We start from the raw sequence: 109,730 nt of genomic DNA, 5'->3' as shown, positions 1-109,730 counted from the left end.
TTCCAACTAAGTCTAATTATGAGATGTGTGGTTTTAATGCTAACAAAATTATTTCAAATGAACTGAGTGTTTCCAAAATTATAATCAGGAGTAATAAAGTGGACATTGGTCTATCGGTCAACTCATTAGTGGGTTAGGTTGGTTTTTTAATCTGCTGGTTTGTTTTTTCCTGTTTTACTTAACCTGTCAAATTAGAGACACAAATAATTAATATTTGGAACTTTAGTGAGCTTTGTGTTATATAACTTGATGTAACACAATATTGTCAAGCTAAATATGATTGAAACACAAAGTAGAGTTAAAGATTCAAATATACTTAGGCTGTTTCATTTTTTATTTTCAATCATTTTATCTTGTATTTCTATTTATTTTTAATTTCAAAACTGTTTTCTACAATTAAAAAAATTCTATATTTCATTTGTGCTTCATCAAATTTCAAAATTTGATAAATTTTCTTTTATTAAATTTTGAAATTTGATGAAAAATTTTCAAAAAGTTTAATCAAATTTTAAAATTTATAATTTTTTTATTTTTTCATAAGTTTCGAAATTTAATAAAGTCTTTGAATAATTATTCACATAATTTTGAAATTTGATAAAAAGAATATTTTTTCAGATCTTGAAATTTGACGAAGAAAACTAAAAATCTTTCGTTAGATTTCAAAATTTAATAAAGAAAAATGTGAAGCCATTTTCAAAAATTAAAAATGTAGAATGAAAAAATTGAAGATGTAGATTGAAACAATTATATATATATATATATATATATATATATATATATATATATATATATATATATATATATATATATATATATATTTAACCGTGTGAGTTAAACTAAATATGTTTAAGACATGAAATTTAAATATGTCAAATCAAACTATAAATATCAAAGAATTGATAAATAAAAAGGTTAGATATATAATGATTTTACCAACTGAACAAAATATGACTATATATTCATCTTTGAAGTAAAAGTTTAAACTAAACATTCTCAAATATAGATTTAAACTACAAATGTCAAAGCATATTATCGAACTATTGATGTTCAAAGTGTACAACCAAGTTTAGAGATATTAAATATTATTAAAACGCAAAGTTGAGTTAAAGATTGTTTACCTTAAAATCGAACTAAACATGCTCAATGTGGGAGTGAGAGTTAAGTTAAAAGATTCTTAGGCAAGAAACTCAAATACATTTTCTCAATGTGTGAAACCAAACTGTAAATGCTAAAGGATTGATAAATAAAAAGATTAGATATATCTATTGATTTTACCAAGTGAACAGAATATGAATATATTTATATCTGTTTTTGAAGAAAAAAATTCATACTTATCTTTGTTTTTTCCCCTTTAGATAATGAATTACTCGTACCTATGATGTCCTAAGTATTAATTACATAAATTTTCACAAAAAATTGCAAAAATAAAATTCAAAGAAAGAAAAGATGATATTTTCAGTAATTTATTAGAATGACACATTTTCTCTTCTTGAGTATTAAATTTCAAGAAAGAAATTATTATCACACAAATCTAAAAATAAAGTACTAAATAATTACATAAATGGCAAGTAAATACATTAAATAATAAATAATTATAAATAATTGAAATCTTATGACAAATACAATATTTATTATTTTTGTAAATGTTGAGGATGAAAGTACTTACTCAAATTTGAATAAACTTGATAGATATTGAACAATTTGATGACCTATTGGGAGAGAAAAAAAAATTGTGTAAAAAAAGAGTTATTCAAATAATGTAACTATGAAAAGAAAAAGAAAGAAAAGATAAGATAAGGTTTTTAAACAATTAAACACTTATAGTTAAATATTTTCATATGATAAAAAATAAACAAAAAATAAATTTATTAAAAAAGGAACATAATCTATCAAATGTGTAGTCTAAAACAGTGTAATTTTATAAAATTAAAGTTTATGTTTCATGAAATAAAATATATTGTTTGAACAAACTACATAAAAGTAAAAATTATGTAATTGATGATGTGATAAAGAAAAAATACTTTGAAAATTAGAGTGGATCTGATAAATTTTGAATGAGTTAACCAATTCTTAAGATACTTTTTCACGAATATATTTATATAAAAAAATCATATATATTTGACAAGTAATGAAACAAATAATATATATATATTTTTAAATATAACATATAACAAATAGACACTACTTTGTGACAATATTTTAAACGTGTGAGTGATGACAAAGAAGAAGAATTTGTGAGCATCCATGTATAAGAGATTTATTTATGCAAGATATCTGATTTTGCATGTGTGGTTGTGAAGTTAGCATGCAATAATAGACAAATATCTAAAAGGTGAAGACCACATATTCTTATTTGACATCTTTTTGTTCTTTCTCTCACTAATTAACTTTGATGAACTAATTATTCATAAATTGGGAAATATACCTAACTTAATAATATTAGATAGGAGAACCCTTTTTTCCATGCAAAAGACACAGTACAGTTCCTTTTGGAAATAAAAGAAATTGATATTTTCTCAATACTTAATAATATTACTATTCTTGTTATCAAGAGAGGATGAAAAGTGACAATTAGGGCAATTTGGTAGGTTAGAAGACAATTATTTTTTCTTGAATTGGTAAATAAAAAACAATGATAGGGGGGACATGCTGACCCATATTGATTTTTTACTCAAAATCTCAACACATTGACTGTCAGATTCAGATTAGGCATTAAATGTTTGGTCATTATTGTTCCATAAGAGGAGTTAGGTATCAACCCTTCTTCATCAACATCTACAATATTGGAATGTTCATAAAAAAAATTTAAAAAAGAAAGAAAGAAAGCATAGATCCAATGAACTGAACTTAGAGGGAGGAATAATAATACAACTCAACTCATACCATATTTCGATAAATAAAAAAACCACTATTTGAACATTCTTGTCTTGTTCCACTTATTTAGGATTTATGTAAAACTCCATTATTTTAATTTCAACAAAGATTGTTTCTTTTAACTATGTCTTGCTTTTGTTCAATAACTTAAGCAAGGTTAAGTGCTTTGATATTAGAATTTAAGTTCAACTTTTGATAATTTTTATTGTAAATATTTACATCGAGTTTCAGTTAAATTCAAATTTGAGAGTAATATCAAAAAAGTTGTTGAAGAAATTGTATATGTAAGATTTGTCCATATATAAAATAACAGTATCTTATCCTTTTTGCATATATAAAAACAAACATTAATATACATATATATAATATTAATGTAGAATATGCATGTTTAAATAAAGGTGTTGATTTTGATCAGCAATTTAACAATTAGATTGAGCCAATAATTTGGTTTGAAATAGTTACTATTGTTCAGTATTGACACGTGTAAGGCCACGTCACACATTCATTAACGTCGTTTAATGAAATTGACGGAAAGAATTTATTTGCATCAAATTAACAAAAATAAGGACTCAATTGAGACGCCAAAAAATAAAGGGACTTATTTCAAATTCTGAACAAAAATAGGGACCTATTGAGACATTAAACCATTATGAAATATATAGAATCATTTTTTTTTCTTTTTTTCTTTGAAACAACTTTATAATTAATTTGGTACTATCATGTACAATTTTAGAAATAATTTGGTGCTTCATATACATTAGTTAGGTTTTGGCTATATCCATCAGTTAGGTCTTCGTTATGATTAAATTGAATGACTATTTTAGATTCTTTTGTTAATATTAACGCAATAATTACATATTTAAAACTTGAATTCAAAATCACCAACTCAATTAAAAATATATATGTCTAAGAGGTATGAATAACTTACTACACTTCTCACATCCATACTTTTAATGTTATCTTAAAAATTATTACTCATAAATAATAATATTACAAGGAATAACTACTAGGTAATGTTTGACAATATTACTATTTTTTAAAACACTTTGGCATATTTGAAATATGTACCAAAAAAAGATATATAGCATAGCGTTAAATTTGATCATTGTATCAAACTAAGTAATACAAAGATTACTAAAATTATTCAGGTTTTTAAACCGCCTTAAAAATCAATTAAGAAATTATCTTAATGGCCCACATATTTTTATTCAACTCATTTGATGTTGGGAGACTTATTTAATTATGTGTATAAAAAATGTTCCTAAAAGTATTTCAATATACTATATTAATCAGGCTATGTTATTCTTAACTCAACACCATATGAGGCTATATAAATAAAACATTTATCATGAATTTATTTCAAGTTTTAAAATATATGATAACACAGCTAATAAGAAGATAGCTCATTATTTTATAAAATATGGTTGAGAATATAAACGGTCTTACATATTATATTGCGCTTATTATTATTATTATTATTATTATTATTATTATTATTATTATTATTATTATTATTATTATTATTATTTAACTTAAACCTCAAAGTGTTTGTCATGTAAACTTTGATTCAACTTGTAAAGATTAAAGAGTGTACCTCACTAACAAATGGAATAAATACATTATTTATAGTAAAATTAGAAATAAATAAAATACTACTGTGTAATCATATCATTGATACAAATTAAATTAAAATGACCTAAAATAATGTTGTTTAACAAGAAAGTGACCAAAAATTATTTTAAACTTCACATCTCAAATTTTTTAAATTTAAATTTAAACAAATTACTATCTAATGTGTAAGTAAAGTGACACATGGTAATTAGATTCAATTATGAATGATGAAAATTTAATTAGGTATATTTTTTAAATCTAATGTAAAAAATCTTCATCGACATATCATTCAACCCAGTGATTGAAATTTGTTGGAAACAGAGGTGAAATCGCATTGCCATTGTTTCTATAAGAACAAAGTGAAGATTCTAATTGTTAATAATTAAATAAAATATATTTATTACATATATTTATTCATATACTAAATAAAAATGTGTAAGCGAAAGAAAATATCTCCATTAAGATATAAAAAATGAATTATAAACACTATAAGCATACTTAATTTTGCATGTATTATATTAATCTCTCAAAAAGTATTTTTGAAAACGACTCTAGACATTCTCTTGTTCACGTGCAACATGTGCAACATGACACCGTGTATTCAGAGAACTATGTGCAAAACCAGTGTCAAGGGAATACATATAATAGAAATGTTAAATTAATAAAAGAAATGAAGAAAAATCCAAAAACATCAAAGCCAAATTCCAAAATACGAGAATTTTATTCTGTGGATCCAATGAGATACGCGGTGATCATACATACATCACATTAATAATATATTAAATTAAATTAAACGTTGAATGGTTGTCACATTGCTGGAATTTCATTTTTCTGAAAAATAATCCCTCATATTATTATTTTAGTTAAAGTCGAAATTCTAAGATATTTAAAAATAAATCTCTCTTTCCTATCATTATAAGTTTCTTACTGTTGCTATCACATATAAGCAATGTAACATAATGATTAAAATAAGTAAATTATGAAATGTATCATAAAATCGTCCAACTTTTTGTGAAAAATGTAGGTTAAAACGTTTATTTGGTTAGGGATTTTGATAGATAAAATATTTAAACCTAAAATATTTTCAGAGTTGTCAAATGACACATAAGCAAGGGGAATCCAGCTACTGAAATTTACTGCTGAATTAAAAGCAAATAAATGAAAAGTCTTAGAAAAAAAATGCTAAAAACTGGGCTAGAAATGGTAACGTAACATGGAAGAACATGGTATGGATATACTTTATTTTTTATCTTTTATTTATCTCTTTTATCAGGAAAACAAAAAAAAAAATTCAGATAAAAGTTTCTACAATAATTAGATATACGAATCAATTTAATTTATAAAATCATTTCGCTCACCATCTTAATTTTTTTATAAATATTATAAACGTGTTTATTTAAGCGTGATAATCTTTGTTTGGTAGTATTGTCCAATCATGACCCAAAACCAAGAAGCTGTTGTGTATAAATTGCAAACGAAAGCTAAGTAATGAAACATGGGATGGAGAAACATGCAATGAAACATCCATTTCACTGTAATTTTCTCTCCCTTCATCATCATACATTGCATTTGCAGCACATAACATAACCCTTGCTTCCAAACAGCCATTATAGTGTAGCTTTTTCTCTTAGCTTTTTCCAGGCATGTTCCTACTTCCCTTTCCGTGCCCCATTCAAATGCTTGCTCTTTTGCAATGACTAATGACGGTGCTTTCTTTTACTCGCTTTTAGTTTTGACCCACATTGTCCTTTACCCACTTTCCATTCACTGCTATGTGTTTCAGATTTCCCCTCAGCCTTTCTCTGTTCCCACAACGAAAGCTTTCATTTTTTGTTCCTTTTATTGCTTACTCTTCCCATCATTTTGATCATTAAGTAATGCATACTCCAACTGGGGTTTCAAGCTTTGTTTATTTAATTTAACTTGTAAGTTTATGGTATGCATCGCTTTGGGTTAGATGGTGCAACATTGTTGTGTTGTGCTGCCACTGGGGTTCTGTTAAAAGGGTTTATTTGCTTAAATCTTGCTATAAATCATAATGATGTGTGATTGCTTGCTGATTTTGCCATAGGTGTGTGGCCATTGTTCTTCATTGCTGTAATGCTCGTTGCACATGCATTGGTGTCGGCCGAGATTAAATAATCGAGTACAGTGCTGTTGCTGCAAATCTGTGCTGCTGTTAAAGTATTAAAAAGTATTAATACTTGTGAGGTTTTGTTTTTTGCCGTTGCTTTTGGTTAAGAAACTATGGAAGATACATTTGTTCCGTTTCGTGGAATTAAAAATGATCTTCAAGGCAGATTGATGTGTTACAAGCAAGACTGGATTGGTGGTCTTAGAGCAGGCTTCAGGTAAACCCTTCTTATGCTACAAAAAATAGTAAATTATTTTATTAGGAGAGTGTATTTTGATGGCATGACTTATACGAAGATATAAAGTTTATTTTATTTTTCTAATTCAGTTATTATTCCTTTGAAATTACTACACTTTTTAAGCAATTCCCGATTACTTCATACTTCTTTTTATTGAATGTAACTTGTTAATTAAACTGTTGTTTCTCAGGATATTGGCCCCTACCACGTATATATTTTTTGCATCAGCAATTCCTGTTATTTCGTTTGGAGAACAATTGGAAAGAGACACAGGTACAGTGCTTGTTATTCATATCCCATATTTTTCTTGGGTTTTGTCCATGTATGGAAATTTGTTTATGTTAAGATAGCTGATTAGATAAATGCAGAGACAGTAATATAGTGTACCTCAAATTTTGATTTTCTGTGTTCCAACAATTTCCAGATGGATTACTTACCGCAGTTCAAACTTTAGCATCTACTGCATTGTGTGGAATTGTACAGTCTATTATAGGAGGCCAACCTTTACTGATTCTTGGAGTAGCAGAACCAACTGTAATTATGTATACATTCATGTTCAACTTTGCGAAAGGAAGGCCAGAATTGGGTTCAAAACTCTTTCTAGCATGGACTGGATGGTATAGTTCGTTCACTTTCATGTTTGAAGTAGTTTAGCCATTTTATGTTCTTAGTTATAATTTTTTTGACGAGTTACTCTTTGTATGATGCCTTATAAAAGAAACTTAGATTCCTCGTGTATTTATGGGCAGGGTATGCGTGTGGACTGCCATTTTGTTGTTCCTATTGGCTATCTTGGGAGCTTGCTCCATCATCAACAGGTTCACTCGATTAGCAGGGGAACTGTTTGGTCTTCTTATTGCAATGCTTTTTATGCAAGAGGCTATTAAAGTAAGAGACATGCTTTAGTTTTCTTTGGCAGTAATATTTACTCATGAGTTCTTTTAGCGCAAATGATTTTGGTTCTAGTCTGAAGTAATGAAAATATAAGATGATTGGAAGAAAATCTTATCAACTGATAAACATGCTTTCTAATTGGGTTTAACAGGGACTCATCCATGAGTTTCACATACCTGAGAGAGCAAACCCATCATCACCTGAGTTTCAATCTTCATGGAGATTTGGAAATGGCATGTTTTCCTTGGTTCTGTCCTTTGGCCTCTTGCATACAGCATTGAAAAGCCGAAAGGCAAGGTCTTGGCGATATGGATCAGGTGAGACTTGTGAAATGTGAGGTTCCTAATCATATGTGCACTTGCATCATCAATATGATATGACCTAAGAAAGCATGAAATTTTCTTTCCCTTATGGTCAATGGTGGATTGTTGATAATAGTTGCTGAAATACTGCATTCATTCATTGAGATGTACATTCTTTGTTGCAAGAACTATTTAACATAAGGTAATAAGAAGTACTTTGCATGGCATTGACTTTTCTCTGCACAGTTTTCTGCTTGAAGGTATGTATTTGGCTTAATCCTTCCCCATCCCGTTTTACTTCCCCTTTTAAAACGTATTATGTGACAATAATAAAATAAATTAACTGAAATTCTGACCTTAAAATACAAACTGCATAAGGAACAAGGTTGTTGAGGGATAGGGTAATGGATTCAAATTAACATTCCGTTATGATAGTTGTTTTTCATGTTACTGAGTTGACTTGCTGATCTGTAAATTGAATATTGCCTGAAGAATATTCCAAAAGTTATCTTTGAAGCATTGAACCTTCGAAGTTGTGAATTTCTGTCTTAGTAAAAATTTTGTTGCTACTGTTTATTTTGTAAGATGAATTCTCTTTAATGAACAATGAAGGCTTGAACCTACAATGCTCAAGCTTTATGACCTTCATACATCTATCAAATTTACATTGAAAATGGAATTGGAACATCTGGAGGTTAAATATGATCGACTGAGGATTTTCTTTTTACTTGAAAATAACTGAAAAAGATCCTTTCAACTAATGTTTTGATCATTTCCCATTATTTTCAGTAGTTCTTAGATCATTTTCCTCCTATTACAGGATGTTTACGAGGCTTCATAGCAGATTATGGTGTCCCATTGATGGTTCTAGTATGGACTGCCATTTCTTATATTCCAGCTGGAAGTATTCCAAAAGGAGTTCCTAGGCGTCTTTTCAGTCCAAATCCATGGTCCTCTGGTGCATTTGAAAACTGGACTGTCATAAAGGCATGAGCTCTTCTGTGGAAATTATTTTATGTTGGGAAATAGGATTGTTAAACTTTTCTTTCATCTTTTATATTCTTAGTTCTTCCACGGAAGTTTTTAATAAAATATTCAAAATCACAACAGGACATGCTGAAAGTACCAGTTCTCTATATTATTGGAGCATTTATTCCAGCAACAATGATTGCTGTTCTATATTATTTCGACCATAGTGTGGCATCTCAGCTTGCTCAGCAGAAAGAATTCAATTTAAGAAAGCCACCTTCTTTCCATTATGATTTACTTCTATTGGGCTTCATGGTACACAAAGCTCTTTGCTCTTTTTGATCCTTTGCTTTATACAAAATTGCTTAGTTCTTTGACTTTTGCCCAATGCTCTTTCTTTCCCTTGGCAATTTGAGATTGATATTGTGTGTGGTCTCCTGATCTTCTTGTAAACCGAGTGTGATCCTTAGTTGTGTTGTGACACATTGATATGTTAACTGAATGACAGGTTATAATATGTGGTCTAATTGGAATTCCTCCGTCCAACGGTGTTATTCCACAATCTCCAATGCATACCAAAAGTTTAGCTACATTGAAGCACCAGGTAGACATTTCCTTAGTACAATCTTTAAGGAGAAAGTAAAAACAGAATACATAGTGATTAATGTGCTGCTACTATCATCATACTTATATTTGGGTGATTTGCAGTTACTTAGGAACCGGCTTGTTGCTGCAGCACGAAGTTCTATGAGAAAACAAGAAAGTTTGGGACAAGTATATGGGAGTATGCAAGATGCGTACTGGCAGATGCAAACCCCTCTAGCTCACGAAGAATCTTCCTCAAAGGTACATGGGATTGTGGACTTTTTCTGTCACTCTCCCCACCCCCTTTCACCTGTATGACATTCTCACTCTTCAGAACAGGAGAACTTGAATATTGTATCATTGATTTAATGGTTTAACTAACTGAATATGTTCCTAATTGTCTCTAGTTCAAACAAAAAGTGGCATGCAATGTAATCATCCACCATTTATTAAACTTTGTTAACAGGGACTTAAAGAGTTGAAAGAGTCGACAATTCAATTGGCATCAAGCATGGGGAGTATAAATGCTCCAGTTGACGAGTCAATATTTGATGTCAAGAAGGAAATTGATGATTTATTGCCTGTTGAGGTCAAAGAGCAACGAATGAGCAACCTGCTCCAGTCAGTGATGGTAGTAGGATGTGTAGCAGCAATGCCTTTCCTGAAAATGATTCCAACTTCTGTGCTATGGGGTTATTTTGCTTTCATGGCCATTGAAAACTTACCTGGCAACCAGTTCTGGGAACGGATTTTATTCATTTTAACTGCTCCAAGCAGAAGATACAAGTATGGATATGATGTTAAAAGTTTCCTATCTGTTTTCCTTCTTTTTGGGACAGTTAAAGTTGCATTCACTGACTTTACCTTGCTTTATCTTTCACACTGTGCAACAAATGTAGAGTTCTGGAGGAGTGCCATGCAACTTATTTGGAAACCGTTCCATTCAAGACAATTGCAGTGTTTACAGTCTTCCAGACTGCTTACTTGCTTGTTTGTTTTGGTATCACTTGGATTCCAACAGCTGGGGTTCTATTCCCATTGATGATAATGTTTCTGGTTCCCGTTAGGCAATACATTCTGCCCAAGGTTTTCAAAGGAGCACACCTTCAAGATTTAGATGCTGCAGAATATGAAGAAGTATCTGCTTTACCATTCAGCCTAGCTACTGTAAGTGTTCAATACTATACCCGAGTTCACCTTATTTAGCTACATGCTGAAGGCAGATAAATGCAAACAGGCATTCATACTTTGTATAATTGGCATTGAATGTCCACTTGGATGGTTTGAAATGATATCACACTTAGGTTCCTTTTATGATGCTTGCTCTGTTTGTGCAGGAAGGGGACTTGAGCAAGACAGCTTCCTTTGCAGATGATGGAGAAATTGTAGATGGAATAATCACCAAAAGCAGGGGTGAGATAAGACATGTTTGCAGTCCTAAGTTCATGAGCTCCACTCCAATCACATCCCAAGAGTTAACCAGTGTTCAAAGTCCAAGGTTACCAGATAAGGTATAAGCCATCTCAGAAAAATCAAAAGCCATCAAAGTGTTGGGAGAGGATCTTTAAGCCCTGGAGAAGCTACTCCATCATCCAATTTGAAGAAATCAAGATGAACACTCATACATCCTTCTCATAGTAACTTATTATTGTAGGCTTCTAATACAAGGATTCTTCTTCAATGCTTAGTGGCATAAATGCATCAAACATATTTATGTCATGAAAAGCAGGTAGTTTCTAGGAATTAAGGAACATTGATTATCATTCTAATACTTGATTTTCCAATTTTAACATTAGGTTTGAGGGTTTTATCCAGATTTTTGAGTTCTAAAGTCTAGAGGAATAGTACAATTATAATAGTTAATTATCTAGTTTTTTTCAGATTCTACATAGGTAGATAGAATTAATCCATCAAATTCAATTTAAATTAGCTTTATGAATTAAATCTATCAGAATTTCCGGCATAAATTTAAATTTAATTCGTGATATAATTAAAAGTATTTAATCAAACAAATTTCATTATATACAAATAAATGTTAAAATTTGAACATTTAGAATTATAGAAAAGCAATTGAAAAACGAAGTAAGAATCAAACAAGAAAATTTAAAAATCATAACAATGGTAGTAAGTACTTTAGAGAAAACTTTATAATGAATTAAAGATAAAATAACTTTTAAGAGTTAACAACAATAAAATTTAAAGAGTAAACTAGAAATGACTTCAAAGCTTATAAAAATAATTGTATAACAAGCTTCAGATACACTATATATAACTACAAAAGCCATAAATGATCATAGATTAAACTATTATAAACAAAAATAACTCATAATATATGTTTTTTAACATGTTTTCAATCCACCTATATGTTACGAATCAAACTCTTATGTTAATCAATGAATTTATTGTTCATACAGTTATTATTGTCATGTTATTTAGTTTTTTCCTAGATTATTATTTTACAATGTTTTTTTTTTACATATTTCAATTCAATTTTAATTTGTTATTGACTCAGTGATTTGTTTATCATGCTTCTTAAATATCATTATTTTATTTAGTAAATGTTTCACTTCAGAATAATATCAACTATAATAATCTTATCTTACTAAATGATTGTAAGTATAGTTTCCTTTAATATTTTTCACAGAATAACTATAATTATATTTCATTTAATACAATATCTAACTATATTTCTTTCTAATAGAAACCTACTCAATGTCGAGTTTGTTGTCGATTTATTATTAACTTTTCCAACTCCAAAACTATACTCAGAATTTAGACGATTCATTGAGTGGCTTAGTCATTAAATTGGTTATTGCTCTTCAAAATATTTTCACTAAATGAATAGATAGTCACTGAATAGTATTCACTAGAAGAACAATTTCTCACTAAATGAATTTATAATTAGAAGAGGTAGTGCGAATCTAGAAATTGCTATAGGTGAACGATGATTTGTTGTGCAAATTCCATGAGATCTAAGAATTTCTTCCCTTAATTTTTGTCTTCATCCACCTACATCAATTCATGAAGAATATTAATCAAAATCAATGATAATAATAATAATAAAAGTATACCTTTAAGACATTCATGATTAATTCGTCTTGTAAAACTCATTTACCATTCTTAAAGACAAGAAATATGATAAATAATATAAATTATTAAGTTAAAAGTGTGTAAAAAAATATAATAGTTAATTGACATGAAAGGTGACTTTGTCTCAAAATCATTTTAATCTATTTGTTGACAAAAGGAAATTGTTACTCTAAAATTATCTATTGTAGGATTTTGTAGAAGTGGTTAATGTCTGTGAATAAAAAAGAAAAAGTCGTTAGAATGGTTTGATGCCTTTGATTTTTAATGTTAGGCAATGCTATTATGAGGTATTGAAATGTTACTTGCCACTTTTTCAACTTTTATCTGATAAAATGTCTCCATAAATCTGTCGTTGTACAAAAAAGCTCTTAAAATAATCATTCTTCATTCTTGTAATAATTATGGAGACACTGTCTTTCAAAAAGACAACTTTAGTAGCCCATCATCATCCTATCAAATGATTTAGTAGACAGTAATGCTATTAATATGAAAGCTTTTTTTAACCAGGTGCTGGACCAAGAGAACTGGTTAATCGTGTTTAGTATAACAAACATAACTCATTCACGACCTGTCAGTAACCCTTCAACACCAACATCTTGGCTTGGTTTGACTGTAAAAGGATTTAATCTCTCTCTCCTTTTTTTTTGTCAAAAGAAAAAAAAAATATTCTACTGTTTTTAACCAATTAAATACTGTTAATGGAGAACATAAAAATCTAGCATGAAAGTGAGTAACCTACACCACAGAGAAAATTTTTCTTTACCAAACTTCAAAACAATGCAGCTTCAGAAACTCACAAGTGACAATCCCAGGAACTTCAGAAACGCGTGCAAATCTGAAACCTAATTAATCCAGCGTCTGGGCTTATTATAGACTTCGACTTTGCCATCTTTGCAATCATGCACAAGCCCTTTACAATGTAACCAAAAACTAAAATTGAAATTTTTTTTTAAAAAAAAAAGCAATACGGATTACTGTTATTTCTTCAAAGGTTTATTAGCTCTACACTGAAACATTTGGTAGAAACTTAAGAAACTTGAGCAGTGTGGATATGGAAGTCGCACCGGCAAAAGAAGCCATCGCCCTATTTTCCACAATTTTTTTTAAATAACATTTTAAAATAGCCAATAACCATAAAAACCTTGAAGACTTTTGATACATGCTTGATCTGCCAAACCTTGCCCTCATGGACGAACCGAATCATTAGTTAGGCTGCTTAGTCTTGCTAAATTTAGAACCTGTCATTTGCTCTGACTCATACAATATGTGATTGATAAGCCCCCTTGCAGCACTGCAAAATCAGAAACAAATCTACAAATAAGTAGATAAGAGTAAATTTCACACACATGTGCCCATGTTGTTGAGCTGAGACATTAGAAATGTATTGGCTGGTGAAGGGGAAATGGAGCAGTAGAAGAAAAGGGGCCACACTAATAACAAACGTGCACAATATAAATGTACAATGCTAGATACAAGCTTACTCATCCTTCAACTTCTGAATCTTCTCAGGATCTGTCTCATGCTTGTGTTTCTTAAACTGTTGTCTCACCATATCAACAAGAAGCTGTGTGTTATGTTTCTGCAACAGCAAGAAGGCATACAGCATAGTCAGTTTCTCACGTCCTAGCATCATCAGACATGAAGATGTTTTAACCTTGTTTAGGTAAACTTCTTCACAAGTACTTCTCAAGAAGAAAATCAAAACCAAAATGAAATAAACTTCTTCCGCAAGTTAAAATCAACTAATAAACCTCATTCATCAACTTTTTGAAGAGGTAGATAAGAAAGTTTCTTTAAAAGCTGAAGTGCACAAGTCAATTTCAACTTTTGAAAGAAGTTTAACGCCTTTTACTTCTTAGTTTCCTTTTCAAAATGTTCACGAAAAGTTTATCTCAACTGGTCGTGACTAATGCAGGGCTTCAGTAAAAATAATGCATCACTAGCAAAGCAATAATACGACAGTTACCCCAATGCAGAAGCATACCACGATCATGGGTGAATAGCATCACAAGCACAAAGTAAAAGATGAAGAAAATAATGCAGTGCACTGATAGGATCAGAGTTTGTCTAACACGTTAAGTCACAATACTTAAACATCAACACTAATTACATGTCCCTAAGAAACATGCATCATAAACATGAGACATATACAACCAAATTTTCAAAAAATCACCATGGCGGGGATTCCCATGTGCCATATTTAAATTACGTTGACAGCAATTAGCTACAAGTGAATCTATTTGAAAGAGAGAGAAAGAGAATAATGGCTCACCCGATGACCAATATATTTAGCTCTGCGCAGGCATTCACGGTAGAGCTGTAAAACAAAGGTCATAAAAGTAAATAAGATATTTTATTTACTTTTTAAAAGGATAAATTAGAATTTTGATCATTCATCTAAATTTGTGTTTCAATTTGGTCCCTTAAGTTTAAAAAGTTTAATTTAAGTCTTCAAAACACTAAGTTGGTCCTTCTGTTAGTTTAATACATGAATTTAGTGTGTTTGGATTTTCAGTTTAATCCCACAAAACTCCCTTTTCAACTGAATTTAACACTCTAATTATCTCCCATTTGTGCATCGGAAAATACAGCTTTTGCATTCATCGCCATTCCAACATACTTCCAAACACACCTTTTATAAGATTAGGTGAAACATCACAAACGTCAAACCATGAAACATGTGACTCCAGTAAAAATTACCATTGCTAGTCAATCTTCTAAACTTAAAAAGGGAACAAATTGAAACCAAAATTCCAGATAAAGGGAGCAAAACACTAATTCTGTTTTTCAGACTTATGGAAGCGAAGTAGAGGTAGGAGTTTGATTGAATTGAAGACAGAAGGTTTGGAGTGTGACTGACCCTAAGAGTATTGTTGGCGAGCTCAGGAGGCAGAGCAGTTTGAAGGGACGGCATGGTATAGAGTCTGCGAAACAAAAACACAGAGGCAATTCATCGAACAGTTAGCAGGCAGAAAAGAGAACATTACTTAACCAACAAATTAGGATAGTGGGCGCTTGTCTAATACCGATTAACACTAGTTCTGGTTCAGAGTTCTCGAGGTATGTTTACGAGCAAAGCAAAGGAGCACAAAACGTGAATTCGCGATCCGTGCGAAACTAAACGACTCTGCGTTTTACGGTACTAGAAACGGAGAAGAGTGAATCGTGATTTAGTGGTCTAAAAAGCCCAAGAGTAAGATTGCACTATTGGGCCGATTTCTATTACATGGCCCAAGAAACTTCATATTTTTCCCTTTATCGATTGTATAATCCAAAAATTAAATAAATGACTTTTTGTCTCAAAGCCAAAAATGGTTAAGAACAAAATTTGGATTGTAAACTTTTGACTCATATTACATAATCCAAAAGCTATTTAGGCTTTCGAACAGTAAATCCAGAAGTCTGTTTTCAAGAAAAAAAATGACTTCAAGATTGCATAATTCGGAAATAAAAAATGATTTTTGAATTCTGCAATCTAAAATAGGTAAAATTGGAATTATTTAATTTGAGGTGTAGGGATACATGGAGGGAGGTGCGGGAAGAATCGGCCGTAGAACGAGTCGTGTGATTCTTGAATCGATATATTAAAAAAATTAATTATAATGACTCAAAAATCAGGTAAATTCTTTCTATAATTTTATATTTTCATCCGACACCTTTTAATATAAAAATTTCTATTTAACCTTTTTTTCAATTATGTAATCTGAAAAAGAAAATAACTTTAAAATTTTACAATTTGGATTGGACAATCCAAAAAACTTATAAATTATACAATAGTATTTAATATAAAAGTTAATTTTTATTTTTAGATTATATAATTCAAAATATCAAATAAAGATAGAAACTTTTCCACCACCTTTTACTCACAAGACATGTGTTCTTGAAACTACTATTAATTAGTTCCACGGGTACGAATGTGCAACTTGAAGTGCAATGTGCACTTGGAGACTCGGATATGAACTGCATTTCTTAATTTAAACTCTTGAAATGAATCTAAAGCTGATGGTTAAAACCTATCATATATTATATATGTAAATGGCCAATCAAACTATTACAATGTAGGTCCCAAAAAGGAGACTAAATTCTATAACTCATCACACACAAGGGGAAACCCCAAATAGGGACGAATCCTAAGTAACAAATACAACACCACAATCACAATCTCTCTCTGCTCTATATGCATACAATGTCATATATGATATACTTCCCACGGAAACCGTAATTCAATGTGACACGTTAAGCACTGCATTCGTAGGCAGAGAGCTCCACGACTGTATCAGGTTCACCTTCTCTTAAGCAATCAAGTGGAGGTATAGTCATGGTCTCTTGAGTTCCATAAGCATTCCAGCAAAAAGGGTCATCTAGTAATGCCCCTTCGTATGGCAAAAGCTCTATCTCAGAGAGTGTTATGTTGGTGCATGCCACACTGTCACTGCAAGCAAAGTGTATAGGCGGAGTTCTCACATCATAAGTACCCTTTATGTTCCTATATATCACATTGTTTACGTGCACTGCTGAAGTTTGGTTCAGACACTCCTTCGACAAGCAGTAGTACTGGTCAATGATTATGCAGTTTCTCACATTCTCCATTTGGATGTTTTCAAATCTTAGGCCACTCACTGACCCCGTTCCACCTTGCCATGTCTTGATCCTCAGGCCATTGTCTGATTCCTTTATGATGGTGTTGCGAACAGTCAAGTTTGAGACACATGCCTGCGAATTGTGCACTCCCAGGCTTCCAATGCTGTGGAAAAAATGACCAATGTTAAGCATTTGGTGTAAAATGCTGAAACTAACATTATGGAAATGTCTAATTAAAGCAACAGAGTAGAAGATGCTGCTCTGGAATCATGAGGGGCCAGAAATGAAGAATAGAAACTGTGGTATTATTAATTATTGGCTGTATGAACTGTTCCAACTGTTAAAGTAATACACCTAGAAAGATCACTAAAATAAGAAGGTAAACAAATAATTCCTGTGACCCTAACTTTTTGGTGAATTGGTGAGGATCATTTGAAAGGTGGAACTTTTTATTCTTTTGTGGAAGATAGATTAGTTGGAATCTTGAGGTACAACTTGTAAAGTCGCTATACTCATGCAGTTGGTTGAAGTCACTTTTCACTCGTTTTGCTTTTAGAAATGGTTCTAGAATCAGTTAACAAAACACAGATAGTATATCATACTAATTAGCAAGCGCCAATGCCAATGGGGTTCATTTGTTTATGTTATTAGTATATCAGTCATCATTAATGAGAAGTTAACATAATTAGCAACACAATATAACTTCAAATTAAGATTGATTATGTAACATGTACCTAATACCATGGGTGGGAGCACAAGTGACACCCTCTATGTCCACGTCTGAGCACCCGGGTCCAATCGAGATGCAATCGTCACCTGTTCAAAAATCACATTATTCTAAACAACTTTTCTGGCATGAATATAAACAGAACAAAAGTTCTATATTGAGAAATGAGTCATTGTTCTTTGGTATTTACCATTGCTTATCATGGAGTTATATATCCCAACACCCTTTGTGTTTCCTAAGTGGATTCCGTCAGTATTTGGACTGAGTTTAGGAGAAGAAATTGACAGCTTGTCTATCAGTACTCCTTGGCAACCATCGAATTTCACGTGGAACATAGGACTGTTTTGAATCTTTACCCCACTCAGCACCAAATTGGAGCTCATGAAGAACCGTATCATCTACATTTGAGAAGAGAAACACTTTAGGACAGTTCATGTGGGTTGGAAAAAATAAGTAGAAACAGAGTAGTTCACTCACTGTAGGGCTATCACATGGTCCTGATACAGTTTTTCCATCGGGACCCTGAAATGCCAATTTTTTTACCGTTTAGTTTGAGTTCTTTCAACATTAAATAAGTATACAACAAATAATAGAAGGGTGTAACTGTTATTATATGATTCTGATCCAATGATTACCCGGTGAGGTTTGCAAGGAAGATCCCACCACTGCTCCCCATTGCCTTCTATGGTTCCTTTCCCAGTAAGAGTCATTTGATCAAGTCGATAGAACACAAGCCATTGACTGTGGCTATCTTCCTTAGGCCAAGATTCTGGTCCATCAGGTGCCATGAGGGTACCATCCACCTGTTTACATTAGAACCTTGTCAGTAACCTACATTAGAGGAACAAAAGAGAACTACAAATGAAATTCAACATTCTGACAAAACATGTTGTATAACATAAAAGAAAGAATGAAGAACTAGGAAATTCAACAAGCATTCTTACTTGAAATACCAGTCCAGGCTTGCATGGACCTGTAAAGATAGTTGAAGTTATCTTGAAACAGTAATTTTCTGGAACAAGAACAACCCCTGACTCTACTGCACAGGCTGCTTTCCATGCTGCCACGAATGACTGTGTGTCATCAGCTGAACCGTCTCCAACTGCCCCAAAGGATCTTACATCGAAAATGCAGTTTGAAGGGGAATCCCCAGGATCACTGGGATAAGGGTCAGAGGGAACAGCAGGGGAAATGGAAGGAGGTGAAGGTGAAGGAGGTTCCTCTGGTGTAGGGGGACTTTTCTTCTGCCCTTTGTGATAGTGGTACCTTCCTTCCACATTATCCCAATTATGGATAAAAAGAATCATGGTAATCCATAGAATAAAATACCATCGAATCAGACTCATTGCAGGTTTCAATTCTATGAGTTTTGACACTAAACTAACAATGTCACTTCACCAATGTGAAAGCTCCTGAAGATGATTGAAACCTGTGGATAAGAGAATGCAAGAGTCCAGCATCAGAAATGATACAGCAACAAGTATAAATGGAGGAGATTAAACTAACTTGTAAAGAGATGGAAGCAGATTGGCCTATAGTAAGAAGTATCCTGAAGCTAAGTTGGTTATTTATATTCAAAACATACAAGATATAGTTCATGAATAAATTCAAAAGCATGAGGTGGACACGTGTAGAATCCTGGCTGATTCTCAAGGAAACAGTTGGACGATTATAGAGGCTTTGGAGGTCAATGTTGTGTAGTAACCGTGCCACGTTGTCATTGTTCTCCAACCTCATTTCGTGACCATCCTCTTATTTTAATCGTATCTATTCATTGTGTTGTGGTCCGTGACATTATACCTTCGCTCTCCTCTTGCTTCTTGAACCACTAGTTTTATTTTCTGAATTTGTTTTCAGAAACTGTACTCTGCTCAATTTTAAAAAGTGTATGCTCAGAACTTTTGAGGCTCAAGTTTTCTAGAAAATTGTGCCATCACTGACCAAACTTCTATTACTTTTTCTTCTTTTTTTATTCCTTATCTGTTCATCCGTATTTTCCCTGATTAAGCTCAGAGAAATAAAACCGAGTTAGGTGTAATACACGGAAAACAACAGAACTCTGCATCAAGTTCCATGGCATTTTTGAGCTTTGTTGAGTCAACTGATTAACAATGCCTGTAAGTTTAACGTGTCTTCGATTATTGCTGACTACTTGGGTTAAAACACAAGAAACGCAAGTTGTTTTCTGGTAATAAACTAGAACAAATATATATGACCCTCTAGGAAAAGGAAAGGAATTTAAGTGTAAGCTGAACACACGTTAAATTAGAATAAAGAAGAAACAGAAGGTAATAATACTGCTAAAGAAAATTATCAAAATATTTGTGAAGATGAAAATTGGTGATTGTATGACATATTTCATCTTTGGTTTTGCCTTGGAGGTGGCCAAACAGACGTGTAGCTATTGAAAAATAACAATTGTATGAGATACTGCACGTGAATTATTGCTGTAAGTTAGAATCAGATCTCTGATTAACAGAGCAGCAGATAGCAAAAAAGAACAAAGCTAACCACAGAGGGAATCGTGAACATACAGAGCCGAATAGGAAGGCACAAAAAATAAATGAACTTACATTATCAATGACAGCTACATTTGTAGTTTGAGTTCAACAAAATTTATCTTTCCATGAAATGAATAAGAAACTTTTTCTTGGTTGCTAGATTGATCAACTAATAACCCTGATCAAAATGCTTTATTCTATCATCCTTGGTGCATTCTTTTTACTTTATTAAGGCAATTCAGATATAACAGACAGGGAATCACAATAATCGGATATGATTAAAGTTGATAACTCAGAAATTACAGTGATTGGATTAAATTATCTATAGTTTAATAATTTTATCTCCTTTAGTTATAGTTTTTAATAAATCTTAACTACAGTAGAATATTTATTGAGAGAATATTGTTAGCAGTACTCTTCTAACTTTATCTGTCTATTTTAAAGATATGACAGCAATTTACTTTCTCATTAAAAACCAAACAAGGTGTGTATTCCATTTTTTTCTTCTCTTTAAATCAAACGTGACACAAAATAGTATGATAAAAAAATGTAACAGAAAAAGAAAAGGAGCTATGGGGGCCTAAGAGGAACACAAAGAAGAGTAGACGTGGGAATGTGGTTTTGATTTAAAAGCAAAAACATATCGTGACTCTTCGTTGTTGGTTAGCTCATTGTGGCTATGAATTAGCAAGAAGGACAATTTTTGGCACGCGACAACAGAATTAACGTATTCACGGGTGGAACCAAACCCCTTATGATTTAATGCAAAAAAAGAAAAACAAAACAAAGATAGTTAAACAGACACACGAAGAGATAAAAAGTTAGTACAGAGAAAATGACTCATAAAAAAAACCAAAATTATCCAATGTTTTCATATCTCTTACGTGCCCATTTAACCAAATAAAGCAACATTGGAAAATCAACTAGACTTTGTGATTCACCTGGTGCAATTTTTTTCTTCTGCTCTTTATCTCTTTGCCGTAGCAAACATGAAGCTGTATTGTAAGTGTGTGAGTGTAAGAAAGTATGAGTTGCTGTATAAAATATGTGTAGGAGTGGGGTTTTATAGAAGAGACTAGCTAAGTGAAAATAAATGTGCATGGATTCATGTTTGTCTTAACCTGTCACGTGTGTACAATCAGAAGATGAGAGAGTTCAAAAGCAAATAAACCATCGCAATTTCAACAGAGAAAAAGTTTGTGACTAGAGAGATTCTAGGGTGCACTTTTTTATGGTGCTGTGTGGTGACAGCATGGTTTGTGGCTCTCTGCTATGCCATGTGGCAGGGTTCATACACGCGCCTCACTCGCCGAGATACTGGTTGGTTTGCTCAGAACGTGGGTCCTCTGTCACCACAATTTGTTTATATTAAAATTATTTTATTCCTGTAAATAGTATCAAATATCCTTTTTCTTCCTATGTATCATCATATCACAGTTCCAGCACAATGTTATATAGTCACATGCAGCTACAATACAACCAGATTCTGCAGAAATCCAAGAGTTTATTATGCATGTGTGTGTGCTCTTTTTTCTTTGCTCACTTGGTTTGAGGAAACAATATATGATGAGGAGAAAGGAAGAGGTGACACGTGTTAGGTGAGAATTCACGGGGTGGTGTTTGTAGTTTGTGTCACGGGCTAATGGAAAGAGGGTTGATTAAAAAGTTTGGAGATTGTTTTGTTCACAGGGCTTTGTTTTTAGGATTCTAATGGCATTGATTTTGAGACACTGATGCAGACAGCGTATGAAGATTACGAATAAAACACTGCATTCTGGTGTCTGATTCAGACACCTGTTGAGGTTAACATTAGTTTAATCTTAATCTTGTCTGCATTTGCTTCCATCACAGTTTTAATTAAACACTGATCACCAGCTTATCGGAATATTGATGCTACGTTCCAAGTTCACAGGCGTTTTTCCCACTCTAGCAATGGAACAGATCAAATCACATGAAGCATTTATATTTTCTTTAATCGTGCTGTTTTTCCGAAATTCTTATAATATGCTTCTATGATTCAACAACCTTTAGTTTGCTTAGCTTATTGTAACAATTTTGTAGCTTTGTATGCGTGTTTCGACTGCTGATGAAAGCTTGCGAGCTCCAACTTCAATATCTTCTGGTGTTTATAATATTGTGTTCGATTATGCTCTTTCAATTTTTCTTTTTATTTTGATATAAAAGGGTTGATATTAAAGTTTTGAAAATGACAACTTTATAATGAGATCATTCTTGTGTGCTAAAAGCAACAGTGAAATACAGAGCAAACGCTAAAAAATAACCAATGGAATTTCGTTGGAGATAATAGGTAAAATAAATGTATTTATATAACTTACAATGTATCAATAATTTAATAATATTTCAAAACATTAAAATAATATTATGACATTTTATTAGAAAGTTGGAGTTTTTTTTTAAATATTATATGCTTGATAAAAAAAATACTTCAAAAATGATTTTATATTCCATCTAGACGTGTTCATCATTAAGTTGAGTCATGAAAGTAGTATAAAATACGTATCTCTTAATGAAAGAAAAAAAAATTATCATATGATTTTAAAGAAAATTTGTAATAACACCTACTAGGTCTATAGCCTTAACATAATAGAATACTCAATATCATGAATGGGATACTACAACATGGATATTGGGTATTCACATTTCCTAAGTCTTCTAAGTATGTATGGATAGACTTAGCCAAAAAAATTAAGTTTGTTTATCTAATAAATAGATCACTACACTTTAGGGTTGATGGACCCGCATAAGTTGTGACTCATCTAATTGAATTCATAGTCAAAGAGGTAAAACGTCGTAAATAGAACATTAATGGTAATTTATTATTCATTTGTGCATTAATTGATATTAAGACACTAAGTCAAGTTATTAACTATTCAGTAAATGGATTGAGGTCGAACCATTAGCCACTATAACAATGCAGCAAGTCCAACGCTTTGTTTGGAAGAATATCATATGTCGATACGGAGTTCCTCACACCATAATCACGAATAACGGACGACAGTTTATAGATAAAGAATTGGAAAAGTTTTACTCGGGACTAGATACAGACATATAACTAGTTTGGTACAACACCTTCGGTGCAATGGACAGACCGAAGTCGCCAATAAATTATTCTTGAAGACCTATAGAAGAGGTTGGGCTCAGCCAAGGAAAGATGGTCGGAGGAGTTGTTGGAAGTATTATGAGTCTGCCGTTGCACCCCTTAATCAACCTCTAAGGAAACTCCCTTTAGTCTGGTGTACGACACTGACAGTATGATTCTGGTAGGAATTAAGGAACCTTCAATGTGTTGGAAACAATATGATGAGGAAACTAATCAATGTTATTTGAGTACTAGTTTGGATTTAACAGTCGAGAAAAGAGAAAAATGTTCATATTAGGGAGGCAACAACTGAGGAAAAGGTTTAGTGAATGTACAATTCAAAGCTTCAACCAAGAGCGTTTAAGGTGGGAGACTTAGTATGGAGAATAACAAGTAGTGCAAGGAAGAATAAGGGCAAGTTCTCAACAAATTGGGAGGGACCATTTTGAGTTATCAAAGACATCAGCAAAGGCACTTACAAGCTTGAACATCTGTTAGGATAGCCGGTTCCCAACACTTGGAATATATCTCACTTAAAGTTTATTTCAACTAAGTTCTTGTAAAGATTGAGAAACATTGTAACCCTTAGTGTACTCTTTCCTTACTCGGTCTTTTGTCCCTAAGGAGGGTTTTGGTTGTGAAGGTTTTAATTAGACACGTTACTTAATAAAATGAGGATTTTTTTAGTACATTTCTTCTTTGAGCAAAAGTCATTTACATGTTCAACCTCTCGTGCAGTTTCCCACTGACTACGCACGATCCACATCAAACCTTTCATATAGTTCCCCATCGGCTACCCACCAGTCTGAGTCGAACCTTTCATGTAGTTTCCTATTGGCTACCCACCGATATGAATTGAACCTTTCATGTAATTCTCTACCAACTACTTATTGGTATGAGTCGAACCTTTCATGTGGTTCCCTACTGGAAATCCACTGGTCAGGGTCAAACCTTTCATGCAGCTCCCCACCGGCTAATCACCAGTCCAAGTCAAACCTTTTGTATAAACCAAATCGGTCGCTCATTTCGTTAAGACAATAATAGTACACAAAAAAACCTCTTGATCCCGATAAGATTAAAGTCGCAATGAATAACAAAATTAAATAAAAGAAAAATATATAAAGGGTAAAAGTTGTTGTATTCATCTTTCAATTTAGTACATCAAAAAACAAATGCCTACATGGCCAACATGATAAAAAGGCCTATCCGATCATACACAACTAAGAAAAATAACTAACCAAATCTACATAATCTAGGTAATTATTGGTCCACTTCATCTTCCTTTTCTTCCTCCACGGCCGTAACGTCAACCTAGGTAGAAGGGCTCGGCATCGCATCTCTACCCGAGTTGTCCTCAACATCCTCCTCAACTTCCTCGACAACAACTCTCTCAGCTTCTTGAGCCGCCTTCTTCAAGGTGAAAATCTCACTCACGTCAAGCATTCGACCATCAAAGATGTCCTTATTAACGTCGAACCGATAGTCAGTGGTCGACACTTCCTTATAGAGGAAGTTTGCTTGGCGTATACCCTTTTGAAAACCCCTCCTATGTTCATTAAAAACATAGTTGTATAAATCTTTCACCTCATCCATAGCTGCCTTCTCTCTCTCGAGGGATTCCTTTAAGGAAGTGTTCAACTCCTTAACTTTTTTCTCGGCCTCCAAGCATCCGACCTTCCATGACTTCATACGTCGAACCTCTTCCTCAAGCAGTTTTTTCTCATCGTTGAGTTTCTTTTTCTCACTAGCCCAAAACTTATGCTCTTCTTCACGAGCTTTCTTCTCAACAGTCAAGTCCTCAGCTAGTTTCTTTTTGCTTTCCCCCTTCAACTCCTTTCGGGCCATGTTTACCACCCGACGGCTCAGCACCAAGGCTCGAGTTTGAAATTCAAGTAAACCCCTAAACAGGATTTCAGGGTCAGAATCATTGATGACCTTAAGCTCATGGCCACCTAGTTCAATGGAGACCCCCTTGCGCATACGAATTAAAGGACCTTCCAACTCACTAATGTCGAAGGCCCCTTCCCCAAATTCAGTTGAGAGCCTTACTACTCCATCCTTATCTTTGCCCTCGCCCAATATAGTGGCTCGTAGTCTTTTTCTCTCCTTACCCACACCCCTGCCCCTCCCGGGTTCCAGTCTCTTCTTGTCGAACCCTGAATGGTAGATATCGGTCTCGAATTGTTGCAAGTTCGGGACATCAGTCCGCCCAACTTCTTTAGCCTTTTTCTCCATCTGCTTTCGAAGCTTAATGAAGAGGTCGTCTTCATCACCAACTTTTTGTGCGTGTTGAGCCATGAAATCTACAAACACAAAAAAACGCTCAAATCGGTTCAATAAGTGCCTAGAGATAACAAATTTTATTTGCTTACCCTTCAACTCAGAAATAGGTTTGTGGCACAAGTAAATTCTAACTAGATGCCTTGCCGGCATCCGTTGAGGCAATTTCTCTAACACCCCGATAACCTTTCGGTCTTCAGAAGATAAACGGTCCCGAGACCAGTTCTGGTACTTTAAGGGATTATTGGTCCAATAGAAAGGGAACTTTCTCTTCCCATTGTCATTATAAAAATAGGACCGACCACTTTGGTTAACGACTATCCTAAAAAATCTCCTTTTAAAATTCCTAAAAGAGTCTGAATATGACCTGAATAATGGAGCCTTAGGTTTTCTTACTAGTGACACCCAGGATGCCGGCTCTCGGGGACGGGTGCAGTAAAAGTATAAAAAGCATTCAGGAGATGGGTCTAGGTACAACGACTTGCATAGTAACTTGAAGGCTTGTATGTATCCCCATCCATTAGGATGTAGTTGTGTCGGCGCAACATTTAAAAGACGGAGCACACCTATCGTGAATTCGTCAAAAGGTATTCGAACATGAAGTTGTGTAAATATGTTGGTGTAAACATAGAAGAAGTCATCTTCATAATTCTCCTTGCCATGACAAACACAATCAATGCCACTAGCCCTCTTTAAGGAAACTATATCTTCTGACACCCCATGATTAAAAATGTAAATACTGTTTGACCATCTCTGGAGTATTAGAGCACATCTATAGTCCGATAATTGGGTCTTGACCTCACTATCAACCCAGTCATACCCCTCTTTAGCTTTCGAAGAGGTCTTGGCATGCTCTTTATGAGGGTCATTCCAAGTCTCTATGAAATGTTCAGGACTTATCCTTAGACCTAAGGATGATGTGGTAATTGGAGAGATTGACACCCGACTATCGATACTACTAACACTGAAGGATTCAGTCATACCTGCTAAAAGAAAAATGTCACTACACTTCAACGGGGGCAAACTTCTTTGGCAAGCACGAAAGTATAACCAAGTAACTATGTGGTGACTTATGGCTAACCTTCCTCTATTTATAGCGAGATTATGACAGTTCAACTTCCAAACCTAACGAGCCATACCCATTTTATTCAAGCCCATGAACCTTGCATCCCTTCATGAACCGTTGTAACCTGTGAGTAAAATAAATTTTGATTAGTGTGTCACCTTTGTAACTAGTAGTCACCTCCCCTCAAGTTTAGAGATTCATCATTAAAACGTCTTCATCGCTATGCTCCTTGAGGTTGGGGCTACTATACTCGTATGTGTAAGGTCAAAGATAACAAATTTTCTTTGCAAAGCCTCTATTGCAAACACCGCAAGCATTTGGACTAGTGAATATGATACCGACATCTTGCTTCAATTACAAGAGAAACACTAAACACTCTTTACATACCTTCCAGTCGTGAAAAGACTGAGGGTTGATGTATTGTAGAAGGCTAAAGACCTATTGGTCCTTCTAAGTAAAATTTATAGCCTTATCATAATAAAATATTAGGTATCGTGGACTAGATATCACAAACCAGATACCGGGTACCGACATCTCCTATGATCTTCCAAGGATGCATGAATGAACTTAATCAAAAGATGAAGCTCATTTACTTGGTAAATGGGCCAGTGGGCCTTAAGGCTTCAGGGTTACACAAGTTGTGGCCCATCCAATTAAACTCATGGTCAACGAGGTAAAACACTGTAAATAGAGTATTAATGGTAATTTATTATTCACTTTTATACTAATTGATATTTGATTAAAAAGCTTTGACCAAATGCTAACTTGATCATTGGAGAATTTTTTGTAAAAGCTCCTCTGTTTTTGTGATCGGAGTAGAGAGAAAGGCTACAAGTAGTAGAAAGATCTTTGCTAGGTATATTTGGTTTTGAAAGAACACTTTTAATTTTTTTTCTAATATAAATATGATAAGTAACTTTTTTTTTAATGAATTCTACATAAAGTCTTGTGTTATTTTAAAAAAAAAAGTTTGAGTATAATTCAATAATATAAATGAACGTGTGGTTTGAGATTTTCCAATTAGTTTATACACATGATTTGAATTGTGAACAAATCGGATGAATAGAGATTGGATTCTTTATGAAGTTTGAAAAGAAAACATAGATGGGCCAGTTATAATCTTAACTGGGCCTCAAACATTGGCCACTATAACTTACACCCTAAGCTCTAGTTCTGTTTACACTTCTATTCAATTCTGAAACTGTTCTGGGAAATATAATTTGTACGACAGGTATCAATTGCTATTTTTCTAAAACTTAAAGCTAATTTTATAATTTTTTCTGTCAGCATGATTCATCGTTATTTATTTTCCTTTTTAGTCAAATTTAACTACCTACAATTTAGTACTAGTTTCTTTTTTCTTTTTTAGTTTTAAATTCCCCTTACCAATATATCGTTACGTAAAATAAAAAAATTCAAATATAATTTTCCTTCTTATAAACATATCTCAATTGGGTTGCTAAATTTAAATTTCTTACATTTTCTAACCGTCACTTTTTAGTCCTTATCATTAACAATAATTAACATAATTAGGACAAATAATAGTATTTTAAATTAAAATAATTATAGTTGTATTCATTACAGAATGACTACACTTTGAATTTACGTGTAAAATAAAGTCCAAATGTATGTTCCATAATAGTAAAACTTAATAAAGTCTATTAAAAAAAACTAAAACATAAGTATTAAAGTCAAGAAAAAGATTTTTGAAAATATTAGAACAAAATATTAACTACATTAACAAGGAAAAAGAGAACTGAGACTCACCGTTTAGTCGTTATCGAAGGCTAAGGATTGAGGTTTGCAGAAAATGCAGAGAGAAGATTATCTTTGTCTGTGCTAATTATGAACTGCATAACCTGCATTTTATATATATATATATATATATATATATATATATATATATATATATATATATATATATATATATATATATATATATATATATATTGAGGATATGGATTTTGGATGGCATGAGAGGCAGAATAGCAGTGATTAATAATTGTGAAATGAATGATAATATAGTAATTAAGTGATTGCATTAAGCAATTGTGGGAAAGTGACTGGAAAGGCAAAACCTTGTGCGGGTTTTTATTTGCAGTGAGTTTGGTAGATACAATAGGCGACCATGGATTAGCAATGAATAAACATATTTGTTTGGTTTTCTGGATTTAATAAAAGATGTCTGCGATGGTTCCTCAAGACAAAAGCTTAAAACTGACCATTAAGATGCATCATTTTACACCCAAGTTATGTCTCTTATTATGCCACGGGACAAATACCATACAACACTATTTTAATGGATTATAAAATTGTTAAATTTAAATATATTTTTATTTTTTAAAATTAACTACTTTTAATTTTTTTTCTTTATTTTGTTATAAAAAAATTGTAATAATTTCTTTTAATATTTTTAAATGTGTTAAATTTTCTTTTAATTTTTATTTAATACTTTATGTGATTTTTCTTAAAATTTTAAATATAATTCCAGTCCTGATATTTATTTTAAGATAGATTAATGATACTTAGTATATATGTGTTAAGCATTCTCAATTAAAATTGTTATTTGATTTTGGTTCGGCAAGTAAATAGTTAGTTAATATAATATAATAATAAAAACCAAAAGTGATATTTTTTTAATTATATAAAAGTCAAAAGCAATAATAAGTTTTTATGGAGCTAAAATTAAAATTTACTCATTTTAAAAAGGATTAACAATTAGGTAATACTAAGGCATTGAAGGTTTGGAATAAAGTTTTGATTTAGATTGGTGCTTAACTAAATGTAAGTAATTGTACCTTAAGGTATAAATTTGTTAAAGTGAAGGCTTTAATTCAATTCAATGAATCACATAAGATCCCATAATCTCACACTTATAATTCATAAACTCAGATTTCAAGTACAAACTCATAAATATAACTCGAATTGTTCTAATTTATTTTTCTATCTCTTTCTTTATTGACACTGAATCAGATAACATTCTTTCATTTGCTCCTGTATAACGAATTATACGATCATCGCACATACACAAACACAAACAAGTAAGGTGAGCTAACATGCAACAAATCATTTATAAAACATGCATAATTACTTTGATACACTCAACAAACATCATGTAATAATTACGTCAGACACCCTCATACCATCATACAACAATCGCACCATAGATACTCATCCCATCATACCATAATTCCTAATAGACACTCATCCCACAATACCCCATAAACATTCATCCCACAATACTAAATAGACACTCATTCCACAATACCCAATAGACACTCATTCGGATGATACGTTGATGAGCGGTCACGGGAGGTTATGCACTTGTGATGACTTCTACTTCTTCTTACCAATACACTTCCAAAATACTCCATACCATCCACAATGTTAGTCCTCAACACTATGTCCAAAACCGACACATAGACCAGGACCTCCTACCCCTCTCACCACATAATTCATCATTCTCTACTTGAGACTGGATGATTATTAGAGTATCAGGATAACCTCCAACAACAGGACCCTAAACATCAACATATACACTAATACCATATCATTACAGAATCTCTCCACGAGACTCGTATCATGCTCATATTCCTCAACTCATATTATACCATTACAAAATCTCCCCATAATACTCATACCATGTTCTGATGCATAAATTAAAATCCAATATAATAAAATACAATCATCACAGAAATCATACAAAATGAATATATCACAAAATAAATTAACAATACTAAAATATCAGTATAAATGGTCATCGGGGAAGAATCAAATGTTTGACGAATCAAATGTTTGACGAATCAAACTCACCATAAACGCCAGTACATATGACTAGTCACAACTTACTGGATTTGACCAAGGCTGCTCTATGATCAGGGATGTACCAACTCTGGTTTTTAAGATTCCTCTATCCTACCATCACAATTATAACCTTAATATAAACGTTTTGGGAAGTAAGGAGTTGAATCTGGCATAGCCGGTTAGACATCTTCTTATCCTTCTAGAAAGATGAATCCATCACATATTTTATATCAAGTGAGTATATTGCATAATAGTTTAACAGTACTTAATCTGTTCAATAGGATTTAAGTTAAAAACCTATCGAGTAGACTTCCAGGAAAGAGAGGTATGTCACCATGGACAACTTAAGTACCAAGTCTTTCCTTAGCCAAAGTGTTCCTCAACTAGTTTTTAACAAATTTATTATTTACAGATTCAAAACAACAACATATAATATTAACACACAACAAACACCTATGTTTTTCATTAACAATATTCACACAAAATTTCAAGACATGAATAGTAATTAAACAATACTAAATCATAATATAAAAGCTTAGAAAGGTTAGTTCCCGTACCTCTATTACAGACTTAATCTCTTGCTCAGAATTTGTTTCCCCGAAAACCCTCCTGAACCTCTACTCTTCTTGCAACTAAAAATTTATTCCTAACTCTTTCTTCTCTACTTCTCTAAGATTTCTCAAAAATTTACTATTTAACAATTTTTTAATATTATTTATTATTTTAATATTGTTTTATTATATTAATATTTTAATTACCAGTTGACATATTTGATCCCTCAATAATAACTTCAAACCGTGGAGTGCTTATTCATTATCACTATTTTAATTTTTTTTAAAACAAAAAGGTAGAAAAGAGTTTGAACCCATGTTCTTGAAATCATCACAATTTTATATTATTTAAGCTACCAAAATTTTTTATTTAGCTTTTCTTAATTTATTTTTACATAAATTTATTAATTATATTTTCCATTTAAAAAATTTATTATTACTAATAATAAATTGTTACTATTAAGATAAATATTAAAAAAAATAATGAATTTGAAGTATGTTAAAGTGCATACTATTAATGTTGATGGGACGTGGATATAATGTGCCAAATTTCAATTCCATAATATAAATAAGGTTGAATGTAAATATAGATGATGATAATATGAAATATATTGAAACCACGTGTATGATGAATTTTTAAGTTGTTGTGAAATTGTATTTTTGTTTTATTACATTAGTGAGTATTAAAGTGAGACAAGTCTCTATTTTTTTAAATGTTTATTTCAAGTGTAATTTTACCATTTAACCAATAATTATAATGAAACAAACTATTTTTCCTTAAAAGGATTTTTCTCAAATAAAATCTTTACTCATTCGAGTGATGACTTAGATACTTAAATGAAAATCATATTGAAAACAAAATTTTTTATTCAACTTTATTTGTATTCAAAAGAAATATTTCGCTTAAACAATCTTTATATTAAATTAAAGTAACACTTATATTTATATATAACTAGATGAAAAATGTTTAAATATATAACTATAAGAAAAATGTAAAATATAACTAGATGAAAAATGTTTAAATATATAACTATAAGAAAAATGTTTAAATATATGATATTTTATTAACAATAAAAATGATAATTAAATATATGATATTTGATTAACAATAAAAATGATAAATGATATTTGATTAACAATAAAAATGATAATTAAACATTGATATTGTATGATAATACGATGTATATGAGTTGGAGATCACACACCCACTAAAAATAACAACATGAATTTAAAAGATATAAATAACTATAAATCATATTTTAATAATTATTTTTGAAAATCGAATTAAAATTAAAGTCATCCAAATATTATCTTAATATTTATTATTTAATCAACGTTGCGGAATCATTATCAAATATTTATTAATAATTAATTTTATATTCAGTATATATGTTTTAGTACAAGTGTATTGTTAAAGATTTTACATTCATAAATGACAAAATAAATTTAATGAGTATAAATTTTATATAACGCATTAATATTATAAACTAATCTTATAAAATTAAATTAAATTTAAAATTTATTTTACTTTTAAAGAATTATAACATTTTGAAGTATATAATTATATATATGAGACATATAATTGTTTAATATATATAATTAGATATTGTAGCTCAAAATTGTGATTTTATATGTACGTGTGGTAAAGAATATTCTATCATAATATATTAAAGAATTAAAATATTTTAGCTTTACTAACAATATGACTTGAAAAAGTAAGAAATTGCATCAGAACTTTAAAAATATAAAGAACCACCTTAATAATAAAATATTAAAAAAATAATACAGGCTGTGAAGTAAGTCAGACATAACTGCTTCGACTGAAATTTATGTCAGACAAACTTATCCTGGATGAAATTAAATATTCTAGTCATTTCATACTTCTTTTTTTATGAATAATGATGTTTTAAAACTCCAAAGGTTTGCTCATTTTATATTATTTTCACCACCTCTATTATTTTTATTATAAATATAAAATTCATTTTTATTATAATCATAAAAGTTTATTTTTTATTAGAATTATTTTCCTTATGATTGGTTGTGAAATGATAATTATTGATGTCAAATAATATTTTCTTTTGTACAGTATACTACGAGCCAGTTGGCATGGCAGGTTGACCATTACGATATACAATACTATAATATTTGAAATGAAACCAGATACTTTTATACTGAATATTATATATGAATATTTTTTTATGGAGTTTTTTATTTTTTATTATTCTTGTTTCCAATCACATGTCTTCCCCAGTACCTTTTAAGTTGAAGTTTCCTCTCACACGAGCTCAAATTTAAATAAAAAATAATATTGTTTTTAACTTTTAAAACAATAAATTTAAAGATTTTCTATTTTATATATTGCTTAATTTTTTTATATTTTCATTCAATACAAAACTTATATTGATTAAATTTTCAACACCTATCACCACAACTATTGTATAAACAAACTTTAAAAAATAGAAATAATATGTGAGGGTGTTTAGAATAAAGAAAGAAAGAAAATATTAGACATATAAATAAAGACTAATTTAAACAAGATTAATCTTCTACCAAATTAGCAATGATTATTGTGTTGACCATATATTTTACAGATTTGGTGATAAAAAAATAAAAAATAAATGTTATGGTTGACTAATCCCAATTATATTAAAGGGATGCTCCCTACTTTAGAATGCGGGTGCCCCCACCAATTTACTTTTCTAGATATTCATCTTTAACTGTAAAACGAAATTGCAACTACTTTCTTATCATTGCCAACTGTATATATAACAATTTGTTTTAATTGCAAATAATTTTTCTTCATTTTCAAACTACAATACTTACTATATGGAAAAAAGATAACAAAAATTGAATTAAATAAAAATATTTTAAACATAACATTAAATAAGATAAAATTAGTTTTAAAAAATATTTATTTAATTGTGTTTTTTTAGTTAAGAGTAAGTTATATATAAAATGTGTTGGATAAGACCAATAAACTAGCTATTAATTAATTTAATTAATTATTTTTTAAATTAGCTTGATCAATGTTATTAAGTGCAAGAATACTTTTTTTATATAAATTTTTAGAATACAAGACATAAGGTATTTGCAATTTAGTTTTCTTTATAATTATTCTTTCTATTTTAATAGGGTTATTATTATTAGTGACTTTTTTTTTACGTACTATTACTCGTAATTATACACAATAAAAGTATAAAAAATCAATGCGATAACTATTTAATTTGAGAAAATAAAAAAATTAAATTTATGGAAAATAAAAAGTACATTTGAATAATATTTATTAGATCAACCAAATGAAATAACTTGTAAAAAAAATGTATGCAACTTTTAAAATATAAATATAAATACTAAAAAAATGTAAGTATCTTAAAAAATATATAAAATATAATTACATAATGACATACTTTTTATTTGAAAATATAAATTTGATTTATATAATTTATTTATACCAAACACTATTAATTTATAAATTAGTTTATCAACTTTGACCTCGTAATTTATAAATTAATAAATAATATATAAGGTGTAACCTAATATATTCTTTGTTATTATTTTCACCATAAACATTTTGGAGAGTGGGGGTAACCTAACTCATTCAATTTTGTGGATAATAAATGGAGAACATGTCTTTCCATATACACATATTTCACTTTAATTGGCATAAATTTTTTATTGTTTATTTTTATTGTTTATTTAGTATCGTATGCACGTGTAAAACATGTCATGTCTTTTTATTGTTTTACATGCAGGGATTCTAAAAGTTGAAATTTGATTTTTTATAATATTAAATTTTGCATTCGATATTTATTTTTTTTAAATCTTATATGCTAGCACATAACTTAGTAGTTTATAACACTCTTTTATACTTTACCACTTCAAAATAAAACACGTGTAAAACGTCGTTGTTTATAGTAAAATCTTTCGAATTTAGATAAATAGAAAGATTTGTTCAACTTATGTACTTATTTGATAACGAAAAATGATTAAACTCAAGGTTTACGCATCTTTATATGATGAAGTTGTTGTACTTTCAATAATTAATCTCATTATGAAAACAAAATTAAAATACTGATTTAATAATCCATTAGAAATTTATATGACCATGACCATCATATCTCTAGAAAGATTCATTAAACGCAATAAAAAATTTACTTTTCTAATCTTAAAAACAGAATACAAATCTCTATACGAAAAACAATACTTTTAAATCTAAAACAATATCTTAAAGATTAAATGATATTTTCAAAAATAGATTTTTCTAATATAATATTGGTTTAGTAGATGTGTAATAGTGGACATTAAGTCCTGACAAAAGGAATATTGTTTATGGTGTATATATATCTTACACAAATCATCCAAACTAACCACAAATCATTATCATTATGTGCTACAAATCCATATACATAAAGAAACTTAATTACGTATTAATTAGTAAGCAAATTAAACAGCGCATAGGGTGATTCTCGTAATTTCAGACGGAAGCGTGCACCACCACTCGTTTCACAATTTTAACGTTTTCGCTTATTGGACGCAAAATATCTTTTCAATCTATACCAAGGGTATTAATGTAATTTCCTGACATACAGTGAAGTGAAATTTCGTTGTAGCGCGTTTTATATAAATACTCCCGCTACTTAATTTGAGGCGAAAGAAAACAAATAAAAACGCAAGAAAGCAAACGGGAAATTCTGTTGTCAAGAGCTCTCAGAAAAAAAGGAAAACCCTAATTGGAAACGCTATCGCAATCCCTAAACCGTAGCCCCAGTGATCCGTTGCAGTGGTTTTGGAAGAGGCGAGCTAAACGCGGTGTCTTGGCGATCATCGTGAGCCAGAACATGGTCGTAGAAACGGAAATCATCTGCCAGAAGAGCATTCCCATGCTGGACGTGAAGTACCACCTTTGCGTGGCGCAAGAACACGGTGTTAAGGTTGATGTTTCGCCGACCTCCAACGTTGTTCCCATCTTCGGTCACGTGAGGATTGCCACCGAATCTGTTTCTACGGAAACGACTCGTTTTGAATCTGTGGGTACTTCTGGGTTCCCTTTTTTTCCTGAATTTTTTGATTGTCTTTTTTATTCTTTCGGTGTTTGATTTTTTATTTCTCCTTTTTCTGAGATTCCTTCTTGGGATTTGGTTTTGTTTCTATTCGGTGTAAAAAGTGGTGTTTCGTTTTGTTTTGGTGTCGGTTTTCTCTTGGAAGTTGAATCGGTTGATTTTAAATTTTCCTTTTTAATTTCCCTTTTTATGCATCAGTCGGTGTGCACTACGTGTTCTTGCTCGTTATTTTGATTGTTAGATTTCGGGGCGGGGAGATTAAATTTTCGTGTGGAATGGTTGTGGGGGTTCCAGAAGCAGTAATTTTTTTGAAAGGATTTTGAATCGGGTGTTTCTATAATTTGTTTTCCCTATACCTTGCGTAAAGAGTAATAAGAAAACATACTTTGTTTATTGTGTTTTAAACATTTTTCCCTGGGTGAAATCAGGTGGTGCAACTGGTGTTAATGTTAGTTTGTATTTCGATTGGTTCAATTATGATAGGATTTATTAGTATAAGAAGCGTAAAAGCAAAGCTTGTGATTTGTCTGTATATCTTTGTTTCATAATTTCCCCTTAACCTAAATGAATTGTGCTGACTAATGTCTTGTGTGTTTTTTAGGCTGTGAGTTTGCCTGAGATGATTGGAGATTCAAGTTTAGAGGCTCCTGCTACTAAGTTTACACCAGATGTGCGATCTGGCTGTTGTGCTGATATTGGACCCAGGGGGTCTATGGATGATGAGCACATTCAGATAGATGATCTAGCTGCGCACCTTGGATTCAACTTTGAGCATCCTATGGCAAGTGCTTTTTATGCAGTTTTTGATGGGCATGGAGGGCCAGATGCAGCTGCCTTTGTTAAAAACAACGCTATGAGATTATTTTTTGAAGATGCTCATATGCTGCAATCATACGATGCTGATGCGCTTTTTCTGAAGAGGTTGGAAGATTCTCATCGAAAGGCGTTTTTGGGAGCAGACATTGCCTTGGCTGATGAACGAAGTGTTAGTAGTTCATGTGGAACAACGGCGTTGACTGCTCTTGTACTCGGGAGGTATTTGATGGTTGCTAATGCTGGGGACTGTAGAGCTGTTCTTTGTAAGCGAGGCGTAGCTGTTGATATGTCCCAAGATCACAGACCGAGTTATTTACCAGAACGCAGGAGAGTGGAGGAGATGGGTGGTTATATTGATGATGGGTATCTCAATGGTCATCTTTCTGTGACTCGTGCTCTTGGGGATTGGGAGTTGAAAAATGCACTTGGTTCTGTGTCGCCTCTTATTGCCGACCCGGATGTTCAGGTGGTCACATTGACAGAGGAGGATGAGTTCTTGATCATTGGTTGTGATGGTATTTGGGATGTACTGTCAAGCCAGGATGCTGTTAGTCTGGTGCGGCGTGGATTAAGAAGGCATGACGATCCTGAACAATGTGCCAGAGAGCTAGTTAAGGAAGCTTTGCGCCTACACTCCTCAGATAATCTTACTGCGATTGTTATCTGCTTGTCCCCTGTCCAGATTGTTGAGTCTTGTCTACCCCAAAGGCGAAGATTCAGATTTTGCTCCCTGTCTGAAGAGGCCCGGAACAGGTTGAGGAGCTTGCTAGAGGGAAACTGAATGTAAATATGGTTTTCACGATTCACAATCATTCCTTTCATGAAAAGATTGATTCGTGTTTGTAGGCTGTTTTAGGTTTAGAGCCAAGCAGTCAACAGTTTTGTAGTGATAGAAAAGGATAATTGTTGGGAGTTTAGAACTATTTAATTTAGGGAATTTATCTCGGTTATTTTGGTGGATGTTGAGGAACAAGTAGCTAGCTAATTTTGGCGGGAACACTGGAGGATTTGATTTCAGATCATTGTTAGATCTGTATTTTATGAGATGATTTAGACTTCTCAGCAAGGATGTAGGTGAATGCATCGACCAAACTAGTTATTTTCTTGACTGTTGCATTCAACAGAGATTTGTTTATGGGATGAGATAGTTGGGTAGAGGGCACGTTTCAGCCTATATGATTTTTTCTCTCTACACGTTTACTTCTAATTCTCTCAAACTCTCAAGTGCTATCAGAGTCGAGGCGCTGGAAAATACAATTTCATATGAACTACTATTTAAAGATATAATTTATTTTAGAAACATAATAAAATTTATAATAAATACTATATGAAATTTTAGGGAGTTCATAGCAATAATAATAAAAGTGGATTATGATATAAACGTCGCTATTGATTTTCTTTCCACGCTGCATTTAGATGATAGGATGATGGACACCTGTATAATATGTGGCTTTATGTTTCTCTGAAGGAAGATGTTTTTTTAATATTTTTTTTACAATTTTTTTATAAGGGTTAAATATGTTTTTAGTCCCTAAACTATTGGCCGTTTCTGGTTTTCGTCCCTCTTCCAAAGTAAGGTACAATTTGGTCCTCATTCTTTAGAAAAACGTTCGTTTTAGTCCTCAAAATTTTGTTTTTAGTCCTCGTTTTAGTCCTCAAAACGTTCGTTTTTTCGACTAAAACGAACGTTTTTTAAAGATTGAGGACTAAATTGTACCTTACTTTGGAAGAGGGACGAAAACCAAAAACGGTCAATAGTTTAGGGACTAAAAACATATTTAACCCTTTTTATAATAGTCAACTTCATAGTTTGTGATTAATTTGTTTTAAATATATGAATAAATAAATAAATTAATGACACATAATTTATTATAAAAATATTATTAAAAAATATTGTTAACCTATCATAATCTTTTTGGTCTGTTGTGAATTGAACTACCTCTTGATTACCTGATTTTGTGTTTCATTCTTTATTTAAGGACGTAACGTCGTTCTCCAAGGGTTGTAAACATTTGTGTTGTGTGCTTGTAAGGCCATTGGCTGGTGCTTAGATAAATTTAACCTCTGCATAAGCTCATAAAAGAAAAATAAAATGACCAGGCGTTTTACTATCTATCTGTGATTGATACATATATTAAGTATCTAAGTATAGTAGGGAGTTCCTATTATATAAACTCAAACAACTTATTATACTAATTTTATGTTTGATTGACTAAATTATAATCTCAGTTATAAAAGGTTCATTTTAGAATAGGGTTTGGTTTGAATAGACTCTTTTCAACCATGGGATTTGTAGGGCTAAACCTAAAACCTACTTTAAGACGTATCTCCACTTTCTAACATGATCAGTGCATCATAAAATTGATCTGGTCATTGTGTCTGTGTTTGGTTGTTAAAATTGAACTCAACAACCTGATATTACCAATACCTGCTTAGTGTTTTCTACTTTGATTACATTTAGAGAAACATCACACTTGGAGAGAATCATAATAAGAAATATCTGAATCTGTGAACAATTGCAATGGTTAAACTTTAGTACCACAATACAAGACTATTAAATTATCATTGTTTCTTAACTTGTTGAATCAGCATGGAGTAATATTGCTTTAATCTGTCTGAGGACCAAAGGAACATGAGAAGACATGTTTCAGACAAAAACATTTGGATTGCTTATGTATTATTATAGCACCCAATAAAAATGTGACAGCTTTGCCGTATGTTTCAGTAACTGAGGACATGTTTGTACCGTTTGCATCCAAAAACCATAACCAAACCCACTCAACGAAACAATTAATCCACTATGGAGTCCAAATTTTCACATCACCAAAGTCAGATATGTAAATAGATGCTGTTTTTAGGTATATTTGATACTGTTGTTCAATTAATATTAAACTTTTTACACTAATAATTTATGGGTTTTCTTAGGAGATTAAATAAAAAAACACAATATGAACTCAATGCACATAAAATATTAACATTATATTAATTGAATAATTGTCTTTTAAGGAATCTCCTTTATTATATATTTTTTAACTTTCTTATTTCAGTATTTAAACTCAGATTTTGAATCCGCAATCATTATATATGTAAACAAAGTTATGTTAAATATCTATTTAATAAGCAACAAAACAAGACAAAAAAAAAAAAGTGAATGAAAAATAAAAAAAATAACAAAAACTAAAAGAAGAGAAAAAGAATAGAAATCATGATGATATTTTATCTAAGAGCGCCTCGTATTTCACTTTAATTGCGATTTAGTATTACCACATCATTATACAAATTTTATATCTATGGATTGTTCTTATAAATATTTCACAGTTTTATAAATTTTTGTTTTCACTTTCCCTTATAACAACTTAAAAATAATTCAATCATTATAATTAAATACTAATTCAGCAAAATATAATAGATTAGGTCTTCTGAGAGAGTTAGACACCATTTGTTTAATTATTTTCGAAGTCCTTAATTTTGCTGATAAATTTCAAATAGGTTCTCACTTATTTTTATTTTTCAATTGAGTCTCTATTTTCAAAAAATTAAAGTAATTAGGTCATTGTCGTTAGTTCTATACTAACACCGTCAAAGGGGTGTTACATGTCAATTGGTGTTTTATTTTGAATTTTTGAATTATTTTTTATTTTTATTTATTTTATTTTATTTTTAAATAAAATAAAAATGTCAAGAATTGGAAAAATGACAATTTGATATTGTGTCACGTGACAATCACAGTGTGACATGCCATTGACAGTGCCACGTGTCATTGTTTGGTCATATGTCATTACATTAGTCTCAATTTGGTTTTTGTATTTTTATTGTGTCTCAATTTGATCCTGTATTTTTATTTTGTCTCAATTTAGTCTTAATTTTAAAAATTAAACAATTTTGTTCATCCTTAAATTCAAACAAAATTTAAATTGTATATAGGTTTAATTGCTTCCTTTGTCCCCAGTTTGGTTGAATTGTGTCAAATTCATCCTCATTTTTAAAAAAGTTTCATTGTCATCCTCACGTGGTGTAAAAGTTTCATTGTCGTCCTCACGTGGTGTAAAAGTGTCAATTGAATCCAAACATAGAAAAAATTTGTGTCAAAGTAGTCATTTTTCCTATATATCTGTGTCTTCCTTTCATACAATCAAGTACAGATATTCATTTTACCTTATCCAATTTAAGGCTTTTCATAGCTCCAGAGAAGTGACATATGAAAGGAAGACACAGAGATATAGGAAAAATGACTACTTTGACACAAATTTTTTCTATGTTTGGATTCAATTGACACTTTTATACCACGTGATGTTTGGATTCAATTGACACTTTTATACCACGTGAGGACGACAATGAAACTTTTTTAAAAATGAGGATGAATTTGACACAATTCAACCAAACTGGGGACAAAGGAAGCAATTAAACCTTGTATATAAGTCTTAATAAATATTTTTATTAAATATTTTTAACAAGATTAAGTTTATTTATATTTATATTTAATTAATTATATAAATGTTAATTATGTTATTTAAATATACCTATAAATAAGGGTTTAAAAAAAAGAGACATGACATGCTAGTGTGATTTTTTATGGAGAAAGTTCTCGTGGAAGATCATGAAAGAGAAACTACCTTTAATTATCATTTTCACGAAAACTTTCTCCAATTTTTTATTTAAGAAAAAAATGAAATTTCACATTAATAATTTATTCAATGAACTAAATTATTTGAAAAATTCACACCACCATGTTATGCTACTGTTTTCTTTTAACTCTTATAGGTATATTTAAAGAACATAATTAACATTTATATAATTAATTAAATAAAAATATAAACAAATTTAATTCTTTTAAAAATATTTAATAAAAATATCAATTTTAATAAGAATATTTGTTAAAATTTATATAAAAATGAAATTTTATTTGAATTTGGAGAGGGACAAAATTGTTTAATTTTTAAAATTAGGACTAAATTGAGACAAAATAAGAATAGAGAGACCAAATTGAGACAAAATAAAAGTAAATGAATCAAATTGAAACAAAATAAAAATACAAGATCAAACTGAAACTAATGCAATGACATGTGACCTCACAATAATACGTGAAATGTCACGCTGTTATTGTTACATGACACAGTGTCAGTTTGACACGTGATATTTTTATTTTATTTAAAAAAAAAATAAAAAAAATAAAAAATAAAAAATTTAAAAAAACCACGAGGTGAGACTTTCTTTAACTGTGTTAGTAATGCTAAAAATTTATTTTACAGACTTTTTTGTTTCCACATAGATAAGTTTTGCTGAAGTTTCGTATAAAACACAACTATTTTTATTAAGCACTCTCCACACATACAATAAATAGAATGCGCATATTTTAAATTGTAAGGAAAAGGCTATTTCTTTTTTCTTTCATTCCTATTTTACTCACCTTTTACTACACAAGGATAGAGTCTAAGGTTTATTAGTACAATAAATTTATGTTTTTGTTTCCAATTTTTTCTAAGAATTTTATGATAATTTGGATATGATACCAGGTGGCTCATTCTATAATCTTAAAGGAACATCAAATTAGTTGTATTTTCTTTCTTACTTGATCCTGTATTTTAAATGACCATATTTACATATTTATATTTTAGTTGGTCAGCAGTTAATTAAATGATTGATTTGCAACACAAGCACATCTTTCATCTTAACAGTTAACAATGCTCATTGCAAATGATTTTGTTATGAACATTTAACTTTTAAAATAAGTTGTGGCTGGAATATGTTAGTTCAATTTATTTGAATTATGATTTCTTCATCTCAAATTAAAAGTAAAATTGAAAAGACACAATGAAACAATACTGCTTAGTAAAAAAGTATATGCATTTTATTCATATAATTATCAGTACAAATTTTTTTAAAATAAATAAAATAAAAAATGAACGTGAGTTTACACGTACTTTTATATGATAAATTTATAAAATTAAAATAATATAAAAGTTATTTAATTAACGTATCATTTAATTAAAAAAAATTCTTTCGATTAAACTTTTTGAATTTTTGAAGACTCAATAAAAACACTAAAATTTAATAGAGAATCAATTCAAACTTCCTACTCGGAGTTAAAACTTAAATAAACATATATCAATTACTGTATTAAAAAATAACATTTTACTTTCTATTATTTAGTCGTCTCCTATTTTTAGTGTCACTATAATTAAATTGAAATTTATGTGGCTACATTGTGGTATTACAGAGGGAAAGCAAAGGATGTTTGAAAAGAGATTTGTTTGGAAATTATGACTTTGATCTTTGAAGTTGTAAGTTTCTGCGCCATAAAAAAAAGTGAAACAATTACTTAATTTCCTTTCATTTCGATAATTCACGCCTTATCTATCAAACACCAAGACTGCACTATACAAAGCTGCCATGCCGATGGCGATGACGGCGTCGCAGTTGCGGTGGGGATGGAGGCCGCCGCCGAAGCATCAACGGCGTCCTATGGCTCCGGTGGTCTGTTCAGTGGCTATAGAGAACGCGCAGAAGAAAGAGAGAGCGAGACTAAAAACACTTTTCGAAGAAGCGTACGAGAGGTGCCGCACTGCTCCCACTGAAGGCGTCTCCTTCAGCCTCCAGCAATTCACGGACGCTCTCGACAAATATGACTACGAATCCGAAGTTGGCACTAAGGCACGTTCCTTTCCCTTTACCATCCAAAAATGGTTTTGAAGTTGTTTGTGGTTGAGAGTGTTTTGTGTTTACGGCATTTGCTAATTGATTGTGTATGAAGAAAATGAAAGAGGGGCGAGAGGTTTTAAAGTGTGGTTGTAGTTGCTGTTTTGTCTCTGTCCATGTGTTGTAGAGAATTATGGACAAATTGCTGATGTGACCAATTTAGGTTATATAGTTATTCTTGATTTTATAAAAAATTGTAGAAAATGCAGCTGATGTAGCGCAAGTGGTAGAGACCCTAAATATCTAGTAGGGTTGAGGACTGAATTTTGGATTCTTGGGAGGGGTTTGTAATTGTAGCCTGAATTATACTTAAGTCCTATCTGGATAAACTTCTTCGTAAGAGATGATTGGATACACGTTTTTATACATGCAAGAGAGAACATAAAAAGGTAAAATGAACTGAGTTCGCAGAAAATAATACCTAACCGGAGAAACTCAAATTCTTTTTTCCTTACATATTTTCTTCTTTAACTGGTGTTTACAAGGAAGTTTATCTTAATAGGGCCTAGTACATTTTACATTTTTTTTCCCTCACATGTTTTCTTTAATAAGTGTTTACAAAGAAGTTATCTTAATGGGGTGTAGTACATTTTAGTTTACCCTTGCATTTTGAGGGTTTTCGAAATGAACTAGTGATGGTTGCTGTTTGGTTTTTCAGGTTAAGGGCACTGTTTTTGCCACAGATGCGGGTGGAGCTTATGTTGACATTACTGCAAAGTCCACAGCCTACTTGCCGCTGCAAGAGGCTTGCATTAGCAGAATTAAGAAAGTTGAAGAAGCAGGTATAGTTCCTGGGTTGAGGGAGGAATTTATGATCATTGGTGAGAATGGAACGGATGATACATTGATCCTGAGTTTGAGGTCTATCCAATATGACCTTGCATGGGAGCGCTGTAGACAACTGCAGGCTGAAGATGCTGTTGTCAAGGGTAAGGTGGGTTTTGCTAACTGAGAAACTTAATTCGGTTAGGATTTGGCTTATAACTTATCTGTTTTTTTCAAGTCTTATTTGTTATGACATCGATTTGTGGAAATCTTTCAAGTAAAAATTACAGAGTAAAGCATAAGAAAAATTGATTCTGTTACCTTTGAGAATTTGTTTATTTGATCGTGGATTGCATTAACTGTTTCATTTCCCTATCCATCTCTATCTTCTGACTTACGTATATTGTATGGCTGGCAGGTTGTCAGTGCAAACAAAGGCGGTCTGGTGGCTCAAGTGGAAGGCCTCAAGGGTTTTGTTCCATTTTCACAGATATCAGCGGTAAGCTTCTTTGACATTCATGGACTGGCATGAATTATATTCAACTTGTAGCAAGAGCTCAACATATTGGCATTAATGAAAGTATAATAAGGGCTTTGGTGGGAGCAAGATTGAATATGGTTAACTTAATTGTGGGTATTTCAAAAGATGTAAATCTCAAAAGCATATTAACAAAAGGTGTATAAATGAGTTGAACTGCACTGAACACTTGAAACTCAGACTTGGCTTGCATAAAAGTACGGTGCTCAAGCTTGGCTCAGAGTTAAAACTTTGGCTTGACTTGTTAGGAAGTATAAAGCTTCAGTTTGACTTGTTTAACTCATTTATAACTTTTCTTTATCAAATATATTCTTAATGATTTTCTTAATTTTATCAGTATTGTATTTAACAGACATTTTCTTTACAAAAAGAAGTAGAAGTAAGACGTGAAAGAGAGTATTTGAACATAGAAGTTATATATAATCATAATTTTTTTAGATCAATCACATTTTATTATTATTTTATTTACATACACATGTACAAGGTATTCTTGAGCCTTTAATGTCAAGCCTAATTATTTCAAGGTAGCTTGACCTATCCAAGTCGAAAGTCAAAAGCTTGAGTTTGTTTTGCTTGTTATGTGCTTCATCAAACATTTAACGGGTGGAGTTTCAATATTTCACAAATAACTCAACTCATTTATATTCCTAAATGATATGGAGAATAACAAAGCCATAATAGAATAGTTCTTTGACAAGTATCGATCACTACTAAACTTATAAATGTCCAACTTCCACTAACATCAATATTGAAATTGTTTGATGCAATTTTACTAACAATACTTCTATCCTTCAATAAATTAATGTAGATTATTTTGGGTAAATAGAAAGTTTCATGTCATGTTCATTCTTCTGTCTTATTGTAAAAAATTACAATTTCAGCAGCACACTCAAGCAATTTCCCTTTTGCCTCTTTTCTCCTTAGAAATCAACTGGAGAAGAGCTTCTTGAGCAGGAGATTTCTTTTAAGTTTGTGGAGGTGGATGAGGAACAGTCTAGACTTGTCCTCAGTCACCGCAAAGCTGTGGCTGAGAGCCAAGGACAGTTAGGAATTGGATCCGTAGTCATTGGCTCTGTTCAAAGCATAAAGCCATACGGTGCCTTCGTTGACATTGGTGGAATCAGTGGCCTCCTTCATGTCAGTCAGATCAGTCATGACCGTATAACTGACATTGCGACTGTTCTTCAACCTGGTGATATTCTGAAGGTAAACCTATGATAAGCTACACTGTATTTGCTTGGAATCACAGCTGTTATGTGAACATAAAATCTCATTTGTTGTTTGGTTAGGTGATGATCTTAAGTCATGATCGGCAGAGAGGACGTGTAAGTCTTTCCACAAAGAAGTTGGAACCCTCACCTGGTGACATGATTCGCAACCCAAAGCTTGTCTTTGAGAAGGTATAATTCAAAAGAAGTAAATCAAGATTTTTGCCTGCTAGTCGTATAAAATAAATTATGATTGTAGCACTCAAAGTGGCTTCACTTGTCATGGTTTATTTTAAGTTTACCACTTCCTGCTTCTCTCCTCTTGATTGATATCGTAGAACAGCCAAAATACAGGGTTCCTTTGATTATGTTATAACTTCTTTCTATCTCTTGCTTTCTGTGACAAATCTAATCAAACCTTCTCATTATATTTGAAAAAAAGGCACCCTTATAATTCTAAATTTGTTTTTTACAGGCGGAGGAGATGGCTCAGACATTCAGACAGAGAATCGCACAAGCAGAAGCTATGGCTCGTGCTGATATGCTCAGGTTCCAGCCAGAGGTATTTATTTGTTCAAAATCTCATCTCAATGATTGATACTGAACGGAGTTCTAGCCTAGTTAGATTGCAGTAGGTACAGTGACGAATTAGCATTTTCGCTTTTGTTAAAAAAAGTAAAGTCACATACTTCTGCTGACTATAAGCATTATAGATTCTGAAATGACTATTTAAATGGTGTTTTGGTGGTCCTTTTTAGTGGATGAAATACGAAAGTGTTATATGCATTTCAATTCTGATGATCCTAGTTAGGATACCGGTAGTTTTGATATTTTGGAGTTTGGAGTCCTGAATGACTCATTTTACTGACTAAAGATATATGAATATATTCTTGCTTCCAACTATTACAAGTTTCATCTTTGAGTTGGATATATTTATTTGATCACGTTATAGCATTCATGCATACTTATAGAGATGCACTGCTTGTTCATTGGGTGAACCTATTTCATACCTATCCTTTTTGTTTACAGGGTGGATTAGGTCTCAGCGGTGAGGGAATCTTAGGACCACTTTCTTCAGACTTGCCTCCAGAGGGAGTGAATCTGAGTGAGGTACCCCTGGCTCAAGAGTCATGATTCTGAACTGAGAGCCTTTTGTTTTTCTTTTTTATACCTTGATCTGAATATTGTTGTAGAAAGACGAACCTAATGTAAAGACCGGTTTTGTAGCAACTCATTTTTGTAGAATAGGCTGTTGTAGAACTCTTCATTTTCTCTCTAAATTATTTCGAGCTATTGTCGCTGTTATCTTTGATTAGATTGAAAATAGTGAAAACCAGTTCAAAAACAAGATTTACATATTTGTCTCTGATAACTTCATCATTACCAACTGCTACAGACCAAGAGTATCTCTTGTGTGGCTTCTTATAAGCAACACATAATTTTTAAGTAGTTTATGCAAGTTTTGCTTAGTAAGAACTCACACTTTTATAATTTCTTATTTACATTTTATTTTTTGACAGCTTAAAAGTAATTTAATTATTATTTGTTTTAATTTTTTATTCTTATTTTTCTTGTTAAATATGATTTCCTGTATAAATTCCTGTTGTCACATTTTACTACAATTTTTTATAAGACAACTATTTTTTTATAAACAATTGGTTAAGGACTCTATTGGAAATACTCTAATATGTTATACCCAACTATAATTAAGGTTCTTTTATTTTTAAATATTTAAAAATTGTATTGTAAAAAGTAGAAGCCGCCACCGTTTCATTAAAATTATTATACTTTATTGCAGTAAACAAAAAACATAGTTTAAATAAATCTTAGAACATATATAAAGTTTCTTGTTTGATTACTCCTGTTATGGTTAATCATTTTATATAAATATTTAAGAGGAGGTGGACAGAAAGGATTCAAGAGACAAGTTTATATATTTTTTAAATCGTACTAATTATATTTTAATGGATTTGAGTAAATTTTCCGAAAAACTGTCACATCTTTTTTATAGTTTTAAGTTCTTTCATGTTTTAAAATGTTTTTTTTATATTTATAACTTAATTTAATTATTAGATTTTAGTTTCAATAACAGTACTCAAAATTTGTTGTTATCGCATGTTATTGATAACATATCCTTTTCTGTAATTCTTTTTACATCCAATTTTTTTTCTGAATTATTGGTAAAATTCCTGTGATAATCCAAGCAAGAAGCAAAAGTCACGTACCCATAATTTTGTAATTATATTTCATGACAGTGAGCGCACTAACTAGTTGAGGGGTAGGGTATATGTTAATTATATTTCATGACAAACACATCTTACTAATTTCTGTAAAATTCCTTCAATTTTGCAAATATTTTTTTATTCAAATATAAAATTTTACAGGACTTTAGAAGCATAAAATAATTCTTCTAATTTTGAGATATTTAGCAAAAAAATTTGATAAAATTTAAAAGACATGAGCTTAGAATTTTAACAGGAAAAACTTCTAGTTTGGTAAAATTTAATTTGTTGGTTAACTTAAGTTGAAGAATGTGATTCAACATGTGAAGATTTAGAGCAGAATGTAATAATTTGAAATTTTAATATATGATTATTTAATATATAAAAACTTTTAGAAGTATTAACCTTATTAAAATGTTTGTATATAATTATTTAATAAATTAAAAATACTGAAATTTAAAATATATTAAAAGTTAATTACATTTTTCTTATATATTTTTATTTCATGAACTTTTTTTAATGATTATTTTTTTTTGGTTTTATAAGTTTTTACCCTAACTCATAAGTTAAGACCAAATATCTGAAGAGGCCAAATTGACATCTAGATTTAAATAAAAGACTGATTTGACATAGTTAACGAATCAAACTTATTTGAAATTAAAATTGCATTTGAAAGAAATAAAATTTAACTAATTTATATACAGATTACAATACAATTAGACTTACAGCTTAATAAGAATAAAACTAAATAAAAAAATGTTTTTTCATTTACGAACAGTTTCTAAAATTTAAAAGATTGTTAAATAAAAGCATTGTCGTTCGATGATGAAAACTCATATTTACAATATAAGAGACTATCTTCTGAATAAAATCGAGAGACAGTACTGTTCTATGACTGTAGGGCAGAAAACCAAACAGGATATAAAACTGACGGGAAGAAAACTTCCTTAAGGTTCGAAATTAGGAAGGATATACAATATACAAATTTCTAAACTCAAGCTAAAGAAAAGAAACAGAAACAGAAACAAAACTTGAGCTGAGTAAATACTACAGAAGTGCGGAAGTAGAGTTAACTTCAAGCTTGTTTGCTGCTTTTCTTGCTTTTCTTTTGCTTTTGCTTCAATTGAGTAAGGCCGGCTGCTGATATTTTCACATTACCAATAATTGCAGCAACTAGCTCAGGATCTGTACAGGCCTTCATCAACTCCTTCTCTCTGGTTGTTGCTTCTGACATGTGGCTGAACAAGTTCATTGCAGTTTTTGCAGCTGTACAAAAAACGGAAAAAGAAAAATAATTATGGCCACCTCTTGAAACAAATATCGACTACTCTAAAACAAACATAGATTACCATGGCCAGGGGAGGAGAGAGAGAGAGTATATCATAGACTCCAGGAAAGAAATAATACAACATGCAGCAAATGCAACAGTTACAGAACCATATGAAGATACTAGTCGCCAATTATGAAAGAACAAATATTCGAACTAAAAAGTAGTTTTCTAAGACTTACTTCTACAAGGTACTACTAGTCCAAAATACAAGATAGCAAAAAAGAAATACAGTAAATTAAATAATAATAATAATAATAATAATAACCTTTCCCTTTTTTCGCTGGTCCAGGAATTATCTTCACCCGATATTTGTAAGACTGAAGTGCACTGTAAGGACCACAGACAGGAACAGCATACAAGAGAATGTCATTAGGAAGTGGATTCCCAGTCAAGTAATCCACATCATTTAGTTTTTCTTTTTCTTCTTCTCCTATTTCATGAATATCATCTTCTTCCATTGTCACCCTGTCTGCTTGGGAAGTTTCAATATCAGTCATTTTGGGATTTTCTTCAGCTTCACCAATTGCATGCCTATGCATCAGATCATCTGATTGTTCCTTACAATCCCGAGACAAGTGACCTGGCTTCTTACACTTGTAACATATTTTTGGGGCTTCAACAGGACCTGCTACAATATCATATTACAAACAATAGACAATAAAACAAATTAAACACTGCGATAACTGCCATATAAATAAGTGTCTAATTTACAGTGAAATTTAGATCTCATAATTAGGTAACAGACAAGGTAGTGACACAATGAATTACAAAAACAAGTACACCACCACTGGGCAGTGAACCAAGCAGAGTCACTATTCAATCCTTCAAAGAGGCCCAAAGACTGTGCATGAACCAAATAGTGGAACTTGGTAAAGAATTTCCTGGAAGTTTGACTTGTGACACAGTCGACTTGTTTAGTTCATAAAACAAGTCTATTAAGACAATGAAAAAAAAACATTATACAAACTAAATTTATTACCATGAACAACTTCATATAAAATACAATATGCATGTTCATGAATCTATTAATGAAATGCTTGGTCCAGCTCAACTCAAATTGGCTCTCAAATCTAAATTATTTGAGCTAAACCAATCAGAATGGTTATATTATCTATTTTAGCCAAACTCAACAAACAAATTGATTCACATAATTACATGCCAAATTTTAAGGCAGTCGGATTGTAATCAAGCTGGGACCAAACTTGTTGGTTAGCTCAATCTCAGTAACACTAGTTATGAAACTATTTAGAAGGCTTACCGTTGCCAGATTTTTTCCCTTTGTCTAATGCATCATTTTCAGATGACGTCTCTTCCTTCTTGATTGATTTTCCAGAAGACTACAAATACCAGAAAAACAGGTTGACAGTTATAGGTGGAGCCAGGGAAATCAGAGGAAATATGCAAGAATTAGATGGGAAACAGTAATATGTTCTTGAAATTTTCCATTATGTGATCTCATGTTCTCCTACACTCATTTATTCAAAAGGTGTTTTAGGAATTACAGCATTAATTAAATTTAACATCTTTTGGACTCATCTTAGCAAATATAAAGCAGATGGTGCATGAGGCTAAAATATAAATTATTCTGTGGTTGGAAATGAATGGACATGTAAGCTACTGAACTCACAGCCAACAATGCCATTCGGATGTTCCTTTCTTCCTCATCCTGGTCAGCATACTTCTCCTTTATCTTTTTCAATTTTCCCTTCTGCCCACGGCTGATTTTTTGACCACCACCTTTTTTCACATTTTGATCTTCCTTTGCAGGTAGATTTGCAGAAATACCTTTCAGTTTCGGTTCATCCTTACCATGTTCAACATTTGAATCTGTATCTTCATGTTTCTGTTCTTTTTTAAGCTTTCGTCTCTCAGCTTTTGATACGTAAGGTTTATCCCTAACAGCTGCTTTACTTTGTTCCAAATGTTTATCACTGCCTAAATCAATTTGAGAGTTCTCAGTTCCATAAAGCTTACTTGGTTTAGCAACAGATCCAAGTTCCAGAGCTTGGTCAATAAGTTCCTCAAGTTGAGGGGGGACAGCAACTAAGCAATCTCTGCTAGTGTCTGATAATATCTCCCTATCAACCATATTTGATGTACTTGTCTCTTTCACAGGAAAATCACGTGAAATTTCCTTTTTGGAGCTGATAGTAGCCAAACCAGTTTGAGATGAATCTTTGGAAAAGTCTTCTGATAGGGGTTTGTGTGAATCTGCAGACAATTTACCATTCATTTCTGAGTCAGTGACAGATTTTATATCAACATCCTTCTCAGATTCTGAATCAGATTTGTCTTCGAGATTAGCATTTTCATAATCATCTGTTGCTTCCTCCTCTCCTCTCACTCTTCGTTCATTTAAATGTGATCCTAATGAACTCTCATCCAAGCGAAACAGTAGGCCAAAACCCATGATAAGAGGGTGTGGTGGAAGAAAATTTTTCTTTCCCCGGATCATGAAACTCCCTACTGTCAGATATTCACCTGTAGGAGCTGTTTTACTAACCTGATGAGGAAAAACCCACCAGGCACTAGTAACAATTTTTGAATCCCATGCCTGGCTATGGCAGACCTACATTCCAAATTGATGTGGTAAAGTTAACGTTTGGTTTATTTCACAACCAAAAAACTAAATTTAAATAACAAAGTATAGGCAGGTGTTAAGCATATACTGTGAAACATCCTGCTTGGTTTAGGGTCAGTGGTGGAACTGGCTGAACAGGCTTGTGATTCTTGATAACAGTACTAGAAGCTCCATGCAGATCAGCATGTACATACCTATTATATGAACAAATCAGAGATCATATACTTCAAAACAGAAAAATGTTTAAAATTTTAAACTGAACTTTTATTTCTAACGAACATTTACAGATGTTCCAGGTGCTTTATTAGAAATGGCATGGTAAAATTAATTTGAATTGAAAATAAAATTTACAAGATTCCAGCTTCTGAGAAGTCTTAAGACCAAAAATCTCCAAATTGATGAAGAGATATGAGAAAGTGCATAAAAGTCCATAGTTTTTCTATCTGAGGCTCTAAGGGGGAAAAATGAAAACTACAAGACGAGGAATGGTTTTCAAAAGAATACAAGTTGATGATGCAATGAGAAAATAAGATTAAGTTGAAGATAGATGGGTAGAACCAAATAACTATGAAAGTGCATCGAAGTCCATACTTTTTTTTTTTTTTTCTATCGTCGAGGTTTCAAAGATCAACAAATAAAATGCAAGAGAATAAATGATTTTGGAAGGAATACAAGTTGCTAATAGCTTGACGATGTAACAAAGAAAGATGATTAAGATGAAGAGAATACAAAAAGGGGATTATTTCTTCAACCACAAATCTTTTGGATATAAACCAACCTCAGATGTCAGTTACCAAACAAAGAAAACCAATGCACTCATGAGAAATAATTTCCAAGAACCTTAATTTGCAATGCCATGGCACTCACATCCGATGATCCCGCACAGTACAAACCCATACTTTCAATGTGGATTCAAGTCCCACAATTTGCAATTGAATAGCATTAGCTATGTTGGAACTGGGGAAAACCACCATAACTACCATAATACCTAACTCCCCCACCTCACGTCCCAGGTACTTCAGTGTAGCAATAAATTACAAACTAGCAAATCTCTAATTTTCAATGGTATTCGGTATTCCAACTCTAACAAAAGGAAGTTTCCCGTGATTTTCTTCATTGTTTGCAATATTCACAGTGATCTCAGAACTTTTTGAAATACTCAAATGTTCTTAATCAAGTATATAGGAAGTTTTGGTTAAATAAAATTTTCTTTTTCAAACGACATAGAATTTAACAGTCTTCAAATAATATTGAGACATGTCAACAGTTAAGTGTTTATCATTCAAAAGAAGATAGAATCTGAACCATGCTAATATTATTTTCAACATTACTCAACATTTAAGCATTAGCATCAAGGAGGTAGAAATTTATGTGTAATATAACAAGAAATACTCACAGGTCTCCCTTTGACATATACCGCTTTACTATCAGCTCATTTTGCTGTGCATCACGTCCACTGATAACCAAATAGTTCTCACTGGTAATGAACCAATTAAATTTCTCAAACCAGTGGACTTTGCGCATATGTGAAATTGAGGCAACAGTTTTTTCCTGGAAATAAATTTGATAGGAAACATATAATTAATTTAGTTAAGTAGAGATATCAGGAATGCAGAAGAAATCAGACTAGGGTTGCATATGAACGTATTACAGATATAAAATTGGAGAAAAAAAACCTATTGTTAATTTCTATTTTAGAGAGAATCGATAGGGAATAAAAAGACCATTGATAAACTTCTAATTTGGAGAGAAGACACCAAAGATGACAAAATATGATCAAAGAAGGAAATTCAGAAGCATCTTTAAAAAAATAAAACAGTTTCATGAGAGCAGAGAAAGTATCGAAGCAGATTATAATAAATTTGCCTAGGCAAGATCCAGAAGAATATACAGGATAAAAAAATAATAGGCACAAGTTGACTTGTATGTCCTACCACAAATGGAAACCCAATTAAGTAACAAACTTATAATGCATATATATAATATGATCATAATGACCCAATAAACTTGAAGTTGGAATGAGACAAACTCTGCAAAATAATCACACTGCTTAATTCTTCCAGTAATTACATACTGCATCTTTAGTTTTTTAAGCCTCAAATGAACTGAATAGGGGTCTAGTTCCCAGTCAGATTGGTGATCTGATTTTGAAAAAAAATGATTAATAAGCACCCAAACACTTAGGAAACCCTACCATAAAAGATGCTTATAAAGGGAGCGGGATAGAAAAAATCACTTAGACCCCACAAATTAAAGTCACATAGCATTGTTCCTAAGAGCCAACATCACAGCAGCACACACTCTAAGACGCTTCACTCAGCAATTTTGGTCAGCCCTTTGAGACATTCAACCAACTCTAACACCATTTGTTAATCCTGAGAGAACCAAACTACAAAAGCTAGCTGCTTTAGTCAGGGTGCTCAAGGCCTTATAAACCCACATCAGTACCCTATACTTCAATGCCGGATGCAAGTCCCATACCTTGCAATTGGATCCTTATAGATAGCAATCTAATATCTGCACATTAATTTTCAATATAGATTAAAGATTCACCAATAAAATTTTTAACCACCTGATTAAGCTGTAGGCGAGTCTTTCTTTCTGCAGCTTTAAAAGCCTTTTCATGGGCAGTTACAGTTTTTTCCTGTTTGCTCTCCTGCTTTTTCTTCTGTTCATACCACCTCCGAGCATTGGCATGAGCTGAAAGAGCTAAATCAACTTCAACCTGGAACATCAAGATACTATAGTCAGTAATGTTAAACATTCAGGAGAAAAAAACAATAAAAATCAGCATTTCAAAAACAATGAAGAAAATCGGTGAGGATAGTGATAATTTAAGAAGAAAAAGTGATAATGCCGACTTATAGACATAAGACTAGCCTATAGGAGAAGAAAATAAGGTAAACATCATTGGCATGTTTAAGTGGTTGGAACATAACTCTTTTTTTTAAAAGCTTTAAATGATGCATCAGATAGCTTTGCTATGTTTTCTTTTATTACTTTATTGTTTACTATTCACCCTTTTTTGAGGAGGATCATTATCCTCCCTTCTCTTTGTACTTTTCTCTGAATGACTTTATTGCTTTGCATGATAAATAAATAAAAACCTTATCCACAGGGAGTGTCTTCTCATCATCATCCATCTCATCAAGATTGTTGCTTAACAATAAAGTCATGCAGTTCCTCTCAAGATGGAGCTTGTCGATGAGGCCAGCTACTGGATTTCCAGCTTTCTTTTCTTCCTTTACCATCCGAGCAAGGTCATCCCAGTTCATACCTTTTGCTAGAGCTACTCGAACAGCTAATATAGCAGCATCCACATCTTCCAAGTTATATTCTATCAATTCTGCCATCTTAACGCATTGATCAGCTTCTTTCCTCAAAGCATGTACTCGATTTTCCTACATAGAAAAAATGAGATATATTATGCTAAGTATCAGATGCCCTAAATATTTATTTGAAGTTATAATTGTGTCCAGTATTACCACTTGCAACCATAAATAATTGTTTTAATTTATAGATGGAACCAGCAGTTAAAGATACACATGTTAAAATTCACCCCTTTGATGAATCTGAAGTAAAAAAATGGAATTTAGAGCTTATTTGGTTCAAAAAAACATGTTTTGTCTTCAGTCCTATCATGTAATTAATGAAAATAAAAGAAGAAAACTGATAACAATTTTGGAAACCAAATAGGCCCCCTTTATTTTCCTGTCCTTTGTAGCAAGACAATTATAATTTCAAGTAGCACAGCCCAAATATTTATATTTTGCAAAATGGAACCACATGTCCAAACGAAAAATTGAAACCACCACGAACACAATCTGGTAAATATTAAAAATTATAGGAGATCATATTGCCATAACATAATATATAATAATCTAAACCAAACATAAAAAAATTGAAATTACAAGAGAATTTGTTTTAAAAATGAGCACAAGTCATTAGAAACATAATAAACAAAACAAATTATTTATTGTTGTATTCAAATCAATATTAGTACAAACGTGTAAAAAACAAAAGAACAAAAATTAAAAAAGGGAATTAAAATAATTTAAAACAGTGATAAAGACACAACGCAACCACTATTTATAAATGTCCATCATATTCAGTAGGATAATGGGCCTCAGAGGATACAACTATTGCCTATTGCATCTTTTAAAATACACTTTCAAATCCACATGCTTTATGTTCAACAAGAGTTTTGACACCACATGCATTGAGGATCTAACTCAAACAAGAACAATGGACACTAAGAAATACTACCTTTATATGATCCAAAAGTGAGATATTCAATTAACAAGATTGTGTGCCACATGGCTCATGACTTTTAAATAAGTGTGTTGCCAGTTTGGGCAACGCTAAATAAGTGTGTTGCCAGTTTGGGCAACGCTACCAACCTGATCCTGGCGAATCTTATTAAGTTTCTGAGCAGCTGTGTTTTCTTTGGCTTTCTGCTGCTGTTCAGCTCTTTGACTCTCAATTTTGCTGTAGAACTCATCTAAGGCTGCATCAAATGTCTCAAATTTTGTATAATCCCTTGACTTAAACTGGTTGAGTAAGATGGGGCAGAACTCATCATACATCTGTGTCAAAAGACACAAATATGTTAACACTAAATTCCACAAACATCTGAGTAAGAAGTTTTTTACTATTTTCTCCTCAAAGTTTATAGTGCTGCTAAAATTACAGAGAAATAGAACATAACCTGGCTAACACTTCCAGGCTGAGATATTGAAGAATTGTTCCCCAAATTTTTGTTCTGCATCACAATGTATCCTTCAGGGACGACTTCACCTGAAATAACATCCTGCATCCAATCTTCAAATTTCACAACAGCTTGGACCAAAGCCTGAATAGTAGCATTATCCCACGTTTTATCTTTGGGAACTTTTGTACTTGGAATTAGGCCAGCATCTAATATTATATGTTCTGAAAGTGCAGGTCCATAACCAAGTGCCTCCCCAAGGACAATTTTCAGTGTTGATACCTTGCCACCTTTTTGGGTTCCCTGCTTCTCTTTTGCTACACTAGAAGCATTATTTCCATTTCCATTGACCTTAACAGTCTCATCGCTATCATCTTCCTTGGAAGACACCAGAGATGCCCACAACTTTTCAATAGTAGTTCGCTCAAAAACTCTACAACTTTCAACAGGATAACGATGACGTGACATAATTGCAAGCCCTTTATCATCGTCCCTGTTAATGACAAATGGCAACCACTGTTAATCACAGACATTTTCAAAATCCCAATTATAGGTAAATTAAATAACCAACAACCCATGCCCCAAAGAACATAAAAAAAAATGCAAGCTAATGGATTCTGAAAGTGAAGTAAAACAATGTTAATTAATTGGTCCCGATTAAAAAGCAAGGTCTGATGGCATAACACACCATGCCAATTAGCTCGACTAGGCATGAATAAAAGATTCAAATCTAAAAATGCAATACATACACAATCAACGGGACACTCTCATGATCCTACAAAATGCACACTTCACTCTCAACAGAAGATCCTATGATTGTGAGCTGGTGAAAACATAGGTTACGGGGATTCAAACAGTCCCTCCTTAATATTTTATAGCACAGTAGTTTTATGGTCTGTTCAGGTAAACTTGTCTAGAAACACTTTAAAAGAAAAGAAAAGAAGGAAAAGTGAAATAAGTTTCCCCAAGTTTGCGGCGAAGTCAATATAATATGAAAGAACTTCTACAAATGCATAAAATAAAAGAGACACTTATGTCATTCTTGTTTTTATTTTTATTTTCTTCTTACATAAATAAACATGAAGAATCTGCTCTAAAGGAATCCTAGACAGAAATGGGAAGTAGAGGACAGAATAGAAATTAGCAAGAACCTGTGAGACCGCAGCAGAGTCATGACGGTAAAACTAGAATCTGTGAGGAGGATATTCCCCTGAGCATACAACTCCAATATAACATAGTTCGCATTCTCCCCAAGTCCAAATTGGAAGAGAATAATCTGCCACAGTTTTCATAGAAAAGAAAATTATACATTTTTTTTGGTTTGCGAAATAAAAAAAAGTTGGTGGATGGTATATGGAAAGAGGGTTACACTATACCCGATCGTACCCAAGTTGGCGCACATCCTCGAGCCTCCTCGTACGAATATGCTTCCTCAATTTGAGAGTGAAACCAGAAGGCGTGTTGCTCTTGTCACGCATGTAGATAGTAGAATGCAATCTCACGCCACTCTCCATGAGCAGTAGAACCTTCTCGCTCTCCCCAGATTCCGAAACTCCACTGCTGTTCATCAGCTTAAACACGTAGGTCTGCAGAGAAGGAAAATGGAATCAAATCGAATTGAGGAAAGTGAAAGAACGAAAAATGAAAAGGGAGGAGCTACCTTGGGAGAAAGATCGTAGACGTTGGAGCACCGCATTCCAATGAAGCGCCGGAGGCATTTAACCTCGGCGGCTACATCGGCGGTGTTCATTCGCACCTTCACCATCTTGTGTTAGGGTTTTGATAAATTAGTGCGAGGGGGGAGAAGAAGAAAAGAATATAATTTTATAGTGTGTTTTGATTTAATTAATTAGAATGGTTTTGGAGAAGAAGAAGAAGAGGGAAGAGCATGAATGTATGTTCTGTTCTGTGTTTGGTTGCAGGGAGAGGAAGAGAGACAAGCGGAGGCTTTTAGTCTTACTCTTTTTTGGATTATTTTTTCTGTTTTAAACAACTTTTAATTGTATATGATGAAAATACATATATGTCTTTCCTTAATTTGTTGATTTAATAAAAAGTATTACATAGTTTTGATAGTTAATTATGTTCAAAATATATAAATAAAGATTTTTTTTAGTGTCCACTTTTTCTTTCTATTTTTACTTTTTTAAGTTTTATTTTATTTAAATTTAACTACTTTTTAAAATTAAATAAATAAAAATCATCTATAAAATAAATAAAAATCATTCACAAAAATAAATAAAAATTATGTATAATTAAATTACAAAATTATTTATATTTATTTTTATAACTATAATTTCATTATCATTTTATTAAAAAGCGAAAACAGATGCATAATTTGTTTTCACTAATTAATATATATATATATATATATATATATATATATATATATATATATAACCTATTAGATAAAATAATAAAATGAATTAAATATTATATACAATAAAAGAACTATTACAAAAATAAATTTCCTTAAAATTGTCTGTTGTACACAATTTTTTACCATTATCCTTTACATAACTATTTTTTAATTAAAATAATTACGTAACTGCATTTTAAATTTTATTATTTTTATTTGACCATTATTAAAAAAATTCTATTTACTAAACTTAAATATCTATTTGCAATAAAAACTATAAAAAAATGTTATGATTATAATAATAATTTTATTAACTTTGGTTATCATTAAAAAAAACTTTAATTGTAACAATTGTTTTCACTAATATCTAAAACTAATATTAAATCGTGAAATGATTTTTATTTATTAAAATAAAAAAATATTAATAAATTATAAAATACCTTTAATAAAAATAACTAATTTTATAATTTTTAATCATCCAAATGAATTTTTTATGACTGAAAAAGATAAAATTAAAAAAATAATCTTTTAGCATTTGTAATTATTGAATTTAAGAAAAATAGTTCTTAAGAAGATAAAATTAGAATAAAATTTATTTATTAATTTAAAAAATTGTTATTAAAAAAATAAAGATAAAAAAAAAGTGTGAATATCAAAGGGACACGTATTGGTGGTAAAGTCTATTTAGTAAATGTCCTTGGAATGAATCTAGGACCTATGACTAACTTTATACTTCTATGAGCTGTATGATTGAAAGATAATCAAGGGTAGATATGTAACTCATTTATGACCACACTGATAATTTAACCTCTTTAAATATATATTCCCATTCATATAAAATACATTATTTATGTATGATCGTACGCAATGCCATGTTTGATAATATCAAGTGTAAGTTAAGTTCGATCCTGAAACTTTTAATTCCATAGGACTTTAGTGATACAAAACAATATCCCACCGTAATTATTTTTTGCCAAATATATTTACATTTAAGGACAAATTGACAGAGAAGATGAAAATGAATATTATGTACATGACACTCCTATCCTCAGTTCACATTACATCGGATATTCTAGTAAAAAATACTACTGAACCTCTACTGCTGTGGAAAAGAAATCATGCGGTAAATTGCTGTGCCTCCTTTTAACTCAAATCAAATCCAGCGTCAGCATTAATGGCATACAATAATTTGGTTTCCATTTGCTCTTTACTGCAGTGAACAATGAATGAGTAGGTTTGCCAGATAAAAAACATAAAAAAGATGCAAAAATGAATCAAGAACATGCAACAATCCATGAATATTGACAAGACTTAAGAAAAATAGTTCCCGTTATCGTGGCTCAAAAACTAGTTTTCCAGTCGTAACCATGGAAAAATTTGAGGGAAATAATACTGCTCAAATAGAAATCATAAACGAGAGATATGTCCTCCCTCGAGCTTCAACAATGTTCGGACTAAAATTAGCGTTAACAATTATTATAGAGAAGTTCTAATATAATGCTGATATCCACAATCCCCAAACATTAAGGACATTCACAAAAAACATCGTATTTAATGAGTTAATATCCAATAACCACCTAATAAGGTTTCAGATCAGGTAAAAAGGTTTTCAAATTTTTAAATCTGCTAAAGATAATATTTCAATATTTCAAACAACACTACAATCATTAGACTTCCGTGAATCTTGTGCACACTTATGTCAACAAGACGGTGTAATGTCAAATCGAGAGAATACTCGTAAGATTATCTCGATTAATTTGTGTTTCCAATCTAATTTCTCTCTCTCTCTCTACACATACTCACCGCTATAAATTGACAAAGCAAAATTTCTCCTTACTTATGTCAGTGTTATTAATTCTAAGATCTTTAATTTTCAAACCACTCTACAACGGTAGAGACAAACAAATTTTAATGTACATACTACAAACTGTAAACACAAGCTAGTACTATAACGAACCTTTTATAAGGTGGAAGCTTTAGTAAATTCATACAGGTGGCTGATGTCGGTAATCGGTCAAGAGCTTCCTCCGAAGCATTACCACCGGCCCTATAATAAGAGACATCAGACAATTCCAATATGATTCTTCTGTCTGTAAAATATACCAGCTCTGGTAGAAATGAATTAGAGCAAATATTTAATATAATCAAAGCATACTTTTGTATGCAAAACAAAGGTTCAAGATATCGGAATCCAAGCAATGGTCCCCGAGAGCAACCTGTCACAAATCTGTAAAGATAATAAATTTTTATCCCACAAACATGTCATAGAAGAGCAAATAAATGTTATTGCGGTGTACATCTTACTTCAAAAAGTTTCTTTTGTTTTCTGATGAAAAGCCTTTGAGAACTTCCCAGAACGTCTCAATAACATAATCCTCCTATCAGAAGAAAACATAAGTCAGAATTCACAAGTATAAAAAGAAAAACTGATAAGCCAAAATGGTTCAAATGCTAAGACATTCAGACTATTGATATTTACACTAAGATAGATGGAAAAGATAAAAAAACGTAAGCTACTAGATCAGCAAACATCCCTTTTATGTAGAAAGTAAAAATCGGGAGATCGCAAGCTATCCTCCAACGTGGAGGAAAGAGAAAACCAAGTTGGAGGAAGTTCCCGTGCAACAGAAACCAGAAGATGAAAACATAACCAGATCCAGTAATTGGTTTAGAAAGAGCTGCCCTTAAAGAATCAGATCACTATGCACCAACCAAATGCTATGCTCAAAAGTTAAAAGATTGAAAAAACTACATTGTCCCACGGAAATTGTTCTTTTGTTTGACCAAGACCCTAATGTGAATCAAATTAGATCCAATGTTGAATGACAAACCCAATGCATTCAGAACTTCAAAATACTCACATTACAGAGTTAAAATGTAAAAACAAAAGCTCCACAGTTAATGAGCTTATTGAATTTAAAGGAGCTGATTTAGGATTCAGTTACTTGAGTGGAGATGGGAAGAATTTGGCGACCATATTTTATGTGCTCACTTCAAAAATTAAGGGTTTCTTTGGATATGTTTCTCCACGGTCGTTTATAGTTAGGAAAAAGAACAACAAAAAAAAAACAATTATTTGATACGAAACGTCTACAAATTAACATATGTATTAATTAATTTAACTTACGGAGAGTTTTTTTGTTTTTTCTTTTCATTTTTCCTTCTTTATTCTCTTTTTTTATTAAATATTTATATACGGATTTATCCATATAGGCCTTAAATGGGTACTTTCTCCTAGGCTGAGTAACTCCATGATTGATTTATACATCAATAAAAGACATGACATTTCTCTCATAGTTTCTACAATCTCAATCTTATCTATCTTCAAAATCCAACAATTAATTATAGGAAAAAAACAAAAGTAAGCAAAAGAACAATCTCGGGAATGTTTCAGTTAGGGTATCATTTAAATGTTTCTTGCTTTTGCATGACTGACTAAATCCTCACATAAATACTAGAAAGCTTACACTACGATAGCCTCCTGCATAGTTCGTATGCTGCCGTAAATCATCAACATCCAAGCTGTCAAGTGAACCTGATATCAAAAGCTATGGAAAACAATAGTGTGAAGCAAGTTGAGTTACATTGAGACAAATTACAGATTCTAAAAGAAAACTTGAATTAGTTGAAAACTGAATCCAGAAAGATTGGCAGTCAAACAATGTGTATAAAAAAATTCAGAAAACTATTGAAGTTTATCAACAAATAAGTATTCTAAAAGTCCAAGCCTTCCAACTACTACATGTTCACAAAAAAACTATGGCTATTGGTTACAATACATGGATATCATTCGGAATGCACTTTATACCCTCTTAGAATTTGAACTTCAAGACCAAACTCAATTTCATAAAACAAACTTTTTCGTCTGCACTTCCTAAACTTTCTATGCTTTACTTTAAGTTTTATATCTGGATAATGTGGGACCCCTTGAGACTATGGTTAAGGAAGTTGTCAAAGAGGTTGCAACTAATTGTGGACTAGGGGTGCTTGCGGTACTTGATGAAACCCCTTATCTACCTATCTTGCGTTATATGTATTTGTAGAGCCACAGCATTTTCCTTGACTCTATAAACCCACAGTCAACAACTTGTCTATGAGGAGGTAGAGATACAAGTCCAATGTATTTTGCTGCATAAGTGCATCATATTCCTGCTGCATTGCAGCCCGAGAATTAGCATCCTCAACAGCTTGCTTAACCATTTCAGGTTTAGAATGAGTAAGAAACAATGAAGGATGAATTCTGGACTGAAGAATACCAGATGTAGATCTAGTCTACATCTAACTAGTCTACATAGGACGAGTGTTAACTACTGTAGCTTTATTAGGAACAGAAATAGATTAATAAGATGATGGATCAGAAGTGATAGATGGTGCATTAAGGGACTCAAGTGTGATACAAGTTATTGGTGAAGGAGCTGGAGAATTTTGAGGCAGTGTAAGAGTGGAATTCAACCTGAACTAAGAATTTCTTGAAGAAAATAAATGAGAGAAACAAACTGAACTGTTTATTATTTTCACACATCTGAAATAAGAAGGTTACAAGATTAATTATAGGAAACATCTTACAACAAAAGCTATTGTTAGTAAATGAAACTTTCATTTCAGTGAGCAAAGTAGAAATCCATGTTAATTCAGTGGAAGTTTGAGCTAAACTTCTATACTCAGCCTCAATGCTAGAACAAGCAGTAATTCACTGCCTGTGAGACTACCAAGATGTTAAATTGGAACCAAGAACATCTATCATCAATAGATGTAACTCCTGCTCTTGAAGTAGAACATCAATCATCAATAACAGATACCCAACCGGCAGCACCAAAGGCTTTTCAATGACAAGGGTTCCACAAGAAATGATAGCTGATAATGTAGTCCATGGAACAAAGTACCTTTAAGATACCATTGTGTGTGTTTAACTACAACCTAATGAAAATTTAGTGGTTTGGCTATAAATTGACAGACTTTGTTCACAACAGAGTTGATTTTTGATCTTGTAAGAGTGACCTATAGCAAAACACCTACCGTTAAATGATATATGGTAGGGTCTGAAAATAGAGCAGCCCCAAACTTTGATAACTTGAAATTATAAACCATAGGGTAAGAAATGAAATGAGCTTTTGCCATGTGGTTTGCAAAGCAAGTCTCGAATATATTTGCTTTGAGTCATAAGAATAAACTTATCAGATAAATGTTTAATTTTTAGGCCAAGAAAATAATCTAGAAGACCAAGTTGTTTAAGAGAAAAAAAGCTACACGAAGTATGGTTGTAATCTATTGAATCAGAGAAACAGAGCTGCTATTGATTATTATATCATTAACATATATCAGAATATATTGCTAGAGATTGTTTACTGTAAACAAAAAATGAAGAGTCAAATTTATTGCTGACAAATCCAAAGCGTAGATTGCAATATGTGAAATCATTGTCATGGTGCCTGTTTTGGGTCATAAAGGACATTATTCAATTCACATACAGATTCACCCCTCAATTCATATCCAAGAGGTTGTGCTATATAAACTTTTTCTCCAAGGAAACCATTCAAAGAGGCATTATTGGCATCAAGCTGAAACAATTTCCATTCATATGAGATAACAAGTGAGTTGTAAATAACTGATTATTTAGAAGAAAAAAAATATTCTCAATATCTCCATAGTAATTAGAAAAAAAATACATTCAAAATCTTCCCAGTCATTTGAGCACATTTTATTTCCTTTTCAAATATTTATTCATTATTACAAATATAGATGATGAAGATGAAACTCGGGTGATGGTTATCAATAAAATAATGCTTTATTATTTTACATAGTTCAAGTTAGTATCAGAGTTCCCAATCTTGGGAGCTTTGTTTCAACTGTCTCGTTGACAGCCATCCAGATCGTTGCTTGTCATTGTTATTGAGGTAAGTGGTGAGCCAGAAAGGTGCGCCCACTTGCTGTCACCAAAAATAGGATTGTTGGGACCTCAGAGCAGCATGAAGTCTCATTTGACAATGATTTGATTATTTTTCCAAACAAGTTTTTTCTATTATCTTGTTATGTGTTTTTCAATGTCTGAAGTCATAGATTTTAAAGAGGAACTTGATTATTTGAGAACAGTGATTGAATCAATTACTAAGTTTGCTAGATCATCATATACCCTACCCATGAAAGGTAAGAGCACACTCAACGCTATTGGCCCTTTGCATTAGGGTGTTTGGATTGTTCATTTAGGAGCAATTGATCACATGACTCATTTTCCTAAGCACTTTAATTTGCATGTCAAGATAATCAGAGAACAAATTCCATTGCAAATGGGGAAAATGTGTCCATGTGTAAATCTAGGAATATAACTTTGAAATCATCTATTGTATTAAAGGATGTTTTATACATGTTATCGAACTCGCGAGTTAACTCATTAACTTGGTCGAGTTTGAGTTCACTCAGTGCTTTTGAGATAACTCGTAAGCGAACTCGTTTTTGTTGTAGGATTAGTAAAATCGACTGTGAACTCGATTCGTTAAACTCGCCTGAAAATGTGAGTTTGGTTCCAATTTTGCGAGTCTAAGAAGAAATTTCGAAAACATAAAATGGCTTCGTTTTTAGGTTTTTTGAGCTTTTGTTCAAGCAATGCTTTCGTTCTCACTGTTCATCTTTGTTCTCGCCTGTCAATCTCATCGTTCGATCTCGCCCTCTACTGTGCTATAGTTCATTAGGTTTGCCCTCCGTCCCGTTGATCTCGCCGTTGTTCCCACTGCCATCGATTTCGCTGTCGATCTTGCCGTCAATCTCATCTTCAAACTCATGCGTTGTGTATGTATAAACCCTCTGCCATCAAATTTCTAAATTGATTTTATGTTTTAACAGCAAAGTATTTTATAGCACAATATTAATGGGTTTCATTTTACAGCACTGCACCATTCATTTAATTTATCAAAAATAAAGTTCACTACACTGTTGAAAAACCCTTGCTGCTACAACATTTTAAGCTCTGGTATTTTATTTTTTTATGTTTGTAGTGAAATTTTTTATCTCATTATGAATTCAATAGAAGTTAATCCAAGTGCATCTTCATCAATTAAAAATAGAAGTAAAAATGCTCCGAGAAGTGGAGGCATATTTAGATTTAAGCATCATCTATGGATTAGTATTTTTTTTTTCATGTAAAGTAAACTCTCACGAGTTTACTGGACTCTCACGAGTTTACTGGACTCTCACGAGTTTACTGGACTCTCACGAGTTTACTGGACTCTCACGAGTTTACTGGACTCTCACGAGTTTGCGTAAACTCTCAAGTTTGACAACTTTGGTTTTATATATCCCAAAACTGTCATTCTATACAAAAGCTTAGGAAAAAGACTATAAAAGATTAAAATTGTTCAATAACCTTTTTTCTTTCTTTATTGTGTATTTGAAGACACTGCCACGAGGAAGACCATTTTAATTTCTAAGGAGCAAAGTGGGTTGTATCTATTGGACCACTGACAAATATTGAATCCTACACTCGTTATGTCAGTCTTTGGCTTAAGGGTGTATTAAAAATCTCACGTCAACAAGAGAAATAACCAAATTATAATATATAACCAGGAAAGAACCTCAAGTGGAAAACTTGTTCTATGAAGTTAAATTAGACTTAAAATAACTTTCTAAGAAGGTAAAACCATATAAGCAAATATAACAAAGTCAAGACCAACTTTTCACTTTATAATTATTGATCATTAGAAACATAATTTGTAGCTAGAGACAAAAATAAGCCGAGTGCATGGCCATCTAGCAATGACAAGTGTAAACTATGCCATGTAGGAGAAAATGATAAGGACGCAATTGTTGATCAGACCCATAAGATCACCATGCAAGAACAGGAATTCAAATGAAAAAGGAATAGCTTTAGAGGCCTAAAAGTCAGTCAAGATAGAAGGAAACCTGAAGTTCATGCTCATTGAACATATCAATCCAATCCTTCTGAATAAGTTGCTGAAATCCTCTCAGGAAATGAGAACTTTGTTGACGTATCTAAAAAAGATAGTTATTTTTAATATATTTGACACGTAAATACAGTCACCCTGAGATGCATTTTAAATCAAACAGAAAATTAAGCCTTGTTTTGTTAATTTTTTCTACAAACACTTTAAGTACAAGAAAGAGAGGTCAAATGAATCAAGCTAAAATCATTTTATGCACTCAACTTTTAGACAAGAAATGATATTAAAAGTTTAGCGTGCAATAGTTGATTTCACCTCTCCATTTATTTCTTCTCTTACATGAGTGTTAATTGAGAAACTTTATTCAAAGTAGGCCTTACTTTACCTGAAAATTCAAGCGGTGATTGGCTACTAGATGAATAAAAGTAATGACATTCTCATTAGTAACACGGATGTTCTTTCCCCGTGGAAGCAGCTCCTCTTCTGTTTGCTCTCCGTATTCATTGTTTACTATAACAAAATATAGTTCCAACTCCGAAATGTCACCCTCATAATGCTGTTAAAAAAAAAGAGGGAAAAGATTGACACACTCACCGAGATAATGAAGGCTTTCCTACACGTAATCTTTCAATAATTCTAAAAGCAATTGTGAAACAAACTCCCCACCCATAGTTCTAATCCAAGGACAACATAGTCTTATAATATATTTTGTATTTGGGGCAGTATATCATGTATATATTTGGTAGGATTAGTTACATTAATATGTGGTAGTCAAAAAATGTATAAGATTCATGCTGATACCCCGTTCATTCCAATGTTGATTTTCAGTTGTTTGATCACACATGCAAGCATGACAATATGTTATATGAATGTTGAATTGTTACATTTGATCATAACAGTGCATATCAATTCAACACGGGACCATCGAAACTTGGCTGTTCATGGAAAAAAAAATTATGTCAAGCTATTTAGAGTTCTATTAGTTTTTTTATAGCTTGGATACGAGCTTAAGCTGTTATTTTATTTTCAAGAGACCTTCTTCATTCCAGTGATAACTAACATTACAGAAACTAATTTCAGTAGAGTTTTCACAAGAATGAAATAGATGTCAGGAAATGAAAGCCAAAGATGAGCTATTACCTTAAGAAAAATAAGATGACGATATAATTCTGGATCCAGGGAAGGCAAATCATTTAGATAGTTGTGCCTGATACAACCAGAAAATAAAGGCATAAAAAAAGAGAAGTATAGCTTCCTCTCACCTAACACATGCATCACAAATTAGGCATAATTTCTCATTCATTTTCTACATATTCCTAGTACAGGCATGTTTATTCAGTAATTTGCACATGCCTTTGTCCTATTGGTTCATGTAATTTTTCTTGTTTATTTTCTACACATGAAAGAAATTCCTAACCTTTATAAAGGATCGAAGGTAATTTGAATTGAATGCAGGAATAAAATAGGAAGTCAATCATTGTACCCCCGGAGTACATGACAATTGTGGAACATCCAAAAATTAATTAGGACATTTTCACTAGGCCACACTTAGAAACTCTAAGAGGAAACTTGTGTCACTGTTAAAAGATAGGTTTTTAGTTCTTTTCTAGTTTCCTTTGTTCTTGGGTTCTTACGGCTTCTGTTGGAAGTCCCACATCGATTATAAGTGGGTACAAACCTCACCTTACAAGTCAATTTTGTGAGGTTGAGTACAGCTTAAATTTGTGGAATTGAGTAAGACTTAAAGTCCACTTCTTAACATGACATTAGAGTCTAGTATTTAGAGCCTAAAGTTTTTGATAGTCAACAATTTGATATGACTCGAAGTGAGGCCTCGTCATTTGGCTTGATGACATTGTTCTTACAAGCAGTGACCACCATGGCATCTCCCAGATGAAACAACACATTTGCCACCATTTTCAAACCAAAGATCTTGGTAAACTCAGATACTTCTTAGGCCGATTTAAAATATATAAGTGGATGCAAATCTCACCTTACAAAGCTGGTTTTGTGGGGTTGAGTTAAGCTTAAAGTCCACTTCTTAGCATGGTATCAGAGTTATGGTTAGAGCATATCCTAGCTATATTTGTTGTTTGTTGGGCATGTTGTCCCACCCGCTATCGGGTCATTATCGGACCACCCGTTAATGTCTAGTCTCATGCTCGAGATGATGTCTATACCTCGGCGTGAGGGGGGTGTTGGAAGTCCCACATCGACTAGAGATAAGGCTGATTTATAATATATAAATGAGTGCAAACCTCACCTTACCAAGCTGGTTTTGTGGAGTTGAGTTAGGCTTAAAGTCCACTTCTTAACAAGACACAAGGGAGACTAATCTTATACTTAGTTTTATTATATTTAACATGGTATCAGAGTCAGGTTAGAGTCTATCCTAGCGATATTTGTTGTTTGTTGGACATATTGTTCCACCTGCTATCAGACCACTATCTGACCATCTATTAAAGTCTAGTTCCACGCATGAGATGTATATACCTTGGCATGAGAGAGGGGTGTGGAAGTCCCACAACACAAATAAATTTCAAAAACAGAAAACTCATTTAATGCAGTAGTAGAAATCCACTTCTATAGGAAGTGCACATCGGCCCATTCACTTCAAGAAATAAACACATTTCACAACTAGCTACGCATTACATTAAGGTTACCAAGTGTTATTTGTTAATCACAAAACATCAACATAAAGCAGTTGTAAGCAACTAAACAAATGCATGGAAACTCAAGATTTGAGCATTGAACAATCTGAATTTAAATAGAGTAAATAATAACTGTAGCAGACAAACCAATAAAGCTAAGTCTTACTTTTGTTTCAATTTGCTCAAAAAGAAAGTAGCAAATGGTAAATCAACCAGAATCCCTTCAAACATAGCCTGCAAAAGTATTTTGTATGCGTGAAGTGTTGTTCTAATCAAGCAAAATCAATATAGGAAAAGAATGCAAACACACAAGAAAAAGAACGCATACAAAAAAATAACTGATACAGACCAATGACCGACAAAGCACAGTCAATCACTATGCAACTTATACCAGATTGCTTAATCCAAACTAAACCCCAAAACACTATCTCAAGGGAGGAGAATAACCAGGTCTTAAATGGAGTATTTTGGCCTTGTTCCTACTATACACTATTGGAAATCTTAAAACACCCATCTTGCACCTAGGAACTTGACATCTGGATAGTGAAGTTTACAGGACTATACTACAGGTAGCCAAATACTAACGCTGCATAGCCTCTGATTTCATATATAAAAACGACTGAAAAGTAGGATTTCATAAATCATGTAAGGAATTGATTATTTTGGCCACTTTTTAGAAAATATAGGATGTCTTGATACACCTTATTAAAAAGACAGAGGAAAATGGACAGAAACATACCTTTGCAAGAAGAGTACCAAGAAAATGGAAAAATTGGAGATGTTGTTCATGTATCATTCCTGATCCAGGATTAGGATATAGCAGGTGATCTGCTGTCTCCTGGATATGATGATGTTCAGAACTTCAGATAATCATAAACCAATAAATCAAAGTAAGAATATAAGGACTATCAAGAAGGTGTCTAGCTGAAGCAATGTCCAATCAAAGATTTCAAAACTCATGCTTTTTTTTTCAAATATTTTCAATGACACATTACAAACAGTTGGTCATTAGGCATAATAGCAGTTACATTTTCAAAAATCAACAAAGAACTGCAAAGTTTATTCACTACAATTCTTGTCTTTCACACTTTACCCATACACCCCAAACCAGCCACTCCACTGCAACAATATGTAAAAGTTGAATTTGCAGCTCAAGTTTGGCTACTGTGCTGAAATGAAAAGTACTAACACAGTATCCAGATCCAATTCTGCACTAAACTTAGGCTACATGTGAATAGTTTTGCAATGAACCAGCTTATCCCAAAAGGTTTGTCAGGCAAAAGAGCATGAAGAGTTTTATATTTAGCACCCTCCCACTCAAGAACCCTTTAGAACTAAAGCGAGAATAAATATGATGTACAAGCCTAACTTTGCTAAAATTCAACTTTAATTTAGAAGGGTGTGAGTTAACGGAGGGCTATTCCCAAAGTTTAAGCTAGCAGATGAAGCACAAAAATCATTTTATATCTAACAGTTGTTGTACGTTAAGAAACATGAAACACATACAGTAAATCATATCCATATGACCTTAAATAATCCATATTGCACATCAAATGCAGCACGTGTGATGTTCTCCATAAAATCTTTGAATATTCCACCTCCATCTATTCCTGCCTCTTCAACTCCAAATTCATTAACAAAAGCCACACGAATCTGAAATTACATTGAAGGATGACTTACAAGTTCTCTCCTGAAGACCAGGGAGGAAATGGTTAGTAAACATTAGCATAGGCCTTACCAGTCCTCGAAGGTCATCTTCTGACAGCTGACTCATTTGATTGTAGGCATCTTCCAAAATATGATTCCGACGTATTTTGAAACGGTTTCTAGTAAAAACAGCCTGAGATCCCTGTCTTTGCCTAGCAGCAGCTAGCTGAGACTGATGAAACAACAAATAGACAAAAGCTAGTTTATGAAACACTTAGGTAACATATTATGATAATCTGAAACTCCAAAGTTGCTCATTATCATCCAGTGTAATTCTGTAATACAAAAATAACCCCTAATTGAATCAAATCAGAACTTAGTGAGATTCTTACAGTGAAAATTTTAGCCCTGCTAGTAAATGGTATCAAGAAAGGAGCCTGCTTCAAAATTTCATTTGCTCGTGTATTTTCTATAATGGCCTGCAGAAAAAATTTGCACAACTAACAAATCATGTTTCTGTACATATAACCCTAAATATCAATTGTATAGGAAATACCTGAGAGATAAAGTAGTCATTCACCCCATCAGCATGGAAGTCACTGGGTGATGTAAACTGTCTTCTGTTGTTCCAATCTTGCAGCTGTGGGGGATAAAGGTTAATTAGGAAGAAGATAAAAGAACCTTCAGATCCATAAGGTTATTAGTAGTTCAGATGCCCTTTTAGGACAGAGGTATCAAAGAAATTGCAATTTGAATTAAGTATTCGAAGAGTATGGATAACCTCTAAATATTCCTTGTAATTAATAGAAGAAAATATATTTCCATTCCTTTTTATAGGAAACCAATGATATATAATTTTTTTTATAAAAAAGGACCAGAGATAATATTATTTATTAGTGAAAAAGGAATTAAAGCACCACTACAGAAAATATTCGATATCCTTCAAAGTGGAATAAGAAACATTACAATGTAAGGCTGTCCAAATTCTCTAAAACTCCCTAGAAATAATTATAGAATAGCACTATAGAAGCCACAAATGTATAAACCCATTATAATGTAAAGCATCAAGTGGTGCCCTTGGAAAAACATCATACTATCATGACATCTTCTGTTAGGTTTCTTTATTCAAGAAACCCAATCTACACTCTCTTCTCACCTCAACACTCAAACAACAGTAATGAATGTATATGTATATGTATTATCCATTATGTAATGTATAGAAAATACAAGTATGCACCCCCAAGGAAGCCAACCTTCCTCCACTGAAAAATATGTCCAGTCTATACCCAAAAGAAATATCTCATAATCCCCTCCTCAGTCAACTATGTATTTATTTATACTCTCTCTCTCTCTACTAACTAACTAACCAGTTTTCCGCCTTTAATTCCCTCCTCTTTTATTTCTCCTCTCATATTTTTAACTTCCTAACATCTTCCAAGTTCAACAGTGTGGAAACATGAAAAATTGCTCAACCTGGGACAGAAGCTCAGAGACTACAATGCTAACCCTCTGTTGAATAGCTTCGAACTGCTTTTTAAGTGCTGTGCTGACAGGACCCGATTTTACCAAATTGGCAGACGTGGTGTGATTCACCCACAATAACTGCCACAGAGCCTGCAGAAACAGAAAACTTCAAAAATCAGTCGCCACTGCAAAGCACGTTACATTTGTAAGGGGCACTGTGCTAAAACTTTAGGGATCTTTTTGACATTTCTAGTCATGACCACCGATTTTCCAAAATGTAGCGTAGTCAATTCTTGGAACACTGATGCATGTACACATTGGTATACATCCTTGTTTAGGTCTTAATTAGAGAGCTACAAAGATTTGTTTTTTTTTTCATTTTAAATATGTGAGTGAATTCCCCTTTTCCTGGGACTATAGATTTCAATCTCTGAACTCTCAACAACTTGTCTGACTAAAACAGGCATTCCATTCCATTCCATTACCTGCCTTAGAAGAGTGATAAGGCTTCTAATATCCCTCAGTGATAGTGGTTTCTCCTGCTCATAATACTCCTCATTATCAACTATCATGAGCATATGCCTGATAAAAGACAGGTTATGATTAAAGGAAACACTAAACGTGTGCAGAATCTACAATTCATGCATTAATAAAAGCATGTAATAAAAAAGTAAATAGTATAAAAGATCCTTACTTGTAAACAGGACAGAATACAGAAAGTGGCAACAGCCAACCTGGTGCATCACCAGAGAGGTACGATAACCGTTCAGACAAAGATGACCATTTTTTGTTCTCATGGCACCGTTTCATAAAATTCCAAAGTATAGGAACAAGTTCAGTTCTGTAGGCAAGTACAGTCATAATCTTTTCAAGTGGCAATGTGTTGAAGATAACATGTAAAAATCCACAAACTGCACCAACAGCTGCAACCTCCCTGTCCTCTGGCTCATGATCTGAACCATTTGAAGATGAAAAATCTCTAAATAATATAGTTGTCTGCATGTGACAAAACACACAATTCATCAATTTTTCAAAATAAATGGTTAAAAAAAATTGACATTATACAGAAATCATTTGCAAGATGGTATACCAGTTGCAAAAGGAAGCGAGTATCAATGGCATTAGAAATTTGTTGATTCAATTTCCTATCCAAAACTACTTCCATGACTTCATCTTCGCCAGTCATTTCATCATCGGCAATTTTAGAATCTGAAATTAACAATTCACAGCTTAAAAACAAATGGTAAAGAGAGAACCATCTCCCATATACAAAAAAGGATAAATCTAATAATTATGATTGAATATAGTAACCAGGCTTCAAGTTATGTTCAAATTTAACATAGAAACAGTTGCACCCTTATTTTTGCATTGCAAGTTAACTTCTCTATGATAGATTAGCTTGTTTGGGGTTCTGAAAAATAGTGTCCTTCCACTTTTGTGCAGTTTTTAATTATACACTCAGTGGTTGCAGGTAAAACTAGGCTGCTATGTTATGGTGTTAGAAGTAATATAAAACCATTCATGTCCCTTCACGTAATAATAACTTAAGCTTTGTTTGTCGGGTCATGACAAATTGCAATATGGATCCCCTGTTATAAGATGGAACTGTATTATTGGCTTCTGTCAATTTTTTGCCTAAGGTTGTTACTTTTTTTAAGTTCATTTTCATAACTAATACCACAAACAAAAGTATAGACTACTTAATTAAATTTTTCAGACACCTGGGATTGACTCTTTATTTCCTCTTTTGGCCTTTTTAATATTGCCGCCAGCGATGTAATTGCCTTCTTTCTTCATAACGTCAATGTATATGTGTATATATTGAGGATTGTTTATATAGGTAAAGCTGATCAATCCTTGATTAAATGGTTAGGTTATCGCCTAATTAGTCTCCTTATGTATATATAGATGTAAGTGTACCTTATGATAACCAACAAAAAATTCAGAAATATCCTCACTAAATTAAAAACTAGAATAATATCTCTAATAAGAAAAGTTTGAATGTCTGATCAGAATCGTACTCTCTCTACCATCAGATCTTGTCGGAGATGGATATGATTCCAGCAAAAATGTAGTAACAGAAGCAAGGTCTACAGCCTGCATACAAAACAAACACAAATCAACTTAGCATTTAACAATAACTTTCAAACTTCATTCTTATTAAAGACTGAATCTTCAACCACCAAGCCTAATCCCCAATCAAAAATAAATTAAAGATACACTTTCAGTCATATCTAATGACATAACTTTGTGTAGAATGAATTGAAGATAGTTAAAAGTTTAATCGTAATGGTAGATAAATGCATAGCCTTACGGCCCTAATCCACAAAGCTTGTAAATGTTCTTCAATCTGTTAGTGCTTCCTCCTTCATCCTAAACAAGAGACCAAGAGTAACAAGAAAAATTGTTTTCTTTTGCATAATTTCGAAAATTTTGTATTACAAAGAAGTTTTACATTTATATAGGTCAATAGTTAAAGCAGAATCAAATTATTAAGACTTCGAATATATTGACTATAAATCATGTGTCTTCCTTATAATTGTTTTCTAATGCATTAAACTAGCTCCTTTGGCTGCAAATTAAGCGCCTCGCCATTAATATACAATGAAAAGATTGCAAGCTAACAAAAATAAAGAAAAAGTCCCAATAAATAATTTCAAATTGAATTTAAAAGTTTCAAAAGAAGGCTATCTTGATCACATATACCTGTTTAGAATTTGCTATTTTATGCTTACAGTGAAATATTAAGACCTTTAATTTTTATACTATATACATGGTTTAATGCGTTAAAATATGAGCTTTGTACTTACTACTCACTAGTATGTATATACCTAATAAGGCACTCAACCATAGTCAACCACGAAGATTGATATCATTAAGATATTCAACTATATTCAACATCGAATATTGCTTACAATGCATTAAGATTAGTCATCTTTTCTATGTTTATCATTTACCAAAAGTCTCCATATTTCATTCAAATGGAATAAAAATGTTCAAGGCCCAAGAGCAAAATAGGCGTAGAGTTTAAGCAACACAACTATAAATTTCAAGGAAAAACTATCACATCTGGTATAGCCAATCAAATAAAAACTCATATACCATAAATTAATAGACAAACTAGCTACCAAACTACCTACAAATATCTAGTCGCACACAAATATTTAATCGCTCATTCAAAATCTCTACTTCTCAATGTAAGGATATGTTTGGAGATTTCGAATCAAATTATAGTACATAAGTGAGTACATATCTCACCTTAGAAGCCAATTTTGATGTTTAGTTAGGCTTAAAATCCATTTTCTAAACTATAAAAAGCAATATAAAATTAAAAACTAGAATAACAATAACAAATGGCAATTGTAGTCTCCTTACCATATCGAATGAACAGTCAGGTCGAGACAAAGCAATTCCACCAGTTTCTAATATATTTCCAAGAAGACAGGCATAGGTAGGAAATTCATCTGATATATCATTAGGAAGAGAATTCATCAGATTTGGTAACCATGTTGCCATCTGATGAACGTAATGTTGACCCAGGCCCTGCTTTGCAAATACCTAAGTAGAAAAAATAATAATCACACTTCTCACAAGACTTTTCAAGGTTAAAGCAAGTAGAAAAAAATAGTTGTAGAACGTTATCCAACATGCCAAGGAAAATTCAGCATGAAAGCTGGAGATTTGAAAAGACAGACATAAGCAAAAAGAGACAAGGATAATTTCAATTTTAATCAGTTTAGGTGGTCACCAAATCCCCCAGATTATTCAAGTAGCATAGAGACGCCCAAAACACATAAATAAAGATTTTTTTTTTCCGATGTGGTCCTTTTACTTGAATTATGAATGGCATGTTGACCTTTTCCTTCCGTTTTGGTTAACAGGATTATATTCTATATTGGTAGATTTCACAATGAAGATCCATCAGCACAAAAAGAATTTGGAATGTATTAATTTTCTGCATTTCAGCAGGCGAGAAATAAAAGGAATTTTAAAGGAGTTTAAAATTACCGAGGAAAACTTCTTTCAGTGATTTCCAAGAATTTCATCACCATCATACATGGTTTCTATGTTAAATGATTAGATACTCTGAACACTACTTCAATCTGGATTTTAGTTCTCCCATATATTTACAGAACAAATAAACATCTTTGATGAGAAACACCTCTGTTTAACCTCATCTTAAACAGAGAAAAGGATGTCAATTAAATAGGTTAGTAAAATGAATACCTGTTTTAGGTTTGGAAAAACATGCCACAAGAAAGGAATCGAAAGGATCTGTGATGAGAAGCTATATACTGGATCAGTAGGTGAACAGATACATGGCTTCTGACCAATGTGGCTAGTTACAACAGTAAGCACACGCTCCAATGATGATCCTTTTTCACTGTAAATACAATTTTCAGCATTATCCTGCAGTAGATCATTTAGGTAGTTTATGGGTTCAAGTAAAGCATAGTATAACATAAATATCATACAAAAAAAAAACTAGAAGCAGTCTGATTAGAATTATGACATGGATGGAATATAAGATTCAAGTGTACATTTGATCCACTAGCTCAGAATTCCTCGAATTAATGACACACAAATAACTAACGCAAACACATGCAATACACTGCATGGAAGTTTCTTCATACAGATTAATAACTTCCATTAATAATATAAAACAAGCTTTGATCTGAATACAAGAGCATTCTGAATTTTGCGGTCCAATGAAGGGCATATTCTCCCTTGGCCTTGTAAGAGGACTGTATAGCAAGGTTGTCAAACTCAAGAGTTTACGTGAACTCGTGAGAGTCCAATAAAATTGTAAGAGTTTACTTTACATGAAAAAAAAATACTAATTCATAAATGATGCTTAAATCTAAATATGTCTCCACTTCTCGGAGCATTTTTACTTCTACTTTTAACTGATCAAGATGCACTTGAATTAACTTCTACTGGATTTGATGCGTTTTCGAACATAATGAGATAAAAATATTCACTACAAACATAAAAAATAAAATGCCAGAGCTTAAAATGTTGTAGCAGCAAGGGTTTTTCAACAGTGCAGTGAACTTTATTTTTGAAAAATTAAATGAATGGTACAGTGCTGTAAAATGAAACCCATTAATATTGTGCTATAAAATACTTTGCTGTTAAAACATAAAATCAATTTAGACATCACCAACAGTTTCGATGGCAGAGGGTTTACACATACACAACCCATGAGTTCGAAGACGTGATTGATGGCAAGATCGACAGCAAGATCGACGGCGAGATTGAATGATGAGAATGAAGGTGCAAGGGACGGCGAGATCGACGGCACCACAGAGAGCGAACCTAATGAACGAGAGCGCAGCAGAGGGCGAGATCGAACAATGAGATTGACGGGTGAGAACGAAGATGAACAATGAGAAAGAAAGCAACGCTTGAACAAAAGCTCAAAAAACCTAAAAAAGAAGTTGTTTTATGTTTTCGAAATTTCTTCTCAAACTCGCAAAATCAAAACCAGACTCGTGTTTTCAGGCAAGTTTAACGAGTCCACAACCGATTCTACCAATCCTACAACAAGAAAAAGTTCACACACTGTGAACTCGTAAACTCCGTGAACTCGTAAACTCGACCGAGTTAATGAGTTAACTCGCGAGTTCAATAACCATGCTCTACAGGCTTTTTGTAACAATAATGAAGTTAATCCAGAAATAAACTACATTATTGCCTTTGCTCAGTCCCACCCATTAGAAAATAAAATGTTATCTGCCGCCCAGCTTCTAGAAGCTGACTCAATTAATATCTACTCTGTACTTCTAGACAGCAAGTTCACTCATTGTAGCTTCCTTTTATGTTCACCTTTAACATGTTTTATTTATATATGCGCCACTCCCACCTATTAAAAGTAACTAATAACATAAATCTGAAATTTTTTTACAAATTAAAAGTTATAAGATAAATGTAATAATTTTCCCGCATTTGCATAGAACTTATTTTGAAAATCAATGATATGTATTTTTGTTCAATTTTGGGTTGATCAGTTTGAAAAATCGTCAGCCTGTACTGACCATAATCAGGTTGGACAAAACTGAAGTCCCTAACATCTCCCAGAAATCCATGTAACATCATCTTAGGTAAACAGCAGACGTTTGAGTCACTATTATCACATGTCAAGTCAAGTCCAAAACAAACACCACATTATAACATTGAAGGAGCACATCTTCAAATTCAACAGTCTGACATTAGTTGTTTATTATTAAAAAAAGAGTTTTCCTTACACATCAAAAAAACTTCAGATGAGAACATTATCCAGGATAAAAATGCTCCCACACACAATATAAAGATAGAAAGCGTTACAATATACACTACATGTTACGATACACAAAGAAGAAATTAGTTAAGATATCCATGAGTTAGTTACTTGAGGTGTTAGTTAGATATAAATGCAAAATAAGGAGAGGAAAGGAGAACAGAAGTGAATTATTAAAGTTTGAGCTTCAGCTCTTTGCAAAGGGGAAGCCCTTGAAGGAGAGAGTGGTCTCCTATTTTTGTTCTTTTATTGTATTCAATAGGAAACCTTTCTTTTCTTTCTCTTTTCAATTCTTGGCTCCTAACACTACGGTGAACATATTTACATAGTACGATGATTATCAATTAAGAAAATTAAAAGATGACGCACAATGATAGTTAATATAAATATGTTAAACCAAGATGTCCTAACTTGTTCCTTGACCTTAATATAGCATTAGATGGGGATGATGCTGTAGGGTGCCAAGAAATAAAAACTAAAGAAAAAGAATTGCAATGTTACCTTTCCTGTAAGAATAATCTCTCTAAGTAGACTAAATGCACTGTTTTTAGACAGACTTGATACTATCTTACAGCTCCACGGCAGTTTGGGATCTATCAACAATACTAAGACTTCCAATAAAGGAATAGCAGATACATTAGATTCCTTCAGAGTTAATAAAAGCTGATCCTTCAAGTGATACCTGTGCAGAAAAAATACCATATAAGCATGATAACACAAAAATCAATCCTTACTATCAATCTATATTATATATGTGAAATTTCATGTACCCAAGAAAAACAACGGAACAAGTAGTAGATATACAAAAATTCTCCACGGTTTTAAAGTATTCTTCAAAAAAAAAATACAGCAACATCAAAATCCATGCCAAGTGTGTCTTCCTTTTAAAAGGTCAATGACAACACAAACTCATTATTACAGAAGTAAAAGTGGCACAAGAAAAACCCAAACCAGAGCCCTGGTTTAATTCATCATCCACCATAACCTGTATACATGATATATAATAATCAAAATCTTATTAAGATAGCTTTTTTTTTAAAAACAAAATTTCTTAACAACTAAGCTATGTCTATAGCATACAAGCATTTAGGTGCTGTAACAATAGAAAAAGTAGTAGATCCTATACAATTAATAATATCTACACTATATATGTAATATTATAAATGTTTTTATTATTCTCCTATTGTATCTTTATTATTAAAGGATATCAAATTTCCTCTGTTTATTTTATTGTTGATTTCATTTTCTCAATGTAAAAAAGCATTTCTGTTGTCTAAAAAACATACAGTTTCAGCTCAGTAATTCTCTCTTTCCTATAGTTTAACCATATGTATATAAAAATTAGACATGAGAAAAATCAAGAAAGCAAATAATAGAAATTGTTACAGATATGAAAAGTTTTAGAAATTGTTACAGCGTTGAAAAGAATTTATAAAAACTAACTGATCCAGGGTCCTTTAAAAGGTAAAATTCTTGGAAATTTAACTTGCCTAGAACTCTTGAATCCCTAGACTATGTGACTATGTGGTCTAGAGTTCAATTCTTTGATGTTCCCACTTTTCTAAATAAACATAAATCACAACACAAGGTAGAGAGGATCAATGTGTTGCCCCTGCTTTAAGTCAAAGGCATGAAAGGCATGTTTGATATAAAACAATTCATGTGGACTTTGTCTGACACACCCCACAGCTTAAGCTTTGCGAGGAGTTGGTTTATTACACTTAATAATATTGCTCTTTTAAGAAAATAAAAGGGGACAAAATCTAATAGCATTGTGCACCACATCCTTCATCCAGGGGTCAGGGGAATGCCAATGCCTTTAGATATGTAAGTGGATAGGGCAGTGTTTACGGACCCCTTATAGTGATCTTCAAATGATTTCTGTAAGTTCTGATCTCAGGTATGTATGGTCTTGGCAAAACATGGTGCGTTTTTATTTACATTAACTGTCTTTAGTCCTTTTACCTTCTTTTAACTTCCTTGGAGATTTTTTATCCTTCCCCTACCTCTGTTTTTTCTCTGCTATTTTTAATAAATTATATTTTATAAAAAAAATGGTTAGAGAATTTGAGAATCAACTGAAAAACAGCAGTAGAAACTTGCTTTCAAACTCTCCCAAAAAATACTCCAACCCATCAAACAGCCTCCATTTTCTCACTAATAAAACGAACTCTCCCAAAAGTGAAGTTATTGATGAAAAAAAGGTTTCCCTCTCATGAGCCATTTATTTGGGCTTGAACCACGATAAATGCACAAACCCACTTAATTATGTGCATTTGTCATTTGTTCTTGAAATAAACTTAATTATGACAGAAGGCGCAAGGATGGATTGATGATCAGAGACCTTGATACCATGTCATCAACCAACTCACCCAAAAGCTTAGGGTATAAGGAGAAAGAACAACATGAGTATTAAGTCTTTAACACAAGCCAATCAAATAAAAGTTAAAAGAACAAAGTATTGACAAGATCCTCCACAGCCTATATAGGCTATAACCCATTTCAATTTCATATTCACCATTCAGCCACCACTTCTAACGGTGTTCCAATCGAAGTAAGCAAGAAAACTCAGGAATACAGGTCCAGTCTAAACAAAAAACCGTTTTGAGAAATTATTCATATCCAAAAAAAAAATATATATATATATATATATATATATATGTATATATATAACCATTTTTTTCTGACTTTACAGAAGAAATAAACTAATAATATCCCCAGTCCTCTATACAGGAAACATATGGGTGCAAATTTTTGTATCATAATTATATGAATTAAATTTTATACCCTTAATTTATTGCAAAGTCTAATAATGAGACTTTTATTGCCCATAAAAGTGGATGCATTGATTGGTCTATTAACCATAGAAGTTATACTCATTAAAGAAAAGTTATTCCTTGAATTACAAGTAGTGTGGATAAATATAATCAGCACTTGAACAATTTAATTCTCTGGTCATTTTTTAAATAAAATTTAAATTTACGACATTATTAATTCATATTAAAACTAACTAACTTTGCTATTTTCATTGATGTTAATCAATTAGTTGCTTACTTCTTCTAATAAAAGGATATAAGGAGGTAGTATTGTTTAACAGTAACAAGAAACTTAGAATCCAACGCAAAAAAAACAATAAACTAAAAGGAAAATAGCAATCAGCAAGAAAATATAGAAAAGCCAAAGGCTCAAAAGTTAATGAATTTAAAACAAATGAAACCAACCTATTATGATGTACAGCACGAATACAAGTATATACAAATTGCTTCACTCGATAGTTCACCAAAGCACACCTGGACAAGTAGTCCTCAGCAGCAAAAAGTTGGACAACATCCCCTGTTGCATACATTTTAATCCAACACATTAAGCTCCATTCCCAAAGTAAAACTTGCAGAAACAGCAAGGATGCAGAGGCAGATATCATCAAATCAATAATTGCTTTTGTTCTATATTTAGATCAGCAGCACACAGCAAAAATAATGATAGATTTGGGTTTCATGTCTACATACTTAGTCAAAGTCCATGAATTGTGATTAGGCTTACAGAAGACATGCAGGAATAAAAACAGTGGGACTAAGTTGTCAATTGCATTCTCCTCACTGCTATCTCAAATATACCCACATTTTTTATATAAAACCAGACTTCCTTCAGGAGAAAATACGTACAAACAATGAGAACAGAAATAGGGTACATCCTTCAACATATTTAGCAAATGTCATTTCAATAATATCTTAGATGCAAGTGCTTTCATAAACAGGAAGTTCAGTTCACGCTACTAATAATATTCTTATTCTTATATGACTAATAAATTATAGATGTAGCATCTGTCATGTCGTACACTATCACTTTTTTTACCCACGATAAAGAATTCATTGAGAGAAATGAGAAAATCATTAATCATTCACATAATTGTTTGGAGAGAAAATATACAAATTAGAGTAAATGATTCAACACGCTGCACCTTTGTAAAAGTGCTGAAAAATTGGGGAAATAATCAAGTAATCAAAAAACATACCACAATATCAGGTAGGCAGGGAAAAGCTAAGCGTTTAAGGGGTTATAATAATCTTCATTCACCCAAAATGAGGAAAGATATATGCACAAAAATGTCAGGCCACAGAAAGGAAGAAAATAGATTTAAATAATGTGGATGCATTAAAAATGAAGATGGAAAAGGTATTGGTAACAAAAATATCAAGGAAAGATAAAGGAGTTACTCTTACAACACATCCATTAATCCTCTATTTCGTATAGGGTACATGAAGAGAGAAGGAAGTGAGTGGAAGTGAAGGGGATTGGATGTTTTGAAGAAGAACTATTTAAAAAAATCAAGGAATTCCACATTAATGATTTGCATGGAAATTGCACTATTGGTGTTACATAATTGGGGACATTGCTTCCAATACCTCCCAAAATTACAATATACCCTTTTCATTTATGATAGTAAAAGTGCAAAGTGTAAGGACCAAGTTAATTTGGCTAAGAGTAGAAGTAGTTTAATTGGATTAAGTATGAATGATTTATTATTTAAGTAAACAAAACTTCTAAATAGAAAAGGCTAATTGTTCAAACTTCATTTTACAAAAACCATCTTCTCTAAAACATTTTTCCTATGCCTTCTCTCTGGATATCTGAAATAGTTATTCATCCTTTCATAGATACAAGTCAATCTTAGAGATCATGGTGGAGAGTATAACAATTTTGTCTTATCAAAAGTCATTTTTTAGTAAGTTTTTCTTTGCTCTTTTTTTCCTTGAGATGGTTTTGTGGAAAGGGTTGCATGCCTTGGGTTAGGACTTTGAATGTGAGGTTTATGAGGCAAAGATAAATCTCTCTCAGTCCAGGAGTGTGATGATATGACTAGATTGTTGATCAGAGTATTTTATGTGCAGATTTTACCTTCATGTGACAGTAGCGAAGTTGGGAGCATAAGCTTGGTTAAACAAGTTGAAATTGTAAGTGAAGCTAGTTAAAATTTGATAGCACCATAGAGTAGATGATTTGGACTATGGATGTGATTTCGTCACAATGTTTTTTGGTTTTTGTGTTGGGAATGTGTTTTGTTGGATGATATTCAAAGCCTTGTGTTTTTTATTTGGATAATACATGTGATGATTTTTTTTTAGAAATTTGATGATTATTCTAGGTTTGAAATATAGTTGATGTTCTTGATATACATTATCAGTTAGTAATGCATTATATGAATAAGATATTGAATTGCTGAAAGTGATAAAAAAATGGTGAATTTGTATAGTTTGAGTTTGAAACTCTAAATGAGTCGCAATATGACATAATATGTTGACGTTATGGTAGGAAAAGTGTAGAATGTTGCAGGTGGGTCAAATGGGTTCAAGATGGTCTTATTTAAAAAGGAATTGCTCAATTACATGTATGAATGGTGGAAATATGCATATATGGTTTTGATATACACATGTATGTGAGATTTTAAGATATGAATTACCATGTTGTGTTTTTTTGTCTTGTTTTCAAATTGTGATGATGGATCGTTACATGGGAGCCAAGATATCTCAGGAGAAAAATCTCAACAGAAATAACTTCTAGAGAGGGAAAATAATTTCTACTTTGTTTGATTTCTTTTCTTAAATATGTATATATCTATAATTTCCCTGTGTGAATGAAAGTTTATATAAGAGACTCTAAAGTATAATATGAACATTACTTATATGTTTATATTATCTTGTGATGATTAGTAGTAATATAGCTCTTAGTAGGATGTTCACAAAAGGTGAAGAAAAAAAGTGCATGTATAAAAACTATACTGGAATGGACATTTGAGAAAGTAATAAAAGCACAACTTCCAAACATGCAATCAAGATCAATATTTTAGCATCCAAAATGAGTTCTGGAATGCATTCTCTCCCATTCTAGAATAAATAATCTTGAAATATTACAGAATGAAGGCTCCGAAATATATTCTCCCCAGTTCCAACAGCAAAGGAAGAGTTGTTGGCGGCAGAGACACATTTCTCATTCAGTGCATTCCAAAACCCAGTGACCTGATAATCTCCCACCCACCCCAACCACGAACCAATTAATCTTCTTCTTCTATTATTATTATTATCATTATTAACAAAATAAAAAACATTTAGAATAATAAGACTGCTAAATTAAAATATATATTCACACACACACATATATATAGAATGAATATAAAAAAAATAACACTAATAATGTGCTGCGTATATATTGGTAAATGAAAGATAATTCAATTCAAAGGGTCGAAGATAAACACATAATTATCAAAGAGCTACTAAAAGGGAGCTTCCTATAAATTGTTTTATTAAAATACAATTCATCGTGCTTGATGGCATTGGTTGGTATGCCCATATAATTGACTCTACTCAGTCAGACAAGGCTTGGTTTGCATTGTCAGTTAAACAGATATTTTTCTGGTGGTTGAAGGACTTAATGTAAAAGAAATAAAACATTCCAGCTTGCAGAAACTTGCTAAAAACCTAATAAAATGTACATTATGAAATAAACTACAATATCACGACAAAAGGAACGTTGATTAAAAATTACCAGTCTCTTGAACAAACTGTTGAAGCAATCGGCAAATTTGCACAAGAATTAAAAAATCATCAATATTTTCTGCATTAAAGAAATAGAGGAACTGACGGAGGAAATCTGAATCTGGACCAAAAGCATTCCTGAATGCAAATAAAGTGGCATTAACTTCAGTTTTAATAGTGCAGAGTTTGGGTCAGACTACACTAAATAAATAAATAATTTTTAGAGAAACCGAGTGAAAGGAAACAAATAGATGTCATGCAACAATTCAGAGTGAACAATCCAATTTCACCTGTCTAAATTCTGACAGTTCTCCCCATAGATGCTAAGAAATTTCTCTCGTAGTTTAGACTGTTCTGTTCTGACAACTTTTCTCCCTCTGAAGCATTTCTGTAGCAAGAATCAGTCAACAATTTGCAAGACGCTCATGAAAGATAGATTAACACTCATCATCTTTCCAGTAATAGATGTTTATAGCACATATGAAACCATATTGTCAGGGCCTAAGCTTTAAAGTTGGGAAATATGAAATGCTTATTTCCCATAGATGTACACATTAAAAATTGTTTTATAATTTTATAAAACAAATTCATAGAACCAAAAAAAGGATGAGCACTGACCAAAATTAAATTTAAAAAAATAATGCATCTAGGATTGCACAAACTTCTTTTTCTTACAGCAAGTAAATGGCATGGCATCTTTCAACAGGCATTTACCCGAGTTCATAAGGTCAATTTGAATTTAAATTTTGATTCTACAGATGAGAGATGTTAAATAGCATGGCAAACTATTGTAAACCAAATCTTCAATGTTGAAACATTATGTATGCAGTGCAATGCATGATTAATTGATTCGGTCATTTTATATGCCATATCATTGTAACTGTTCAAGAACTACACTTTTATTTCCTCAATGATCATTGGAACTTGACCAAGGAGAACAAGGAATAATCAAATTGAAATTTAAGAGAGGAGTGTTAAAGATATGATACCCTGTTACAAGTTTCATGATATATACTCCATCTAGAGGGGGAATGTTATAGATATGATACTGTATAACTAGAAAAGTATGCATGGCTAATATTCAAGATATGGTTAGATATATAGCTCGAGATCAGGGATTATATGATTATATCCCTTATTACCCTTTATTTTGTTTCCTTATTGTGCATTCTTGATCATTATAAATAGAGAACCTTTTTACTGCTTTTACATATTCAGCAAATCCTACATTAACTTTAAACTTGAACTTTGGAGATAGACTTTGGAAACAAAGTGTTTTCGCTTAAGTAGGAAAAATGGGACATGGCATTCCACGAGTTGATCAGTTTATATTTCAAAAGGATGGAGAAATCAACAACGAAGTCACACAGGATCCATGAGGATTACATATAATGGAGAAAGACATATGGGGTTATTTGTAATTGCATAATACTCCAAACTCAACAGCGAGTTTTATCATACTACTATGCTTCTCACTAGTGAATGTTGAAAACAGCATGAGAGAAAAGTAAAAGAAACAAAAATGAGAATGCTAATATAGAACTATTATATATAAGAGATTTGTGTATGACTGATTAACAAGAGAGTAGTAGAAAATTGATTAAGGTGGTTTGGGCACATAAAAAGAAGGTCACGAGAAGAACAAGTGAAGAAAAAGTAGACAGCATGGTCTTTGGTCCTATGAAAGGAAGCGAGGGGAATAAAAAAGGACACTAAAGGAAGTCATCTAGAGAGAGCTCTGGTAAGGAATTTCCCTAAAATTAATAGATCAAAATGGTGTGATACGTGAAACCGAGCTCACCAAGTGGGACAAAGAACTTGTCTTCCTCTACAGCATGTAGCTTTCAGATCCAATATGATTCTTGACAAAAGGTATTGTAGTTGCATTTCATCAATCATATGTACCCATGGCTACTTATTAAAAACAAATTAAACTTATTTGACACTGAAGTTGTTCACACTTTCCTTCAATGACGAAAGAAAATTAAGTTTGGTACAAATGGAGAAAAGAATATCACATGTTATTACTAACTATATTTATTATTACTTAATTTTAAATTATTCAACATATTAAAATCATGCAATAAAACAATATATATAATTTATTCAATAAATTCAAAATAAAATACCACATAAAATAAAAGATATATTTTTATAACAAACTACTAAATAAATTTATATGAAATATAAAAAATGTACTTTTGCTTGATATGTTTTAAATTGTGTTTTTAGTGTCAATATTTTCTATTTGATGAATAAATCATTTGTTTGTGTGTGTGTAAATAATAGTAAGAAAGTTTACTATGAATTTTTTTAAAATGTTATACAAAATGGAAAAAAAAACGACCTTTGTCACCATTTTAAGGCAAAATTTATTTTTAGAACAATTTGGACCAACTTTCTATCACAGGTTTCAAAGTTACGGGAAGAATGAGAATCTGTGATTTTATGGCAGTGAAGTGCTTTAGTTCCTCTAGTGAAAGCAGTTGAAGTGTGTTGTTGTTAGGGGGAGGCTCGTGAATAGTTTTGTAACTCTAACAGATAAGAATGTCCAAAATGCAGTCTATTTCCATTACCATTATATCTAATTATGGAATGGGAATGAGTTTATGGCTTTTCTCCGGCCCTCTGCTCAGATATTTAAAGGAAATTGTTATCGCCAATAACCAAGCAGTTGAAAGAACTTATATGCACATGTTAGTAATTTATGTTTGTATATTTTTTTCATTATAGTTATAGGAGGACTTCATATCCTCCTCCTGGTGCATTCTATCTTGGTAAAATTCTCCTACGTCTTTTATCAAAATAATAATAATGACGATAGTCAATCAGCAGTTAGCTTTGCATCACCGCTCAAAACAGCTAAAGTCACTATGTCTGATTCCTAATGATATTATGCGTACATAGGTTGCTGAGAGCCAGAACACCCATCATCACGTCTCAAAAACATCCTAAAGAATCTGAAACACTTGACAGTACACACACCTAAGACTACAAAAACAACAATTGAAATTGCCACAGGCAACTCACTACCAAAATCAAGGCATTAAAATGCAACAATAGCTGCAAGATGGAAGCAAAGAAACATAAAGAATTGTTCGCATGGTAGATCCACCTGAGGTACACTTCACAGCAACTAGACCATTGAATTAAAGTTACTTCATAGTGATTATAACCAATTATCTCAAATGCATGCGGAAGCGGAGAAACTAAACCTGAATCCTGAGTGCAGCAGAGTTCTGCTGGCGCAACCACAAACGCCGGTTCCGCTCTAATCGTGTCTGTTCAAGAAGATTCTTTCTATCCCGTTCCTTCGAGCTGCGACCGCCTAAATCAACACGCTTACGAGTAGAAGGATCGCCGCTGAAAAACATGTTTATTCGATTTCCTTCCCACGCGAGCTTCGCCCAATTCACGCCCTAATTTTCAAAAATGAAAAAGAAAGAAAGAAAGAGAAGCGAAGAGAACAATCGAAGCACGCGAAGCGGAGTTAAATCTGCAATGAGAAAGATTTCAACGAGTGGAACCCCCTGGAAATGGAGACCACAGCAGCGGCAGTAGCTGGAAAGAGAATCGTAAATTGCAGGTTTCGATTATTCGGAAGAAAATGATAATATTAATAATAATAATAATAATACAGAATAGTAATTCTGTATTTATAGCAGAAGATGCTCCAAAGAGAAAATGAGAAAAAGAAAAGAAAACGCGAATCTTCTTTAACTTTCTCGGTCAAGTGTGTTCATATGCCAGGAAGGTTCTGATGGAAAGGAACAAGCAACCACCGGTTCAAATGCCAAATGAAAAAACTTGTGTATATTTGAAGTTCCCAAAATATAATGCTGGTTAGAGAAAATTAAATGTTATAATTCTTGGTTTATTATCCACTATGAACAATTTAATTCAATATAAACAGATTTATAAAGCAACCAGAAATATACTTTCATTAAATTGACCAACACTTACGCAAAATTTTTTTCTGATTATTTATAAACTAATTGGTAAAACTATTTCTACTTATTTGAGAGTAAGAAAAAACAATAAAGTCGACATAATATTTTAATTTCAATCTTTCGAATTGTTTATTGTCAATAGGGTATTCTTACATTCCAATTATAACAACCATAAGTAATTAATAAGTTTTTGTTTGGCTATAAATACTTGCATTATTGATTATTTAAACTTTAATATGAGATAAAAGGTATCTCGTTCTTTAAAAAGTTGTTACCAAATATTGATTATTCTTACATCTAATTATAATAACCATAAGTAATTAATACGTTTTTGTTTGGATATAAATACTTGCATTATTGATTATTTAAACTTTAATCTGAGATTACGAAATATTGGTTAACAAAATTATATATTTATAATTATTTGTTTGTTACGAAATAACTTTCGGTCATGATTTAGAATGGTTTGATTAGTAACTTTGTTATTATTATGATCATATTTATAATTTATTTTTGTTTTTTTGTATTTATTATTTTTTAGTTTCATATCTTTTAAATAGGGTTAATGAAACATTTTTCTATATAAGGTTTAATATCAATAAAGTTGACCATGTGTCCATCAAGTCTTTTTTTCTCCATCATCAACATACTATCGGTACAATAATAATTAAGGTTCTAACTACACTTATTCATACTTGTAAGTATTTGTGATAAAATTCGTGAAAGATGGTTAGTATCTGCGAAGATTTATTTCTTGCAGATAGATAGCGGATTTTTTATATACTTGTTTATAAACGATTCGATGCAAGTATTATAATATATGTATCCGTAGGTATCCATTACACGCAAAACATTAAAATGAAATTTTATTTTATATTTTATTAGATTAAATTTAATTACAATTAAATGTTAATTTGTATTTAATTTAATTTATATTATATTTTTTGTAATTTAATTTATATTTTATTTTAAATATATATATATATAAAATAATTTTTTTAAATATTTGCAAGTATTTATGGATATTTGCGAATTTTAAAATATTAACAAATACTTTTAAAACAGTATTCTCATAGACAAATTTTTTTATTGCGAATGGGATAATAAGTTAACATTATATGTGTCCAACCTGGTCCATTGTCATCCTATTCACCTCACATCCACCCTCCTCCTTCCCATCATCACGATAAAAATAAAAAGAAGTTGGAAAAGTAAAATTTAAAGTCAGGAACTATACAAAATCAAATATCCAACTCTACCTAATGTAGGGTTTTGCAAGGTACAAACCTTTATTTTGACTCTTACTCCAACAACACAAGGTTTCATATATCCAAGTGTTCTTTCCTCGCCTCTCGTGAACTATAATAATCTTAAGTTCCAATTTGCTTATTTGATTTTGATTTCTTAGTAGTCGTGTCTTTCATGAGTTTGGTGGTTGTAATTAATTCAAATTGTTGGATTTTTAGTTTTTTTTTAGGAGTTTTATGAAGGTTTATAACATGTAAAGGTTGGAAGTGAGAATGTGAAATTGAAATGGTGAACATGGAAACGGAGGAGAGGGTGAAAGGGGTTAGTGTCGTCGAAGTGGTAATGGTGATGGTAGGTGTCATTGGAGTGGTGGTAGTTGTCACCATGGTTTATGATTGAGTTGTGTAACGGAACAAAGGAGATTAAAGAGAGAAGCAAGTTTGAATTAACAAATAATCACCTTTTAACACCATTAACATTAATTTAACATGACTGCTCAAAGTTTACGGGGACTCAATTAAATAAAATATATATAAAAAGAAAATAACCTTAAACATAAATATACGACCCATATTATTAATTAAATATTAAAAATTAATTAAAACATGTTTAAAATTAATCATGATAATACATTCAATTGAAATAGTAATCATTTCAAACAATTAAGATAAGTAAATATTAACAAAAAATGAAAGTAAGAAAAATGATTTACAGATTTTTATTATCATTTTATCTTAATATAGGACTTAATCCAAATTCCTTCTTCAATAAGATATCTGGGACAAATCAATTCCACGTGTACTTTTTCATTTTGATGGCATGTTCTTTTGAGATGATGAATTTAAGGAGTGTTTTTCTTTGAAATGATAAATTTGAGAGAAAATAAGTGGATGAATTTTGGTACATTTAAAGGTAAAGTTTGTGTTTTTTTTTCTTAAGGAATTTGGAGGTAATGTGAGTGGATTTAAGGATGAGTTTGTGGAAGTTTGAATAATTTGATTAATGTGAGAAAATAATATAAATATATATAGAGCATAGAAAGACTATACAATTGCCTTTGTTATCAAAATTAATATAAAATGATTTTTGGATTAGTTATAATTAATTTTTGAAAAATGTTCAAGAATAGTTTTGAGAAAATAAATATATAATTGGAGTAAATAAATAATACAAAGTTACAAAATTTTATTCGTTCCATGACCCTTTAAATTTGTGTTTAATTTTAGTCTTTCACTACAAAATTTAAAATATATTATATAATCATTAAATAACTACAAATAATTTATAATTCTTAATTTTAAAATCAATTAAAAATTGTAATATTATAAATAATATAATTTATATGTTTTTAGTGTAGTGGAGGGTAGCATTTGACATTGAACTAAGATCACGTACAAAGACCGATATACGAAAGCACAAGTTGAGAATAATTCACTTTCCTCTCCACCCAACCTCACGCAAAAGAATGATTGTTGTCACAAATAACATCATGTTTTGCATACACATTCCAACTGATAACGCATCTGAAAATAAAACATTTTTCACCAAGGCATGTGGATGTGATTGGACGACCATGCAAAGGTAATAATGTAAAAAATCATGCTAAATCATCACAAATTCGTTATCTCTTAACAAAATTGAAGAAGACATTCCACAGATCATCACTCTCGTTCTCTAAGATTTGTAGTCTGTAACATGAAGAATTTGTGCATATTGTTTGCAATAATTTCTCTCAACAATAAATTCACCAAACAAACATAGGGTGAGACTTCAATGAGTTTCACATGACCATTTTCCTTAAACTTGTACAAGAGGAATACATTCAATATTCTCACATCTACAAGTCAACCAATTTTTCTTCCTCAATAAGTTTTCAAATCAGAATTACTTTTACTATATATTATTAAGTGAGTATATTATCATATTAATACAATCTTAAACCCAAGAAACATCTTTAGACTTAAACTTCGATAATTACAATACCTCACAAATGACATTGTTGGGTTTATACACACACTTCAAAATCAATAATAGCATAAATTACACATTGTGTAAAATTAGTTATCCCAAATATAGGAATAATAAAGTGTATTTTTTCTTATTTATGTCTCTATTATATTGTATTTCTTTATTGCACTCGTATTCTTCTAATAATGTTTTTCTATACAAGTATAATGTTTTAAGCAAGTGGTCATTAAAGATAAATTACACCATCAAAGTTGGTGTTAGTGATGTCTTTCACGCATTTATCCTTTTTATTGTTTTATTTGATTTTTTTTAACCTTGTTTACGTTGATTGTCTATTCTCTTATAGAAAACAACTCACCAAATCTGAATTTAAAACTAAGTTGGTTGAAGTCATTTAGACTTCTAATGAATCTCTAATCAATCACCTTTTAAAGTTTTTTTTAGAACGTTGTTTTCCATAACCATAACCAGTATTAGTAATCGTGTGCGCTTTTAGTGGTTATAGTGCTTTAGTTATAGTGTTTTTATCTCAAAGTTGTTTTCTTTACATCAATAATAGGTATCAAGAAACCTTTTATATTTTTCAATACTTAGCATATTACTTTTGAGCATGTTTCTTCCTATTAAGTCTTACATTTTTTATCAACATTTTCAGAAATTTTGTCTGATATTTGCTATTTTTTTTAGGATGGCATACTTTAATTTTTTTTTATTACAAACATACCACATTTTGATAAGAGAGTAAGAATTTGGTGTCTGGTACATAGATTCTAAGCTGCAATTCATGAGTATGTCGCGAAAAATAGCTACAATTTGGTTTTCTAGAAATTCAATTTTGTGTTGTTTTTTTTTATATGTTTTTATTTGTACAAGGATATGAAGTGACAAAAAAACAAATGAAAAATAAGTTGATTAGATTAAAATTGTGGTAATGATGTTTTATAAGCGTGGTGTTTTTTTTTTAAATTAAATTTAAATGATGTATAATAATTAAGTAAAATAATTGATTTCTTTTTTGTTGCTAATAAACATTTTTTTTATCACAAATTTATTTTTCTTCCTCGTCTTCTCAGAGAAGGTTTATTTACTGACACAATTAAAAATTATAAATATAGCAAATGAATTTTTGACATAATTAATGTTCAATACAAATAACTTAACTAATTTTAAGCCATAGGAGGGCTACTGTGAAGTTTTGGTAAGTGTAACAAGTTTCGCAGTAAAATGAAATCTCCAAAATTTTTAAAGGAGTAGTGCACTATTGGTGTAAAATAACATTTATGTATCAATTTAAGTTTAAAACTAAACTATCTACAAATAAATAAATATTAAGATATATGAAAACAAAGATAAATAAAAAAATAAAGATAAAAAGATGAAGATAAAAATAAATCAAACTAAGTAGTTGACACAATAATTGACAAAAAATATATTTAAATACATAATATGACACCAGACTCGTCATTCTCATTCCTATAAATATTACTTACAGATAAAATTATCTTTTTAACCATAATCATGTCATCAAACTCATTCAATTATCTAAATATTAATGTTTAAACAAATGATTATAAATTAATCAGTTATAATATCAATTCGTCACCAATTATAAGTAATCAATCAACATTATACATTAAGAGTTTTTATGGATGTTTAATTAAAATCACTTTATTTAAAATATTAATTACAATCAAGTGCTATTACGTATTATCATTTGAACTTATTTTATTTTTACATTCATGGATTTTTTTCACACTCGTAAGATATTGTCCGCTTTGGGTCAAGCTCTTACGGATTTATTTTTGGTACCATTCCAAAAGACCTCTTAACAATGGAGGTATGTTATCTGTATATAAACTCATGTTCATCTCTTATTTTATCCGATGTAAGATTTTGTTTGAACCCAACAAATTGGCTCCACTATGTACCGGAAAAAATAGTTTTAGTAGAAAAATATTTTTCTTAAAGATCTTGAAAAAGAAATCAGCGGTGCAAAGAGCAAAATGCAAGAGAGTGATATCATCAACCTTTGAATAACATACTTCCGTGGACTTTGTTTTATATGGTACAGTAGGCTGTTTCTTAATGCACCTCTCTGTTTTCCTTCTTGCACCCCGATAAATTATAACATTCTCTTTTTATTCTTCGTTAAAAATATATTAAAACCCTAATTCTTTTTCACCCTTTCTTCTTGTGCGTCATGAACTGACCTACATTGCTTTTTCTGTGATTTGAGTCTCCTTCGTCGCGCCAAAGTCGACACTAGAGAGAAAAAGGAACATATCAGAAGTAGGCATGACTCCTCCATTATAGTTATTGTATCTTCTCTCCTCTCCACTACAAACCACTCTTAACTACCTAGCCATACGAAGAGAAAAGACTTGAAGAAGATGATGGATGGTAATCATGTAAAGGAATGAAGGATTGATGGAGGAGGGGGCTTGAATAACAGAGAAAAGCAATGGAGGGAGGTGCAGGTCAGTCCATGGAACTGAGGAAGAAAGAATGAAAAAAGTTTAGGATTTTTAATGAGGGGTAAATGAGAATAATACAATTTATGGGAGTGTAGAAAGAAAAAAAGAGACACAGGAAGAAACAGCCGGTCAAGTAATATTCAAGTTTACAAAAGAGTCCAACTCAACACTCCTGGCCCAATCCTGATTAAGAATTAACAAATATACAGCAAAAAAAGGAAAACAACTTAGCAAAGGAATCCTTAAAATTTTTCAATTGACAACATTTTGTACATGTTCACCCAAATAAAAGTCAATAACAATATGTTTTTGTAACCGAAACATGATATCCAACGGCGAGAACTGGTAGCAGTTGACCCGACAGAAATAGAAAATGGGTTATTTGTTTGTATGATTTCAAATGGTATTAGGTTGCAAATCAATTAAGGTTTCAGTGCTTGATTCTAATTCAATGATCAAGACAACATTAACAGAAATGTTTAGTTTTAGCCACAATGCTAACCTAGCTGACTCACTAACTCACCCACTTAATTAGGATGATTTCTTAATATAAGAAGATATTTTGGTCATTGACATTCCGTTTGGACTCTTTGACCCTTATTTTTTATACCCGTTTTTGGGTATTGTTTTTGACTGCCTAAGCTTGTTGATTTCTTAAGAGAGGCAAAGTTGAATGTGAATCAAGTGGCAGGTTTGAGATACCTTCCAGAGTGTTGTGACCTATAAAATGAAATCACTGCACACAGCTCTGTTGAAATCAAAAGATCAAAACAAGTCCAATTTTTTCTTTCTAAGTAGTATTGTGGTTATTATTTGCATTTTATAATACCATTAGAATGAAACACACGTTCTTGGTTTGACCAAGAATCTTCCTCTTTGGGATATATAATAATAATAATAATAATAATGATATCTTAATAAGATAATTGATGCGTTCCTTTTGCTGACCAGCACTAAGTAGTGCACGAATGGTGTGCTTTGTCTTGATGGACTTTGCTTGCTACATTGGTGTGAAAGCCATAAGAAATGGCTTCATATTAGCATAAAGTTTTTGTCCTTTTGTCTCAAACTTTAAGTAAAGAATCAAAACAAAACAGACAAAGCATGATCCATAATTGCCAATTAAAGAGTCGTTAATCATTTCTTTTTTTAATGGGTTCTCGAATGCCTTGAACAGTTTAAGGGTTTAATTAATAAAGAGGAAAAAAGAAAAGAAGAAATTTCAAAACTTGCTGCATGTGTTTGAAGTTATAATATTAATATTGGTACTTAAGGCATGTGTGATTCGACTGAAGGAATAATGGTGTTGGGCTTTAACGAAACCAGATGTTCCCTACGCCTAAGGTTTCCACAAGAAAGTTAAAATTGTAGTGCTTTTTTGCAGTTTGAAGGGACATTGCTGCGTAGTTCAAACTCCAAGACCATACGTTGTGACATGGACGAAATGATTAATATGGTAAGAGAGTGAAGAGAGTGGTTTTGGGTTTTGCCTTCCACTTGGGAGGAAATGTTGGTGATTCGAACTCAAAAGCTAGGTTGTGACTTGAGCTAGGTTCTATGTTCCTATATTCGTAATTTATTAAAGTGAATGGTTTGGTTCGTTTACAGTGTGTACTGTTGTTTGGCCTATTATAGAGGGTCCCAAACATTTTGGTCCATGTTACGCGTTTTGTGCTGTGTCTTTTCAGAGCATATAGACCAAAAAGCCAAAATTTTCACCATGCATTATAGTGGAACATATGGAATATGCATGTGATCATGTTTCTTAGAAAGGTGGATCAACACACATGTGACATGGTTTTCATTATGATCCATCAAGAAAGATAAAAAAGTTGACGTCTGCCAATAAAACCAAGAAATAAGCTCTCTCTATATGTGGGGGACGCCATTCCAAAACTTCTACCATTATGTTTTCAACTCATCAATTTAATCAATAAGCATTTCTATATATATAGATTTAATTCATTCGCTAGAGTTAACTTATCCTTAATACAATCAGATTAGATTGGGGTTATGGTGGGATTAGTGTAGTAAATCCAAGTCTTAAACTATTAGGAGGTGGATTTCAGAAAATTAATTTAAACCTAATTCATATTCACAAATTACATTTTTTTTTTTCATGTCGATATATGTATATGTGAAACGAAAAAAAACATTTTCATAGGAAGTTAATATTGAATCCATTATCATGAAATTGATTTATATTCTATAAATAATTAATCTTACTTTTAGTTAATATAAAATCTCTAACAACCGAAATATAACTTTCACATTATCATTAATTTTTGAGTCAGAACTAGTATCAAATACTTAATTAATAATTAAAGATTAATTATTTATTAGGTTGATAAATTTAAAAAAGGAAAAAAAAGTAAAAGTAACATATATTTTGTTGTCATGCGATTCATTAACTTATTTAAAAACAGAAGCAAGTATACATGCATAACAGCTGAAACTTTGTATTATGCAGAAACTTCTCGGGAGTTTAAAAGGTCCGTTTCACACTATATATATTCATCTTTTAACGGTGAGACATCAAAGTTATATGACGGAACAAATGATTCTATTTGAAACATAATTTATACTTAGTGTATTTGCTCCATAATTCTCTTATGCTTATATTTTTATTTTTTATTATTGATAAAAAAAACTTGTTTAAGAATACTTAGATTTAACATAAAATAAGTCTAAAGTTAAAATTTATATATATATATATATATATATATATATATATTTGTTAAATGTACGATTCATTGAAAATTATGACCCGATAATCCTCCCAAGTCCCTACTAATATGGATTGTAAACTCAGTCCATTTTATGACTTATTCATTTACTATCTAAAAGAAAGAAAGAAAACTAAAATCCAGCCATTATCTAGTAAGGATTGCGAATTTTTAAGAGGAAAATAATGAACTAAAACGCATATAAGAATATATTTTTGCTGTTGTATTGCATTATATATATATATATATATATATATATATATATATATATATATATATATATATATATATATATATATATATATATATATATATATATATATATATTATCTTGATCTTGAATATGTTAGTCACATTTTACTGTTTAGTCGTCAGAGAGTGATGGAGGCAAGTTAGAACGGATGATGGAGAAGTGGAGATTTTTTTTTTGTCAATGGTAGTATAATCAATATAATCCATATCATTTAAAAATTTTAAAAATATATTTTATTTTTATTTTCACCTAACACGTTGTGCTTTGAAAATTACATTTATAAAAAAAAAAATATTGTAACTATCCCAAACGACCCCTAACAATATCATAATCGTTTATTTTCTTCTTTTTGCCTTCCTAAATCATCGTTCAAAAGAGAACATAGATTTGTTACATATATGTTAGCATCCATGTTAAGATTTTATCATAGTTACAAAAATTGAAGTCCACTTGCAAATTTTGTTGAATTGATCGGAAACTTAATTACGTTAATATTTCTTTATTTTTTTAAGGAAACATTCTGAATGTAACATCATGCAAGAAGACGAATAACATGTTTTTTTTTTAAAATATAAAAGAAGGGCTGTTTTTGGTGAGAAAAAATGCAATAGAATTTCTTCGCAGAGAGAAGAAATAAAAGAAAAAGAAAGAAGGTGGCTGATAATGGGGGAATATATTAATATTAGAAGAAAGGAAAGTGAATTGAATAAAGCCGTAATAAGGATGTCAAGAAAATATAGAAAAGTTTTCCAATTATTTAAAGAGCAGTCGTTTTTAAATGTAGACTTTACTGAATTGGTGCCATTGTATCTAGACTTTGTGACTTATCTTTCATCAAAATCTGAGTCATATTTTCTTCATATAATTTCAAGTCTCAAACATCACTTTCTCTCAATATATTTTTTTTCTTCAAATCGCACCTGTTTCATTACATATCTCATTCGTCACCATCTTCATTATTTTTATCGTCATACACTATAATTGAGAACCATAACACCTTTTTTTTTCCTTCTTCTTTCCATATATATATATCTTTATTTATATAGATATATCAACAAATTTAAAGGATAGACTTAAAATGAATATATATAATTGAGACTTGAAAAACACAATCGTTTCAATACTTTCTTTATATCGCATTAAAATGATTAATACGGAGACAATTTAAATGACATGGGAAGAAGGGAAGGGAAAATTTAGTAGACATTTTTTAATTATTGGAATTTCTTCGCATGCAAAAACATATTAGGTAGCACAAAAAGAAAAAGAAAAAGAAAAGATAAGGACAACATTAAATTGAAAAAGACAAAGGGTATCAACTTTTATCCATGGATAAAACTTTTTCTCAAAAAATGGCCAAATAGTTGTTTCGTAACTTATGTACCACACTTTCTTTTCACCATCATATACACACCATTTTCAAAAGTCCCCATTTCTATCATAAATAGTATATTTGCTTTCTCTACTTAAAAATTAGCAATGTAAATTCTCTCTCTCGAGCATTTTCGTGTGATGCACGATTATAGAGTATATACCTCTCGCACTACTAGACCAACTTACGCCAATTATCATAGAATATATATTCCTTTTATTACGTGTTACTTTATTTCCATTTAGAAAATTGCACTCTATTTTTTTACTTTACCTAATAACAATATTATATTTTATTCACATACAGTTAATTTTTTTAGTCTAATTTAATTCTATAAAATTAGTTTCTATATTGAAATATTTATTATTTATATATTACAAATTTATCTTATCTTTAATGTAAAATTTTTAATATACCTCTCACACTGCTAACCCAACAGTGAATGACATAATATATTTATCAAAAAAGTTACAATAAACTCAAAAAACAACAAATTTTGATATGATTAATTTTTTAAATAATTTTGATAACATTTTAAAGAATTAACTTAAACTTAATTTAATTTATAAGATTATTTTGTAAAGTAAAACTTTGTCATTATTATATATTATTGAAAATCTCATCTCAATTAAATATAAAATAAATTTTTAATATATAATATATAAACTCTGTTCACTGTTCAATACGCACCAAAGACACAGTCATGCAAAAACCTAACGAAAGAAAACAAAAATGATAACCAAACCACACCTTTAAAATTCCGTGTGTTTTATGCATGCCTTTCATAATAACCAGACTTGGTATTTCCCGTGCTTGGCTTCAAATAAAAATTACTTACATCTTTATGTTTTGTATCTTTCTTTGAAGCTATACTCCAAACCTTCGTTAGTCAAATGCTATTTTAACTAAGTCAATAAAAACATTCCGGTCACAGATATTTCGAACATCAAGAAAGACATAAATATTATTCACTGTAACAAAAATTAACATTTGAAATACTGTGTTTCATCCACTTATTAACATATACTAACTATATATCTTTCTTCTAAGATATCCAACCAAACAGGCATGAGAGAGAAAAAAGACAAGGAGAAGGGATTAATCTCATAATATTCTGAATAATGGGTTTGAAGTTTGAAGAATGTATGAATCGTAGAGTGAGAATGTGGGTTATGGTGACCTGGCCATGCATCGGATTCAAGCAAAATGACAAATATGACGGTTACTGTTCCAGCTGGTGGTCAAATTTCCACAGCAGAACGTAACCATTGATGTTTATTATAATTAACCTTGTCATTTGTAAACCTTTGATCCAACAAAAAATGAATAAAAAACAATGTACCTACCTTCTCTCCCACATATACAAAGGTGTACTACGTTCTAGTCAGTTCTAGGGTTTTAAGCATAAGATCTTGAACCTTTTACTTTATGCAAAACCATATCCAATTATGTATAAACTTCATAACCAACTTTCTAATGATAACCACCATGACCCAATTCCTCTATGAAACGTTACCAACATAAAGGTTGATAATGGTCCCCCACATCATCCCAAGATGCACTATACAGACATCTGTCACTAGATAACATAAGTAGCACTCAACATCTGCCACATCCATATTATATACAATGTGAACTCTAACTTCAAAAGCTATGGGATAATGGTAAATCCTCCAATTTTGAGGCGTTTGACAAATCAGAATGGATGAATACGTAGAGATAGACGTACAGATACATAGAATAAAGTAATTTGACGAAGACGAAGGGTGTTATTATTATGATTAATTGTGTGTAGTGGGTTCTATAAGGAAGAGGGTGTAAAGGAGAGAGGAAACACTAATTATATAATTTAGGAATGGATTGAAATTAATGCAGAGTTGGAGACAAACATAGTTACGTATGCTTTTATAAAAAAATGAGAAAGACTATGAATGGGTAACATAAGTTCACGCTTAACCTTAAAATATTAATTTGTTAATGTTATGATTTTGTTTTAAGCTGAGGCGTGCGTCCAAGGGACCGGACACTGGTGCATGGTGGTCGTCCTTTTCTTCTCTTCTGCTTTGCATTGGCGGCTTCTTCTTTTGACGCCTTATCAAGGCATAATTGGATGTGTAATACAACTTCATTTGTTTTCACCCTGCATTTCAAGTCACTTACTATGTAGTAATCTAGTTTTAAAGCAATCAATTGAGTTACTGAATACTTGAAATAATTTCGTAGATATTAAATATATAATACTTACAAGATGTGATACTACGTAGTATATAGTAGCTAAAGAGTATTAGTCCTTTATTTTTAATAGTGCTATCATAACGGGTAACTCGATTCGACGCACCATGATTAGTCATTTAATGAGTCAATCCAATCCAGCTCATTTATTAGCGAGCTCAAAAGATTGAATACAGCTTGGCTCACCACAGGTTGGTGGATTAAATGGGTTGACTCACTTTCTCACTTAATTATATTTTTTTAAAATAAAAGAATTACTATTTTTTGTAATTCAAATCTAAATAAATTTCACTCTAAAATGATGTTAAACTCCAAAGATAATTCAAAATAAAAGAATATTATATAATTCAAGTGTAATCCAAAAGCAAGCACAAAAAGCGAACAAATAATTTTTTAAAATTCATCGTTTTTATGTCACTTATCCATTTATAATATTAGAGGCTTGAATGGATAAATTCATAATATTTTTCCCTCTTGAAACATATTTTTCTTTATCCTCATCTATAACACAATAAAAAAATGTTAACTAATAATATTGAAACATAAAGTAATAAATAATTAAATTAAATTAAGTGGGTTGGTCTGCAAACCCGGTTCATCCAACTTGGTTCACCTCGGGTTCAATTCGGGAGAGCCAAGTTCTAAGTGGGCCATATTGAAAATTGACTCATATAAAAAAAATGACATTTTTTTCAAATTCAACCCAGTCTGAATCCATGGTGGGCCGGGTTGGCTCGCAAGTTCTAGCCCATTTTGACAACACTAATTTTTAATATATCATTGTTACAAAATTAAGAAGTTTATTTAGGAATGACAACAAGTCAGGTAACTCGGTCCGACTCACCATGAGTTGGTCACTTAGAGAGTCAATCCAATACGGCTCATTTATTAGCGAGCTAAAAATATTGAACCCGGCTTGCCCCACTACAGGTTGGTGGGTTAAAGGGCTTGGCTCACTGGCTCACTTAAATATATTTTTTTAAAATAAAAAATTACAATTTTTTCTAATTCAAATCTAAATAAATTTTACTCTCTAAAATGATGTTAAACTCAGAAGACAATTAAAAAAAATATATTATACAATCCAAATGTAATCCAAAAGCAAGCACAAAAAGCGAACAAATAATTTTTTAAAATTGATCGTTTTTGTTCACTTATCCATTTATAATATTAAAGCCTTGAATGGATAAATCCATAATATTTTTCCCTCTTCGAAACATATTTTTCTTTATCCTCATCTATAACACAATAAAAAAAGTGTTAACTAATAATATTGAAACATAAAGTAATAAATAACTAAAATAAATTAAGTGGGTTGGTGAGCAAACCCGGTTCACCACAGGTTCAACCTTTGTGAGTCAACCTGGTTCACCTCGGGTTCAATTCGGTAGTGCCAGGTTCTAAGTGGGTCAGATTGAAAATTGACTCGTATAAAAAAATGACATTTTTTTCAAATCCAACACCGTCTGAATCTGTGGTGGGCCGGGTTGGCTCGCAAGTTTAACCCATTTTGACAACACTAATTTTTAATATATCATTATTACAAAATTAAAAAGTTTATTTAAGAATGACAACAAGTCGAGTTAGACACATCCTGTTATTCAGTCCACAACAAAAAGATTCATCTGTTACCAATTATGTTACTCAACGAATACCCATGTTAAAAATAAAGGTGAGCATTTTTAAAGCGCGCGGTGAATACGCGTGAATAATTAAAAAATGTATATTTATAAAATTTTAAAATAAAGTTTAAATAAAATTACAAAAAAATATAAAATTTAATATAAATTAAAATTTAATATTAATTATATTTAACTTAATAATATATAAATTAAATTTTCTTTAACTTTTTGACATGTAATAGATACTCACAAGTATAATATCTACATCTCACCCATGCATTAAATACACACTACATAGATAATAAATGTGTGCGAGTACCAACTATCTGCTGCAAATTTTATCCACCAACCTCCACAAAGATATTTTTATCATCTAGGTGTAATAAATCTAGGAGTAATAAAGTGATAAGTTGAGAAAAATAATATTTATTCATCAATTAAGACTAAGAAATTTAAAAGCGGTAAATTATAATTTAAAATTGTTTTTAAGAAGGAAATGTAGTTTTTATATTAAGGTGTATATACTACTAGGATCATTTATAAAATTTTGGCACACAAAGTTCAACTATAAACCAAATACAACAATTTGATTTCTTAGTCAATTCTAATTTAATGAGTCTTTTAATATTGTCATTCCTAAACAAGAGCTAAATATTAGTTTATCATCAGTCTCTCACAATTCTAAAATGAAAATTAATTTATGAGATTAGGCAATAATAATAAACAAGTGGCTGAGAAACGTGGAAGTTTTTAGTAAGATCTTTCATATGAAAAAAAAAAAGATAATTTTGAAACAACGGTCATTTAAATGATAACATTGAAAAAATGTGGATATAAAAAAGAAAAATCCATTTTGTATAATAGTATAGATTACAAAACGAAATATAAATAATTTTTATAATTTATGGAAAATAATTTTTATTTATTTTATAGGTAGATTTATAAATTAAAAAAAGTTGTTAAATTTTAAAAAATGGTCAAATTAAAAAAATTAAATTAAAAAAATGGAAAAATTTATAAAATAATTATTTTAGTTTAAAAAACTTATATTTTAAGATTAAATTTATAAAACAAATGTGGATAAAAAAGGAAAATCTCCTATAGATAATAACAAAAAATAAACAATGATAATTATAAAAATAAATATAACCATTTTTACAATTTGATTATAGATGATTTTTATTTATTTTGTAGATACATTTTATTTATTTAAATTATAAAATGGTTAAATTTAAAGAAACAGTTAAATTTGAAGAAAAAAATCATTAAAGAGTAAAATTGAAAAGAATGTGAACACTAAAAAATAAATTCACTTTATATAATAATACAGATTTTTATTATTATTATTATTATTATTATTATCAAAATGTTTAATAATAATAACCGATATTGTTATTATAAGTACTATGATTCACGTGCTAAGCTAGCAATTATCAATATAATGAATGTTATAAATGTTGTGTTTTGTAGAATAGGTTTTGCGATTCGTTTATAAAGTCAAACACGACATATATGATTCCTCTCACGCTTACCTTTCCATTCCGTAAATCCTAAAATACTTGCTTATCACTTCTTTGCATCATTACACTTTGGTGACTTGCTTTGTTCGACGTCAAGGAAAGTTATGTATACTTCTTTCTTTCTTTGAATTTCTATCCTACTTTCATAACACATTGAATGTGCACTAAGTCATTAATCTTGATTTATAAATATTTTCTTTTCTCTTAGTACCCAACATTTTCTTTTTTATAACATTTTCTTTTCAAAAGTTTCTTAAATAAATCTTTTTTATATGATTTTTCTTTTTTAAGTATAAAGTAACCTTAGTTAAACCGCTAATATTGTGGTTGTGACATTGTTTATGTTGTTGTTACAACTGTTTAAACTAGTCACTAAAACAAATTATAAAAATTTTGAAAATAAGAAAGATATAAAAAATATGTTGTATGAAAAAACTTGTTATTTTATTTTATTTATGTAAATATTATTTTTTAATTATACAATATTAAATGGAACATAACAAGTTTGATTATTCTATCACCATCCCTAATACTGTAGCAAGAATTTAAATTATAGTCATTTTTATCACCAAAAATAAAATTTCATCTTATCTCAATTCCTATATTTAACGAGAAATTTTTTTTTATCTTATATTTATTTTTATTAAAGAACGAATATAATCATATCTTATCATATTCGTTTATTTACCTTTTCAAATATTAATTAATTATTTTTTATTATAAAAGTAAATATAAAAAAACGTATTATATAATCAGTTATTTAGTATAAAAATAATACACATTTTATTTTCAATCATCAAAAAGAAATTATAATTATATAAATGTTAATTTCAGTAAAAAAAAATATATGCAACAATGTTTTTTCCTATCTTCGTATATATTTTTATTTTAGTATTTTATTTCGATTTATAGATTGTAATTAATTTCTCCATTATATATTATCTTCAAATGGTATGGATATGTTTCATTAATCAATCATTTTAGAAAAATATATTTATAAAAACTAAATTTTTAAATAACAAATTAAATTTTACAATATTTACATTAACCGATATTCTTATTTTTTATCATCTTCGAGCGTCTCTTTCCATTGTAGTCTTATTAAAATAGTATTTAATGGACACTTGTACAACCATTTTGATGATAGGAATCATTTTGGAAAGTAATTAAATTCAGGAATATTGAATATTAAAATGGACAGACTTTAAAAAAAAGGAATTGTACATCAATTAGATGAAATTTCTATAAATTGAGTTGTGGATAGCAATGAACAAAGAATTACACATCAATGAGGTATGGGGGAAAAATCCCTCCGATTAGTAGTAATAATATATAAACACAGTAGACATAATATAAGTATCAAGCAAATACAAATCGAAAATAGGCTTTCTATATCGAATACGTTATTATAAAAGTTTTGGACACACTTATTTAAGAATATAACACAAGAGTAGTGATAAAATAATTATCTCTTTATTATTTTGTTATAACTAACTAAATCGTAAATATATATTATTTTATTACTAGCTAATCAGTTTATCAGATTGACTGACAAAATATTGAAATTAAACTTCAAATATTTGAATTGTGGGTACGTAAAATTCTAAAGACAAATAATCCACAATAATAAAATCATTGAAAACCTATATATATATATATATTTCTTCCCTCCTGAAGTTAGTATAGTAAAGCGCGTAAATTTGTACTGAGAATTGTCAATGGTGCGCATTGTATGGCATTACAGTGTCTAATTATAGTTTACGACAAGACATCACAAAAAACGACATTCTCATGTACAACTTTTCATGAGCAAGTGAATATAATGGATTAATTCAATGTCCATGCCACATTTTTCTACTCTTTTTCAATACCTACCATAGACATACATACATACATACATATATATATATATATATCTTAGTTCTTCTTAAGAAGGAGAAAATACACGCTTTGGGTTTCAAAGAGGTCAAAAGATTAGTGAGAAGAAAAAGGGTGGCAGTTAACGAATGTGAAGAATTTAAGTCAAAGACGTTTTCAAAGCGAAAGATGGAAGATATTATAAAAAATTTCACCATCTTCATTTTGAAATGTAACTGTTCTTCAAACAAATCATTGAATTGAGTCTGAAATTAATTTGGAATATTAATTAAGTGTTAATTGTCTTGTCTTAGGAGAAGGATTACACCGTCCATAAAGGAAATGTCAACCCCATGGATCCAGAAAACCCGCTTATCTTTTTGACAAAAAGACCATACAAACTATACATCTTCTCACTCTCATTCGACCCAAAATATTCCTTCTGACACAGATCCCAATTACATAAACCATTATTAACTTAACAATTTTGCAAATTATGGTAATTATTACTTAACTAAATAACCCGATTGATTACAGTTTGGTAAAAAATGCTCTTATGAATATCAACAATTTCCTTCACAAGCTTCGGTTTCGATTAATCAATCACATGCAAAATTTCCACTACAAGTTTCTTGCGTAACAAGTATATATTGAGTGAGTGACTTAGTACAAACATCTCTTAATTATAAACAAAACAAAAGGGTGATTGAATATCTCTTTGACTTTTCTTACATCTTTGATCGATGTGATTCTATATTTTCGTCTTTCCCATTCGTCTTGTTCGTTATCTCTTCACTAATATTTGCGAAGGATGCTCAATTCGAAAACCGTTTGGAAAAAAAACGTGGACGATGATAGTGAAGGAAAAATCAAAGCTCGACTGAAATTACTACAATAATGGTAATGAACCTGTAATGGGTTGTGACCAGTTTTGACCATCGTTGCTGTTCTAAATTTTCTAATTCCTCCCAAAGGGATCGTATCTGGTGGGCGTAGCACGTGTCCAACACTAATTAGATAACCATCATCCAACTTAATAATATGCCATTTTTTAATTTAATCTTTCCTTCTAGTTTCCTTGTGGGGAGTAGGAAAATGATTCTATCTTTAGTGTTGTGTCTTCTGTAGGAGACCCCTTTTCACATTGTGTCCCCAAACAATATAAGAAAATTATATTTTAACACAAATTTTTTACTACTTGATAATACAAATTTTTAACACAGTTTTAGAGGTGAAAAAGTTGTTGTTCTTAATGCAGAAATCTATTTTAACTGTTACGAAGATTAATTAAGTGTGAAGGATGTTGGAAAACAGCTGTCAGCAATAAATTAAGGAGGATAAATTGTAGTAAGATTCATGAAACGGCTACGTTTTAACCTGTGATTAATTTGTACTGATTTAAAAATATAAGTTACTCGAACCTGGTTGATTATCATGATGGTTATTCACCCTCCACTCACCGTGCAGCGGTAACTATCGCAATATTAGGTAAGGTTAATTTTTTATCTCTTAAATTCATAAAGATTCCTGCTGGCCCGCAAGATAAAAATCTCATCCGCAACTTATCCGATACTCCCACGAGTATTTATTTAAAAAATATTTGTATATATTTTTAAATTTACAAGTATTCGCAAATATCAAAAAATTAAAAAAAATTATTTTATACATTTTTAAAATAAAACCTGTGAATAATTTTTAACTTATATCTTGTCTTTGGTAAAAGGATAACACACAATTTAACCTGAAAAAAAAATGTTAACATAAATAATTTCACTAAATGTATTTAGTAAAAGTTAATAATAGATAAACCTAGGGATAAAAATTATAAATAGTCTTAAATTATATTTATAATCAATCAAATTTCGTTGGCACAAAATATTATAAATTATTCTCAACAAAAATTTTAGAAACTTCATAGCTATTCAAATTTATTTTTGTATAAAAATTGAGTTACTAAAAATATATTTATGAATTTTTTATACTGTCTAACCAATTTGACTCACCACATTTTTAAAATTAGTTCGTATCATTTCAAAATGTTTTTCAACTCAACCCGACCCGAATCCGTTAAAGATTAAGTTGACTAATAGGTTTTAACCTGTTTTGTCATTACTTTATAGTGTTCGTAACTAAAATTCAAAAAGAACAACTTAATTCAGTGTTTTAGACAAATTTCATATAATTAATAATCAATTATATCATTTATATTAAATATATTATTAAAAAATAAAATAATAAAATAAAAGTGAGGTTAAAGTAAATTCATGTCCTAAAATACAAAGTAAACTTAAAAAAAAAAGCTAAATTACTCTAACCTTAGAAAATTAGTATTTATTATAAAAATATTCAAATTACTTTAATCAATTATATTATTTTCTTGGACAATTTTGAAATTTTATATAACTTTTTGGTTCGGTTTTAGAAAAACCGTAGCGATATTTCCTTTCTCAAATA

The 109,730-nt window shown here is 31.3% G+C and overlaps 7 protein-coding genes and 1 pseudogene across 14 annotated transcripts; 3 read left to right on the top strand and 5 right to left on the bottom strand.

Annotated features, from left to right (window-relative positions):
* The first annotated feature begins 5,924 nt into the window (after positions 1–5,924).
* Positions 5,925–11,421, top strand: LOC124845408 (putative boron transporter 2; annotated as a pseudogene). The gene is made up of 13 exons (XR_015786963.1): positions 5,925–6,019; positions 6,557–6,836; positions 7,048–7,130; positions 7,282–7,474; positions 7,607–7,745; positions 7,903–8,068; positions 8,874–9,040; positions 9,164–9,337; positions 9,531–9,626; positions 9,731–9,868; positions 10,074–10,393; positions 10,507–10,774; positions 10,945–11,421. The product of XR_015786963.1 is annotated as a putative boron transporter 2 (transcript).
* A 1,992-nt stretch (positions 11,422–13,413) lies between these two features.
* EMB2786 (COMPLEX 1 LYR-like protein) lies at positions 13,414–15,856 on the bottom strand. Its single transcript, XM_047322482.2, has 5 exons — positions 15,724–15,856; positions 15,558–15,621; positions 14,970–15,014; positions 14,179–14,276; positions 13,414–13,988 (listed from the first exon to the last, which is right to left on the bottom strand). The coding sequence occupies exons 2-5, from the start codon at positions 15,609–15,611 to the stop codon at positions 13,901–13,903; spliced, it is 285 nt and encodes a 94-aa protein (XP_047178438.1). The 5' UTR covers positions 15,612–15,621; positions 15,724–15,856; the 3' UTR covers positions 13,414–13,900.
* Positions 15,857–16,697: 841 nt separating this feature from the next.
* On the bottom strand, positions 16,698–21,531 carry LOC124845410 (Pectin lyase-like superfamily protein). Of its 3 annotated transcripts, none has more exons than XM_088114804.1 (7): positions 21,448–21,531; positions 18,950–19,434; positions 18,641–18,808; positions 18,483–18,527; positions 18,196–18,403; positions 18,013–18,094; positions 16,698–17,441 (listed from the first exon to the last, which is right to left on the bottom strand). In XM_088114804.1, exons 2-7 carry the CDS (start codon positions 19,349–19,351, stop codon positions 16,934–16,936), a joined length of 1,413 nt encoding a protein of 470 aa, XP_087970930.1. In that variant the 5' UTR covers positions 19,352–19,434; positions 21,448–21,531; the 3' UTR covers positions 16,698–16,933. The 3 variants fall into 3 exon arrangements, with proteins under 3 accessions (XP_087970930.1, XP_087970931.1, XP_047178461.1); XM_088114805.1 differs by lacking the exon at positions 21,448–21,531 and adding an exon at positions 19,512–19,560; XM_047322505.2 differs by lacking the exon at positions 21,448–21,531 and having other exon boundaries at positions 18,950–19,563.
* Positions 21,532–24,917: 3,386 nt separating this feature from the next.
* Positions 24,918–25,904, bottom strand: LOC148198787 (uncharacterized). The gene has a single exon (XM_088115916.1). It carries the CDS (start codon positions 25,902–25,904, stop codon positions 24,918–24,920), a length of 987 nt encoding a protein of 328 aa, XP_087972042.1.
* Positions 25,905–35,958: 10,054 nt separating this feature from the next.
* Positions 35,959–38,338, top strand: LOC124845406 (putative protein phosphatase 2C 13). Its single transcript, XM_047322500.2, has 2 exons — positions 35,959–36,334; positions 36,969–38,338. The coding sequence occupies exons 1-2, from the start codon at positions 36,146–36,148 to the stop codon at positions 37,962–37,964; spliced, it is 1,185 nt and encodes a 394-aa protein (XP_047178456.1). The 5' UTR covers positions 35,959–36,145; the 3' UTR covers positions 37,965–38,338.
* A 5,067-nt stretch (positions 38,339–43,405) lies between these two features.
* On the top strand, positions 43,406–47,746 carry LOC124845405 (small ribosomal subunit protein bS1c-like). Its single transcript, XM_047322499.2, has 7 exons — positions 43,406–43,834; positions 44,538–44,813; positions 45,063–45,143; positions 46,107–46,388; positions 46,472–46,582; positions 46,866–46,952; positions 47,420–47,746. Exons 1-7 carry the CDS (start codon positions 43,574–43,576, stop codon positions 47,522–47,524), a joined length of 1,203 nt encoding a protein of 400 aa, XP_047178455.1. The 5' UTR covers positions 43,406–43,573; the 3' UTR covers positions 47,525–47,746.
* Positions 47,747–49,430: 1,684 nt separating this feature from the next.
* EMB1441 (zinc knuckle (CCHC-type) family protein) lies at positions 49,431–59,189 on the bottom strand. 3 transcript variants are annotated; one of them, XM_047322483.2, is made up of 13 exons: positions 58,892–59,189; positions 58,608–58,817; positions 58,383–58,507; positions 57,232–57,724; positions 56,924–57,109; positions 55,631–55,924; positions 55,096–55,248; positions 53,920–54,074; positions 52,612–52,717; positions 51,570–52,511; positions 51,201–51,279; positions 50,208–50,570; positions 49,431–49,878 (listed from the first exon to the last, which is right to left on the bottom strand). In XM_047322483.2, the coding sequence occupies exons 1-13, from the start codon at positions 58,994–58,996 to the stop codon at positions 49,688–49,690; spliced, it is 3,402 nt and encodes a 1,133-aa protein (XP_047178439.2). In that variant the 5' UTR covers positions 58,997–59,189; the 3' UTR covers positions 49,431–49,687. The 3 variants fall into 3 exon arrangements, with proteins under 3 accessions (XP_047178439.2, XP_047178440.2, XP_047178441.1); XM_047322484.2 differs by having other exon boundaries at positions 50,208–50,567; XM_047322485.2 differs by lacking the exon at positions 58,892–59,189 and having other exon boundaries at positions 58,618–58,757.
* A 1,293-nt stretch (positions 59,190–60,482) lies between these two features.
* Positions 60,483–89,850, bottom strand: UPL6 (ubiquitin protein ligase 6). 3 transcript variants are annotated; one of them, XM_088114796.1, is made up of 27 exons: positions 89,270–89,848; positions 86,345–86,442; positions 86,065–86,192; positions 82,746–82,857; positions 80,026–80,206; positions 78,442–78,563; positions 77,472–77,628; positions 76,620–76,802; positions 75,266–75,341; positions 74,335–74,453; positions 73,939–74,240; positions 73,730–73,826; positions 73,254–73,394; positions 72,337–72,420; positions 72,173–72,259; positions 71,872–72,012; positions 71,661–71,786; positions 70,873–70,971; positions 70,300–70,367; positions 68,623–68,689; positions 67,868–68,038; positions 67,484–67,573; positions 63,058–63,138; positions 61,895–61,968; positions 61,746–61,817; positions 61,548–61,637; positions 60,483–60,800 (listed from the first exon to the last, which is right to left on the bottom strand). In XM_088114796.1, exons 1-27 carry the CDS (start codon positions 89,426–89,428, stop codon positions 60,734–60,736), a joined length of 3,192 nt encoding a protein of 1,063 aa, XP_087970922.1. In that variant the 5' UTR covers positions 89,429–89,848; the 3' UTR covers positions 60,483–60,733. The 3 variants fall into 3 exon arrangements, with proteins under 3 accessions (XP_087970922.1, XP_087970923.1, XP_047178447.2); XM_088114797.1 differs by lacking the exon at positions 61,746–61,817 and having other exon boundaries at positions 89,270–89,850; XM_047322491.2 differs by lacking the exon at positions 78,442–78,563 and having other exon boundaries at positions 77,472–77,654.
* Positions 89,851–109,730: the final 19,880 nt, after the last annotated feature.

This window comes from Vigna umbellata, chromosome 5 (genome assembly GCF_029865625.1).
Source record: "Vigna umbellata cultivar VRB3 chromosome 5, Vumbellata_1.0, whole genome shotgun sequence".
NCBI classification, from domain to species: domain Eukaryota; kingdom Viridiplantae; phylum Streptophyta; class Magnoliopsida; order Fabales; family Fabaceae; genus Vigna; species Vigna umbellata.
The sequence above is the reverse complement of the archived record's forward strand: the minus strand, read 5'-3'. Positions and strand labels throughout refer to the sequence as shown.

Bases quoted from the DNA above. Each gene is read 5' to 3' on its own strand.
- LOC148198787 (XM_088115916.1), bottom strand. From the start codon at position 25,904: ATGGCTCAACACGCACAAAAAGTTGGTGATGAAGACGACCTCTTCATT.
- EMB1441 (XM_047322483.2), bottom strand. From the start codon at position 58,996: ATGGTGAAGGTGCGAATGAACACCGCCGATGTAGCCGCCGAGGTTAAA. The intron at 52,512-52,611 runs GTATATGCTTAA...TTTGGAATGTAG, and splicing joins ACCAAGCAGGATGTTTCACA to GTCTGCCATAGCCAGGCATG. The intron at 49,879-50,207 runs GTTATTATTATT...TTTTTTGTACAG, and splicing joins ACCAGCGAAAAAAGGGAAAG to CTGCAAAAACTGCAATGAAC.
- LOC124845406 (XM_047322500.2), top strand. From the start codon at position 36,146: ATGGTCGTAGAAACGGAAATCATCTGCCAGAAGAGCATTCCCATGCTG. The intron at 36,335-36,968 runs GTGGGTACTTCT...TGTGTTTTTTAG, and splicing joins AAACGACTCGTTTTGAATCT to GCTGTGAGTTTGCCTGAGAT.
- UPL6 (XM_088114796.1), bottom strand. From the start codon at position 89,428: ATGTTTTTCAGCGGCGATCCTTCTACTCGTAAGCGTGTTGATTTAGGC. The intron at 71,787-71,871 runs GTAAGGCCTATG...ATGTAATTTCAG, and splicing joins AAGATGACCTTCGAGGACTG to ATTCGTGTGGCTTTTGTTAA. The intron at 68,690-70,299 runs GTAAGACTTAGC...TGGTTGTATCAG, and splicing joins TTGAGCAAATTGAAACAAAA to GCACAACTATCTAAATGATT.
- LOC124845410 (XM_088114804.1), bottom strand. From the start codon at position 19,351: ATGAGTCTGATTCGATGGTATTTTATTCTATGGATTACCATGATTCTT. The intron at 18,809-18,949 runs GTAAGAATGCTT...TAATGTAAACAG, and splicing joins AGCCTGGACTGGTATTTCAA to GTGGATGGTACCCTCATGGC. The intron at 18,528-18,640 runs GTAATCATTGGA...TTGGCATTTCAG, and splicing joins TTCCTTGCAAACCTCACCGG to GGTCCCGATGGAAAAACTGT.
- EMB2786 (XM_047322482.2), bottom strand. From the start codon at position 15,611: ATGCCGTCCCTTCAAACTGCTCTGCCTCCTGAGCTCGCCAACAATACT. The intron at 14,277-14,969 runs GTGAGCCATTAT...TTGCTGTTGCAG, and splicing joins CTAAATATATTGGTCATCGG to AAACATAACACACAGCTTCT. The intron at 13,989-14,178 runs GTAAGCTTGTAT...CTGATTTTGCAG, and splicing joins ATTCAGAAGTTGAAGGATGA to TGCTGCAAGGGGGCTTATCA.
- LOC124845405 (XM_047322499.2), top strand. From the start codon at position 43,574: ATGCCGATGGCGATGACGGCGTCGCAGTTGCGGTGGGGATGGAGGCCG. The intron at 43,835-44,537 runs GCACGTTCCTTT...TTGGTTTTTCAG, and splicing joins AATCCGAAGTTGGCACTAAG to GTTAAGGGCACTGTTTTTGC. The intron at 46,389-46,471 runs GTAAACCTATGA...TTGTTTGGTTAG, and splicing joins AACCTGGTGATATTCTGAAG to GTGATGATCTTAAGTCATGA.